General features: G+C 44.4%; 1 protein-coding gene across 1 annotated transcript; it reads left to right on the forward strand.

The window, feature by feature from the left end:
• Positions 1-17561: 17561 nt before the first annotated feature.
• Positions 17562-91204, forward strand: LOC146785270 (serotransferrin-A-like). The gene is made up of 17 exons (XM_085634228.1): positions 17562-17653; positions 33454-33614; positions 37584-37692; positions 45137-45328; positions 50902-51040; positions 53951-54006; positions 55641-55804; positions 60843-61014; positions 63513-63667; positions 68394-68490; positions 69878-69919; positions 72686-72835; positions 79395-79542; positions 84021-84085; positions 86970-87154; positions 90210-90405; positions 90987-91204. The coding sequence occupies exons 1-17, from the start codon at positions 17611-17613 to the stop codon at positions 91022-91024; spliced, it is 2112 nt and encodes a 703-aa protein (XP_085490354.1). The 5' UTR covers positions 17562-17610; the 3' UTR covers positions 91025-91204.
• The last annotated feature ends 52975 nt before the right edge of the window (positions 91205-144179 follow it).

The following is a 144179-nucleotide window of genomic DNA, read 5'->3' on the forward strand; positions in this document are numbered from 1 at the left end:
CTATACGGAGGTGGTCTCTTGTAAATCATGTCATCCAAGACCTCATCCTCGTAATCATTAGCCCCATACCTTCTCACTTCCGTATCAGGCACCTTTCCTGCACCTTTCCTCCCTTCCGCTTCTTCAACAGTTCTCATAGGATATAATCCCTCTGACATACTAGCATCTCGCCATCTCCTCATTCGATCATGATGAGTCTCACGATCATATTTTCTTCCAAAAAAGGACCTATAATTGCCTCCATTCGTCTGCTTTTCCCGCTCATGCACCTCATCTTCCCATTCCACCAACGCCTCGAACTGTGTCGGCCTTGGTCTAGGCTCTAGACACATCATTTTTTCCCGTAAATTTCTTAACACGGCCAGATTAAATGAACCATGTTCTGGGAATGCTAAGACACCATCATCCTTAGTATACTTAGCCCAGTTATCCAACCATATACAGGTATGATACCCATATTTCGCAACCATGAAGGATGCAGGAGTTCTCGTCGGAGGTAGCAATTCACCCTCTCTAGTTATCACGTTTTTATCTTTGTCGAACCACCTTTTTATTTTACCGAACAAAGATTTTTTCTTCTTTTCCTCCGGTTGGTAATACATTTTAATGTTTACCAATATTCTCTAGTCGCTTCCGTACAGTTACGGATCTTTTGTCCAATAACAGCGCGACTCACACCAACGCACCAATCCTGGAGCGTCTACGTCACTCTGCACTCCTTCCAATCCCTGCGCGGCTCACACCAACGCACCAATCCTAGCGCGAGCACTGTTCTGATCCACTACCCAATCACAGCGCGGTCTGAATGACGTCAGCAGTCGCTGCAGTCGCTTCTGCTCTTGTCTCCTGTCACTCGTCTACCCCTCCTTTACAAAGCCTCCTCAGTAGACTTCGTTTCAGATTCTACAAAATCTATTAGTTACAACATATAAACATCTCCATTGTCTGCTTCGCTACCCACAGAATAGTAAAGAAAATCTTTCTCACAAGAATCCCGCTTCTCTCTAGAACAGCGCTTACTTCTGCTCCAACACGGAATAATCACTTTCGTTGACACAGTAGCACATCCCTCTACTCTGCCCTTCTAACATGCATCCATTAACTGTTTCCTCTAGGACTGCTCCAAAGAATCTCACAATCAATTAAATGCTCATACATTCACGCACTTTCGCACCAGAAAATATAGCACATGCACACAGAATCCTGCCTTTCCTGAGAACAGCAACCAGTCTGTCCCACTACAGAATTATAACACGCGTTAACCAAGCAGCGCTTACCTCTGCCCAGTCCTTCAGACAAGCTCAGAGAATACCTATTACTCCTCCCGCGATAAGCTTTAACGGCGAACCTTACGGATCCCTGGGACTTAAGACCAGAGTTTCACAGATAACATTCGCTACCATCCACACTCCTTTTATACCGAAAATATATCCCTATTAGTAACACACGACGATGTCACTCATCCGAACCCAGACAATGTGACGCGCAACTTCAATTGTCACACGTTTTTCCCCGCATACGTACAGGGCCAACAATCCCGTTTTCCCGAGAGCAGCACCTACTTCCCTCTGCCCTACTACGGAACCGTCACCAGCTCCCAAGTTCCAGAAGCCGTACACACTACATAGAACTTAATACAACGACTTCAACATATAGTATTAGTACATCTACCAACATCAATCAATAATCAATAAATCAAAAGCCTTTGTACAAGCAATCTAATCAGATCAAGACAATGATCAAACCATCATACTGCTACCAGGAAACTGCTGCAGATCGGCGCATATAAAATCTCCCTGCTTCCACGGACAGAGTAATTCCACAGTCACACACGCAATCACTCATCATACGCTAGGGCCCATAACACTAAATTCACGCTATTACTCTATCCACACTGAATATAGGAGAGAAAACCTAAACCAATCTGCATCTACAATGAGGTCAATGCGACCTTGATGACATTGCCTTGAGTCATGATTTTAAACACAGGGAAATACATTTGAAACTCAATAAATGACAAAGGAATAAACACCCGACACCGGTATTCAAACAAATGCTTGTTTATCTAAATTAATTCATATGAAAATCAATCATTAGCAAAATCGTTATTCTCATAGTTACCTATTCTAGCTAAATGGGTCAGGACTGGTAAAGTCTCTCGAGCTGCCGTCCTCAGCACGAAGTCCAAAACGCAATGACCGCAAGGAACACGATGAATGTGAAGAGCGCAATGAACATGGACCCTCTCTAGTCTAACATTTTTATAGGAAAAATATCAAATTAAAAGTTACAAACAACTGTTGAATATCCGTTGAGCCACTGTGCAGAGCGAGCAGGAAAGGAAGTCTCTTGGTTACATTTAGAAATCCTCCGCTCAGAAAAAATCACAAAAATAAAAAGACGGAAGAAGGAAACTCGAGTTTGCAAATGTTTCTTTCGTATAAGTTCTTCCTTGATATCTTAGCAGAGCCACCGCAGCATTGTCATTGTTCATTGTGGCTTTATCCTTGTCCAAGGACAGTTGGATTCGTTCCCAGAGCTGCTGTCCTCACGGAAAACTTTCTACCCAGGCAAAGGCTGTGGTCAGGTGACTCTCGACCATGTTCAGCAAGGCCTCTCGTCAAAATTCAATCACTCGAGCGCAGGCTGTAAATGGCAGCCATCTTGTTTTAGGCCAAAACGGACCATCTTAATTAAAAAAAAAACACAAACAACGTTACCACATCATAATGATTGTACAGTGTTAAACCCCACTAATACCCTTATGTGTATGTGCTTATCTAGCCTTCTGCAACGCATTAAAGCATTAGTACACATTATTTTAAACACACAAACACAAAACAAATAGCACTTGTACATAAATTTGCATGTCATTATTAAGCAACATATATGCATCCCACGTATAGTTTCTCTCATTAGTAAATGTTGGTTAATCAAAGCAAAACAAACTATTAATTGGTTGTTTCAAATTAGTGTTTTTAAATCAAAACATATAGACAAAACTGGAGCTTAAAACTCGATAAATTTTCAACAGAAAACTCTGCTCCAGCACGGGGACCAGAGCGCGCTCACCGCTGCGGCCCGGAAGCCTGAAGTGTGTATCATCACCCCTCATCGTGTCGAGGCCCGCGGAGAAGCCCGGGGCCCCGTCGCTGCCGTCGCAGCTGCTGGTGAAGGTGTGTGGGGCCGTGGCCTGCCCCCGTTGCGGAAGGACCGACTGCGGAGTTCGGAGCTGGTGGGGACGCCTCAAGACGTCGAGATCAAGGTCGAGGCTTGAGCCGGACCCGGTGCGCCCCCTACAGGCCGGGAGGCGCACCGCACCCTGAGACCCTGGTTCCCCTCCGTGGGAGTTCCCCCGTTCCCTCAAGACTTTTGACACCCCGCCGAGGGATTGCCCCTCTTCTCCGAGACTGTGCCCCACGAACTGCACCAAAGTACTTGAAGCTCGATTAATGCGAGTAGCGCTATGTTCGCAGGCTGGGCTCGGAAGCGTTCCATGCTTAATTATTACGAGTGACGCTATGTTTGCAGTCTTTGCTCTGAAGTGCCCGATGCTCCATTATTGCGATTAACGCTATGTTCGCAAGCTTTGCTCGGAAGGGTTTAATGCTCAATTATTACGAGTAACGCTGTTTTGGTAAGCTTTGCTCTAAAGTGTTTAATGCTCAATTATTACGAGTAACGCTGTGTTGGTAAGCTTTGCTCTAAAGTGTTTAATGCTCAATTATTACGAGTAACGCTGTGTTAGTAAGCTTTGCTCTAAAGTGTTCGATGCTCAGCTATTACGAGTAACGCTGTGTTGGTAAGCTTTGCTCTAAAGTGTTCAATGCCCCATTATTACGAGTACCGCTGTGTTGGTAGGCTTTGCTCTAAAGCGATCAAGGCTCCAGTATCACAAGTAACGCTGTGTTCGCAGGCTCTGCTCTGGAGAGTTCGAAGCTCACTTAGTACGAGTAATGCTGTGTCCACAGGCTCTGCTCACAAGGATTCACGGCGCAATTATCACGAGTAGCGCTGGGTTCTAGAGCGCTGTTCCAGATTGTATCAGGTACTCCCTACAGCACTGCTATGGTTGATGGGTGCAACATATGCTAATCGCTAATGAACTGCATTGACATCTAATGAATTGCATTTACCGTTAATGAACTGCAGTGACATCTAATGAATTGCACTTACATATAATGAACTGCATTTACATCTGATGACTTGCATTTACATACACTGAACTGTCTTTATGCCTATCTGCTTGGATAAACTTGTGTTATTGCATAAACCCTACAGTGTGGCGTCCCTTATTGTGTGCGTTCCCTGCTTCAGAGGGGGTGTGTGTTGAATGGTCGCTTTACACAAAAGCCTTTGGGTGCCCAGCCGCTCGAGTCACGTTACCCCCTTAGGGCTTGGTGACCCCAGGTCTTACATGGGGCTATTCTGCTTCATCTACGAGATGATCACTATTGTGAACACACTGGGACTGATTCACAAAAGCAATTGCACTTTTGAGTAAGTTTGCACTTTGGCGTAAGTTTACTACTTTCGGTATTCACAAATACCGAGAGTAAATTTACTCTGAAAATGTAAGTTACATGTCTCCATCCTGAGTAAACCAATTGGCCTACTCTGGTGTGGATGGGTCACGTCCCACCCCCAAACCCCTCTGTGACCTTCTCTAAGCAGGTCTTGCTCCTCCATGATCCCATCACCCTTTAGGAGTAAGCTTGCCCTTGTTCCGGCCTACTTCCCTGTGTCTCTCCCACATTTACTGCTAAAACCTATAATTACATGTGCGGAGTGTGGTTTGTGAATTAAGCCTCATGGGTTTTATTTATCCCATACTTTGCTTCCTAGTGAAAACATTGCTCCATCATCAACAGGAACTCTTAGCTATGAAAAGAGCATATAAAAATTGGACATAATTGGTACTTGTGTCCTAGGTAACTTTTTGATATTTGCACAGATCATCATAATTTGCATCTCTCAATAGCAAGCAATGCAGAAATAAATGACAGACACTACAGGCTTACCTTTCTTGACAATCTGACTTCACTGTGAAATGCCTACTCAGTAGTAAAAACATACTTACTAACACTCTATCTCCCAGACAATAAGAAAATATTGAAGAAGCCCTTTTCAGAATGAATGATTGTGTCACATTTCCATTTGTCCAGAAATGTCTTATGAAACCTACAGACTGATACAAATATGTTCTATAAAGACTCTATATATGATATAATTGTAGCAGGAAACAAAGCTATAAGGACCAGCCTAGACTAGTCCCTTGTTATCATTAGTAGCTGCCTGTTCGACAAAATGTCACATCATACATTCTGTCTGGTTCTATTTGTGCCCACAACAACCATCACATCAAAAGACGTCTGAGCTGCTGAGACTTGCCTGAACCCTCTGACTTTGGCATACAGCACCCACGAATTTTCTAACTGGCAAATTCTGGAAAGCTGGTGGAATCTCAGGCAGTAGTTTATGAATGTTGGTCCTTTATTGTGCAGGACTTTTTAGGCGTGGGTCAGCATCTTGAATTGGCATCCTCTGTGGATAGGAACTCAGTGGAGTTTATTTAGGTGAGGAGGGATGTGGTTTGATTTGGGGATGTCAAGAATGAGTCTGGTCACTGAGTTCTGTATGGTCTGCAGTCTCTTCAGGAGGTGTGAGATGATTCCAACTTAGAGCGCATTGCCGTAGTCAGAGGGGCTAGTGACAAGGGTTTAAGTGACAGTGCATATGGTGGAGACTGGGAGCTATTTGAAGATCTTTCGGAGCATGCGAAGAGTGAGGAAGCAGGCGGAGGAGACTTCATTGATTTGGATTTTCATGGTAAGTTTGCTGTCCAGGATGATGCTGAGGTTCTGAGCATGGTCTGTGAGAAGGGGCGAGGGTCTGAGTTTGGCAGGCCACCAGGAGTTGTTCCACAGGGAGGTGTGGTTCCCAAAGATCAGAACTTCTGCCTTGTCTGTGTTGAGTTTGAGGCAGTTGTCTTGCATCCAGTCGGTGACGCTGGTTAAATACCAGTGGAAGTTGGCCCTCGTGGTGGCTGGGACTTTGAAAAGAGAGAGGATGAGCTGGAAGGCAACTGCATAGGAGATGTGGTTCCGTCTATGGGCTCTGGCGATGTTGGCCAGGAGGGTCATGTGGGTGTTGAACAGTGTAGGGCTGAGAGATGACCCTTGAGAGATGCTGCAGATGATGTTCTTAGGTTCCTAGGTGAAGGGTGGAAGGCGGATCCTCTGTGTTCTTCTGGTGAGGAAGGAAGCATTCCAATTGAGGGCAACCTCTTGGAATAAGATCTAATGAAGCCTCATGACCAGAGTGTGTTGGGAAACAGTGTTGAAAGCTGCTGAGAGGTCAAGGATGATCAGGATGGCTGCTTCTCCCTGGTCTAGGAAGGTCCTGATGTCGTCAGTGCTATAGTTCATGCAGATTCTGGATTGGGATGAGTCCAGCAGATCTTTGTTTTCCAGGAAATTCTGTGAGTTGGGGCTTCTTCAAGGACTTTGGTGGGAAAGCGGAGCAGGAACATGGGCTGGTAGTTCTTGAGGTCGTTGGTGTCTGCCGATGGTTTCTTGATGAGGGGTTTGAGTTCACTGTGTTTTCATTCTTCTGAGAAGGTGGCCAAGGTGTTGGTAGTTTTGAAGATGGCTGTGAGCTTATAGCTGATGGTCCTGTTTCTGAGGTGGAACATGTGGTGGGTCAAGGGTCCGTGAGTGCTCCTAGTGGATGGAGTTCATGATGGCTGTGGTACTCTGAGTGGTGAGCTGGTCCTAGGTGGTGATCTGGTGGTCGGGGGTTCGCTTCAGCGGGAGTGAAGAGACTGAAGATGTCATGGACAGGGGGGTTGGGGTTCGAAGTGTTTATAGATGGGGATGATCTTGTCATGGAAGAAGTCTGCCAGGGTGTTTCAGAGTTCTTGAGAGGAGGTGATGAAGTTTCCAGCTGCTGAGTGGTTGGAGATCTCCCTGACAATGAGGAAGAGTTCCATACTGTGGTTGGAGCTGGTTTTGGTGCAGTTGGCTAGGGTGTTCCTTTTAGTCTCTTTCAGGAGTCAGTGGTAGTGGTTGAGCACTGTCTTGGAGGTGGTGCGGTCTGTGCATTCCTTGCTGGTGCATCATTTCCTTTGTAGTTGCTTGCAGTTACATTTTAAGGTTCTCGGTTCCGAGATGCACCAGCTGGCAAGTTTGGCGGATCTCTTGAGTTTGGTGGGTTTGATAGGGCGCAGTTGGTAATCCATGTAATAAAGTTCCTGACCATTTGTTACAAGTTGGTTGTGGTGTCCGGGTGGGAGACATTGAGTGCGTTGGTCCATTGGCTTTCGGATAGGATACTTTGTTCCAGCAGCGGTGTGGGGTGCTGGGCAGCTTGGTGGCGGTGCTGGGGGCTGCTGTGATGGTCAAGTGGACGATTGAGTGGTCCTTCCAGGTGAGCTTGGTGACATGACTGTACTTGACTCTGTTGTTGGCTGTGAAATTCGGGTTGAATGTGTGTCCTGTGTAGTGTGTGGGGTCAGTGACTAGTTAGGTGAGTCAAATGTTGGTAATGCTTTTGTGGAGGTTGACTGTGTTGGCGTCGTCGAGGTGAAAATGTAGTTCTCTGAGGAAGATGTAGTATTTAGTGTCGATCACTTCTGGAGCAATGAATTCAGGGATGGCGTCGCAGAAGCCGGGGGATGGTCTTGGGGTCTGAAGGTCAGGGTGCCTCTGATGACATTTTGGCCATCTGTCTTGAGTTGGAAGTTCAGGTTTTCCATGATAAGGGAGGTGTCATCTGTGGCAGTGGTGAGGTGGATGGTTTCTTTGTGGATGATGGTGATTCCATCTCTGTGTTTTTTTGATGTGATCCTGGTGTGCTATCTTGTGGCCATTGGGCATGGTTGTGGCGATGTCGGATGCGATTGAGCCAGGTCTTGGTGAGGGAGATGACCTTGGGGTGAGAGAGGTGATGGTGTCCCAGATCTCAGTGGCATATTTGCAGAGCAATTGGCATTGAGCAGGAGGCAGTGGAGTTGTTCAGATGCAGTTGTGGTTGACATGGTGGTGGCATGAGCGAGTGCTCTGGTGTTGCAGGAGAAGAGACAGTGGTATCATGCTAAAGGTCCTACCGTGGATCATGGAGTGGTGCGGCAGCATTTGTTGCGTAGTCTGGAGTCCAGGGCTATGAGCTCAGCGACAGTGTATATGCGGGTGCCGGGAAATCCAGGGAGCCGGGTGCTGGGTGAGGTCCAGGCACTGACAGGCTTGTCTTTAGTTCACCAATGGCATGCCTGCACTGCAGCCTCAATAAAGTATGTCCTGGGTGGGAGGGCGAGGTGCTGGGAAGTGGGAAGCAGGAGGTGGGAGGTGGGAGGTGGGAGGCGGGAGCGGCGCAAACGGAGGGAAGTGAGCACGGCGGCAGCACGCTGCAAAAGGGTACAAAAAAAGCAAAATCACATGTTAAAATAATAGGCCCAAAATATGGCAGAAAAGGAAGGTTGAGAATGGGGAAACCACAATTAAAATGTAATACAGGGACAGGTTCACAACAACGTGGCACAGAAAATTAACAAAAACGGAGGGCTGGAGACAGAAACTCACAAATGCAACAATGTGACACTGCTGATGCAGAGAACAACAGTAGATTGAAAACAAAACCCAGAGGGAAAACCAGGAATTAGCACTGGGTTTACAGCAGCGGGGGAGCTGGTACACGGACCTGCTCAATGGGGTTACACTGTGGCCTCCATTCAGTAGGAGGGGGGCAGTCGGGAGGCGGGAAGCAGGAGCAGTGCGAATGGTGGACAGTTAGCTGCGAGGTGGCTCACTGCAAAAGTGTACAAAAAAGGGAAATCCCAGTTTAAAACAATAGGAAAAAAATATGGCAGAAAAGGAAGTCTGAGAACGGGGAAACACAATTGCAACTAGATAGAGGCACAAGTTCACAACAATAAGGTACAGAAAATGTATTAAAACAGAGGGCTGGAGACAGAAACTCCGAAATGCAACAATGTGACAATGCTGATGCAGAAAACAACAGCAGATTGAAAAGGAAACACAGAGGAAAAATCAAGAATAAGCACTGGGTTTACGGAGGCAGGGGCAGCTGGTACACAGACCTGCTCTGATATCCTTTGTTGAATGGCCTCTCCTCTTTCTCCTTCTTAACTTATTGTGGATGGTAATCTAGACTATGGGGCTGCTGCTGTTTGTAATGACTTTTTTCTCCTTGGTTTAAAATAGCTTCTCGTGAATTGGAAGTGTACCATGCCTGTGACAGATCCTGAGAACCTGCCACAACAGTGTAGGAACTGCCTCATGCCATCCATCTACTGTGCCTTCCATTGGAAAATCAGTGTTATGTTTGGAGGAGATGCTATTGTGCCCTGTAATGCAAAAACATCACTGCTATGAATCCTTTGTGGTGCCTGGAACCATTGTGTCTCTCCACTGCCCATGACTTGCAGCTTGAGCTGGAATACGCTTCTCATTCTACAATCAAGTGTATGTAAATCTAGTTGGATCACAATTACCTGCCTCTCAGCCGTAACAGACAATGACGTCCCAGAACCAGCAGCTATTGCTGATCCAGATCCGGGATCCAGGCCTCCCCCATGGACACATTCAACAGTACCAGCAGGTTATCTGCTTTCTGTCAACCTGCAGGTGGAGGTGGAAGTTTTTATTTCCACTTCCAGGAGGTATCATCCCACATTTTGATGGATTTAGGCCCAGATCTCTGTACTGGGGTGAATGTATGACATTGTTCTGCATTCTGTCCATCAACTGTTGTTTTTGCATTTGTCACCCCGAGTGGGACGGGTATGCTCAGACGTGAGTCCCGTGCTCTCCATGCCACTGGAGTCAAGCTATCCTGACTGAAGAGGGGTGAAACCCCGAAACCGGTCCTAGGATGCTTGGTTCCAGTCCATGGAGGACCTGGCTTGGCAGTTCGGGCTGGACTGTTCCCATGAGGCACAGGATCAAGACTGATTTGCATATGGCTGGGTTCAAACTGGAATGGCATGGTGAGCAAAAAAATGATGGATATAGGCCCATATCTCTGTACTGGGGTGAATGTATGACATTGTTCTGCATTCTGTCCATCAACTGTAGTTTTTGCATTTGTCACCCCGAGTGAGACGGGTATGCTCAGACGTGAGTCCCGTGCTCTCCATGCCACTGGAGTCAAGCTATCCTGGCTGAAGAGGGGTGAAACCCCGAAACCGGTCCTAGGATGCTTGGTTCCAGTCCAGGGAGGACCTGGCTTGGCAGTTTGGGCTGGACTGTTCCCATGAGGCACAGGGTCAAGACTGATTTGCATATGGCTGGGTTCAAACTGGAATGGCATGGTGAGCAAATAACCGATGGATTTAGGCCCAGATCTCTGAAATGGGGTGAATGTATGACATTGTTCTGCATTCTGTCCATCAACTGTTGTTTTTGCACATTTTGGGTGAGGCTTGCGCTGGAGAAAAACAAAGTCAGGATTTAAAGCATAACACAGTGATTAGGGTTGCCTATACTAATAAGACGTCATTACTACCTAAAGGAAACCTTTTGAGCAATCTTAGAATAATGAAAGATTGAGAATAAAACAATAAGGTTATAAACCTATGCGAGCAGGTGTTATGAAACTATTTGATTCCCATTCATGGCTCAATATGCTAAATTAAGAGGATTGTAACTTTTGAACTGCAAGCAATGAAAAGATCTCTGAGGCAAAAGCCATAACCCACTGAGCTATCTACATAAAATACAAATCTGTACTCTGCATTACCCCTCTACCCTACTTTATGATATCAAACCTATCAATAGACAAAACACAGATGTCTCCAGCAATTGCACTAGCCACCAGAGTTATCGTGCCTCTTTTAATATGTCCTGAAAGTTGCGGAGCACACAAAGAGCTAAGGAGCAGCCACCATAATCCTGTAAGATATTTTAAAATACTGACTGCTTGTAACCAGTTAAGTAAGCCAAAATTGATTTACTGTTACATTTGTCCTTGTTGCCAAATTCTTTGCAGCAGTGTTTTAATTAAAATATAAATATATATTGGATGGTTTGGCACCAAAAAACATAATGGCTTCCTTTGTCAGAGCTCCGTGTGCGTCCGGGATAACTTTAGAGATGTGAGCCACAACATAGAAAGTTGCTCATCATCCTCTGCTGATTCTAAGTATTTTTTTTGCTAATTCCCCCTGCTATATCTGCCATTTTATGGTTGAGGAGACACCGATAGCAGAATGAGTGCATGGAGTACTGCCAGTTTAACCACCCACTTGGAATCTGGCCTCTCTTTTCTTGAAAACGCAGTTTTAGCCACCCCTCTGCTTCTGTGGACGAGAGTCATGTGACCCCCTTGCAAAACCAGATCGCTTTGTGATAGGTAATTTTGATGTCTCACAATACGTTTTGTGCCCTTGCCTGTCTCGGGTACTTGGCCCACCCACACAAGTGAGGTACCATTTTTATTGGTAGACCTGGGAGAACGCTGGGTATAAGGAAAGTTATGTCAGCCCGGTGATCCCACAACTTTTCCACACAGAAATTTGAGAAAAATGTGATTGTTTCAGCAAAATTTGAGGTTTGCAGGGGATTCTGAGTAGGGAAACGTTGGGGGGTACACGCAGGCCATACCTCCCTGTACTCCCCCGGGTCTCTAGTTTTCAGAAATGTTTGGAGTTGGTAGGTTTCCCTAGATGGCTGCCGACCCCGGGATCAAAAACGCAGATGCCCCCTATCTATTAGAAAACGTCCTGGTTTTGAAAGGGGGCATCTGATTTTTTGGTCCCGCATTCGGCGGCCATGGGGGGAAACCTACCAAACCCAGACATTTCTGAAAACTAGACACCCGGGGGAGTCCAGGGAGGTACGGCTTGTGTGTACCCCTGTTATAATAAAAATTGTTTGTGTTCACGCACTGCTTTATGTAAGTTAGCATTCGCTGTGCCATTTTCTACTTGGGCGCCCTTTTAGGCTGTTCGAAAATGATCTTGTTAAATTACCAGAAATGTCCCACCCTGAGTTTCGTTTCTTCTGTTAGGTTCTGTTTCAGTAATGAGCACATCATTTATGTCAGCACATAGTTTTCTCAACAGATCGAGGCTCTCTCCCTCTTGTCTGGTGACGGGCCCGAATGGAACGACCATGGAACTGAGATACTATGTGAAAGATAGAAATGCTGAAATCTGTATTTTGTATTTCACTGTTTAGCTGCACCTACCTGGAAAATTCCACTGAGGGCGGGTTTTAGCCCATTTCGAAATGTTCATAATGTATCTTTATGCTTGTCAATTTCAGTCCTCTCTGCAGTACTCCTAGCGATTGGGCAGACCGGGCTCCGCTCTGAGTGTATATGAAATAAATAGTTATTGGTTTGTATTCTCTACTGCCTGACCAACTCTTCAATTGGTATAGAAGGCTGAGAGGTGGTCATTAGTGACCCGAGTGGCCCTAATCAGGCCATTTCCTTCAGTTGGCGCCCGTCCCTTGTCCGTAGTGGAGGGGAGGACGAGAGCATCGTCAGGTCGGTCTGAAGGTTCAGGGATCCCTGCACAAAGAGTTCGGTACTCACACCTGGTGCCTCTGTCCCACCGGACGTGTGTCCCGTGTTCGGGCTGGACTGTTCCCCTTGGGCGCAGGGTTACGATTGATTTGCATATGGCTGTGTCCAAACTGGAATGGCATGGTGAGCAAAAAAACGAGGGATTTAGATCCAGATCTCGGTACTGGGGTGAATGTATGACATTGTTCTGCATTCTATCAATCAATTGTTGTTTTTGCACTTGTCACCCCGAGTGGGACGGGTATGCCCAGACGTGGGTCCCGTGCTCTCCATGCCACTGGAGTCAAGCTAGCCTGGCTGATGAGGGCTGAAAGCCTGAAACCAGTCCTAGGATGCTTGTTTCCAGTCCAGGGAGGACCTGGCCTGGCATTTCGAGCTGGACTGTTCCCATTGGGCGCAGGGTCAAGACTGATTTGCATATGGCTGGGTCCAAACTGGAATGGCATGGTGAGTAAATAAATGATGGATTTAGGCCCAGATCTCTGTACTGGGGTGAATGTATGACATTGCTCTGCATTCTGTCGACCAGTTGTTGTTTTTGCATTTGTCACCCCAAGTGGGACGGGTATGCCCAGACGTGGGTACCGTGCTCTCCATGCCACTGAAGTCAAGATACCCTGGCTGATGAGGGCTGAAAGCCCAAAAACGGACCTAGGATGCTTGTTTCCATTCCAGGGAAAACCTGGCCTGGCAGTTCGGGCTGGACTGTTCCCATTGGGTGCAGGGTCAAAACTGATTTGCATATGGCTCGGTCCAAACTGGAATGGCATGGTGAGCAAAAAAACGATGGATTTAGGCCCAGATCTCTGGACTGGGGTGAATGTATGACATTGTTCTGCATTCTGTCCATCAATTGTTTTTGCATTTGTCACCCCGAGTGGGATGGGTATGCCCAGACGTGGGTCCTGTGCTCTCCATGCCACTGGAGTCAAGCTATCCTGGCTTATGAGGGCTGAAAGCCCAAAACCGGTCCTAGGATGCTTGTTTCCAGTCCAGGGAGGACCTGGCCTGACAGTTCGGGCTGGAATGTTCCCATTGGGCGCAGGGTCAAGACTGATTTGAATATGGCTGGGTCCAAACTGGAATGGCATGGTGAGCAAAAAAAAGATGGATTTAGGCCCAGATCTCTGTACTGGGGTGAGGGAAGAGGTGTGGCGCAGCGGCCAGGGCAACTGATGCCGGACGCTGGGGATCACGGTTTGATCCCCGGCACCAGTGGCTGGTCAGCCCAGCACCATGTGACTCTGGGCAATAGCTTGCTTAATCTTCCCGATGGCCCCCAGCGCCGGGATGCCTACGGGTAGCTGTGCGCTTTACAAATACTGGATTTTACATTTTTATGTATGACATTGTTCTGCATTCTGTCCATCAATTGTTGTTTTTACAAATATATGAGGGACAATGCTGAGTTGCAGTGGCCTTTGACGGGCAATTTTGATGAACAAAAAATTGGGTTTTTACAGGAATAGTTATTTAAGAAAAGAAGTAGATAGTCCATGTTTGACTCCCTCAGGACTTGGCAGAAGAAGGTCAGACAGAGGCGGTTAAAGATGGAGAGGGATGCACAGAAGGAAAAAATGCAAACGTTGACACAGAAAGCTGTGGGATATGATAGAGAAATACAAGAATCAGGAATTGAATGTGAAGATAGGAGATTCCAGTTGCATATTGATAAGTCTTACTTAGCCAAAGAGGAAGACAATACTTTCGCAGAGGAGTTGTTAGATACTCGAACCCTGTCTCCTTATGCCCCGCAGAGAATATATCCCACAGTTCCTTTACAACAACAGCCGTCTGTTTCATCTGTTCCGGTTTCTCCCGTGTCTACGGCTGTTATTTTGATAGCTGCGGTCACGGAGCCCCTGCTCCTTCTTTGTCCACGCCATTCCTGATGACTGTGACCTCTAGTACCTCTACTGTTTCAACACCCATGTCTTCTGTTCTTTCTCCTCCGGTATAACCATCGGCTACGGTTGAACCTATCGATACCTTCTATGGTTATTCATCCCCTGTCATTTGTGGATGCTGCCACGCCAGTACGAGGGTTTGAGGATAGAGATTGGGGTGAATTCAGGGAGCAAATAGGCCTGTTAGTGCGATCCTCGGGTAGGGGATGAAGAGAAACAAGTAATAGCTGGCCAGGCTGCGCGGTGGGCTCGTAATGCAATTTATGGCGTTGAGGATATTTGGGAAACTATGCGAGGTGTTGAACCGTTTCTACAGCAACATGCCCTTAAACAAATGTCCGCTACATTGATTAGTCTCTGGCAAACGCAATTTGGGACAGACGCGCCCCAAAGTTTATGGGGGGAGCGAAGACCCATGCCCAAGGGGCCAAGGGGCCGCTCCCCCCTCCCTGGTGGCTAGTGGGTGGATCCCTGCTTGGGGATCGCCATCCTGGAGCAATCCCCAAGCAGGGATCCACTAGGGAGGGGTACCATTGGAAAAGGGAAATTCTTCTGTTTCCAGTGATACCTCTCCCAAGTGTTTCGGTGCTCGGGGGCTGAGATAGCCCCACAGGCACCGAGACAATGAAACTGAAACTAAGTTTCAGTTTCATTTTCAATGCAATGACATCAGCACGACATGCGCGGGATCGTCATTGCAATGAAAATGCAAAACGGCATCGGGAGGTTGGGGAAGCTCTTCCCCAACCTCCCGAGGCCAATTAAAAAAAAGGAAAGGAGAGGATTTAATGCCCCTGTTCTCATGACGAAATGGTGCTCATGACGGAATAATTCCGTCATGAGCACCGAAAGGGTTATTGCCGTCGGAGATCATTTTCCCAGGTGAGATATTTCAAGGGCTGGGACTGACCATAAGTCATTCTCTTCCCCTGAGAGGGACAGGATATCGAGACCTAAAGGCTTGAGCAGACAATTAAAGTCACCCCTCACAGTAAATATATTTAAAGGCCAGCTTGAGACTCTGAGGACCCAGGTTCTGGGTGAGTAGGGTGGGTTTGTAAGCCATTCAAAACAGTAGGCTGCGCAACGTGGATGCCTTGGACGGTTGCCTGAAAGTAGATAACTAGTCCTCCGCTTGGGCAGCCCTAGAGAGCATTGTTTGTGGCAGGGACAGAGTAGTTAATGAGTCCTGGTATTGTTGTCAGCCCATGTTACCTGCAGTATAATTGTTTGAAAAGAAAGTAAGTAATTTAGTGTCTCATGATCTGCCAGTTTATCAAGCAAGCCTTTGATGTTCCAGGAACAAATCTGAAGCATCCTGATGAAGGCAAGTGATGCTGGAGCTAAAATGCTCATTCATAAACGTTGGTTGGTTCAAAGTGCCTGGGAGCCAGCTCCAATCGTTGATGTTAAATGGACCCCTAGTTCCCCGCGGCGGATGTGAGGTGCCTTGGTGGCTGGGTGGTGGTGATTTGCTTTGTGCGCTTCTTAAGTGTGAGATGGGAACGTTGTTAGAAGTAAGCACCTGGTTAGCTGGTTGCATGAGTAGGATTGGCGGGTACGCCACTTCTATATTTGATGATACCTGGATGCCCCAGTTTTTTAAAACTTCTGTGGCTCCCAATACCTTGCTTTCGGCTGTGCTAGAGGTCCAGGTCACCTTAGAGGTTTTGTTTATGTGACCTGGGCTGGATGGAAGGAACATAACCGAGGCAATGTCAGCTGTGGACAAGTTAGCAGTTTCCAGTATTTGACTTGTTAGACGAAGGATGTTGCCTCGGTTCAGTAAATCAAAGCAGCCTCTTACTTTGTGTTCTGGATACATTAGGGCAGTCCAATTGCTGTCCATGTCGAAAAGGGGGGGGGGGTTTATAAGCTCAGTTGAGGCACATGCTGTGACCTGAGGTAGCTTAATATCAGTGGCTGGTAGGGAAGTCCTTGCTGCTCGCCCGGCCAATGTTCTATCTTTTTTGTAAGTTTCCTGAGACACTGAGTATGCAAGGACAAAGTGGTCTGAGTAATTAAACAAGCATTGGCAAAGACTGCAGATCGTACGCTTGCATTTAAGCACTGACAGAAGGAATACAAAAGTGTGCTAAAGTGCAAAAGAGTTTAAAAAGATTGCCCTGTGTGTTGAGTGCATGGATGAGATAAAGAAATAAATGTGTAACAAAATAGTGAACTTTGCATGTAAATTTGCCCCTCATGATTCCGCTGGAGGCAGAAGGATAAACCCAAAGGACAACATAAAGAAGGGACATATGTGAATTGGTTCAATAAGTGATTGACAATGTTTGAAGGCAAGTGGCTTATGGTTCCTAAGCCAAAGAAGCCAAAGATTGAAGGAGGCCCAACCAGAGCCTCTTGGACTATGTTTAATATGTTTACCATTACACGTTAAATCTGAAAATAGCCGTAACAGTGCATTAAATGCTTTAAAATGGTAAAATCTCCACAGAATGTGCCACCTTTTCCAAGACATCCTCCCCAGGCCTTCTCCCCTTTGTACGTGTACCTCCGAACTGTCTCCCTACTCGCTGTACTCCGAACCCTTTCTTCGGACACTAGCCTCACCCAAAAAATGCACCATTCTGGGCCTCTGGAAATGAATGGATTTTCCAAAACTCAGTCTAAAGCATCTACTTGACAGCGCCCAAGTAGATAACGCGTTCTCTGAACTCTGGTGGTAGGCTGGAAATCCCAGCAGCCTCTATGCTCATTTGTGGACGTTGGAATGGTGGCGGTCAGGGTACGGCCGAGAAGAAAGGCGAACATTGTTTGCTTTTAAACCAAGTGTCCTGCTCCCCCCTTTTCTTAAAGAATAAGGTTACTGAAGATTACACTCTGAAGAGGGAAATTCCCAGAGTAAGCCTCTCGAACAAAGAAACCACCTCTACTCCAAAGCTACTGACGAGGCTGCCAAGTAACACTTGTTCCGGACAGCGAGGGCCCAGGGGTGGGGGTATTTGGCGGGTTAGACCGGGGAGGGAATAAATCCGAAAGATATTGGGAAATTCCAAAGGGTAAACATTGCCTGGTCAGTGCTCCTGCTTACACAGCTAATCCTGCCCCTTTATAAGGAGAGCGGCGCGCGGCCAGGGCGCCACTCTCGCAGGGGGACAGATTGTGATCGACGCACGTGAGAGGCAGAAGGATGATCCCCGTGTTCCGCGCGGCGCTGGCCCTCGCCGTTCTGGGTAAGAGGCGGCGCAGAGACGCACGTCACGTCTGGGGGACTTTAGACTGCGAGGGGCACAGATCGGCACCAGCACAATATAGTCTGCTTCCGAATTCTGATTTAAGAATTTAGTGTGATACTGAGTATCATTAAACTGGATGATAGTAACACCAGTTTTTTTCCAACGTTTAGAAACGACGGAAGCGAGTTATGAAGAGCTATATTCATACATAGTATTACTATTGTGGCTACAGGTCCAGTGAGAGTGATATTTTTAACAACGTGGTTTAATTATATACCTTGTTTTTTATATTGTGATATTTCAGTGTCTTTGGATTACATTATGTAGACAAATGCAACCTGCCGGTTTCCTTTAATTGAAGGGAAGCAAGACTGCAAATCCTAGACTGCATCCAGTGTAGAGTATATGAATTAATGTTAGGGGCGAGGGGGGGCGTGATCATATGGTTTAATCTCACAAGAGTACAATTGTTTCAGCGCAAGGCTTCTTGGCACCTACCTTTGTATTCTGATACTTGGAATGGACCATGGTTCATTCGATATGTTTCTAAAACTACAACCTCCATAATGCAATAGCTTGTCGAATGAAAGGCCACAAGAAATGCTGGCGGCATATATATGACTGCGGGTCATGCTTTATTTCTCCAGGAGACATCCAAACTTGGATCTGATCAGTGCTCTGTGCATCGGCAGATCGCACCTCTCAGGCGTTTGCCTTGTTGCATGCGATGATTAAAGATAGCTTGGGTTAACGGTGCTTCTTGCTTAGACTCTAGCAGTGCGGCATCGTTACTAAGCAAATCGTGCAAGACACAAAGAAGTTGGTATTACAATTGATGACACTAACACGTCACCAGTCCAAGAGCTAGGTTTTCTTTCTGCAGATCATTGTAATCTGGTATTTTGCATCAAGTCCATAGCACGAGTGGCGTTTGAGTAGACAACAAGGACAGTGTCTCTCCACAAAATGTGCAAGGGGGGGGGGGGGGGCGTTGTGTCTTCTTGGGACTATGCCCACTTTTGTGAATGGGCTGTGGGGTTCCCTTGCGGCAAATTATCAGTGTTGTTATTACTTTGTGTACCCATTGTATTCTATTGTCTATGCTTTAAAAGTGTCCCTTTGGGGCACATTTACACCTTTATGCTGCATCCACAGTGTATCTGAGATTGTTCCAGCAGGGTTGGAGTAGAGCGCTTGCTTTAGCTCCTGCATGTCAACAGGGGGCGCAGCTTACCAATTAGTACCCAACCTGACCTTGTATTCATGTCATTGACCTTGAAGGATGAGTTGATCTTGCTGGCACCTGAACCGTTGAGGTCTCTCTAAGGACTCAAAGGACTCTCACCAGTGCTTACCTCACGTAAACATTTCGGTTGTGAAGTTACTCCCAACGATGTCACTTCGTACAGAAAAGGCTCGAGACACCCACCCCTGCTCTGTCGGGCTTTAGACTGCCCCCTGGAGAATTTAAGATGGTTCGTTCCGTAGGCAGCACAACTTGTCCGTTAGTAACCTTGTGGAGCGTCAGAGCATTATAACATGGGCACTAACAGGCTGGAATCGGGCCATTCGGACCAGTGGGACTCGCTGCAGGTCATGCTTGAGGTGCACTAGTAGAGCGCAGTATGAGGCCTAGTACTGGGGGTCGGGGGGGGGGGGGGGGGTGCTGCAAGTCAGAGAAGACGGGCAGCAGCAGGTCTGTGCAGTGGAAGCAGCGGAATACCAGGACTGCGGTGCACTTGCAGACCCGTGAACAGGTCCCAGCTCTCGGGCACCAGGGGTGCCAGTGGTCAGGGCTGAGGTACATTGACAGCGCTGTGTGCAGCCGGCTGCTGCACTCACAGTGGTTGCTGTAGGGCGGCCTCTGCTTCCGCTTTGAAGTGCACCATGCAGTGGCTGTGCACGCAATACTAGAACAGCCGTGCTCAGGTCTGAGCAGCACTGCCGCTGGCAGAGATGTGCGGGATTCCCACAGCAGGTGGGTTTCAGGTTAAGATTAAGGCGCACTGCACACGCAGACCTGGGTGGAAGTTGAACCCACTGTTGGAATAAGAGTCGTTCTGAACAGCTATTACTGAGATACATTAGCCGAGCTGTCCACAGTAGGGTTCTAGAGCTCGAGAGTTCGTGAATCAGATTCGACCTTGAGCGCTATGTTTGAGAACACCTTACCGGTGAGGACTTTTGGTGCAGCGGCAGAGCTCAGTGGGGTCTGTGAAAGACCGCTAGAGCTGCCAGGCTGCCCACCGTCCCCCGTGACACCTTCAGCCAGTCCTGGATTTTATTATTTATTTGCTTTCAGTCTTATATAGCACAAACTTGGCCGAAGGGCATCAGAGCGCTTTACATGAACGTCAAATGACACTACTCAAGGTCAGATTCAAATATATATATATATATATATATATTTTAGGCACATGGAGATTTAGTGGTTTGCCCAAAATCACAGGATGTCAAAGCCACACCTTTTCCCCTCACCTAATCTCATTTTGCGCATTTAATGTAATAACTGTAATAGTAAAAAAAAAAAGAAAACTGCTAAAATGCAAGTTACTGTTGGCTGTGAAGCACAGCGAATGCAAAATAAAGCAATGGTCTGCTGTAAGGCATGCTGCTGGTTCTGCAATTTGTAAACTCTTTCCTTACTTGCTGTAAGGATTAAAAACATACGTGTGTCGCTATGCCATGCTACTTTGCATGTACATTTTTTAGGAAGCAGGCATGGAAGTATCCTGGCTCCTTCCAGTAGGTCGACAGGCTCTCCTCTGGCGCCTGTAGTGATTTACAAGCTGGCCAAGAGTAGGGGTTGCACATTGTTTATTTAAGTGTGCCAGCCAGTAATGAGATTCCCAAGAGACTGTCTGATCCAGCGATTCCTAACCTGTGGACTTCTGTGGATCCCCAATGAATCTTCACCGGAATCCGGGACCCCCCACTAAGTCATCATTGGAGGGCGTGCAGCCCAGACCCAAGACATTTATACGATTTGGACCTCACAATAACCAAATCCCAGCAAGAAAAGGGCCCTTACCCACAAGTTAACGCTGGCTGGAGGTGTCACACACGGCATAAGGTCAGTTGACAGCGAAATGTTCTAGGTCAGTGAAGCTTGTTATACCTGAGGAGTGGAAGCTCAAAGAATGAAAATAGCTTTTTCAGATTTAGTATTTTGATACTCCTTTTTCCCCAGGGTGAGCTAATCCGGGGGTTGTTTGGGAATACAAATTATTCGTTATTTGTTGCACGAGGCTGGAGTGTGGTGTGCAATGCAATGGAAAGACAAAATTGCATGTTTTTTTTAAAAGTTTATTTATCAGTTACCAACTTTACAGTACATAACATCGACTCAGTCACATACCAGAGAAATATAAACATCATTGTTTGCCATCATTTTGCTGTCATCAATAATCGTTTTTGCCTATCCTATTTATTGTATGAAGTGAGTCAGAAAAGTTAATCCTACAAACATATATGTTAGTTTCGCAATGACGAATTTTTAACCGATGCATGTATTATTCTGACAGGAACATCATATAGTATTATAATAGGGCGATGCATTGTGAACATTAGACTCGTCATTGTGTAATTGCATAAAATACAATCTCAATCGGGCCCATATGTCTTTGGGTCTGTATGAATTGTGCTGCATGTTTGCAAAAAGTTCTGACCTGGCACTGTAGCCAGTGCCACTCCTGAGCCAGCTTGATCGCATGGGTATGGGTCCCTTTAGCCAGTGTAGGGCTATCTCCCGTTTGACCATCAACAATACCACTGTGTTGACCTTGGCATTTTTGCTATGTAGCCCATCACTGAAAAGCACAGTGTGGTAGGAATTTTTTGAATAGCAATGTGAGATGCCTCAGTCAAGACCGGCCTCCAGTAGGCAGCCACGCATTGACCTGCACATTACAAGTGAAAAAAGTCAGGCTGGGGTTGATGACAGAGGGCACACTCATAAGTATTGTCAAATCTATGTAAGCTAACAGAGGTATAGGTTAGCCCACACAAACACTTACATACCATTCACACATCCATACAAACACCCCCACACCCGCTCACTCACCCATACAGCCATTCACACAGACATTCACTCTCCAATACACTCTCACACCAACTCATCTAACCAAACCCCCACTCAAACAGCCACTCACTTACCCATACACCCACTTACACACCTAATCACTCACTTGTACTGCCATTCAGGCACCCACCCACTCACCCATGCAGTCACTCACGCATCAACTCACCCACCCATACAGCTACTTCCACAGCACTCACTCACCCATACAGCCACTGACACACCCACTCGCTAACCAATACAGCCACTCACTAACCCACACATCTACTCAGAAACCCACTTTAACACCCATACCTTCAGTCACACACCCACTCACACAACCCATACAACCACACACACACCCACTCACACAAGGCAAGGATACAGTCACACAACCACTCAGATCACACATGTTAGAAATAGTATCACTCAGTAATACAGAAGGAAGAGTAATTTAACTCATGCAGTAGCTTAGTATATATCTTAAAGTCTCAGAAACTTTTACAAAATACTTACACTCACTGGATGATGTCATGAGTGATGTCATTTGAGATGTCATCAGTGAATTCATTGACCATGTCATGCGTGATGTATTATGTGAGGTCCTAAGCAGCACATTGCGGGGGCATGAGTTATAGTTAGTTCAGGTAACTATAACTGCTGAATTTCTCTGGGTTTGTATGAGTAAAATCTGACTCTAACTATAACGTTGTTGCAAACTTTGTTTTTGTGTGTGAATTTTTAAGGTTTTTTAAATTCTATTTGCTTACTATAGCGTCCTTGTAACCTTTGTGTTGTTTTCAGTGAATTTCTAAGGTTTTTTAAATGTTAATTCCTAACTATAATGTCCCTCTAACCTTTGTTTTTTTAGTGGATTTTGTAAGTTTTTTTAACTAGCAGGCACATTTGCAGAGTGGTGGAGAAAGGGGGCTGGGCTTTCAACCAGCTCTCAGGAATTCCACTGTGTAGGCCTTACAGGTGGTACCAGGCGCACTTCTTGGCCCCCAAGGTCTGTCTGGAGCCAAGGGAACTTTATACCCCAACTAGTTGTGCACCAGAAGGCACGTTTGCAGAGTGGTGGAGAAAAGGTGAGTGGCCTCTGACAACTTCCCAGCAATCCTGCTGTGTGGGACTTACTGGAGGTAACGGGGGGGGGGGGTAGTTGGCCCCCCTGGACGTCCTTGGGGGCCAACTACCCCTCCTATTACCTCAAGTAAGTCCCATACAACAGTATTGCTGAGATCTGATAGCAGGTGTTGCTGACTTTCTCCACCACTCTGCAAACACACCTCCTGATGCACTACTTGTAGGGGGATGAGGTCCCCTTGTCTGTTGAGGCTCGTTGGGGGCTAATAACCCCTCCTGTTATCTCCAGCAACTTCCACACAGTGGATTTGCTGAGAGGTTTTCGGTGGCCTCGCCATCTTTCTCCTCCACTCTGCAAAACCGCCTCTTAGCGCACTACTATTTGGGGGATGGAGTCCCATTGGCTGTTGAGGGTCCTTGGGAGTCAACTAGCCCTCCTGTTACCTCCAGTAAGCACCACACAGTTGGATTGCTGAGAGGTGGTCAGAGGCCATGCCCCCTTCCTCCATCACTCTGTAAATGAACCTCCTGGTGAACTACTATTTGGGGGATGAAGTCCCCTTGGCTCTTTGGGGTCCTTTGGGGCCAACTAGCCCTCCTGTTACCTCCAGTATGGCCCACACAGCGGATTGCTAGAACGTTGTTAGAGGACATGCCCCCTTTCTCCACCACTCTGAAAACACGCCTCCTAGCACACTACTGGTTGGGGGAAAAAAAATCCACCTTAGTCCTGAGGCCCTCAGCAGTAAAGTGGATTTAATTCCCCAAGCAGAAGTGCGCCAGGAGGCGCATTTGCGAAAGGAAAAGGGGGCATGTCCTTCAAGTCCTCTCAGCAATCCCACTGGCTGGGACTTACTGGAGGTAACATGAGGGCTTGTTGGCCCCCAAAGACCTTCAGCATTCCAGGGGATTTAATTCCCCAACTACCACTGTGCCAGGAGGCACGTTTGCAGAGTGTTGGTAAAGGCGGCGTTGACCTCCGGTAACTTGCCAGAATTAAAAAAAACTTTTTTTCGTTTTCGGAAAAGGGGCTGCGTAACCCCCTTTCCCTCCACTGATTCTGGCCCCGGGGACCCCATCCCCCGGGGACAGTGCTTTTTTTAAATTGGGAGGGGGTGCACGGCTTCCCTCTCTGTATTGATTATGGCCCTGGGGATCCCATCCACTGGGGCCCAGCCTTTATCTTTATTTTTTTTTAAAAGAAGGGGGCTGCTTGCCCCCCCTTACCTGTGCCACTTTTGGCCTCAGAGACTCCATCCCATGGGGCCTGCCCTTTATTTGTATTCTTTTGTTTTAAAGAGAGGAGGACCGCGCAACCCCCCTCCCCAGGCCTATTTCGCCCCTGGACACTCCATCCCCGGGGCAGCCCTTTACTAATAAATTTTTTTATAAAGTAGGGGGATGCATCGGCCCCTCCCCAGGCCTATTTCAGCCCCGGGGACCCCATTCTCCAGTGCCAGGCCTTCACCTTTTCTTTAAAAGGGGAGGGGGGCCAGCGGGGCCCCCTTTCCCGGGCCGATATTGCCTTGGGACCCCATCCCCGGGGCAAGGTCTCTTATTGAGAACCGGGGAGCCTCAAGGCCCGGAGTCCCTGCCCATTCCCCGCCTCCTGTGGGAGCCAGCATTGCTTTTGGACAAAGGGAGCTGCAAACATGCAGCTTCCTCTGTCGAAAAGCAATTCTCCTCCACCTAATGGAAACAAGAGCATTTTTACTGCTCTTGCTTCCATGAAGTAGAGCAGAGTTTTCTCCCGCCAAGCCATTGCAAACTGCAATGTCCCAGGGGTTGGCACCCCTGGACATTGCTGGAGCTGGCCCTAGGGGGTGGCAGTCCCCAGAGTCATTTACGGCTCCAGGAGGGGGCCGCACACCCCCCTCCATCTTGGAAATAGCCCCGGGGAGGTGGCAATCCCCGGGGCTGCGTGGGGGGCTGGAGTCCCCCACGCATCCTATTTAAATATATCCTCTGGAAGGTGGCAGTCCCAGTGGCTGTGTTGCTCACCCGCTTTTCAAATAATTAGCCCTGGGGAAGTGATGGTCTCCAGGGCTGCGTAGGGGGGGGCTGGAGCCCCCAACTCATTATAATAAAAAATAGTACTGGGGAGGTGGCGGTCCCAGTGGCTGCGGGGCCCCAGCATTTTTCTTATTGTCCCCGGGACCTGGCCCACCCGGGGCCTAAATTAAACGAAGTGTGGGAGCCCGCAAATCATTTAAAAAACATTTCAGCTGGATTTTTCGGCCCAATGCGACTTCCGCCGAAAATGTTACAAAAATGCTCTTTTTTGGCCGTGGGGGTCCCAAACAGACCTAGGGGGATCAGGGTGTTTCTGCCCTGCCCCCTTTTCTTTTTTTTAAATGTTTTTGATTGTGACCCGGTTCAACCGAGTCACAAGATGGTTGCCAACACTTCCTGGTTTGAAGTGTTGGCAGACAATCAGATCTCATGCACGAGATCGGCAGGGTTCGCGGATCCACAGTGGCCACAGCTGTATTACAGAGAAATCTTAAAATTTCTTGAGAGCTACTGAACTGCCATTTCATCGATCGGTAACGCTTCCCAGGGGCTGAAAATCTCCATGAAGTGAGTATGAGAGAGGTTGTCTGGGAAAGTATGTGGTTCTCTCAGTCACTGTATAGATGAGTGAGTATATGTATAAGTAAGTGAGTGGCTGTGTGAGTAATTGTATGGGTGAGTTAGTGGCTGTATGACTGACTGTATGGGTGAGCGAGGCGGTGTGTGATTAACTTATTTACTGTGTCTGTAGCTGTATACGTGTATGACTGGATTTTGTAAGTGTCTCTGTCTCTATAACTGGATCTGTGACTGGCTGTATTGGTAAATGAGTAGATGTATGAGTGTCATATGTGAGTTACTGGGTCTGTTAGTGGCTGTATGGGTGAGTTGATGTGTTACTGATGTATGGATCAGTGACAAGATGTGTGAGTGTTTGTATATGTTCTGTGAATGAGTTTGTTAATTATTGTATGTAGTGGGTGTGTAACATTTTTTATGGGGGTGTAAGTGGGTGTGTTAGTATTTCTCTGGATGATGTCATCAGTGATGTCATTTCAGATGTCATCAGTGATGTCACTGATCATGTCGTGAGTGATGTAATATGTGAGGTCTTAAGCAATGCATTGCGGGGGCACGAGTTATAGTTAGCTCACTGCTGAATTTCTTCAGTTTTGTACGAGTGAAATGTCAGCCTAACTACAACATCCCTGGAACCTTTGTTTTTTTTCTGTGAATTTCTAAGGTTTTTATTAATCTATTACCTATCAATAACTGCCCTGTAACCTTTGTTTTTTCCAGGGAATATATATATATTATCTACTGGCGGTCGCCAGTAGATAGTTATAGTTAGGACCGAGTTTCCATAGGAAATCTCAAAATTCTATTTTGAATAACTTTGGCGCCGATTGACGAATCCTCGCGAAATTTTCAAAACGAATGCGGCGCTCTGCTCCGCTCCTACCCTGAAAGTCTCGGGGTGATTCGTCAAGCGGGGGCCGAGAAAAAGGGGGGGTCCCAAAACGCGTTTTCCCCATGGATTTTTCCATAGGGACTTTAGTCGCAGCTACAGCCCGAACGGCTGAACAGAATTACGTGAAATTTGGCAGAGAGGTAGCCATAAGGTCCATGAAGTGCCTTTTGCAGGTTTGGTGTAAATCTGATCAGTATTTCCAGAGAAAATAGCATTTAAATCAATATATATATCTGTACGCGCGCAGCGTGCGCGCTGGGTGCGCGCACCTTGCCGTGCGCGAGCGCAATTCTGATTGGTTGTTAGATCTTAGTAAACATTCGAATCGGTCGAAACCAGGAAGTGTCGGCCGCCATTTTGTCTCTCGCACTCTGAGGGGGTGAAAAACAAATGTGGAGAATGTGAAAAGGGGGCAGGGTGAACAGTTCCTGACCCCCTAGCCGTGGTCAGGGGGTCCCAGAAGGACCCCCAAGGGCAAAAATTTTTGTAATGTTTTTTTTCGAAAAATCGCAGAGTGCGCGCACCCTGCGCGCACCACCCAAACGGAAAAAATTCTGCGAAGTTCGCGCAGCGTGCGCGCACTCCGTGATTTTTAGAAAAAAAAAATGTATTTGGCCCTTGGGGGCGAAGTGCTCCGTGCCCACGGCACGAACTGCGCAAAGTGTGTGCGAGTGCTTGCCCTCTGTGCGCGCACGGTGCGCAAAGTGCACCGAGCGCGCAGGGCACAAACTGCGTAAAATGGGCGCGCGGTGCGCGAAGGGCACCGTGCGCGCGCCGTGAAAACGTTTTGTTTAAAAAAATATATTAAAAAATACATAACTTAGCATTTAAAAAACCGTACAAATTCACTGAAAAAACCATAGGTTTCACACACGTTATAGTTAGGAATTAGCATTTAAAAAACCTTGCAAATTCACTTAAAAAACCATAGGTTTCACACATGTTATAGTTAGCTGGGCATTTCCCTCGTAAAAAACCAATGAAATTCCCCTGTTATAGTTAGTGCAGGCAACTATAACTCACGCGACCACAATCCGCTGCTGATGACGTCAGATATTACATCACTGATGACATATGTGTCTTTCTGAAAAAAAAAAAATATAATATATGTATAGCTAAAGATGAATGGAAGAAGACATGGGTAAATAAGTGTCTAAATACAGTGATGTAATATCTGACGTCATCAGCAGCGGATTGCGGTCGCGTGAGTTATAGTTGCCTGCACTAACTATAACGGGGGAATTTCATTGGTTTTTTACGAGGGAAATGCCCAGCTAACTATAACATGTGTGAAACCTATGGTTTTTTAAGTGAATATATATATTACCTACTGGCGGTCGCCAGTAGGTAGTTATAGTTAGGACCACGTTTCCATAGGAAATCCGCAACATTCTATTTTGAATAACTTTGGCGCCGGTCGACGAATCCTCGCGAATGTTTCAAAATAGGTGGGGCGCTACGCTCCGCTCCTACCCTGAAAGTCTCGGGGGGATTCGTCAAGCGGGGGCTGAGATAAAAGGGGGGTCCCAAAACGCGTTTTTCCCATGCATTTTTCCATAGGACCTTTAGACACAGCTACAGCCCGAACGGCTGAACAGAATTACTTGAAATTTGGCAGAGAGGTAGTCCTCAGGTCAAGGAAGTGCCTTTTGTAGGTTTGGTGTAAATCTGTTCAGTAGATTCAGAGAAAATAGCCTTTAAATCAATATATATATCTGAGCCAGCTTACGGTGCGCTTACGGTGCGCTTACCGTACGCGTATGGTGGCGTGCGCGAGCGCGATTTTGATTGGCTGTTAGATCTTAGTAAACATTCGAATCGGTCGAAACCAGGAAGCGGCGGCCGCCATTTTCTCTCTCGCTCTCTGAGTTGGGCAGCAAAAACGATGCCAAAAAATGTCTAAAGAGGCAGTTTCTTGAGATCCTAACCACCCAGCATTGATATAGGGGTCCCCAAACAACCCCCAAGCCCAAAAAAAAAAAATTTTTTTTTCGGAAAATCGGCGATTACGCTTACCGTACGCGTACGGTAAAAAAATTTTTTAAAAAAAATTATCCACACCCTCCCCACCCCGTGTGCAAATGGTGCCCGAAGGGCACCATTTGTGCATGGCTTATTACAGGTAAGAAATAAACAAAGAATACATTTCACAAAGATGCGCATAATATGTCCCCCATGTGCGCACGGTGCGCGAAGCGCATCGTGCGTACATGGCCCATCCCGCATAACGTGGGCACGCGGTGCGCGCAGCGCACCGCGTGACCACCGTGCGTGCACGGCACTAACTGCGTAAAGTGGGCGCGCGGTGCGCGAAGCGCACCGTGCGCGCACGGAACGAACTGCGTTAACTGGGCGCGCACGCCACGAATGGCGTAAAGTAACTTAGCATTTAAAAAAACCGTACGAATTCACTGAAAAAACCATAGGTTTCACACACGTTATAGTTAGGAATTAGCATTTAAAAAACCTTGCAAATTCACTGAAAAAACCATAGGTTTCACACATGTTATAGTTAGCTGGACATTTTATTGATAAAAACCCAATGAAATTCCCCCGTTATAGTTAGTGCAGGCAACTATAACTCACGCGACCGCAATCTTCTGCTGATGACATATGTGTCTTTATGAAAAAAAAATATTTGTAATATATGTATAGCTAAAATTTAATGGAAGAAGACATGGGCAAATAAGTGTCTAAATACAGTATTAGCATCAGCAGAGGATTGCGGTCGCGTGAGTTATAGTTGCCTGCACTAACTATAACGGGGGAATTTCATTGGGTTTTTATCAATAAAATGTCCAGCTAACTATAACATGTGTGAAACCTATGGTTTTTTCAGTGAATATATATATATATATAACTTATATATATAACTTATATATATATATAACATATATATATATATGCATGTATGTACACACACACATATATATATTATATTGTTGCATTTTGTCTCATCATGTTTTGTTTTACTTTATTTTGCTTTGCTTTATTTCATTTCAATTCAACCTCCAACATTGAGTGTTATTGGACAAAAGGGTCATGTCTCTTTTATAAATAAAGTTTTGTTGATAGAGGTGTAGATTGTAGAGTATGCTCCTTTAAATGGGACTCTGCACACATATCTCTATGGCCCTGTGAAAGGCTACGGCCGAAACGCATAGGTCACCTCTCGCTGCTGGTGCACTTGGTGTTATTACCAAAAAATTAGAATAAATCTGTCTTGAAGGATCGATTGGATGTGCCGTGTTCTATGTTCTGCACCGTTCGAATGCGATGCTCTGGCGTATCAAGAACCAACTGTTTATGCAAATATATATATATATATATATATATATATATATATATATATATATATATATTACCTACTGGCGGTCGCCAGTAGGTAGTCATAGTTAGGACCCTGTTTCCATAGGAAATCCGCAACATTCTATTTGGAATAACTTTGGCGCCGGTTGACGAATCCTCGCGAAATTTGCAAAACTAATGGGGCGCTACGCTCCGCTCCTACCCTGAAAGTCTCGGGGTGATTCGTCAAGCGGGGGCTGAGATAAAAGGGGGGTCCCAAAACGCGTTTTTTCCATGCATTTTTCCATAGGACCTTTAGACACAGCTACAGCCCGAACGGCTTAACAGAGTTACTTGAAATTTGGCAGAGAGGTAGTCCTCAGGTCAAGGAAGTGCCTTTTGTAGGTTTGGTGTAAATCTGTTCAGTAGTTCCTGAGAAAATAGCATTTAAATCAATATATATATCTGAGCCAGCTTACGGTGCGCTTACCGTGCGCTTACGGTACGCGTACGGTGGCGTGCGCGAGCGCGATTTCGATTGGCTGTTAGATCTAAGTAAACATTCGAATCGGTCGAAACCAGGAAGCGGCGGCCGCCATTTTCTCTCTCCCACTCTGAGTGGGGCAACAAAAACAATGGCAAAAAACATCTAAAGGGGCAGTGTATTCAGTTCCTAACCACCTAGCATTGATGTAGGTGTCCTCAAAGAACCACCAAGGCCAAAAATTCAATTTTATTTTTTTTCGAAAAATCGCCGATTACGCTTACCGTACGCGTACGGTAAAAATTAATTAAAAAAAAAAACTATCCACACTATCCACACCCTGTGCAAATGGTACCCGAAGGGCAGCATTTGTGAATGTCTTATCAGATAATGAAAATATGAAAGATTACCTTTCCCAACGAAGCGCATAATATGTCCTCCATGTGCGCACGGTGCGCGAAGCGCATCGTGCGTACATGGCCCATCCCGCGTAACGTGTGACCACCGTGCGTGCACGGCACTAACTGCGTAAAGTGGGCGCGCGAAGCGCACGGTGCGCGCACGGAACGGACTGCGTTAACTGGGCGCGCACGCCACGAATGGCGTAAAGTAACTTAGCATTTAAAAAAACGTACAAATTCACTGAAAAAACCATAGGTTTCACACACGTTATAGTTAGGAATTAGCATTTAAAAAACCTTGCAAATTCACTGAAAAAACCCTAGGTTTCACACATGTTATAGTTAGCTGGACATTTTACTGATAAAAAACCAATGAAATTCCCCTGTTATAGTTAGTGCAGGCAACTATAACTCACGCGACCGCAATCCTCTGCTGATGCTAATACTGTATTTAGACAATTATTTGCCCATGTCTTCTTCCATTAAATTTTAGCTATACATATATTACAAATATTTTTTTTTCATAAAGACACATATGTCATCAGCAGAGGATTGCGGTCGCGTGAGTTATAGTTGCCTGCACTAACTATAACGGGGGAATTTCATTGGTTTTTTATCAGTAAAATGTCCAGCTAACTATAACATGTGTGAAACCTATGGTTTTTTCAGTGAATATATATATATATATATATATTCGTTGATGGCACACCAGGCTGCACAGCCCATGCCAGTCATTATTAGTCTTCATCACTATAGCCACAGCGGCCCTGGAATATGGGCGTTTTTTAAATTAGGCTATTGCCTCTGTTTCAACAACTGTGTGTGGTATCAGTGGCTGTGGAAGGTACCAGTAGACCACATAAAAGTTGCGAGCGGATAAACAGTATAGCTCGTGTCGGGTCTTGCCAATCTGCCCTTGGATAGTGGTAGGGTTATAATTTCCCATCTGAATCTTGGCTGACCCCCGGCCCATATTAGTGTAACAAGCTCAGACTTTACATATGGTGTTTTGTCAAGGGATTGGTATATTTGTAGAGACATAAAGAAACTTGGGTATCACCACATGATTGCAACCCTGCTTGCAATGAGTGTATATCTGATTTTCTTCAGTTTATCACAATGCTAGGGTAGCCACCAAATTTGGTAACCTCACAGAGCACAAGCATACGGTTTTCCCCCGGGTCTTTTATAAGCAGCAAACATGAGTATATTCAATTGTCTCTGCAAGAATGCTACCCATCTATGAGCATGATGTTGTCTCAGCTTACATGCCAGAGGCTCCATGGCAATGGCAAAGAGGAGCATAGACGTGCCGCTGCCCTGCTGGTATCGAAAGTGTTTTATTATTAAGAATTTGTGCAGGCCGAGATGTGTATAAAAGCTATATCATGAATAGTATTTGGGTTCCCAGTCCAATCCTCCGCCACACAGTGTGCAAAAATGCCACAAAATGGCATGTTTAAGTTTGATGTAGAGTTTCAGTGACATAGTGCATTATGGGTAAGATTAATTTAAGAATGAAGGTATCGCAGCTCTGGCCCACATGCAGGCAAGGTTGATAAGGGTGGGCCGATCCAGAAGGGGAGGAGATCAAGTAGGGCGAGAGTAGAAAGTGGGCCGTAGACGAATAATAGAATCCAGAAGCAGAGGAAAATGGGAAAAATGGGACTCACACAAATGGGTTGTTAAAGCCATGAGGGAGTGTTGATTTGTTTAAGGTGTTGAGAAGGTAATGTTTAATATGTTTTAGGCCATAGGGTTTTATTTAGACTTTGGCCCATAGGATGCACTCTGTCAAAACAAGGTGGATCACCTATCTGCCAAATTATAGGCACCATAGGCTCTAATACACCTGCAATGCTGTGGACGGGAGAACTGCCATGTCTGATACTTAGGCCCTGATTATGATTTTGGCAGTCTGACTGCTGGACTGACGCTGCAGCGGTTGGGAGAACGCTGCCAAGCCAGAGGCATCCCGATGCCGTATTAGAGCACTAGTGCCGGACTGGCGGTGTGTCGGGCGGTGGTGGCACAGCGGTGGCATGCTTTGGCTCATAAAGAAAGCCTAAAACACATACCACCACAGGGCAGCGCTACTTGCACATCCGTGCACTGTTGCCATGCACCATGTCATGCATGGCACACAGTGCACTCTCGACAGTGCTGACATTGAGGGGCACATCATAACAAGGGCGGCGGAAAGGCAGGTCGTGCTCAGCACTGTGGTGCAGGCATCGGCACAGCCTTCATAGACCGCCGCTTTCTCCACCACCGCAGGGTCCGAGATCCTGGTGTTGGCGGTGGTCTTGTGGTGGTCTGACAGCATGCCTCGTAATTGGGCGGTTGGACCGCCGAGGAGGCGAGAGTCGTACTGCCAATGCAGGTACAGTGGTCCCAAGACCGCCATTCTTGTAATCAGGCCCATAGTATTCCAACTGCAAACTCTAAATAAGGCCCATAGTTCAGTTTGGAAAAGGGGGCAGGGAGAGCATTATTGTAGCACTCTATTACATTTTCAAATTACAAGCAACGTTTTTGCAACCTGTGTTGTCCTGTCTGTACCCAAATCATTCTTTGTGGTCAGTTTCAATTGTGCATGAATATCTTGCACTGTTTTCTAAGGAACTTATTTTAATGTTCCTTCCTTTGTTCCTTTCAGCTTCCTTGCTCCAACCCAGCTTCCTTTTTCATTCTCCGCAATGATTCCCTATTCTTTTATCATTCCTTCTTCATCCTTACCTTCAATCCTCCTGGCACTTCCACTTCATATTTTCTCACAAATTGACCATCTCTACAATCCTCGCCTCTCTGTACTTTTACGTGTCGTTACCCAAAGCCCCCTTTCACCACATTTTATCTTATTTTTCACTCTTTCCCCAAGCCTCCCTTTTCTATTTGCCCCTCTACCAATTCTTTTTGTTATTTCATTGTCTTCCTCTGTCTTTTTTCTTCCCTCTTGTCAAATCCCATTCATTTACTGTCTTCTGTTTTCCACAGTATGCTGCCTGGCAGATCCGGTGCCCAAGAATGACATCCGGTGGTGCACGATTTCAGAGCCAGAGTTCAAGAAATGTCTGGCATTTAAAGAGGCCGTAAAGGACTGCAAACTCAGCTGTGTGTCAAGGACCAACACTCATGCTTGCATTAAATCCATTTCGGTATGTATGCATGTATGTAAAGTTAGCAACACAACATCAGTGCCACCAATAATGAATACACGTTTTACTACTTAGGGTAATTGTGCGATCGACTGCCGCTGCTGCAAAATACTAGGTTTCAGGGTTTCAGTGTGGGGCAAAATATGCAAGTGATGCATAAAGTAAAGCATTGTTAATTGTTACAGATCTCACATTACCCCCACCACTGTGACCACTAATAGCCCTAGCATTACCACCACAATCCTTATCACCACCATGGCTAGCATTGCCATATCATTACTATCATAACTGCCATTATCAACACTTGTACAACCACAACCCTTACCCACCAGCACCACAATACAGCAATATATGTGGCAAAACCAAAATCATACCCCAAAACACCCATCACAGAAACAGAATCAAGCATCATGTGTTCACATATTCATCATCATATGTCATGGCAATACAGATTTCATGATACGCCAATATGAACATGTGCTCCATCATACCCAACATCATACTCCAACACAAAATATCACATGCCAACACAACCACCACTATACAATACGCCACCACACCCACAATCATATGTCCAGACAACTAACATCATCTGCCAACGCACTCATTTTCATTCATTCATACAATCCACATCATAAACTAACATACCCAACATCATAGTGCAACATGCCCACTGTTGTATATCCACACAACCAACATCATATGTCAACATACAAAATAAAAAATAAAAAAGCATTGTTATTAACTTAAACCCAAAGCTAAAATGGAGTTACATGTGATTAATATGTTAACAGCGACTTCCACAAAGCAGTTGTAATGAAATTCAGAAGTTAAGATGCTGGCTTCACCTTGTGTGCCATCTACAGCATACTAAATTAGGGTGCCCAAACCCCTGCTGTGCACGGCCAAAGGTCGTATGCTAGGGGTAGGTAAGGTGCCTGCGGGGAATTGAGTGCCTGCGGTGAAGGGGGATTTGGATGCAGGGCTTGGCCATAAGCCTGGCCCAGCGTTTAACCCCCCGCTGTGCATGGGTAAAGGAGGTATGGCAGCCACTAGTAGTTGGGTGCAGGGCCCTGCGCCCAACCCCACACCGCACAGGGCAGTTGACATTTTACTTTAAATTGAAAAAGCATAGAAATTCACTGAAAAAAAACTAAGGTTAAAGGGACATTATAGGTAGGTGAAAATGTCAGTTAAAGCATACAGAGGCAGATTTACAAGCCCCTTGCGTCACTTTTGCACCACCATTGCGTCACTTTTGTGACGTAGCGGCGGAGGATAAAATTCGGCCAATTTACAGTTGTGACATCTATGGAGATGCGTCACGTTGGAAAGCCCTGCGTCACATTATACCTGCGCCAGGTATAATGTATGGTATGCAGGGTAGGCGTTCCCATGCAAAAAGCCACGTAGAACTGGCACAGTGAAATTTACAAGATTTCACTGCGTCATTCTACGCCTTCACTGCGTCAAAATCCCTACGCCTGCTCAGACCAGGCGTAAGCATTAACACAGGGCTTTTTACATGGGACCTACCTATGTTTTCTGGCGCATTGCTGGAGTTGCGTCACTTTTGTGACCAACTCCAACAATGCTTTACTTTTGCTCCAACAGATGCGTCAGAATTTCTGACGCATCTGTAATTCCTTGCAACATGCTGCACTGTATTGTAAATACAGTGCATCCATGGTGGCGCAAAGACATTTGGAGCTGACGCAAGGAAACTGACGCATCTATGCAGATGTGTTAGTTCCTTGTAAATCTGCCCCAAAGTTTTAAAGGAACAAAACAACAGAAAACCACCAGTTATATTTATCGCAAGTACTTATAACTCATGCCCTAAAGTAACTCTAGCTCATGGCTTTGCCATGCATTGCTAATCACCTCACATATTACATCACTCATTACATGTTCTATGACATAATTGATAACATCATTGCAACATCTGAAATAATATCATCGATGACAACACTGTGCATGGTAGGGTTGCAAGTTAAAGTTACTTTGGGGCACAAGTTATAGTTACTTGAGATAACTATACCTGGTAAATTTCAGTGGTTTTGTTATTTTAAAATTAAGTTGCAACTGACATTTTCACCTAATGATAGCGTCCCACTTTAACCTTTCTTTTTATATATATATATGAGAGATTCTGGAGAGTTCCATGACCGGCGGAATTCGGCACGTTGCATAAATTTTAGCGCTGAGAGCTTGTTCTGCGCTGTAAATTCAGCACAAACGCCACCATGCTGCTTCTTTCTGCCGCTCAACTACATCTTCTACTTGAGCAGTAACTTTCTCAACACAAACGGGAGCAACCTACCATGACTACCCCCATTGAGAAATCTCGCTAGGTGGCATTCTAACATGACTTTCTTGCTCGCGCTTGCCAACTTAATGTTGGTGGAGCATTTCTGTGACTCTGCGCTCCAAGCGGAGCACGGAGTGGGCAAAATTCTGCAAACTTTTTCGGCGGAGCGGAGTTTATCGCCCACCCCTAATAATGATGAACCAAGGACAGTTCAAGGACCCAAATGAAAATAATAAAATCAATAAAAAAGGGACCTGATTATTTATAGGCTGTTATGAGCAGGCCCTGACTGATGCCTTGGCTATCTGGCCAATCTGCACTGTACATGCCTAAATGCTGTGTGTACAAGGTATTGCTCACTTGCATGGGTACAGGACCTGGCCTTTGTGCTCAGCCAAAGGCCATGAGCAGCACAAGTGCATAGCAGGCAAATGCAGTATACCATAAAACCCCTCTAAACCTTACTGAAAATCCCCTAAATTCACCTAACAATAAGCACTGATTGGAGCTGGAAATAGAATTTTTACCTTTTGTGAATAAATTGTTGTTAAAGCAGCGGACAGTGGTAAGGGCAGGTGGATTTATGTTATTCTGTGGCTGCAAAGTTTACTGCATCATTTTAGATCTACCACATTTGCCACATAATTTTCTGATTTCACAAAAATGTTTCTAGCTCAAATAAATGAACAACATGAGATTTTCTATTTTAACTCAAATAGGGATCAGGTTCCCTGCTAAACAGAAAACAGATGACCAGAATCACATAATACTTGGCAGGAAAGTAGATCATCACTCAAGGAAGTTCCTTTTGTTGGCTTTGTGCAAATCCATTCAGTAGTTTACAAGGAATTAGTGTTAAAAGTAACCCTGGGCGTAGTTCGCGAAGTAGCACTACGCGAGCTACGCGTAGCACTTCGCGAACTGCGTAGTACCCTGTTCGCACTGTGCAAGATGTCGTTTTCAATGATTGCACAGTGCGGACAAGCAACCGGCACTGTGCAATCATTGAAAACGGCATCTTGCACAGTGCGAGCTGTAGTTTTCTGCTGCTCGAGTAGATTTTTACTCGAGCGACAGCTTTCTCAACGCGGATTGGTAGTTTCTCATCGCGAGCGGTCGCGAGCATACGCGATCACTCGCAATGAGAAACCTGACATCCTCGTGTTGAGAATCTCGCCAGGAGGTTTATTTTCCATGCTCGCGATCGCCAACTTGATGTTGCTGATCGCAAACGAGGAAAAAGTCTCGCCGGGATGTCATTTTGCTTGCTCGCGGTCGCCAACTTGATGTTGAGGACTGCGAGCAAGCAAAAAATGACCGCTGCACTACGCAACACTACGCTACGCGTGTTTGCACTCTGCTACGTGCAATTCGCGTAGTGCGAAGTAGCGCAAACTTCGCAAACTACGCGAGCGTAGCGTAGTGCTTTGTCCAGGCTTAGTTAAAAGCATGCAGTGAGAAGACCACAAGTTCATGTGGCCTGTCATTTAAACTAATGACCTCTGGACAGTTAATTCACAAATGGTTTGTGAAACCAGGTTTGCGGACTATTCACAGACCAATTTAGCATCTTCAGAAAGCCTACAGATTAGAAATTCTTCCCAGTATTGAGAGTTCTGACTTCTATGTTGCATTCAATATTATCCTTTGTTTTGCAGGAATTTGAGGCAGACGCAATATGTCTGGATGGTGGACATGTTTATGATGCTGGCCTTGCACCCTACAATCTGCAGCCTATAATGGTTGAAGATTACGGAACTGAGAAAGGTATGCTCTTAATAATGTTATCTGTATACATGGGATTAAGTGCCACCTACCAGAGGCTTTCCTTTTTTAAAATAGAGAATTCAGGGCCGAATGTACTAACGTTAGGAATACCGATGTCCTAATTGCGATTCCCTGAGAACTGCAATTTGGAAATCGGTATTCCTAATGTATACAACTCTTTTGAGTTTCATTAGCAATTCTTAGTGGGTCGCAAATAGACCTACCATATGCATATTAATGAGGTAGGTCGCAATTGCGACCTATTAAGAATTGCAGCCATCACAGGGACGGTGGCCTGCTGAGGTCAGCAGACCACTATGTGTGTGATTGTTTTCTAATAAAGCAATATATATATATATTTTTAATTCAGCCCATTTTCCTTTGAGGAAAATGGACTGTCTTTAAAAAGAAGGAAATAAACTTTGCAGTTTCCTTTTATAAGAGTAGGCAGTGGTTTGTGGGACAAGTGCCTGCTTTTTACTGGTATTCCATTCTCAAAGGGGAAGGGTCCCTGTGTACCCCTTCACATTTGCAAATGAGTTACCACCTCCTTCAAGGAGTCACTAAAATATAAATGTTTTATGACCGTAATTTGGCCACAAATCATTCATACATCCCATTCAGATTCTGTATTTGGAAGGGATGCCCAAAGCACGCCCCTTCCTAATACAGTCTCTCAAACACAAATTGCGATTCGGCAACGTGTTACCGAATCGCAGTTTGAGTTTTGTACATATGTTAAAGCATTTTGGGTGGAAACGGCCCGATCGGTTGTTTCCAACCTCAAAAATGCTTTGTGCATGTGGCTCGATGTTCCATATTATCATGGTCATTTGCAGGTATGGCGTTCAGTTCTAAAATTTGGGGTAACTTCTAGTCAGAGCTTAATTTGTGCCGGTGTTTGCCAGTACTCAGCACCAGCACTTAATTCTTAACACCAGCACTTGTTTATGACAGACTACCACATATTTGGTTGGTGCACTCCTAACTAGTCTAATCTCACAATGTTAGGAGCATTTGCTTAAAGTTGTGTGCGGACCAGCTTCTAGCACAGACTAGATGCTGGACAAAGCCACATCATGGCTCACCTTTTGCTGTTGATCCTTTGGTTTTGCATGGTGTCTTATGATTTATCACCTGAAAAGGGAGGAACTGAAGATTAGAAGCCAAGAGAAAATAGTAAAGGAAAATTAATGACTTTGGTTAGGAAATATCCTTTAAACTCAACACTGAACAAATCGAACCTTTTGTACAGAGAAACAAGTCAACCAACTTCACCAAATTATGCATGCCCTGCTCACTTTAATCTTTGCCTTTTTTCATGTCTCATTTACAGCAGTAAATCCTAAGGAACACTCAAAGGCCTTGGTGGGGAAAGCTGATTGGTAAAATCTGCATTTTAAACTAGTCAGAATTGACAAGGCTGTGACGAAAACTAAGTAGCATGGTAGTTATCTAAAAACTACTATTTCCGGAAATTGACTTTCACTAAAAAGAGTAGGTGTAGGGGAGTAGTGGAAATCTCTGCTGTATCTGGAACGATACATGAGCATCAGGGGTAACAGACTATATTTCAGGGATTTGATTTTTGATCTTTAAACTTTAATGCTGCTAAAAAGGAACACAGGCTCAGTTGTTTAGCTATTAGGCTTAATCCTGATTCAATTCTTAGGGTGAGATGTGGAAAAAATAGAGATACAGAAAATCAGAGCATCATGCGTTATTATGGTATGACTTTGCTTGTAAAAATAGTGTTTAAATGACAAGCTCCAGAACTTACATCTAAAATTTCTTCGGTGATCTACTGTGGTGGTGCCTTAGCATCAAAGTATAGATAATAGTTGTTAGAAACAGGGTTTCTTATTGGCTAGGGTATGTACCTAAGAAAGGCAGAACCAACCACTCTAGCTAGTCAGGGTAAGGTGAGTTTCACACCCATGATAACCGCTGCTCACCCCCCTGGTAGCTTGGCAGAGCAGTCAGGCTTATCCCAGAGGCAATGTGTAAAGCATTTGTGCAACACACACACACACCAGTGACACACTAGGCACACCACAAAAAGAGACTGAACACAATGGTATATCAAAATTGTCCTTTGTATTATATAAACATAACACACATAAGACCATAAATCACTGCATAGCATGTAAAACACATTGTGAGAAGGTGCCACCTTCTCACACACATTATACCACATAACATAAATCACTGCACCACTAGGAGCTTGTGATAAAGATGCACATAAGTTTATAAATCACTTGATAGTAGGTCCAAACACATTATACCACAATTACACGGATTACTTGTGCCAGTAGGCACTTGTCATCAAAATGCACATAGACCCTAAATCATCATCACTTTGCCAACTAGGCAATTGTCATATCACATTTAGGGCAATAATCACTTTTGTAATATGTAAAATGCATATAAGACCCCATTCACAAAAATCAGCTAGCCAACCAGGAAGTGTAGGGGGCAAGGCATGTGGTATACTTTCTTCAATAGCTATCAGCTGCACATTTCAAAAGGAAAGCATTACCTAAGTAACATTGTGCACGCTATTATTGTCCCTTGTATATGTCCCCATTACCCCAGGAGCAGCCTCTGTGCTCCTAATACCCACAATACAGTGGGGAACACACCAGTGTGGGTCCAGATGCATCTGGGGTCCTATCAGGGGCTATCCGTTAATTATGGAGGGAAAGGCGCCGGGGCAGGATCGGGACCTCCGTCGAGGCATACCCCCATCCCGCTCTTCAATGTTGTGGAAGACCGTCCTGGGCTCGTCCCACAATGGCCGCCAGAGTAATTAATGCCGCCCAGGTAAGCGTGCAGCAAGGAGGGGCTGGCTGCCTGTGAGTGCGCGGCACAGCTATTACTAGTAGGGAGACTCTCTGGGGAAGCCTCGCTGGGCCCTCTCTTCCTTCCTCACAGCGCCTCGTGGCTACCCTAGTGACAGCGCCACAGTCAGAATAAAGTCGGGCCGCCCAGCCCCGGGGGTGAAGACGTTTGCTGGTCGTAGCCCTCGCAGGGCTCAGGCCTCATCTTTCTGTGGGAGCAGAGGAAATTCTCTGGCCTCCCCCTCCGCTCTGGCACACAGCGATGGCTGCCCCCTAACAACCCTCGATCCCGGGCCTTCAGGAGGTGCTTGGTTGGGGATTTACGGCTGCCGTTTCTCCCGGCGGCCACATTGGGGACTCCGTCCTTCTTTCTCACTCCGGGACAGGCAGGCAGTGCAGGGCTGGGCACTCTCTGCTCCTAGTGTCGGCCCAGATACCACTGCAACACGGGCTTCCTCTTTTGGAAGAATTGGCTCCCTGCAGTGCAACCAAGGGAGCACAGAGTCACTTTCCTGCCAGGCAAGCCCAGGGCGCTTTTTAAGCAGATAAAGCACCCAGTAATCCCCAGATAAATGAGACTCCTCTGCAGCGCAGGGGAGATCAAAAACAGCACCAGGGATTCCAAAAGCAAAAGGAATTCACAAGAAAACTAAAACACAAGGTAGGATGAACACAGTGCTCACCATGCGCTGCTTGGCCACTTCCTAAAAGAACAGTACAGTCCCATCTCCTGCTCCAGGAAAGTTGAATGTAGCCAGTATGTTCCTGTAAGTCTTTTGTATCCCTGAGACTTTCAACAGGAGGCCAGCACACACAAGCCCTTGGAGAATTTTAACAAGCAGGATACCACAGCAGTGCAGAAAAAGTCAGTCCTTTTCCTCCACCACAGACAGAAGCAGCAACTGCAGGCCAACCCCGCACAGCACACAGGAAAGGGGCCATACTCCTCCTTACAGCTATTCAGCTCTTCTTCTTGGCAGGGTCCTTTTGTTCCTGGAAGTAATCTAAACTCTTGGGGTTTTAGGTGTAATACTTATACCCCAAAATGTCTTTGTTCTCTTTGTGGCAAGGGTCTCTGAACCCAGTTCAAACCAGTTCTGCCCTCACTGGTGCAGCATGGCCACAGGGGCCAGAGACAGCATGGTGCAAAAGAAGACACAGCCTATTGAGGTGTAAATACAACTCTCCCCAATGCAGACCATGTCTATTCAGGCCTGCAATGAGTCACCCAGGCAAGGCAGGGCGCACCTCAACCCCCCCAGTAACTGTCTAGAGTGAATGCACATCTCAGCTCCTGTCACTCACACACTAGACGCTGAATACACAAGCAGCTAGAGGCACACAGTAAGAAAATGCCCACTTTCTAAAAGTGGCATTTTCAAACACAGGATTTAAAAACCACCTTCACGAAAAGGTGTGTTAATAGTTCAGAGAGTCTAAACTTAATTTTCCTATCTTGTCCCTATTGCAAGTTACACATGTAAAAATGTTACAGTTCAACTCCAATGATAAGCCTATGGGACAGATAGCCTTTCAACGGAGAAAAACGAATTACACAGTATTTCACTATCAGAACATGTCACACACACTAGTACATGTCCTACCTTTCACATACACTCACCCTGTCCATGGGGGTAACTTGGGCCTACCTTAGGAGTGCCTTATATGTAAGGAAAGGGAAGGTTTCGGCCTGGAAGTGGGTGACTTGCCAGGACAACATGGCAGTACACAACTGCGCCCGCAGACACTACAGTGGTATGTCTGAGATACATTTACAGGGCTAGTCAAGTAGGTGGTACAACCCGTGCTGCAAGATCACTAGTAGCATTTGATTTACAGGCCCGGGCACACACTGTGCACTTTACTAGGTACTTACCAGTAAATCAAATATGCCAATCATGGATCACCAATCATTGTCACTATTTATACAGAGAGCATATGCACTTTAGCACAGGTTAGCAGTGGTAAAGTGCCCAGAATTCTATAGCCAACAAAAACAGGGTCCGAAAAATAGGAGGCAAAAGACAAAAAGTTTGGGGCTAAACCTGTCAAAAGGTCCAGGTCTAACAATAGTCAGATCAAGTCACTTCATTTAAAACATTATTAGTGAACAGAAAGATTATTTTGCCTCCAATAATCAGGTTGCAGCTATCACTGTATTAACAACCACATCACTCTCTAGTTTCCTTTCTAGTTTACTTATGTATTCATTTTATTGTTCTCATAGTGGTAGCTCGTGTCTCCATAGCACTGAAGCTAATGGTCAATCAATCTAAACAGTTTCTTGCTTGCCTTGTGAGTAAGAAGATGACAGCAATCCCAAAATTGTGGGATGTCAGTCACTTCTGTGGGCATCACGATTGTATGATGAATTAGTAGCCAGGGCCGGACTGGCCGTAGCGGGCACTGGGGTTTCCCCGGTAGGCTGCTAAGGTGGGGGACGGTTTTGGGCCCCTGGGGGCAGTTTGTAGGTCTCGCCTGAGCCAGCGCTTTAGCGCTGCTCTGGCGAGAGCTATAGAAAACGGGGATTTGGAAGTGCAAACGAGTGCTTTTCAGGCCCCCAACTACAGTGCATGTGCGCCGGGAGCGCGCGCACCATTTGGCAGCCTGCGTGTACATTTCGCGGGCGCTTTGATGTTCTCAGTGAGCTGCGCGGCCACTGCGAACATCAAAGCGCCTGCGAAATGATTACTTTCACTTTAACGTTCGCACCTACTTGGCAGACTGGTTCTCTGTTGCTCTTTCCTCCTCTGCTCTCTCTCCTCAGAGTCCGTCCCTCCCCCAGTTGCAGCAGCTGGCATTACACGGGGGAAGGTGACTCTTCGTGCCTACCAAAAAACAAGCATTGGCATAGCCAATAGGTCTCGCTTATGGGACCTTATAAGTATTTAGTTATGCAACTGTTGCATAGTTAAACACTTATAAGGTCCCAAAAGTGAGACCTATTGGCTATGCCAATGCTTGTTGTTACTGGGAGTCGGCAATATCGGTCCCCTGTAACTAAATCGGCCGAAACCGGACCTCGAAAACCTGCTCAGCTGCACTCCCCCTCACCCCAGGCGGGCCCAGCTGAGCAGTTTGCCAGGGCCGGTTTCTGTTCCCAGTCAGGCCCTGTTAGTAGCACTTGATAACTTCACCAGTGGACGCTGTAATGTTAGGCGCCAGGCAGAACGTCAGGGCGAGAATGCATACTCTACATCAAGATCCGCAAAACAGACGTTTGAACTGACCCTGTTCGAGAGGAGACTCCTAAAATGGCTTTATTTTACATGTCCCCTGCCTAAAATAGCCTCTACTTCAAACATTTCCCCGATTCGTTTTTAAATTTTTCTCTTTCCAGTTTCAAACCGCAGGCATGTATGCCAGAAGGTTTGGCAAAGTAAGGTCCAATATCAAAGGCTCTGAACTACAGCCTGTTACCCTGGTATGCTCATGTCTTTTTCGAAATACAGCAAAGATTTCAATTCTTCGCCTACACCCACACTTTTTAGTGAAAGTCAGTACACGGAAATAGTGGATTGTAAATAAATACCTTTCTCCTAAGCCTGCATAATGGTGAGGTTGGTTGACTTGTTTTATGTACAAAATGTGAAGCTTTGATTTCCGATTTGTTCAGTGTTGATTTCATAGGACATGTGCCAAGTCCTTCATCTTCCTTAGCAGTTTTCTCTTAGTTTCTCTTTTTAATCTTTAGTTCTCTTTTTTCAGGTGATAAGACACCATTCAAAACCAAGGATCAAAAGCAAAAGTTGGGTTATGTGGCGGTGTACAACACCAAGTCTGTGATAGCAGCGGGTGCGCAGAAACCTTAAAACAAATGTTCTTGACGTTGTGAGATTAGGTTAGGAGCGCACCAACCCAACATTTATGTTAATGATGGGTATAATATAATTCTTGAAAGACGCATGCAGGCCATTTAAATTAGTTAGACTCCACTCCAGGCCTCACTGGAAAATATAATTCATGCAACACTACTGCAGGGCCATGCAACACTACTTCAGGCAGCACAGTACTTAATTTGTAGAAAAATAAGTGCCAGGGCCTAAGGTACTTCTTCATGCGGCCGCTGTAGCATGCAGCACCCGCTGCCACTGCCAGCACTGCCAAATGCCATCACACTTCTTCCAGTGCAACCATTTGGACTATTCCAAGTGGCCCAAAGTTGTAATAATGTCTAAAATTGCAGCTATTATACTTTTTGGGTACAGTATATTTAATTGATGTCTTGTGCGCAAAAATAGTCTGACTGCCGCCATCTGAAGGTGTGCTTCTGAAATAGTTAATTATTGCAGGGTTTGCCACAGTAACTGGGCATAGTGTTGCTCTGTCGCAGGAAATACATTTATGTGCAGCCACAGAACCCTTTGCCACTGAGGAACTTGTCCTCATCATATCCAGGAATGCTCGCTAGTGTGTTAAGTCTCATGGGTAATGTCTCCATGTGATCCCGTTGGCAGGAACACTGGAGGAGTGTTTCTGCTGAGAACCTGCTGAGCATGAAGTGATCTGTGGGCCAACACATTCCGCCTCTCCAGGCCCTCTGCAGTCCAATTGCCTTCCTCTGCGCAGACGCTTCAGGCTCTCTTTCCGTTTCCCCCATGCAGAGACTGACACCTGCTACTATGCCGTGGCTGTGGCGAAAAAGGGGACAGATATCAAATTTACAGAACTAAAGGGCAAGAAGTCGTGTCACACCGGGCTGGATAAGACCGCAGGCTGGAACATGCCCATAGGCACACTGATTGAACAGAAACAAATCACCTGGGCAGGAAGTGACGACGAGCCATTACAAAGAAGTAAGTATTATCACATGCCGACTTATCTAGTGCTGTAATTCCCTGGCACACGCTCCTCTTCTCTTTCTGTGTCAGCCTTAGCAATGAACTTTTCATTTCAATAAAATGTTTTCATAACATACGTCACTAACAGGTGCTTTTAGCCAACCCTTGTCACCCATTTTGAGTCATTAACATTTATTTTCCACCCACTACAGCATATAGTATGGGGACATAGGTCAGCCCACTTCAGCCATTGGCTACCTTCACTGTGAGTGACAGCATTCTGCCCATTCAAAAGGAGCACAAACAAAGTAGTTATCCTATTTGCCAAGGACTTCTTTGGCAATGTGTGTTATTTTGATACTAAACATATATTTTTGTCCTTAGCCGTTGTGGTTTTTTTCAGATTGAAAAGTGCCCAGGAGGTTCCGCAATATTATAATTTTGCAAAAATCATGAGAAAGTAAAACAAGCATGAAAAGAAGAAAAGGCCCGGGGCCAACCCCAGAACTTGTGGCCTAGCTAATGCATGTTTATCCTCATAATACCTCTTACTATTCCTAGATTGGAGAGCCCCCTCACTAAACATTCCTCATGCCCCTCAACCTTGGATAATAGCACCCACTGATACTTCAGGAGTGAGAGCATCCATAGGCACTGCTGTGCCAGAGCCCTTCATTGTATACCTCAACCACACATGGGCAGCCTAGAATGCAACACCCACATCTCTGTCAATGTACTTCAGTGCAGATCTTTGGATCACAATGATATTCAACGGCTGAGGAGGTCATTTAGAGTTTGACATTGTGGAAGTACTGCCATACATTGGTAGTGCTTCACCCCATTTAGAGGCGGGGAAGCTGCTGGGTGCCTGCCGGCGCATCCTTAGACAGACTGATGGGCCACATCAACATGGCACCCTGCTGGCTATACAGCATTCATGAAATTGGTACCTCTGGACTAACAGATGCACATTTGTTAAAAAAAATCCATCCCAGGAAGGCAGGGGTCTCTAATCATAGCAGGCAATCCTCTGCCATAGAAGCACAGACCAGGGTCCCTGGCTGTGTTGGTAGACTGGCAGGCCACATGTTAAGAGCTAAATGGAGCGCTGAGACTCCTGCAGACAGCTTTGCCAGTGCGACTGAATGCTGCCAGTAGGCACACTGCTATGCTGTAATACCTCTGTACTGGAGAAATACACTCCCTTGATTCCATTACCTCAAACAAGTGAAAGCTGCTCAATTAAATGACCTTCTGGGCATGCACCATTTGCATTGAGAAGCCAGTGCATGTTGATAGTTCTGTAGAGATATCCACTGATTGTGCGAGGATGGAAAATCTTGTGCCAGCACTATATGCATAAACCTGTGATAAAATCACGTGTTCGACCTAGAAGAAACTTGACTTGGCGCTGCAATGAGCACCCATCTTTTTGTTTGGGTTATACCTGCCTCGGTTGTACTTCTATTTGCCACCAATGCAGGTGATTTTATTTTGGGAGGAGGGGTCCAATTGGTTTGTTTTAGCTGTGCTTTCGGCAATTAGGTTAAATTATTTTACGTGTAAATCATCTCCTAAGCTAACTGTAGGCGCTCAGCATAGTAACTAATTCAAAAGGGGAAAAGATAGTCGGAAATTCAAGGAGTTGTCCTCTATGTCATTGAGGTTGTCCAATCAAAGTCTTTCATTGGCCCAGAAGGTCTAAATCGTACAGTTCCTTGAAGCATTTTAAAGCCATAAACGAATAGGGTCTTATCTCATGATCCTATACTCAATTTAGTTTAATCCCACCGAGAAAAGTTTATCTAGGACTATATCTGGTTCTAACCCAGTCCCAAAGATATTTAATGCTACAGGGTGAAACAAATGGAACCACGGCAGTTTAACCATCCACCGTCTGGTCCATTAAACCAGGGCCCTGGGACATCCCCTCCGACCAGCTATCAGGACTAGCCCTCCTCATACCACAGAACTCGGTTTAGGCACTTTATAAAACATGGCATCCTGCAATTCTACTTCCTGCACAACACAGTACACACAAGAACCCCTAAATGATAGCTTCCCTAACCTGATAATAAGCCATGCCAAGGACTTGACAAGGCAATCATCAGTGGCGTAGGAAGGGGTGTGCGGTTGGTGCTGGCCGCACGGGGTGTCATCACTGAGGGGGGTGTCAACATGGCAAAAATAGGTGTTTTTATACACATATTTTTGCCATTTTGTCAAGCTGGGGGTGACAACAAAAATCACTGAGGGGGGTGACAAAATGACAAAATTATGTGTTTTAAACACATATGTTTGCCATTTTGTCAAGCCGGGGGTGACAAGAAAGTTTCCGCACTGGGTACCACCCGACCTTGCTACGCCACTGCCAATCATATCACTTTAATCTTATTGTGCTACAATATATCATATTCACACCTGGCACTCTTTGTTCTTGCCCCAATAGGCATGCTACGTTTGAAGGTGTCAAGTATTATTAATATAAAACATTTGTTAAGCGCAACTGCAACCCAGCAGGTACCCTGGCCGTACAGAACATAAGCCTGACCATCAGTAGCGGTCCTTTGCGCGCGCTGCATCGCAAAATGCGATGCAGCTGTACTTACCTTCGTTCATCCATATTCCGGTGTTTACATTTCCCTGCCCCGCCTCACTGCCCCACCGAACTCCCTCCATGGACCGCTACTGCTGACCATCCTGGAGAGAAGCTACAGCTGGATAATCCGCTTTTTCCAGGAGTTTCCTGAATGATAAATGGTCCTAGTCAGTTGAATGTGTGTTGATATACTATTCCACAGTCTGGGTCCCTGAGCTGAATAGGCTCTGCCCCCGACTCTTGCTTTCTTTTACCTAGCAATCTGGAGTTTAGGTAAGGAGGCTGAGCAGAGTAATCTGCCTGGTTGGTAATCAGACAGATTAGTAAGAAATTTAGCAGCAGAATCAAACATAAAATGCCCCGTCCTATGCGTTGCTCGGTGCCACTCTTGCTCAGACTCCTTATAGTTTTCCCTTGTTGCTTTATTCTTTCAACCTGGATTAGCCTTGTGTGAATCCTGAGTTAATCCATATATAGTCTCCTGGTGGCTTAAAAGTACTTTGAAGGGCTTGGCCCACCGCTGCCCTTGGTCAGCTCCATACAGTGACTCATCAGTGGATAACAACGCCTTCCAGGGGTTTGGGTAACTATTGCTCACAGGTGGACTCCAACTTGACACATCTAAGAAAGCCAACTGACCTCTCTTACCTCCCTCCAACACAAACTGTTTGAAAGATATGTCATCCTTATAGATCTCCAACACTAGTGAAGAGAGCTACCAGTATCACAAACGGATCTTCTGGGTGAACGCCATTTAGCGCTCCTTTTGGGGATTAACATTGCCTCCAACAGGTTGTTTCAGTGTTGGATCTGGGTGAACACCACAACACTCCGATAGAGGTTCAACATTGTGTCCATCTAGCCGCCATCGACCGCTTCTGGGTGAACAATACCACACTTCATTTGGTGCTCAACAGTGCTTCCAATGGGCTACCTCCGAGCCTCCGGTTGAATGGCACAACTATTCTTTAAGGGTAACCCGCTCTTTCAAGAGGTTGCCCACTGTTGCCTCTGAGTGAAAACGATACAGCACTCTGATTGGAGGATTAACAATGCCTCCCACAGGTTGGCCTGTATCACCTTTCTATGAAACAGTTCAACACTTCTGGGGGCTGAGCTGTGCCTTCAGTGGGTTATTCCTCTGTCACCCCTATGTTAACACTACACAGCACTGCTACTGTGGCTTAACAAGAACTTCATATGGTCTCTGCCTCATAATACTTCTGTAGGAGTCCATATAGTGTACTGGTCAACCAGGGTCGGAATGGCCTGTAGGGCAATCAGGCTGTGCCCGATGGGCTGGCCTTACAGATCAGTGTATGGGATGTTTTGTTTAGCAGCTTTTGGCCTGTTTTATGGCCATGTGGCCCTGTTTTTACTGTTGATTTCCCCAATATTAACCCAATCATTACATGCAGCAAGCAGAAATACTTACATTCTCCCACACCATGAAAAATACTTTTACAGCATGTCTTTACAAGCTTAAAACTGGCCTGATTTGCAAAGGTGAGCCACGTTGTAGCTATCTGGATCGCTAACGGGGGACCCTTTTATATTGGGGCCCAGGAATATATTTGTCCCAGTCCAAACCCTGTGGTCCACGGATGCACATCAATGGTGGATTTGTCAAAATTCCCATGCTCTGCTGAGCACTAACAAGCCTGTAGACTGATCTCCTGTGGTGGATATATTTGTGCATGTAAGCTTGTGATAATGTGATATCACAAAAAGTACCAAATGCCCAACAAATGGCATGATAGGGTGTTTAGCATAGCCAAGAGGACGCAGTGCACAATGAACTGACATGACTGAAAGTTTAATGATTGAATGCTAACTATCTCGAATGAACATGAGCAACTGTCATTTCCCATGAGTCTTCACATTTATAGTGCCCTGTGTATCCCACCGAGGAACATGCCAACAGTCTGAAAAGCACTTAAGTGCCACGTCGGGAGCTGTAAGCAGGATTTAAATATAAATCAAATAGAATATTTTATTTTGTTGGTTTTGAGGAGGAGAACATAAGGTGACATGAGCCATGTCGCCTCATGCTATACTTCAGAGCCCAGTACCTGTTAGAAAAAGATAAACTCATCAGATTGATGACTAACCTTGTGTTAATTGAATAAAATCCCAGGTCTGGGAATATCTGAAAAAGCGAATTGTAAACTCCAGTGGCAGTGCTTTACATATTCCTGTTGGTGCCAAAACTCATACTGGGAATGATCATCATCAGACTTTGACATAGAATAATTAAATGAAAGTTAGAAAAAGGAGAAAGAATGAGGAATTCTAAAATAGTAAAAGAGTGACAAATGTAGAAAAGCAGGAATTAATAAGAACCTGCAAGAGTGGGATGCAGATGAAGGAAATGTAGGGTGGTGGAATAAAGAGGCTTCGGATGGAATCAAGGCTAGACAGATTCGACATTCTGGAACATGTGATCCATAGTGACCTCCTAGCACTATATGGGGCACCTTCATTTTTTGTTGTTGTTTTTTTACAAATTAACTGTCCAGTGGTATTAGAAGACTCTGTTTCCTGTGATTAGTCCAATAGATGCCAGTTTCAGAGCTGTGGAACTTGTAAGAGTATTAGTATTTTCTTTGATATACGTGGACGTTGCTGTGGTAAGTTGACTGGAGGCACATTTGGGGTTTCTAGGTTCTGAATAATTTAAAGAGTTAGCTAGAGGCTGAAGAATGGATCACCATGGGCAACTGTTAGATCATTTTCTGAACTTGTATTTTGCTTCATGGTGATCCACAAGAGCAGAAATGTTAAGACAGTGTTCGGTAACATGCATCAGCTCATGCTGAAGATGGCGTGGCTGTCCAGTGTTGTGCTCACTGCAGCTTTCTGAGGGTCTTTCCACTGAGACGTGGGGGTTGTATGAGGTGACATCTTGGAGTCAGCCTCTAGACAGAATTTCTTTTTTCCAGGATGCCACCTTGTCTGCCTAAAATACTTTCTTCATTTCCTCATCCAGCTGTTTCAAAGTTCTTCCTTGAATCCTGCGTCCCCGGTGCCAAGGAAGCCAATCTCTGCAGCTTGTGCAAAGGAAAAGGCGAATATAAGTGTTCCCGCTCTGACAACGAGCCCTACTACAACTACGATGGAGCCTTCATGTGAGTAACCCGCCTTCGTTTTTAATACCATTGCTTGCGTGTGGGCATCTGAAGAGAAGGTTGCTAATGAGGAACTGACACTGAGTGTTCCAGGCACATCCTGAGACAGAAAGAGGCCACACTCTCCAAACACAGCCACTTTATCTGCAATGATGGGGTGCCACATTATGAGAAATGATGCCCCCTGCAGATATTTGTGAGGGTCCGCCATGATTCACTTACACTGGACGCTTCATAGATATGCACTCTCCTATGGCCAAACACAGATAAGAAATTTGGACTGAACAGTCCCCTTTTGGGCCATACTGTCCCTTATGGTTCCGGGTCAACACTCATTTGCATATAGGTGGTTCCTGTCTGTAATGTCTCATGTATGGAATGTAATACCTCCACAGTAATTCATTACCAGTGGTTCATATTATTTCAAGCGTTTCCATCCATCTCTTTTATGCCGCCAACGTGAGTCACCCTGATTAGCACACCTGTGCCCAGACGTGAGTCCCAGCTCACATGGCCACATGACCTCAAGCCTCACCAACAAAGTACAACAGAAATCCGATGTGTCTATGAGTGCTCCTGTTTCTGTTGAGAGGCAACGTGGCAACTGTTCAGCACACTGCGGCAGACACAAGCTTCATCTATGAATGTTTGTTCCTTGTCTGATGATGCACAGATATTACTGGGGTTCAGATTGTTTCAAGCATTACTAGCCATTATTTTGTGTCTACCCAAGTTAAATATCAAGACAGTCTATGTTGGGTTTTATTGTATATAAAGGTGGCTACGGGAATAACCTGGGAAATGGCTCTACTGTAGTGGTGTTCTATGGAGAGCACCTTACAACAATAAATGTACTCCACTTCTAGTATTTGTTAGTCTTAAACCTGGCCCTAAGAGGCAGAAGGCTAAGGGATTAGGGGCAACATAATGGTGGTAAACAGGTTTAAAATGCAGGATGTAAGTTGGTGTGATAACTTGTGTGGAAGCTGCAGAGTGTGGAACCTGAGAGGAATGCAGTGTGTGAGTCTGGTAGGGTAACCCCAGTGTAAAGAGGCTATAATTGTGCAAAAGTAGTCCGTAAAGACAGCAGTAAGAACTAATATCCAGTGTAGGAGTGAAACTGCATAGTGGTGTCTACCCTCCCTGACAATGTCGCGTAAACCCACAGTGCTCAGGTTGTCCGAGGGTTCTTCTGGCTGCTGGCCATACTAATAATCAACAGCAGGAGATCACCTCTGCTGCCTAGAATGTATGTGGCCCTTCCCATCGCTATGCTAATCCAAAATATGAAATGTGCTTCGACCAGAACACTTTACTCTTCTCATCATGCATATCCATAAGGACCAAGGGCCTATTCTTTGGAAGCAATGCCTGCATACCTTAGAACCAACTCGAATTGTCTTTCATTCAGCAGCCAGGTCACACTTTCTTATATCTATCGGTGTGGGATTCTGGATTATTAATTTGGTCAAGTCTCCCAGCTAAAGGTTTACCTTGTATATTGCCAGGCCAAAACATAGTTCAAGGGAAAACACAACTCTACCCCTGGTAGCGATGGCACGAGCATCAGTCTTTTATTCAGAAAAATGTATGTTAAGTATTAAGCAACACCGACACACCATTAACGTCAGGAAACCAAATAATTACACCCCAAACCAATTTAGCAAAACGTAGAAAAACTATGAAATGAAGGGAACCAGAGATATGAATTCTTAAATTTTTAAAGTCACAGCGGGCACCAAGAAAATGCAAAGCAACATTGATGGTTGTTTATGCCTAGAAGAAATTGCACCGGTCTGAAGTTTTACAAACGTTTTCTCCTGGGACCTAAGGCCAGATCTAAAGTTTGGCGGTTGGGATGCCAACCTCATGGTGGCAGAAGATATCATGTGCGCCACCCTGACAAACTATCATCACCAAATTTAGGTATCACTGCTGGCTAAGCCAGGATCTCTGTATTTTGACAGAAACCAAGGTCATGGCAGTTTCGGTCAAGGTACCAAAAATTTGGTGAACGCCCACTGTCTGGTTTGATGTACATCCCCCAAACTTTAACAAACTTTTTGTTTAAAAAAAAATAAAGTTGGAGTTTGTTATTGAAAAAACAAATAACAGAATACACCCCCTCACACACACAGACACACACACCCAGGAAGATTTTTCCCTTTCTGTGGGTGTCATTATTTGTTTTGTCTGTTCCTCACCGCCAGGTTTTATCCGATGATGACGGACTGAAAAAAAGCACATCACATAGTCCACCCTAATTACCTTTTTATTTAGAGTTTTATATAGCTCGAACTCGATCCAAAGATATCAGGTATCAGAGCACTTTACGTGAGCACCAGTTTCATTACAGATGGACACATTCATTTTAGTTAGGCACGGGAGATTAAGTGATTTGCCCAGAATCACAGGATGTTGAGCGTCCCTGCCGAGACTCTAACCCAGTTCCCCAGCTTCGAGGTCGACCGCTCTAGTTGTAAGGCTACATCCTCTCCCCTTCCTGCATACATCTTCTCCACGTTGGGTGATGTAATGCCCTTCCACTGATGGCCCCACTGCAATGGGCCAACGTGAGCTTAATTGATGGAAAGCTGACAGTGCTCCTGACTCTAAATAGGGCAGGTGGACCATAATTTTGGCAGGCAGGGTACCCCACTTTTTGTGATGGAGTTCTGTTTCTTCCAAACTATAAAGCACCCCTTCAGGCTTTTTATGGAAGCCCAACTACACAAAAGGTCAATTTTATACTCTTTTTAGGTCACCTTGTACAGCCACCTCCCCCTGCAAGTTAGGATGCTGCTGGGCAAATTAGAGCTGTGGATATCCCAAGAACGGTTGTTCCTGTAATGATTTGATATATATGGATGCCACACACTGCTTTTCTTACACTGTCCCAATATTTTACAGGTGCCTGGAAGAGGGAGGTGGCGAAGTAGCTTTTGTAAAGCATACAACAGTCCCAGGTGAGTGTGTGTTACCATAGTCCAAGACTATATACACTATGATTGTTTTAAGGTCATGCAGGCAGTGTTCTGCATAGAGATGCAGCAGATATCTATGTTTGCATGAGGCTAACAGACCAGATGAAATGAGCTCGATTCCTATAATGTAGCTCGTCTGGCACTATATTGGGTGGATTGCCTTATCACAGTGGGCATTGTCGCTATAATTGCTGTCTGCAGATGCCTCAACTCTAGGGTGAGCATCAGCAACAACAGGCGGGAGTGGAGAGACACTGCCATGATTCCAGTGGCCAGAGACAAAGTAGAGTTCCCCAGGCTTGACCTGTCGAAATAGAAGGAAGGGTGAGGTATTTAACGCACCCAGTTGTTACTGGGTGCATTAAATAACACCAAACTCAGAATTCCGAGCCCCGTTCAAACAGGTGTTTGAGCAGGGGTCGGAAAACACTGATCCACTCATAACCAGGGCATTAGTTGTTCTGTTGCGCACCCATATTAATTCACAGGAACTCTTGAGTAGCTGTGTCCCCCACCCATGTGCTGTCACAGGAATCCTTCATTGGTTGTGTTCCTCAGCAGTAGCACACTAGTTCACAGGTAGTGATGCTCCTCTGTGATGCTTATATGTATGCCTAGTGGTAGGGCAAAACAGGTGGGGGTAAGTTATGGCGTATCCATCTGGAGAGTTGCGCTTAAACTAGCAAAGTTGATACAAGGCTAGCTACCAAGCTCAGACCATACAGCAGGTCTAGTAACACGAGTCATGACTCGAGCAAAAGCATTTTGCTTAAGTTACATTGTAGCAGTGTATGATGTGGCAGAAACGCAATGCTCCTCTATTTGGCCTGATGAGAATCGTGCAGAAAATTAAACAAACTATTACTTTCGGTTCCTCGTGGGGATTGGGGGGGATGTGTCAAAGATAGTGACTACAAAGTCAAGTAAGTAATTACATGTTTCCATTGTGAAAGCTTAACTGATGGCAGAAGCTGATCTCGACCGAGGTGTTACTTCCATGGTTGTTTGTAGGGCAACACCTGGCCTTCTCCTTCCATATTTTACATAATTATCAGGGCTATGTGAGGACTCATGAGTCACAGGGCTGGGCTCTCTCATCTCACAAGCTGTATTCACATGACCTAATGGACATGCTTATGCAATGAGCATTTGGGGGAGCATTCATGTCATTGTGTTCCTTGTTGGCTGTTGAACCTGTTAGAACGTCTAATTTGGTATATTCTCAAAGATTATGGCCTGGGGTTGGGAGGAAACAAGGGGGTCATTTCTCGGAGTGTCTTCTTCCTCACTGTCACGGTCCTGAGGAATGGATGAAAGGGTTGCACTAGAGCCTACGACTGTTTTGCTGAAGTAAAGGGGTAATGGACATTTTGAAGATAGGTTTCTTTTGTGTTGCCCATCTCAGTGGAGAAGAGCAAGGAAGACAGGTTAAAAGAGAGGAAGGACTGGAGAGGTCTATTTACAAGTCAAGAACCACACTTCAAATTGTAAGGACCGTGGCTGTGTGGAGGAGACTTGGTGTAATGACGATTACCCTTGTTTTATAAGGACCATCACAGCATTATCTTCTGGCCCATACCGCTGTTTATAACCTTGAATTTCTGATTTATATGCAGCCGAGAAAGCCGACATGTTTGAGCTGCTCTGCCCCGATGGGACAAGGAAGGCAATCTCCGAATACAAAGAATGCAATCTGGGTAGAGTTCCAGCCCATGCTGTGGTGACCCAGAGCTCTGGAGAGAAGACCGAAGCAATCAGGCAGTGCCTCGAAAAAGCACAGGTACCCTTCTTATGCATCTTAGTGTGGGATAGTGTCATTCATTGCTTTAGTAACCCACAGGCCTGTAGTTGTGTTTAATGCAGTACTGCATAAGCCACATGAAGGAATCCTATTTGAAAGTTGTGACCCTACGTTGATCCTCAGAGATTCTTCCAAAAATTGACACATTTTAGATCAGTGTGCCTGGCATAGTAAATTTGAATAGAAATGTCAGCCAAGACCAGCATTTTAGTATTGGAGCACCCTCAGCATCATTTTGTCATTTATTTCTATTATGCCCTCCTTGCAACGAAAGCTTGGAGCAGTGACGGTAAGGTTTGAAAAGTGTGGAGGTACAGAATGATTCAATGTTTGTGTACCTAGGTTGGTAGAAGGAAGTGACCAGCAGAGACACAGTAAGAGTGTGACTAGGATTATGGTCAGGATGGACCTGATGGTGGGACTTTTGCAGCATGCTAATTTGATGCTGGAGTCGCCTTTGAGGGCTTTGATTGCATTTTGGAATTGCAGGAAAGAAGGGGTGAATCTGATACGAAGAGAGATGTTTTCTGTCACCTCTGAGTCATGACATGTTATCCAGTGACATTGGCCGCTAAGTGTGCTAATGAGATTTCACGACAATCACGGCCATGAACCCACCTAAAACGATGGCTCAATGAGCGAGGTGGTGGGGGGTCTAGGTATAGGGCAAGGCATATTGGCAATGTCTTTTGGGGGAATGCCAGTGTGAGGAAGGATGATACTCTATCTCAAAAGTAATCCTTTCCTGAAGCCCTCAACATGCATCCGAGCATTGAGGTCTGTGTGTTGTATATGAAGCTGGTGGTAGATTATACATTTGGCACATGCAAAGTTAACAGTCACCTGCAGGATGCAAGGTACTTTCCTAACAAGATAGCTTACAAGGTTAAGTATCTACTCTAGTGATGTTATGAAGACAAAACTAGACAGTAACCGATACATTTGGATTTGACATTGCTCGTTTTCTTATTACAACTACTTACAGTTTGTGGCAATTCAGTGATTTGTGAGCGCTCAAAATATGGTTATTTGCTAAAAAGAGGTTAGACTAGGCCTTCGGGCTTCAACTTGACGATGAATATACACTTGAACATGGGAATCAAAAAAATAATAATTGAATTGGAGGGGAGACAAGAGCCTGTGTGCAGATAACCCACTTACCATTTCTCCGCTCCCATTGCCAGCAACAGAAAAAAGAGCTAGCCAACGTTTAGCAGACTAAATTTTAAAGAAGAAATATCTGAAAAGTGGGGCTCACCTTGCCAAAAAGAAACATCCATGAGCACTAACAGACATGTGGGGTGCATCTAGCTCCCCTCCCCTGCGAATCTCACCTGAAAGAGATGGAGGGAGGTTGTGTTCTTTTGGTCTGCTGTCCTTCTATACATCCTCAGCCCTCGCCTTCCAGAAAATAGCACTGCCTCAATTGGACCCTGAACGTTTCCTGTGCTACCCCTCCCATTGACACCAAAGGTGTTACCACAGTTTCGGTCTGTGAACCTCCAAGTAGCCATAGACAAGTGTATAATGCTATCATGGCAGAAAGGGTGAGAAGTCGAGGTTTAAAGCAGTTACAGTACCATAAGATCTCAATGCGTGATTATCCCATACTTTGTGTTCCTCTGTCCTGTGATGTGTGCAAAGAAAAAGAGGGCTGGCCTAAAGAAACACCATAGGATGAGCAAGACATGTGCCTGTGCCATGTGTAATGCTAGTACAAGGTGAAACCGGACGCTAGCATCTCTGACATGACACATACCCCTCTGTGTCCACCGACTGAGTACTGAGCCTGAGTGCATATGCTGGCAGAGAGTAACACCCCAGACACTTCTCTGCTTGGAGTGTAGATTGGGAGCAATAAAAGTCCAATTTTTTTTTTTTTTTATTTTTTTTTTTATTTATTGTTTTGCCCCTTTTTCTCAGTATACACATTGTATTACATATTTAACATTTGTACATTTTCCAGCCAATTTTGGAAAAACATCCATAATTTCACTTTATCTGATTTGAAATTTAAACAATATCAACTAACAAAAAAACACAGGTTAAAGAACAGGTAGCAAATAGGCCTGTATTGCATATTATGTTGCAGTACCCTGTAATACCATAGTCTCTTTCCACTTCCCTATTGGTTCCCAAATTTTTAACCCTAACCTTCTTCCCCTTTTCCCCTTGCGTGCATATATTGCTTTCTCAAGATTATAGCTAGCTAATAAATTTGCCAACCAACTTTGCATTCCCGGGGGGATCTTTTCTAACCATGCTCTTGCTATCGTTAACCTCAGAACTGCAGTGGCCATAAATATAAACTCCTTATATTCAGGTCCATCCTGGTTATCTCTCCCAAACAAAATCCTCAAAGGTGTCAATTTTATTCGTATGTCAAGAGTATTAGCAAGAAAATCTTCCACATTTTTAATCAAACTATACAGCTGGGGACAAGTAGCAAACATATGGATTATATCTGCATCCCCTGCATTACATCGGGGGCAGGTGGTACCAGTGGAGCCTCCCCATTTAGCTATTCTAGCGGGGGTATGATACAATGAGAATAAAGTCTTGTAATGCTGCGATTGTAAGGGTCCCGAACACAAAATATAACAGCCCATATTCAAAGATTCTTGAAAACTTCCGGGCTCCCCCCCCAATTTTCCAACCCACTTATTGCTAACTTTTTCCATATCATCCATCTTTCCTTTTACTAAAAATGCATAAAAAGATCTAATTGTACAGTCCCTTCCTGTTTTTATTTTCTCCAGTACTTCATTACTATCGAAGCCCATACTGCCACCCTGCTTACGACAAAAAAAACTCCTTAATTGTAAATATTTGAAAAAGTCCCTTCTCTCAATACCATACTTAAGGGTGAGGTCTACAAACTGTACGATCCCATCCTCGTCCATTACATCTCCAATCTGTACTATCCCTTTTTGAGACCATCTTGCCATTATTGAATCAGCGAATACTTCAGTAGGAAAGGACTTATTCTTATACAGCCTTATATATCTGTTATATCTTCCGAGACCCATTTTTTTAAAAAAGGCATTCCATATCCTATATGCTGCCACTACAGTCTTAAATCTAGTCCTTTTATGGTACCCAAACTCAACCCTGTTTAAGAAGTTATTTTCTGCCTCCGCCCCCAGTACTATAGAATAGACTTCCGTAGACATGGTCGTAACCCCTGTGTCTAGCCCCCCGCCCCCAATTAACCCCTGCATATACTGTAATGCTGCAGCCATTTGATATAACCTAAAATCAGGGGCTCCCCATCCCCCTCTTTCTCTTGGGAGGGTCATAAATCTGTAGGCCCGCCTGGTTTTCCCATGCGCCCAGATAAACCTGTTTAGTACTCTCTCTAGCATGTTAAACCATTTGGCTTCAAAGACCAGAGGGACAGAACGAAAAAGATATAAAAATTTGGGCAAGATCAGCATTTTAATTACGTTAATACATCCCAGCAAGGAGAGATGTAAGTTATTCATCCTCTCCAGATCCCTCTTCGTCTTATCCATCAGGGGGGTCAAATTCATTTCTACGATTTTATCCAAATCCGCCACTAATGATATCCCTAAATACACTGCCGAGTTAACCACCCTATCATCATTACATACAGCGTAAGTATTTTTTATAATCTGCGTTTTTAATCTATTTAAACTATAGCCCGATATCCGTCCAAACACATGGGCCTCTGCCTCGACTTCCTTTATAGCTAAAGTGGGGTTCGGCGTTAAAATAGCTATATCATCTGCGTAGGCTAAAGTCTTTATCATACTGCCATTTACCCACATCGGCGGTATCCCTGATTAGCTTCCAGTCGTCGCAATAGTGGTTCGAGATATAACGCGAAGAGGAGGGGAGAAGAGGGGCAGCCCTGCCTAGTCCCCCTAGCAATTTTAACTGTATCTGACAGCCCTCCGTTCACTCTAATTCTCGCTATTGGGTTACTATAGAGTATCCCTATGGCTTTAACAAAGGGTTCCCCTATACCGCACCACCTCATAACCTGCCAAAGGTAATCCCAGGAGACCCTGTCGAATGCCTTCTCAGCATCTAGAAAAAGTGCTGCGACAGGGTCCCCTAGGATTCCTGCAGAGTCGAACATCGTAACAACAGTCCTATAAAAGTCCAATTTATAAGGTGGTTCATATGGCAATGTTGCCATCTCTAATGCCCTCATTATAAGTTGCCCAGGAAATGAGCTTGTATTTCCCCACCCCAGTGTTAGTGATAGACCGGCATGTACTATTAACTCCAGGGTAGGGAAAAGTCATCCTTTACAAGTTGGTCCATGATGGTCCACTGAAAACTGAGAGATTGTTGAGGGAATCAGTAATACCGGGATCCATTCCTCCATAAACGCCTTGTTTAGGCTATGATATTCACCCAGAGATTTTGGCTGCTGAAAGTAAACAAAATCTCCGGGTAAAAGATAACAGACCTACTGTCTTCCATCAGATCCCATAATTCTGAAGGGGCCAGCGACTGCTCTTACCAGCGTCATCAGAATTAAGAGGCCATTCAAAATAAAGGTCTAAGTGCTGTGATGATGGCGAGCTGGATTGATCTCCAGGGGATTTAAGATCATGATTGCATGTCACAAGGGAGGTCAGTCAGTTTATGACATGAAGACTTGAGAGCTCTTTTTCACAGACATAAGCTTGCGGGCCAGTGGTGATTGAAGGTGGGGTTCACGTCTTCCCTGGCTACACCTACTAATGCAAATGATGAGCTTAGCCATGTAAAGAGGTGGCACTGAAATAGTAAGAGGTGTTTGACCTCAGGACAGTGATGCTGCTTCAGGGTGGTGGAGCTGCACATTTGGACATGGTTCCATCGGCTGCACTGAGGTTAACGGGTCTTTGTAACAGAGTCATGAGTGACTGCGGGTATGATACATGTGGGGCTGGTAATTGAAATGTGAGGTGCCTAGTAGGATTCCTGCACTGGTGTTTTTAGGGATGCTATTTGGTCTCCACATTAATTCTGCACTCTTGGATTCTTCTTTATGCCACAGGCCGAGTATGGAGTTGAGGGGAAGTCATTCCACCTGTTCAGCTCCCCCGATGGAAGGAAGGATCTGTTATTCAAGAACTCTGCTAAAAGACTAATTCGTCTGCCTGACAGTATGGACTCCTCTCTCTTCCTTGGCACAAAATACAGTGGTGCTATTCAGGGTCTGAGGAAAAGTAAGTAGTGTACAGTTATCGCCCAAGAAAATATAACAGCAAGTTCATAGAGCTCTGAATTGCATAGTATATTATTATCCATTTCCTTGTATGGATTATTACAACTGGTTGTTTTCAATATTAGCATTTGCAATCATATGTATATATATATTCCTCCAAAGTCGGTTCACCTTTACTCAGATTCCCAGCGCTCCAAAAGGTGCGATACCATCGCGGTAGAACCAAACCGCTATAAATCAGACAAATCCTTCGTGGAGAAAGGAAACAGGTCGCACTCCAGCAGAATTATTACGCACGTGTTTATTCCTTAATCGTTTTCACAGCATGCACAGACCAAACCAACGCGTTTCGGTATATCTTAATACCTTGCTCACGGCTAAGTGTTGGTACAATAAACCTTGTTTTTTTTAAATTCAAAATATAGGAAAAGACATCTTTACATCACTTCCTGTGCATCACCCAAGGACCCTCCCCAGGATTCTGGGAGCTGTGGTCCCGTTTGTTTGGCATATTCAGTGCAGAAAACAAGTGTGCTAAATTACATCAGTGTCAAAACATTGCTAAATTTGTGAATTAAAACCTGATACAACTATATCACCATGTTTTTACAGATTTATGTGTCAAAACTTACTGCAGACCCAATTTTAATTACAGTTCCAAAAGGTCTTATTTCGCTTTTTACTGTTTAGAGCTTGTGCCCTCCTGTGGAAATGCATTTTAAAAAAACACACAATGTTTCCATTTCTTCCTTGTGATTTTCGCTTTTTTATACCCTCCAGTGGGTATTTATATCCTTTAATTTAATCAACCCTCCTGTGGGATTATATTTCACAGGACACAATGTTTCCATTTACTCCTTTCGATTGCACTGTCACTTTTCCCTTTTTATACCCTACAGTGGGTGAAGGGTTTCTCATGCAGTTTCTAATTCTAGAATTTGGTGATATATTAACTACTATTTTATTGCACACTAAGGGAAGAAGAGAGTTTTCCCCCCCAGTTCCCGCACGGTGTGGCATGTATGCCACACCGTGCTGGAAGGTGCAGTCGGCGCTCTGAGAGTGGAAGTCTGCCTGTTAGGCTCTTTTATGAGCCTGACAGACCATCGCTCTCAGACCTCAGCTCTTAGACCGCCGGAGGACTGCCCACCAAACCAGCAAAAAACTCCTGGCCTGGCAAGCGGTCTCACCATGGGTTTGGCGGTCCCACAGCGGATGGTGCAATGGACAGCGTAATCAGGTCCTAAATGTTTGCATAAAAGCCACAGTTGTGTCATGAGTGTCATCTTCAAATACTTCTAGCTTTTATAAACAATGGCAGTATGATCACATACTGAAATGCTTAGTTATGATGAAGGTGTAGTCACCAGCGGCAGGAACCAGCCACACATGAAAGTCCTTCTTGTTGACTGATCTGATTTAAAGTGTCAAGTTATATGATACATTCAGAGTCTCAAAAATTACATTTTGCAACTGAATGTTTGCTCATCCCATTAGAAGTATGGGCAATGCTTACTTGAAAGCCAATGTGAAAAATGATGAGTGCCAACCGTGTTTAGTAACTTTTTTAGACCAGGTTTATTCTTTGAATTTTGGTACTTACATTTTTGCTTTTTGTATTATTAATGCAGAACTACAAGTCCCACAGTGCAAAGAAAATAAACATAAGTAGATAACATAGTGCAATTTGAGAATCCTTTAAACTCTGCCATAAGGCAGAAAGGACATTGTGGTGTATAAAAAACAACGCAAAGCAACTCATAAGTTTGTAAGCTGTTGGTAAACTAAAACATTTTCAGCACAGAATACAGGATTCATAGCACACCACCACTGCATTATTAATCAAAAATCGTCAACTGACACTATTCAAATAACTGCACCATGTTCACTAACCAGTGTCCTGTCACTCTCAAAATACATTCTCACTGCCATGCCAACAGAAACAGCCCCACAAACTCACCAGAAAGGACTTTGTTAAAAACAGTAGCTATGATCAGTGAAAAGGCGTGTTTCTTTTAGTCTTTCTCAGCTTTGAGCATGCAGGGTAACCCAGGAATACCTGACAGTGGGACACAAAAATACATCTGTGCTTTCAAGGCATATGTGCACATGGCCTTGAATCTCAAATATGTTTGAGAATTTTGGGAATCTCTAATCATCCAAAAATTGGCGTAATCTGAAATTGAAGAGATGTGCCTCACTCAGGACTAGACTCCACCGCGAAGTATGTTCAGAGGAGCTGTTTAAGATGAGCGTTAGGTCTGAACATTATCTATGTTCCTCCTCTGCAAGTCAAGAATACTATTGTGAACTTGTGATACTGGTCAGAGAAAGAGTAATGCACTTTTGAAAACTTTGAGCAAATGCTTAGAGTGAAATGGTTAAACATGACGTTGACATCTATAAGGAGAGGTTTAATAGCAATGTGGAATAAAACTGGTTGAAATAACTTAAAATACGATTAATGGACAATTCCAAATGTTTCTGGTTCCTTCACAGCAAGTAGCATTGTCCCCAGCAAGTCAAACAAAGTGTACTGGTGCACTCTGAGCAAAGCCGAAGAAGCACAATGTGATGCTTGGAGCGCTGTCAGCGGAGATGCCATCGGCTGTAAATCAGGCACAAGTGTCGACGACTGTATCAAAAAGATACAGGTATGCAATTCCATTTGGAGTTTGGTAAACCTGACTACATACACACCAGCTACTGGGATCCGGGGCTATATGACTCAGGTCTATATGACTCAGGGCTGTATGACTCTGGGAAACCCGACTTAGCAGGTCGCTATGTGCTCTGGTAACTGCAGAAAGTAACAACCCCCTTTAGTTCGAAAGCAGGATGGCCCATAAATTTGAAACGGAGTTGAAGAACATGAGATACATGTTGGGAATAGATAAAAGTGTATAGCCATTTTAACCTAGGACCAGATTCCCTAACATGTTGACACATGATGTTATAGAGAGTTTATCATTTTTTCAAACAATGCATGGCCCGAGCATCTGCAATTAGGTAGATGTTCTTACCACTGGATCTGTGTGTAGGCTTAAAGGAATGGTCACAGGGATAATAGAGATCTGATTTGGTTTGTATATGGGGTTTTTGAGTACTTTGCAGCATTGTAGTTGCTTCATCATTCTCTTTTATCAGTCCTTCATAATGATCAATAGTGAAAAGGAGCCCTTTTCTTTATATGACCAGTTGCTTCTTGAAGACGATTGGATCCTCTAACGTTGAGTGTTTTGCAGTTGTATTCCATTCCCCTTAGGAATGGGCTGGTGGAGTGGAGCTATTTCAGACAGGCAACGTCCTGGGCAGGGACTGGGCCTTTCAAGGGAAGTGCTGAGAGTTCTGTCGGCTCAGTTTGCATTCCGATACTGTTCTGAGTGGGTAGGTGTTCAGGATCCTCCTCAACAGCATGTACCTTGGGGTACCAAGCCAGTTGCAAGTTCAACTTAGCCTGTGACCCAATACACTGAACACCCCAACTCCATGTCTTTTACTCTTGGATCTCTGGGACCAATCTGGAAGTCTCAAAAAAATGTTCACACCTGTTTATGGATGATGCACAGTCTTTTTATTTTGAATTATATTTGTTGCCTTTTTATGCTTTTGGAACCAGTGAAGCATGAATGTCGATTGACAACAATGCCAGGGGGTGGTTGAAGTGACATCACATACCCTTTGTCCTCAGTGACATTACAGGAAGACTCATCATCTGACCTCCAGCCCTTTATCTACCCTGGAAGTGGTGTGACATGACCTCAACCCACCCAAATATCACTGTGTCTGACTTTGTTAAACTTCTGTTATAATTGTATAATTAATATTACAGCACAACACAGATAAATGTGCATTTTAGATACCACCTATATTTTAATTAGGGTGCTGTCGTCATATGCCAAGAGAGCAAGAGGATGATGCAGTGCCACAATACACAGAACAACTCTAGGAAACTAAAATACTTATATCGCAAAAAGTCATGATAATATGGTTACTCTGGTGTGTTTCCCAATAAGAGATAGGAAATGTATTGATGAATCACAGGGAGAGGGAAAAGTTTAAAAAACTATTATGTTCACCTGAATTAATTGATATTGACCATGGCCTATTCACAAAGGTAAATTCATTTGTAAATGTAAGTTTACATGTGAATTTACCTCGCTGATGCCTTCCAGGTATTCGTAAAGGGATTGTTGGCAGTTGTAAGCCCTTTATGGGTGTGAATATTTCCGCCATGAGTGCAGGGCTCCTCGGTGCCATAAATCCCACTCAAGGGGTGGAACTGAGGGCAGTCCTGGGTATTTTAATGAGTGGTTTGCCTTGAAAGTTTGAGAATTCCCATAAACTAGAATGTTTACAGGCATTCACAAACACTTACCACTTCCTTTTTCAACCTGGAAAGGTTCAAATTTTAACTCCAGCAAACTGCTGGAGTAAATCCCTTTCCAGGATTGATAGAAAGCATAAAAGTGATTTCGCAAAGAGGAATCCATTACCCCTGTGTGGAGTGTTCTGCCACAGCGACTTCCACACAGGATTCCAAGTTTGGACATCATGTGATTTCTCATAGAATCTGCAGTCAAACCTGTGCCAAACACAGGTTTACATAATGATCGCAATCAGCATTCGGGAATTGAAAAAGTGACAAAACAACACTCTGATATAGGTTTAAAAATAAGAGTGTATTTTTACTACTGTTTGTGAGAATCACCCCCCATAAATTGAATATTAGCAATGCTTTTGATTTAAATTATTCCTTAATATTAGTATTAAGAGCATTTTGATTTATGATGACTCGCAAGCCACTATCACACATGAGATGTACACAGGGGATGATTGTAATCATACATATCAGTTGTTATGTATTTCAGAGAATTGGCACATATATATACATTCTACTAGTATTTACGCCTTAACAGATGTGAAAAAACACATTGATTCAATGTAATGGAGAAAATGAAAGAGGATCACAGAACTTCCAAACTAAGAAAAGAGGTCTATAATTTACATTATTCGTTTTTAATCACAACATCCAAAAATGAGGTAGAAAGGCAAGTGTTATCAATTGTGGAACAGAAGTGTTCTCTGCAACTGTGTAGTTATATATGTGAATTGATGGCAAATTATGGAAAATGCTGTAATTATGCATAATGATAATATTTTGGGACATTGGTGGCAAAGGACACACATAACATTCAAAGTGTTTTGGTGCTTCAGTTGAAGAAAGCCGGTTGGACCAATTAGCTGACTGCTATATATGCAAACTCTGATATCATAAATGCTCCACAGGAAGCAGCTGTAGACAAAGGGTGGTAGAATGAGATGCTTGTGCCTAAAAGCTATATAGCTGTGTTATGTAAAGAGTAAAGTTTCCCAATAACTCTATATCAATGGGGGCATAGACCTCCAGTTCTGGGTTTTTGTTTAGCAGTCTAATAATCTCTGGGAGTTGTAGTAGTCCAAGTTTTATAGCAGTTGAACTAATACACCTTAAAACAATGATTTGTGAAAGAAAATCCCAGTACTGGAGTATTAGGTTCACATCTGGTAGCCTTAGTAGAAGGATTCAATAAATCAATCATTAGATTTGTAGAGTGCTTCTTGTCACCTGTGAGGATATCCAGGTGCTGGCAGGGTCTAGTTAATTAGCCAAATAGCTAAGTCTTCAGGGACTTTCAAAACTCTTAAAGAGATGGAGAGGTCCATAGATGAGAGGGTAGCTCGTGCCATGTCTTCACTTCTAGGTAGTAAATTGAGCAACCCCCTCATCTCCTAATTCAGATGTGGTGGGGTGAGGGTTAGAGAAAGGGTCGCTGAGCAGGTGTGTCTGGTGAGCTAATGGAAGCCCAGGCAGTGGCTCAAGTAGGTGGGTATGAAGTTGTGTATGGCCTTTTATGCATGGGTCAGGAGCTTGCACTGGCATCTTTTCTGTACAGGGAGCCAGTAGAGTTCACTGAGGTAGGGGGTGATGTGGGTTCATCTGGGAATATCCAGGACGAGTGTGGTTGTGACTGTCTATATGGGAGATGCAATCAGAAAGGATGATAGTTAATGTGTATTACCCAGTGGCATTCGCCACAGGGTAGTTATAGTTAGATCAACATTTCCAAAGAAAACGCCTTTTTTTGTTTTGGTTATAACTTTGCCACCATTTGTCGAATTGTCAAGAAATGTTCCAAAAAGTGCTTTTTTGTGCCTAGTTTATACATGGAAAGTTTTGGGGTGATTCATCAAGTAGGGGCGGAAAAATAAGGGGGGGTCTCAAAACGCAAAATCCCCATGTATTTTCCATAGATTTTTAAAAGAAGAACTACCACAAAACTGCTGAAGGGAATGACTCCAAATGTTTCAGGAGGCTAGATCCTGGTCCAGAAAGCATGCTGCTTGTAATTTGATATCCTTGTTAGATGGGGATACTTGGCTTTTTTTTTAGAAACTTGTACTCAAACAACTGTAAGGATGGTTACATACAGAAGTGTGCCTCTTTGAAAACAAGAAGACCTTCAACAAGTTTCAGTAGTTGTTTCCTCTGTCTTACCTTTTTGTTTTGTGACTGGGACCTTTGCTACATCTGATCTTAGGGCAGCACCAGGAACAAGTATTGATGGCTCTATGAGCTTTGTTTACTTTCTGTATTTCAATTTCTTGCTCGCTAGCAGCAGATAGGAGATTATTGGGGGTCGAAATATGGTAGAAGGAGCCAAACCTTGTGATGTAGAATAGGTGATTATTGAGGGTCTAAATATGGGAGAAGGCGTCAACCTTGTGATATCATTGGAGGTCAGTGGCTATGTGATGTCACTTCCTCTAACCCTGACACTTTGGTGAACAGATGTCCACTGATCCAGTATTTCAAATGATTCAAATGATTTTTTAGATTTGTCGGTGTATTCTGAAATTTGATAGAAGTATCTTCCATGCAAAAGTATTTGTAGCAAGGCTTGGTTGTAGAGGATGAATAACTCTGTATACTCTTCCAGTGTTTCTTCTAATGTTCTACCATTCTCCTTGGACTTTTCCAAACCTCTACTATAAAATTAGTGTACGCCTTACTACTGTTGTCTTTTTACTTGATATCCAAGGTGTTTTTTGAGCATTTTGAGGAATCTTTCCCTGCAGACACTCAAGGTATTACATCATATTTCTAGTTTAGGACTCACTTGGCTATAGTGATTCGTTGTTGTGCCTATACAGTTGTGTCCATTTTCTTTACTTTGCTCACTTTTTTATTTCTTTGATGGAGTTGTAGATGAGCTGGATGAGATTAATTGAGAAGTAGAGTTCAGGTCAAGAGCTGGGGAGTCCTGATGTGTTTCTGGAATAGACCATCTTTTGCATTAAATTTTTTTGCATTTAATTAGAAACGTTTTGTCATTGTAGAGGCGTGAGGCAGATGCCATAGCTTTGGATGGCGGATATATGTACACTGCTGGGAAATGTGGCCTAGTGCCTGCCATGGCGGAATACTATGACACAGGTAACTGCTATTTCCTGTTAGATGCTGCTTGTAAACTAACCCAGATTATTAACAGAATCAGTGCTTGCATTCATTCTTTCAAGATCAAGCCTGCAGTGCTTACCACACAATAGTCATTTATGTCCCATAAGTGCAGGTTCCATCTTAACAAGGGCATGAAAAAAATCTGCTTTACTTTGCCTGTCCCTGGGTGCCATCTAAGTGAGTGAACTAGTGAGGCAATATACCTGAAACATAGGCATAGATGCATGACAAAAAGCTTTTTTCTCCAATGAGTAAATCTAGTATGTTTTAATGGCGATAATGGGTACCTAAAATGGCCAGTGCATATTTATTAAGTCTTTTGCCACCTCAAACTCACCCAAAGTGACACAAACTAGTGCAAAGTCTTTATAAAGTATTAACTTCTCGGTACAAAACTTTTTGCACTGGAAAGTTGCCCTAAAAGAAACACAGATTGCTCTTTGTGCTGATTTACACTACTTAATTACAAGGGGCCTCACATGTGCGCTACATGACAAAAAGGCCTAACTACAAAAATTGCTAGATAGGACTTTGTGCCCCAAAATATCCTCCTTAAAGCGGGCGTTAACAAGGAGGAATGTTTTAAATTCTCCTAACTTTCCGCATGTTACAAGTGTGCTACACACTAGAGCACATATCCAAAGTCTTAAAAGTTTTAAAGCTTGTCTTGGCATAGTATTTTGTACAGGAATAGTACCCTTCCAGTGTAAACATCATGCACTTACCTTTGCACTATGATGCAAAGGTGTGTGCATGGAGCTAGGGAGCCTGCCTGTGCGCAAGCACTGGGGGAGAGATTAGCAGTGCCATTACTTAGCAGGTATGGCTCTGCATGGTTCTCTCCCTCTGGTACACGGCCGAGCAGCAACTTCGACAGCTACTCTGCATTGTGCTATTATATTTATTTAAACTCAGCCCCTAAATATGTTCATGGACAGCTGTGGATTACAGTGTAGTCTGCTTAATAATAGAGAGACAAAGGAGGATCAAACAAGTTGGCATACTGCAGATTAATGTACTCAATGCAATTGCGTGGATCCCTCTCTTTGTTTCCCTTCTTTTTTGTTTTAGCTCAGGATGAGGCATAGGTCTAGAAAAATCTTAGGCGCCCTACATCAATGAAGGCAAAATTGAAAACGTTTTAAAAAACATGAAATAAAACATGAATTTAAGGGCAAACATGATGTTCAACAGGGTATGCATAATTTGGTAAAAATGGTTAACTTGGTTCAGTGCATGAAATGTGAAGGTTTGATATCCGATTTGAACAGTGTTTAGTTCGTAGAATATTTCCTAATGAAATGCCTTCATCTTCCACTTTTCTGTTTGTTCTCCTTTTAATCTGTAGTTCTTCTCTTTTCAGGTGATAAGTCTCCATGTAACACTAAAGGATCAACGGCAAAAGGTGGGTGGTGATGTGGCTGTATACAACACTGATATCTGTGCTGGTATTTGATCTGCACAAGACTGTAAACAAATGTGTTTGACGTTGTGAGATGACACTGGTTAGAAAGCAAGCAACCACAATGTGATGCACATAGTTCTTGAAAGACTCGTGCAGTCCGTTGGATGTGGACACTACGCTGGGCCTAATTTTAAGATATAATACATGCAACACTACTTCACGCCCAGAGCAATATTGTCATTCACAGGGCACTGCTACAAGCTCAGGTTGATTATTTAATTCATGAGACAGTTTGTAGATGTCATTCATGAGACACTGCTGCATGGTCAGATGAATGATATCATTTATGAGGTACTACTTCAGGCTCAGTTGAAGATGTTATTCATGAAATATTGCTGCAAGGTCAGATGGATAATATAATTCACGAGACACTACTATCGTCTCAATTTGAAGATGTCATTCATGCAACACTGCTTTAAGCTCACATTTAATTGTTCAATGTATGATATAATTCATGACACACTACTTCAGGCTCAGTTTGTAGACGTCCTTTTCCTCAGGTCTGTTCCATGGTTTTTCATGTTCTTTTACTCTTATGGTCTTCATCACTTCAGGGTTTTCCCTGTGCACTGTCCCGCTTATTTATCACAACAGTGATCCCAGTTACAAGAGCCTCTTGCACTTTTCTAATATAGGCTTAGAGCCCAACGTAGCGAGCTCTACCGGCCATTAAAGGCCCGCTCCAGAGTTAAAGGCCCGAGCCTAAGACGAGGGACTTTTACCAAGGGAGCGGGCCTCTAATGGCCAGTACAGCCCGCTATGGAGGGCTCTAAGGCTATTAGAACATTTCGCCCCTAGAGGGCAGAATGTTCTAATTATTAAAAACAGAGACCTCTCACAGCCCAGGGCCCTAACTCCCCTTTGGCTTTGAGAGGTCTATGTTCATAGCAACAGCTGTGAAATGGAAAAAAACATTGGAATGTTGCTCCGGGCTTCTACTAGCGAGTATCAGCCCAAAGCACTCCATTGTTTTCAATGAAGCGCTCAATATTCCAATGTTGATTTCTCATTAGGAATCGAACCTCTTACTTCCATTGCATCCCTCTTTTTCTCATGTGTGCATGTTTGAATGTTATGTACAGGAACTTGACTTTTTAGAAGCTCCTCTCTGGACTGTTTTCAAGAAATTTTTAATCTTCTGCTGATTAGATTTCAAGAGTTGGATACACCAGAGACTCAGCCATTATTATATAGAATCAGTGTAGAAGTCAGGTCAAGGATAGAAAGGAATGGGACTTCACTGGCTGGAACAACAACTACACTTTCTATTGGCCTCCAAGGACCCACCGCTACTTAACTTCCATACTGCCCTAGCAGAAATTTGATTAAAACAGCACAACACATAGAGCTTGGAAGTGATTCGAAGTGTTTTGAGTTTTTTTGTTCTTGCAGCCATTGTCAAATAACTAATCGTTTATTGGTAATTCACTAATATTTGAAGGCATAGTCTAATACTAGGTATGATTCTTCTGTCGGAGGCTTCTGCAAATTTATACTTAAAAGAACAAACTGGAAGTCCTCCCAGCCACAAAATGTAGTGAATTTCTCCCGTTACACTGTATGAGTAAAGTTTAACGGTAACTGTAGAGAACATCCACCACGTCTTCTAATAGAGTTTTCTTGAGGAATGAGAACCACCGTGGCAAACTTTAATGCTACTAACAAGGAACATAGGCTCAGTTGGTTAGCTATTAAGACTGGTTCAAGTCTTAAGGTGACATGTGAAAACAATAGAAGTCCAGAAAATAACAGTAACTGGCATCACTTCAGCTATCTCCTGCCTCAAATTGCCTCGACTTCGATGTAAATCAATGGGAAAAATTAATGACCCTGTGTATTTTCAAATCTCCCTCTGTCCACTTTCAAAACATTGGCATCTATGTCAAGAAGTGAGGCAAAGAAAGGTCGAAAATCAAAGGTCCTGATATACACGTTCTCTGTCAAGATAGGGCTCACTAGCCACATGTTTTAAAGAAAGACAGTATTCAAATACATTGGAATTTAAATAACTACCAGACTCCCACATTTGCATCACAGTCTTGTCATTTCTCACCAGTCTGAGATGCAGCTTTTACCAATCGGCTTTCACCACCAAGACCTCTATCACGAGCGTTCCGTAGGATTTTAAGGTGAAAAAAATCTAGAGGGTTTGGGTATCACACCACTTGTAATAGTGTAATAGTGACCCTGGAAAAACTATTGGGGTGCAGGAGGCCACACTTAAATCCAACAACATTAATTGAAGACCATGATGTGTGAATTTCCACTTTAGGTAATAAACCTTCACTAAACAAGGGCTGTCCTAAAGGACTCTGTAATATACGGAGGACATGTGGTGAGGACTCATTATAAAGCATTAAGTTGGTAGGTGTGCCATGATGACATTATCCAGAAGATGAAAGCATCTTCTGTCTCAGCAACAGTCATTTACAGTCGAAGCTGTGAAACAGCCTGGGGTTTGACATGAGGCTAGGACAGCAGAGGTTACCAAGCTTGGCATCATCTAATCTAGTGCATACAAGAGCCCCTTCCCATTGCTTGTTTTGTAAGCCTAGAGGTGGGACTCTTTCTGCACACATTCCCCCTTGCACACAATGCAAAACTGAATTATTTAGATTGTGAATGAACCACTTGGGCAATGTTTCTGTCGTTGTGAGATGCTTGTTCCACTTGAACTAACACACAGTTTTCTTCTCATCACCGAAGGCACATACTATGCTGTGGCAGTTGTGAAGAAAAGCGACCCAACCATTAACTGGAAAAATCTGCAAAACAAGAAGTCATGCCACACAGGCAAGGACAGAACAGCCGGATGGAATATACCAGTGGGTCATCTTTCAAAAGACTGCAAATTTGGTAGGTACTCTTCTGCACTATGTCTCATATTCAGTGCTCATCTATGTATACAGAAATATGAATGACCCATGCCTCAACATTCCCTTACAGAATATTATTCACAAATATTTATTGACACAAAGTTGCAGTTTCCTTTTTCATATCGCCCGCTAATGTATAATTAAAAGACAATAGCTAAACTGAAGTTATGGGTAGCTTTGGTTGTAAAACCTCAATGTATATGCAAAAAAACTCAAACATTTTCTTTAAAAAACATTAAGTCCTGTCATGGTTACATGTTAAAACTGAAAAACCACTGAAATTCCCATGTTATGAATATTACCATGTTACAAATTGGGTCTCTAGTTGGCAGAGGTTTGCACCCTGTCCAAGTAGGGACCACAATCCTAGTCAGGGTAAGTCATATACACAACCTAAATCAACCTGTGCTCACCCTCTCTAAGCTTGGCACAGAGCAGTCAGGCTTAACTTAAGAGGCAATGTGTAAAGTATTTGTGCAACACTTTTATTACAGTAACGGTAAAAGCACCACAAAATGACTCCACACTAGCTTAGAAAAAAAGAGAATGTTTATCTTAGTACAACAAGACCAAAATCACAAAAAATACAATAAGTACAACTTTAAATATGAACTTTTAAAGAATAAACTGCAATGTAATGCTTAAAAGTAATTAGCATTTAAAGGTTATTTGAAATACTAGATCAGGGTAGATCCAAATTTCAGCCCGACTGCGATGCAGGGCAGGCTGGCTACAGGAATCAGAGAGGTCCTGTTGACAAAGTACCTTGGGCGGAGCAAGCGACGACATCGAGGACTCAATGCTAATAGCCGAGGTGGTGCCGCGTCGTCATCGATCCTTTGGATGGAGGCGAAGCTTCGGCACCGACCCACGCCATCGACGAAGGTGTCATTGACGAACCCCTTTATGATGCAGGTGTTGCGTCGTCAGCGAGCCGTGCTACCCGTCGTCATTGCACCATGCAGTCCGACAAGGGGATGTCAATCGGCTCCTGCATTGGCGTCGGAGTGCAATGCGTCAGTTCCGGTCAGCACAAACTCTTCACGGCTTCAACATTGATGGTACGGACAGAAGAAATCACCTTTAAAGGGCCCAGGACTGGATTGGCACCACTTGGAAGGGCAGGACTGACAGATGGCAGAGTCCAGATGCTGTTGAAGAGTTGAAGGAACTCTTTGATGGCCCTGAGATTTCAAAACAGGGGGCAAGCCAGCACGTCCTTGGAGAAACGTGGGTGCAAGGATGTAGAGAGCAGGCCTAGTCCTTCTCACTCCCAGGCAAAAAGCAACAGACAACAGGGCAACAGGGCAAAGCATGTAGCAAAGTGGCACAACAGCTCTTCTTCCTGATAGAATGTTCCTGGTTCCAGCAAAGGTCTGATTTGGTAATGTCAGGGGTCCAGTACTTATACTCAGTTGTGTCTTTGGAGTGGGGGAGACTTCAAAGAGGCCTTTGAAGATCACATTGTCCCTGCCTTTCCTGTCCTGGCTGCAGGTTCACTACAGGGGGTGTGCATCTCTTCGTGTGAGGACAGGCACAGCCACATTCAAGTGTAAGTATCAGCTCCTCCCTCCCATTCTAGCTCAGAAAGGCCCATCAGCCTGATGATGGGCCATCAGGATGCAAATGTCACACCCCAGCTCCCCTTGTGTGCGACTGTCTAGAGGAATGCACAAAGCCCAGATGTCACCCAACCCTGATGTGTATTCAGAGACATGCAGAGGCACAGAATGGTAAAAGAAAGAAAATATAAACTTTCTAAAAGTGGCATTTTCAGACTTACAATTTAAAATTTGACTACACCATAAGTCATGATTTTAAATTGTGAGTTCAGAGACACCAAATTCCAAATTTCTATTTTTTGCCAATTGTAAATTACACTTAAAAGGTTCTTTAAGTCAACCTCAATGTTAACCTATGGGAGAGATAGGCCTTGCGGTATTGAAAAATGAATTTGATAGTTTTTTACTAACAGGACTCAGCGGGACATGCCCTACCTTTTAAATACACTGCACCCTGCCCATAGGGCTACCTAGGAGTGCTATAGGGGATTGTATTAAAAAGGAGGGTTTGGGTTTGGCATGAGGGTTAACTTGCCAGGTCAAAATGGCAGTTTAAAACTGCACACACAGGCTCTGTAATGGCAAGCTACTGAAGTGGGTGGCACAATCAGTGCTGCAGGCCCACTAGTAGCCTTTAATTTACAGGCCCTGGGCACATGTAGTGTGCTTTATTAGGGACTTATAGGTAAATTAAATTAGCCAATTGTAGCTAAGCCAATGTTACCATGTTTAGAGTACAGCGCACACACACTTTAGCACAGGTAAGCAGTGGTAATATGCCCAGAGTCCTAGAGACAAAAAAATTGAATTCAGAAAAGAGGGGAGGAGGAAGAAGGTTTGAGGGTAATCCTGCAGAAAGTGCCATTTCCTACAGACCGCAATTCATTATGGTTATGTACACCACAACTCGCACATGGAATGTAATGCTCATAATATTACCCTTAATAAGAGAGATGCACATGTTGTAAATAACATTATAGATGAGTCTATATATTGCACTACACTTACTGCTTTATAAGAGATGAAAATGAATGTTGTATTATATATTCAATCCATCAATCAGGATTTATAAAGCGCGGTTAATCACCCAAAAGAGTATCCAGGCGCTTGCAGGTCCCGGTGGCTCATTCAAACAGCCAGATCTTGAGGGCCTTTTGGTATTACAGAATGTGAGGAGAGGGTCCAGAGCTGCGTGGGGAGGCTGTTCCAGGTCTTGCTGCGTTGTAGGAGATGGAGCGTCCTCCACTTCTGCTTAGGCAGAATCAGGGAGTGTGGGCTTGTGAAAGGGAGGCAGAGTGTAATCTTTTTCTCAATGGCTGGTGGAAGTTCAAGCAGTGGTTGATGTAGGCGGGTCCTTGGTTATGTACGGCCTTGTGTGCTTGGGTCTGCAGCTTGAATTGGCATCTCTTTTTTACAGGGAGCCCGTAGAGTTGTCTGAGGTGGGTTGTGATGTGGGTTCATCAGGGAGATCAATTTGGTTTGAGTATGTGTTGTTGTTTGATTATAGTTTGCACGTAGGTGAGGTTGTTCATTGGGATGATTATTGTAAGGTCGTATGCATTTGGTGTGCAGCCAGGCCCTGCACCTTACCATTTTTGGGCAGACGAACTGGCCCAGATGGATCAGCAGCCTGCCCGCCCCCACCCCTCCCCCAGCGCCTTGAGACCCTCATGGCTGTGTAGTCGTGCTATATAAACCCCTGATTGATTGATTGACAAATCCTGCTGCACATAGTCAAAGGACATGCACAGAGAGTGGTTGGCTGAGCGCAGCTATAGTGCACTAAATAACAAAAATAAAATCAGGATTTGGTAATATGGATTCATAATCATGAGACTTCAAGTAGATCACAGACCCAAAGGAGGGCCTAGGACTTGTGAATGAATGCAGTATAAGATTCGAAAATCCTGCAATAAAAATAATGTTATTAATATTAGTTTTAAGCTCAGAGGGGGCCCTTTGAGGCTTCCCCACATAGGCCTGAGAGTCAGGATAGGCTCACTTTGCCTTATGCTCATTTTATTTTCATTTTTCCTAACACAGGGCTCAGTGCACTGTGTTGAATCAAAGCAGCCACACAGGCATTTTTCTGTGATGGCCAGCCAGTTAGCGCACAGTGAATTCACAAATACGCAAGGAATAATAGGAGAAGCAATATATTCAAATGTCAAGTCCTTATTTTATTTTTTTATTGGATTCTGCAATCCGTGGAGTATCCCCAGATTAATAGTCTAGATATTGCAATGATTTAAAACCTTCATATCCACCGAACACATTTTTAAATTTAAAATGTATTTAAAAACAGTTGAACACATGTAAATAAAACCAAGCATAGGCATTTCTTTGAGTGAAGTTCTGTTTTCATGTTGTGTTTGGTGTAATTCCATTCAGACACTTTTTCTGCTGATGAGAGGGAAGAATAATCTTATGAGAGGTCAAAAGGGAAATGTCACTTTTTTTGTTACCTCTCCTTGATTTCTACCTACCCCAAACCCCCTACCCCTCCTAAATACACATCTCCACAAAATTGCCTTGCCAAACTCAAACAGGATGACATTTTTTAGTTAGTTTCAGGCATATTTATCAGTGTACATAACAGGTAACTGTGCAACATGGTTCAATATTGCGACATAGGGGTTCTAGTGACATAATAAACCATGAGCCCGAAGGCCGACTGATTTATAACTATCACAGAACCCAAAGATGGAAATATAGGACCAAATTACATGTGTTTCCTATTCATTTGTTTTTATTTCACAATTTTATTTTGTAGTAGTTATCTTGATAAACAGTTTTTTTCACATTTCAGCTAGCAGAGGATACAGATTCAATTAGAATATTTTGTTTCACTTTTCCTGGATGTATTGTTGCACAATGGCCAGGGGAAGAGGATTTAATGCACTTCTGTGGGAGTAGATTTAACAAATATTTATAGATTTACTGCATTTGCATCAGGCGAATAATGTGCAAAATTAGCAGATTTCACAAACATTTTGTTTCTAGCTAAAATGGATGAAATAAAGTGCTACTAGAATTAAGCGGCATAGAGGACCAAATGATGCTGCAAAGTTATCTAATTTATGCAGCAAAAATGAAAATTGTATGGCACATTTATGGTCAGTATTATTTTTTTGCCATTTGAGATAGAAATAATGTTTTCAGTGAAATTTGCAACTCTTGTGGCAAAGCCCATTAATCCGTAATTATGCGGTAAATGCAGAATCTCCTAAATGCACTGATTCTCACCATTCCCCAGTGTTTGATTAATAATTTGTTCAAGAAAGGCAACCAAAGCATAACGATTCTATATCAAACCAGTGCTCATTATTGACTGCACTGTGAAGAAAATAACATTTTCAAGCTAAGATCCCCAAAATAAATATGTAATATAAGAAATACATAATGGGTACCATGTATATATGCTATAATATGCTATCTATATTGCTATATTTTATATATTTGTATTGCTGTCTAGGTGTTCTGGTATTATTCACAAACCACTTAGACTTCGGACTCATGGTTTTTGATGTTACCAAAATCTCTCAACTGCAGGACTGGTTTGGATTGCAGAGTTAATTGTTATGTATTCTCTTTCTATCTACACCAGGAGCCTCATATCTAGTTGCCCAGAGTTATACTCCTTCATTTTCATGCTCCCTGGAATGCCATTACTGGGCCAATTGGAATTAACAGGTCACTCATAAAGTTGACACTAATTGTAATTTACAAGTTTATTCAATGTCTTTAATTCAGGGTTGGGGGGTCTCTTGCTCAATATAAGTGTGATTGTCAGTGTGGGAAGAGCATCTAAATGGGGTGCATGCATTTCAGGAATGGGACGCGTGCTCTTATCCTTGATTCTCTCTAATGACATTAGGAATCAGTGCCTTCCATACCATCCTGAACCATCACTCCCACCTTGATTTATTCCACCTATTTAACACCACTGACGCGCTCATGGTGGTGACTATGGAGTAAATTCTACTGGAGTCTTAGGTTGATGATTGCTTTGGTGCCACCATAGACCACAATAGTCCTGATCGTTAGGGATACAGTTTAGTTTATGTTGGAATCTAAAATTGAGAATTCTGGAAAAACTGGACAGCAACTGGTTGTTACATTAACGCAGAGAAACTCAAAAGTCATGACTTTTACTCCTCAAATCTCGTGCTGGACCTAGTGCACCACGTACATTAGACCCATATTAAAAGGCGCATTTTTAAGCAGCCATTGGGGGTTTCTGGCAAGTGTCCCCAAAGCTAACTAAATCTGTGACCGCCACAAAAAAAGCACTGGAGTTCCCGCTAACCCCATTAAAGTCAATCTCAACCATAACCCCAGCTGTCAAGTTCATTTGACCTTACCTCCGGGTATGTGATTTGGGCAGAATTCAGTGGGTACGTGTTGCCTCTTCACTGTTATTTAAGCAGATCGGTTCCATGATCATCTTATTCCTTTTGTATTTGTATTTACTTCAGAGTTTGGCAATAAGGAAAAGCCCACCAAATCACAAGAAATAAAGACAAAAATTCATGGTTGATTTAGCTTGCCAAAGCAAGTCGAGCACCTCTCGAAGCTCCATGCTTCACTGACACTATAGAACTTTTCAGCTAAGCTTGTGTGAAATCTTTGTTCATCAAATTGCTGAAATCATGAGAATGCCATAGCATGTGGTGTACCATTATGTTGCATGAACATCTCATGTGAGAGCATGTCTCATAAATAAAACTTGCAAGATCGAGCAGGAAACTGGTTTGAGCAGAAAATATTTTGCCAACTTCTGATTGAACCTGTAGGTGAGTGGTAAATAATGACACGAAACAGCATAATGTCCAATTCTGTGGATTTTACACATTTCATATAACGTTAGATTCGTAAATTGCTTAATTCAAAACTTTCCCAGGCCAATTTTTTGCCTAGATTGAAAATAAATTGACAGCTATGGCCAATGAACTTTGTTTTTGTTTTTTTCAACAGATGTTTTCAGTGAGAGCTGTGCCCCCGGGGCTGAACCCGGCTCTAAACTGTGTGCCCTCTGTGTTGGAAACCCTGGACTCAAAGGAGAAGAAAGCAAGTGCAAGGCCAACAATAATGAACTGTACTATGGGTACTCCGGTGCCTTCAGGTAAAGGGGACACGTTGGATTAAACTATCCTGAAGTGTGGCATTCTCTCATGCAATTGGATAATACTGAACGTGTGACATGGAACCCCTGATCAGAGGGCGCAGTCTCTGCGAAGGGTGGAGAAAGGAACACCCTGAGGGCAGCTTGGTAGATCTCTAATTGGTAGATAGACATTACTTCCTGCTAATGGCACCCATGCAGTCCCAGAGCAGGAGTGGGTGGCAGTGGCGGATAATGTGTGCAGTGAAGGAGAGGGCATTTTGTCCTTGCCACCAGTGAGGTCGCAAGGCAGCATGAGGAAGCACTGATAGTAGTGTATGGCTTCACCACAGTCCTTACACAAACACAACTATCTGGGTACCACTGAGTTGCATGGTGCAAGTACTTGTTACGAGGGCCGGCTGAAGTGGACAAACTCCTAAGCGTGGGTGCTTGCCAATAAAACTGCCATACATACTAAAAATGGCTGACGCATCTCTGAGATTTGGAGTTTTCCATTCACCACTAAAAAACAGGTTTTAATAAAAGCGTGTAGTTATTGAGTGGGGATGAAATGTTCTAGATGTAGAGAACAATAGATAAGTGCAAATTAGACAGATTTGGCTTTAAAATGGCCGCTGTTCTCCACCAAACTGCGTACGCATTGTGCTACTATAAAAGAAACTCCACTACACAGTGCCCTACGAAGGTATGGGGCAACAAGAATTGTTAATAAACATAAGAAGTACGTTCCCCTTAAGAAAATCTGTCTGAGGAAATATCCTAACCTCAGGCTATATTAAACCTTAAACAGTGACATAGCCTAGATGAATGTCTTCAGTTTGTGGGACTTTCTGAGGTACCACTAACAAGTGGACAGCCCAGCAATGGAAAAGCACATCAGAAATATTTCAGACATTCTCAACACATTTTTCCTCTTTTTCAGAACTGGAGACAAAGTAATTTACTTTAATCAATAACTTTCACAAATAACGGCCCTTTCAGATTCCAGCAAGTAACAATTTATATTGGGAATTCAGAGTTTATTGGATGAAAATGGACCCACACAAAATAGGCACAAGAGGCTGCTGGAAGCGTGCTGGATATTTATCGTCCAGCATTCTGCTGCAAATTATAAGTAGCAATTTTTTGTGAATCTGATAATTTGTGAAGCCGAAGACATGGCCACTGGGGCAAAGGAGAGAGTCAAACACTGGGGCAAAGAGATGTGGATACTGCGAGGGGGAGATATGGACATTGGCACAGGGTCACATTGGAAGAGAAAGCATAAGGATAGTAAGAGATGAAAACTAGGTCAGCAAGTCACAGACCTGGGAAAGGAGGACACAGATATAGGCAGGGGATCACAGGAAGTGACATAGGTGGAATTGTGGACAGAGGAAACGCACACTGGGATGGGGGCGTGGTCAATGGGGAAGATTATCACAGAGAGTGGAACAGGTGATGTGGACAGGAAGAAGAAATGGATACTGAGACAGATGAACACAGACAGGGTCATGTGGAAAGGAAGACAGGGACATGGTGAGGAGGGGACATGGACTCTGGGAAGCAGGATATAGACACAACAAAGGTAGTCACAACAAGACAAGGAGACACAGGGGCCGATAGACAAACACAGAGGGAAAGAAGACCAGTATATATATATTCCACCGTTATAGTTACTGTAGGCAACTATAACTCACGCGACCGCAATCCTCTGCTGATGCTAATACTGTATTTAGACACTTATTTGCCCATGTCTTCTTCCATTAAATTTTAGCTATACATATATAACAAATATTTTTTTTTCATAAAGACACATATGTCATCAGCAGAGGATTACGGTCGCGTGAGTTATAGTTGCCTACAGTAACTATAACGGTGGAATTTCATTGGTTTTTTATCAGTAAAATGTCCAGCTAACTATAACATGTGTGAAACCTATGGTTTTTTCAGTGAATTTGCAAGGTTTTTTAAATGCTAATTCCTAACTATAACGTGTGTGAAACCTATGGTTTTTTCAGTGAATTTGTACGGTTTTTTAAATGCTAAGTTACTTTACGCCATTTGTGGCGTGCGCGCCCACTTAACGCAGTTCGTTCCGTGCGCGCACGGTGCGCTTCGCGCACCGTGCGCGCACAGTGAGCACGCGGTGCGCTTCGCGCACCGTGCGCGCACAGTGAGCACGCGGTGCGCTTCGCGCACCGTGCGCGCACAGTGAGCACGCGGTGCGCTTTGCGCACCGCGTGCCCACGTCACGCTAGATGGGCCATGAACGCACGATGCGCTTCGCGCACCGTGCGCACATGGAGGACATATGATGAGCATCGTTGTGACAGGTAAAATATATGTTTTGATTAGCTCTAATAAGCCATGCACAAAAGGTGCCCTTCCGGCACCTTTTGCACACGGGGTGGGGAGAATGTGGATATTTTTTTTATTTTTTTATTATTTCTTACCGTACGCGTACGGTAAGCGTAATCGGCGAAATTTTCGAAAAAATTAAAATTGCCTTTTTTCACTTGGGGGATCGTTGGGGACTCCCTCGACATGGCTAGGTGCTTGGGAGCTGTGTAAACAGCCCCTTTACATGTTTTTGCACTTGGTTTTTCAACCCCCTGTCAGAGTGCGAGAGAGAAAATGGTGGCCGCCGCTTCCTGGTTTCGACCGATTCGAATGTTTACTAAGATCTAAGGGCCAATCAGAATCGCGCTCGCGCACGCCACCGTACGCGTACGGTAAGCGCACCGTAAGCGCACCGTACGCTGGCTCAGATATATATATTGATTTAAAGGCTATTTTCTCAGAATCTACTGAACAGATTTACACCAAACCTACAAAAGGCACTTCCTTGACCTGAGGACTACCTCTCTGCCAAATTTCAAGTAATTCTGTTAAGCCGTTCGGGCTGTAGCTGTGTCTAAAGGTCCTATGGAAAAATGCATGGGAAAAACGCGTTTTGGGACCCCCCTTTTATCTCAGCCCCCGCTTGACGAATCCCCCCGAGACTTTCAGGGTAGGAGCGGAGCGTATCGCCCCGCCTATTTTGAAAAATTCGCGATGATTCGTCGACCGGCGCCAAAGTTATTCAAAATAGAATGTTGCGGTTTTCCTATGGAAACAGGGTCCTAACTATAACTACCTACTGGCGACCGCCAGTAGGCAATATATATATATATATATATATATATATATATATATATATATATATATATATATATATATATATATATAACAAGACACAGGGGCATGGACATCCAAATGCTGAAGCAGGGAGACAGAATGTTGCCTATTAAGCTCCAGTCTGCAGGTAACCCAACAAGCACAAGTAAACGCACGCTCAATTCATCGCACAGTGCTATGCAGTCACACCAAACGTCAATGTGCTCTCATTAAACACAAATAAATCACAAGGAACTAGACCCCTGCAAGTTCAGTGTCTTTGACCAATCCTTGCTTCCAAATACATTTTTATTGTGCTTACTCTGTGTGAGTGAATGAACAGTTACTAACTGCTCTATTTCAGGTTTGTGGCATCCAAAACAGGTTAACGTTGAGACTAATCCCTGATGAAACATTTTGAGTAGAGATAGGGGGCTACATTACAGCTAGTGTGTACTTTCCTGATCTGTGCTGTAGTTCAGGCACACAGTCACGCTTGCACTGGGAACAGCACATTAGCGAAAAAAAGGGTAGATATTAGAAACTGCTGGTCCGCCTTTCAGCGCAGGTGATGGATCTGGCTCCGTTTGAAGAGAAGATTGGTGATGACTGCGAGGGGAGAGGGTTCCTGGTACCCCAGTGACTCCCTTACCATTGCACCACCTCCTACATGGTGCATAATCAGTGCACCACACAATACATTTTTTGCCATTTTTGTCTGCATCTGCAGTGTGGTGCAGGTGCAAAGGCAAGCTTGCATTTGCATGAAGGTAATCCCCATGAAAATGAGAGACATCAACTTGAGGTCATGTCCAGAGACAACTTGATCCATATTTCAGGAGAGGTCGCACAAAGGTCTGTGGTTCCTCCGTACGAACCTAACTACGCCAGGGTCACAAAAGTAGGTGCAATTATCGACCACGTTCCTGGGACACCTTCAATAATAAGGCCCAGGGTGGATTGGTGGTTGGAACTTAGTTGTTGGTTATACATTTCCTAATTCTGACAAGGCTACAAATGAATTCTGACAAGGCTACAAATGAAGAGGACTGTGTACTGTGAAGAGGCGGGAGATGGAGTTGAAAGATAGGGCTACGTATCGCTAGACCTCAGATGTAACTAGGGCAGTTACTTTTCCCGATCTTACTTTACCCATTTTTTCCTATCTGATCATGTGTTTTGTGTACAATTCAAGTAGTGTCCAGGATGCTACCACTGCCCCCAAAAAACATACACAAAGCCACTGGCTTATCATGAGAAGTGGCTTATGTAAGTTTGTACTGGCCCTCAATGTAACGTTTTCGTCAAACTCCTTACATTGTGTTTTTCCTCCACAGGTGTTTGGTGGAGGCAGGAGATGTTGGTTTTATGAAGCACACCACCATTTTTGAAAACACAGATGGTAAGTTATGAAGAAGTACCAAGCAGGAAACTATCCACCCTCCTCTAATTCAAATTTAGTTTCTGATTTAGGGAAAAAGTGGGCTAAAAGGCATGGCATTGCCTTTCCTTTTGGTGCCCGCTTTAGGGTGATACGACAAGTGACACTGCACCAGGTGCCAAGCTTGAGAAGGCAACATTTGCGCTTTGATGGGACAAGAGGACAGAGCAGACTGGTCAGGTGTAGCAAATGAGACAGGAGCTGCCTCCATAGATCTTTGAGGCATATTATCAAGAGATGTATCGCCGCTTTTTCGGCACATAGTGCCGAAAAAGCTGCGATTTTTTCATCACAACATTATCAAGGACACGTTAACAAGCGTTAGCGCATGTTTCCTTGCGACTTTGCATGTCAGCGATCAATTTCGCTAATGACATGAGAAGTAGGCGTTCCTGAGCAGAACAACATGGGAATCCTCGCTGACACGGCTTCGCGATATTAGCAAGCCATGCAGAAAACCAGCGAAGCGATAAAAATAACCGCGCTAACCGCGGTTATCGCAGGAATGTTACGCCTGCTTGAAAAGTGACTTAGGCATACTGATAATGGCAGGTGGATTGCCAGGTTAGGTCCACACTCCCCTATCAGCAAGCCTCTCCATAGCGCTGTGAAATCACCGCTGGATTTCACGTGCTATTCCTGAGAATCAGCCTCTATCACTGGAATTACATCTCCTGTTAGCAAAGCGTTGATAATACGGCGCTAACACGGCGATGTAATCCAGCGATAGTGTAAATCGTGCTAAGCGCGATTTGCGATAATTATCGCATCTCCTAGATAATATGCCCCCTAGTGTGCCCAGCAATTTTCATGGGTTAAAAATAATGGCAAGATAAGTCTGGTGATAATTGTACTTGCTGGAGAGATCTGTGCTTTGTCTAGTGACATTTGTGACTGGTCATAAAGTAGCACAGCAATTTAAAATGTAACATGCAGATCACAGGTTTCTGTTAAGTAGATAGCTCAGAGGGTTACTACTTTTGTTACAGAGCTCCTTTTGTTACTTGCAGTTTATAAGTTACAATCCTCCTTATATATCACAGTGAACTCTGCTCCAGTATTAAAAAGCTGTTTCCTAACAGAAGGCATTAGTTTAGAACCTTATTGTTTTTCCTCAATCTATTAATAGTACAAGGTTGCTGAAGGGTTCCTTTGGTTACAAATACATTCTTATTGGTAGAGACAGCCCCAACCATGATGCGGTGTTTTAAATCCTGTTTGTGTTGTTCCATACCAAGCACTCTTACCATATACCAGTATGAATGACCTGTACACCTACACCATGTAGCCCTCAATGTCTTATAGACCATTTCCTGTTCACTGATTTACACACTTTTATAATGCATTGTCTCTATAGTATATATGTGTGTATTGTGAAGCACTCTGATACAATACATTGAGATGAAAAAGGTATAAAAGAAATTCAATTAATGTGAATTAGTGGCTCTAGAAAGATGAGGGGCACCGTTGGTGGGTGGTAGTGAGGGAATCCACGGAGAATAAGGCCCATGGGGTACCCCAACAAAGACTGGCGGACCTAGTGCCGCCAAACAGGCCTACTTCAGTACTTTGTTCCATATGGGCAGGTATTGCCCTGCTTAAATCAAAAACCAGAACAAAAAGTTACAAGTGTAGTCCAACTCCAACAAACAGACTCGAAATTGGCCTTTGTTCTAAGGGAGAGGAAGCAATTTGCGATCCCATTGTGAATGGCTAACACTCTCAGGGATGGTGGCCTGCTGGGGTCATCAGACCACCATGTCTGGGACTGCTTTTAAATAAAGCAGTCTTTTTTTTATTTAAATGCAGCCCTTTAAGGTAAATGAGCTGCATTTAAAAAAAGAAAAATTAAACTTTTCCGTGTCATTTTTTTAAGTCCAGGCAGTGGCCCCTGGGCGGCGGGCACTGATGGGGGGGGGGGCAGCCGGGGTGAGTAAGGGAGTTTAAAAAAGAAAATAATAATTACCTCATTGCTGTGTCTCTCCTCCGTCTATCCCCTAGGGCTGGAACTTGAGGCACCCAGGCTCCTCTGAGCCAATCACAGCACTGCAAGTCAGCGTTGTGATTAGTCTGAGCGCAGTGGTTCGGCGCTCATCCAGGGAATGGGAGCCAGGGCATGTTTTCCACACAGGCTGTAATGCAGCCTGCGTGGGGAACATGCAAAGTGCGCATGACGGTTTGGACAAATATTCATGCACACTTGGAGTGGGCAAGCCACTCCTACCCCTGCTCCTCTGTCATCGGAGCAGCCCTGCCCGCGAACCTGCCACAGCAGGAACACATAAAATGATAATAACCTCAAGTTTTTATAATTTTATGTTTCCTTTATTTCACTGCTGCCGTCTTAGCGGAGGAGACACCGCTAATCGATTCCCTTTCCCACCATAGAAGGGTAGGTACCCCAGACTTTTACTAATATAAATTTACAACCCTTTGCTTATTGTAAAGAGGAGAGAAAGGAGTTTGGGAGTACATGTTTGTTTGAGACCCAAATTTCCAAGGCATACCACCCTTTGGAACACTGATTTTTCATCCCTTGAGTGGGATTTATGGCTGCAGAGGTCTTCTGACTTGTGACTAAGGGATTCATTACTATAAATGGGTTTACACATGCCAGGAAACCCTGTGTGAATTCCTGACAGGCATAAAAAAGATCAAATCAGACCTAAAAATTCATTTGTGAATACATTTACCATTGTTGAACTGTCTCTTTGTGGCTTAGGTACTATGTTGTGCTCTGGGAATTCGTAATTGTGTCTATGTTGTTTCAAGGTTACATTAAGCACAATTTACAAGGTTTGTAGTGATAGGAATTTGTCAATTTTTATCTTTTTTTTGCTCCCAGGTGCCAACACTGCTAGTTGGGCAAAGGATCTGAAATCTTCTGAATTTGAGCTGCTGTGCCTGGATGGAAGTCGAGCCCCACCATCTAAGTATCAAGAGTGCAACCTAGGTCAGGTTCCTGCACATGCAGTCATGACTCGGCCTGAGAAAAAAGCACAAGTAGTGCAGGTTCTACAAAATCAACAGGTGAGTTACAGGTAGATGACCCATCATCAGACTTTAGGAAGCCTTCAGAAACCCATGGCAGGAAGGAAAATACTTTTTGATTGGCCACAGAAGAGATTTGAAGCTCCTGTCCAGAAATTGATATATGTACACATAACACATCCTGAGATGGATGAAAATTGTGATGTGCAAATCGTTGCAGCGTGGAATCAATGTTATATGAAAGATATATGTTCCCTCTTTGTTCTGTAGGGATATTGTAAGCATTGTAAGGAGGGTTTTTCTAGACTGGTGCCTGAGACATTACCTCCTATGTTGAGTGAGGAGGAGTATGCTTTCTGGAACAGCTTCCTTTTTCTATTCACAAGCTTATTTCCTCCCAGACCTACCAATCTTTAGCGATATCTCATTTAGTGGCTGAATCTTGCTCTCTGAACTGGCACTAAATAGCCTTTGCTCTTCGCTAATTTCCTTGAAATTATATAACATGTCACATCATGCAGTGGAGACAATGTAGTGATCGGTCAACATAAAGGAGGGGGTATTACTAGGCAAGTCAAGTGTGTATTTGTGTGTGTGCACTCCCATGAACGCACAGGCCATCAGTGCTCTTGAAGCCCAGTAAACCCCGTCTACCATATCACTGAAGGAACCAGGTCTCGCGCTCAACCTACATGGCCTTCATCATGCAAGATGTGGTAGTTCACTGCTGTATTGTTTGTTATCTTTACGGTCATGTGGTTTGTGGACTAGACAGTCCCACCCATTTCTAGCTTCAATATTAAATATTTTATAACACTCTATTTTGCGATCATTTGCAACCTATCCACATTTTTACAACTTGATTATTTTCCTCCGTATGATTTTGACTGGTGAATTGTTAATGGAACGTAAGAGCCCATCCCTTATCTTCTGGTTAGTGCATAGCCCAAATGATGTCTCATAGATGTTTTATATTTCATTATTCTACATCATCAATGTAAAAATACTTCTGCTTTGATTTTCCGAATTGCACACCGTGACACAATTAAAGAATCTATTGGAAATTGAATGTAGCAAGGCTAAGAAAAATAGGTCTTTGAGCCTTCCTAAGATAGAAGTGCAGGATATAAGCTTCTGTTTTTTCAGATTTCACTAATGGAATCTTACAGGTTCTACTGATGAATGTATGGACTATCATGAAGCCACCTACCCCCACTCCCTTAGATGCTGAATTCAGTTTTTAGTTTGAATATGAGAATGAATGTAAAAAATGTGGGTAGTCTTGTGTGCAGGTGCCAAGCCAGGGGTCTTAATTTCTCATTGTATATGATTGTCTCCAACGGGATAGAGGAACTTTTTTTTTTACATATTGATAATCCACCAAACATGTTCATTGCAGAATTTTCTTTGAAATTGTTTGATCCAAGATTTAAGATCACAGCCATCGGGTGTTCAGCAGTGGTGCTTAAAAGGTCCTCATTTCACTTTTGGAACGGATCAGCTACAACAGCGCATGTGTGAGGATAGAACCCTTATTTTAAGGAGACCAAAGCTACCCTTATTTGCCCGATTAATACAAGTGATCAGTCATGGTTTAACTGATTCTAAAGTGTAGTAATTTGATGGCTATGTCAAGGAGGACAGCAAATTCAAATTACTAGCATAATGGTTCCTGTCTTGAACAGTTATCATACTCTTGTGTTGTTCTTATTCTTAAATTATTGTTTAAAAATCATGCCACTCATGGTAAATTCATTGTGAGGACAGAAAATGATGTTTGCATACTGGGAATCATGTTATTGTTAGTCTTTTGAAGGGCTTGAAATCCATACGCAAGGTGAGGAAAAAGGATTCAGGCAGCCAGAGGGGCAACACTGAACAGGCCCAGGTTGTGTACTTTTAGGCAATGGGCTTTTCCTACTTACCCGCTAAAAGTCCTGTATAGAAAATATGGAATTTGCATGATCATACATATTTGTTTAATAAGGTCTGAGGACTCCATTTTGTTTGATGGACAGGGAAATAGGGGGAGCAGGGTATGTGCTTCACTAGTCAAGACCATGTGCAAACGAGAGACTAGGTTAGCATGCTGAAACAAGAATGAATTGATGTCTAGACTAGTGAGTATTGAGTCTTGTATAATGCAACACATAAATCCCAAAGATCCCTCCCAAACCCCACATATCCTGTGCATACTCTTCACATTTCTTTATGGGAAGGGGTTGTTACGGCAGCCATTGCCCCTGTCTCGTGCTTTTGTTGCAGAACCTTTGAAAAGTGACTGCTCATTAGGCATGCCTCCATAACGCAGGATCTTGGGTCGCATGCTAAATCAGGAAGGTCCACAAGGAAGGTAGGCCTTGCACACCTGCAAAATGTGTGTGTGGGGATCTTTCTGTTATGGCATTATACTAATTTTCCAGTCATCGACAAAGGCCAATCAGATCTTTGACATAGATGCAGCCACTTCATGCCCATCAACTATTAGTGAAGGGTTCTCTCTCAGGGAATAAGAGGCCTGCTCATGGCTTATGCTGTGCTCAGGGCTCCTCCTACAGCTTTCAGAGGGTCTTTGCATTGTGTGCTTTCTCTGGAGCGGAAGCATACCTTAGCGTGGTGATGTAGGTAACAGAAGGGGGTATTTAAAGGTAGTAAGACAAACGTTTTTGTATGTATCTGAAGTGGAAGGGGTAGTGGCAACCATGAAATAGCAGATGAATGGAACTCGGGCGGGTGGGGTAAGCCATGAGTGAAGTGAGCAAGGGAGGATGAAGAATGTAGTGAAAACTTTGTAGGATATACTCTCCCTCCCATTTTGATCCTCTTAGCTTCTGTTTGCTTGTCCAGTTGGGTAGTTTATAAGGAAGGTGCGGTGCGGTGCATTGAAATAGAGGGCATGGAAAAGAAAGATTGTATGGCATGCAACGCTGCGACGACCAGAGATGAATCAACCTCACTCTATATTTGCAGCCCATTTAGAACCCTGTGGTGGAAAGCATCACTCGTACACCAACCAAAAGCCTGCCAGCTACTGCTAGTTTGATGCTGGTATTTTTTAAACTCTCCATAACTGCCACTTGCTGATCTCTTACAGAGTTTGTTTGGGCGCGATGGAGTAGAAAACGACATGTACCAGATGTTTGGGCCTAACAAGGAGGGCAAAGATCTGATATTCAAGGATTCAACCCAGTGCATCATTGAGGTACCCGCTGGAACCTCTACAGAGACCTACATTGGAGCTGACTATCACCGTGCGATTGCTGGAATAAAGAACTGCTCCCCAGGCTCAGGTAACTACCCTGGTTGCTCTTAGGTGAGGTGTTCCCCCTTATAGGTCTGGGACATCAGTTAACTCCCTTACAGCTTCAGGGAACTCTGCATGTGTTGTCCAAGTTAACACTAATGGCTACAACCCCCCCTCATCTTCATGCCACCTCCCACTCAAGACAGGAAACTTACTTAATAATCACCCCCTCAGTTCAGACAACTCACCTGGTGATACTTTTTCACCGTAGGAAATGAACTCCTGCTTACTGACACCTGAAGGGTCCTACACCTTATGCAACGTCCCCATCCATACATTTTGAGCCCATCCCGTCCCCTGGCATGCTCGTCCATCATTTCCTATGACATACATCATTTCTGAGCTGTGGTGACTGGGCAGGGGGAAGCACAGATGGCGCCTCATGACAGAAAGGTCTTGTGCCCTGGGTGGTCTCAATAATTGCATACCAGACGATTGAGGGCACGAGGCACTTAGGAGGTGCACGAGCAGCCAGTCAGTCAAGCAGGCAATGAACGTGGTGTTCCCCAATAATTCTGCAGCATTGTGCATGGCAACAGCTAACAGCATTGTGTCTCTCTCCTGCAGATCTCATCTCCGCCTGTACCTTTCACAGCTGCAGCTAAACCTAAATGTCGGAGCTCCACACTTGCCAAGATCACCAGCCGCTCACTCACCTGGCCTTCAGTGCTCTCTCTCCTCTTTCATTTGACAGACGTGACCTCAGAGGCCTAGCTGGGGCTGACTGTATCACCATTTCTATCTCTGTGTTGTCTTAACGTGCACTAATAAACGATCACAATCAACCTCTGGAGTGTTATGCTTTCTTTCACCCTTTGCTGCTAGCGAGGAATTTAATTGTTCGTAGAACTCTATTCAAGACTTTCTACAATATTTCTAGCCAAAAAGTGAAGTCACTGTGGCATTGCTGGGCCAGATATGACACAGTGTGACTAGAGTGAACCTGAACTGTGTGACACGAGTGATTTGGAGGCTGTCAAGTCTCTCTTGTTACATAGGGGCTGATTATGATGGCAGGTGGACTTGAGTCCGCCCGCCATCGATGCGAGGACTGGGACCGCCCGCCTGTAAGCCGATGGTCCAGCACCTCCCATCACGATGCGACCGCCACCATGGCAGTGGCATCCAGCCCGTTTAACATTGCGGTGGGTGCTGCTGGCTGCAGCCCCCGCCTCGCTGCTAAACAACCATGTTGTGCTTTTCCCTGCACTACGTGGCAGACTCCACGTGGTGCCTGCCACTTGGTGCAGGGAAATGTAGGGGGGTACCATGGGTACTCTCCCAGTGCACAACCACCTCCCCCCAACACAAGTGGGGCCCACAACGGGCCCCCGCATCCAAGCCCTGCCGGCCTTTCCATGGCGGTTCCCGCCATTGAAAGGCTGGCTTTTAGCAGCATCGCAATTTTGCTAGGCACCACCACCATTTTATGTATGCTGGCCGGGTCCGCCTGGCAATCGTTGTGAGAAGTTGGCCTGATATATGATGTCACTAATTCTAGTGTACACCTTGTATCAGTCCAAACAACCCTTATGGTGATTGGTTGTAAAGTCAACCTTATAGACCAGCTATCCTAGTGGTAGCATGGACAAGAGCAGTCTTAGGCTAAACTCTGTATGGCATGTGAAGCCAGCTGTTATACCATATGTAATCCCTTGAATACCAAATGAAAGGACACCACAACAGATATATATAAAAATAGAATGTATTTATTCTAGTCAAACCCTCAGCACTCTTTATGAGATTTGAGGTAAGTACAACATAGTCTTATTTAAGCAAGTCACACAGGTAAGTAATAAAGTTAGGCCCTAGGGGCCACGCAAACCATATACTAAGTAAGTGGTATAAGAACAACTGTCACGAACACAGGATAGGCCTAGGCCTAGGGAATCGCTGGGGCTACACTATACTACCAAAGGTTAGGAAGTGGGAGGCCCATGGGATTCAGGTGCAGAGTGGAAACACTCAAGCGTGATGCGTAAAAGTCGATAGAAATAGTAGTTATTACAAATTAACAGTTTTAGGACACTTCTGGAATAGCTAGGAGTTCGAGACTTGGAAACTAGACCCTAGGATAGTCAATACCCTTGTGAGCACCGAAGTACTCAAGTTACCTAGCTCACGGGCTGCGGGTGCATAGCTGTGAACTTGCGTCGGGTTTCGTCGTTGACTCCTATGGATGCCTGAAGGAAAGGTGCTGACAGGCAGTCAGTGAAGAGTGTCCGGTGGATCCCAAGGATGGAATCAAGAAGGAAGGATACCTGCAAGCAGAAGGGACAGAGTCTAGGTCACCAGCCAGGAGCCGGGAAGGAACCAGGTGATGTCGTGCAGATGCAGGTGAAGAGGTGAAGCTTGTCGCAGCAGCCACGGGTACCAGGAGATGTCGAGGACGACCAGGACCAAGAGGCGAGCTGTCCCACAAAGGCTCTTGCTGTCGGCGGCGTCGATGTCGAGTTAGGACCCAACAAGCCTTGGCAAGCGGAACCCACGCAGAATGGAGGACTTGCTTCTGGTGCAGACCAGGAAGGTCTGGGGTGCTTCTCTTTCACAGAGGAGCGAGTGCCAGTCTGGAGGAGCCGGACCAGCAAGATGAAATCAAAGGTTCGTCGTTGCAGAGGTCACTAGCCAACGGGCCAGCAACCGGACAACACGTTGAGCAACTCAGGTGCAGAAGGGCCCCACGCAGAACACGTGAAGTGTGGGGAGCTGATCTTCTTTGCAGATGGTGCTCGGGATGAGGGCTTCTCAATTCCCCAAGCACAGCCTCGAGGAAGCCTCAGAAGTTGCGCTAGTCAGTTACTAGCCACTTTTCCCAAGTCGCCGGTCCCACGTCACTCTTCGCCTCCACGGGTCTCAGCTTTGCTGTAGAGGTGGATCTGGTTCAGAGGTGTCTGGAAGTCTCGGCGCTGGTCAGTCTCTGCAGTCGTCCCTCGTAGGATCAGTCGCAAAGCAAGCAGTGGTCGCCGGATGGTGCCTAGTTGCCCAGGGTGGTCACTCCTTGGCCACAAGGGAGATTCTTCAGTCTTCTTCCTGAGGTCGAATGTCGAAGGTCCAGAGTTTCTGTTCAAGTTGCAGATTCAGGATAATCTAGTTTCTGCAGGGCTCAGCTACCTACTGATATACTGGGCTAGTGGGCTGGGCTACCTGCAAGGTCCCTCCTATGGGTGGGACCAGGAAGGGGAGTGGTTACACCCCCTTTTCTTTGTCCAGTTTCACGCCAGAGCTGGGGCTGGAGTGCCCCAGCGCCGGTTTGAACTGGACTATACATGGAGCACCTTGTGTGCCCCAGGCATGTCTCATTCCTTTCAGCCCTCCCTGCCCCAATACACTAAAGTCTGTCTGGGGAGGTGCTAGCACCTCCCCAAACAGGAAACCTATTGTCCAGGCCCTCCTGGCTGGGAGGGCTCCCAGCTGCAGGAGGTCAGACTCGTGTCTGTGGCAGCAGCATCCATTTTGTGATGCTGAGGCTTTGGTCAGAGTTAAACAGCAAAGTAGGATTTTAACATGTCTCCCCCTCTAGAAGGGAGGAATAATATCCTCATCACCAGAAATGGTTTGGGGGTATTATTCCAAAGTGTTAGACACCTTACACGACATGTTTTGATAAAGCCAAACCATAGTTACCATAACCGTTTAAGATTATAAGGTACTTTAAGAGTATATGGTAGGCTATATCATAGAACAGCTATAAGGACATGGTTCCGAAAGCTGCAGACAGGCTCAGCTCATGCTAGAGCACCATCTCACATGTTACCAAGCACTCTGCCTCCAGGATCGTTAAAGCCTGCCATAGGAGTGGCTGATAGGTACACATGTGTCTATTTTAAGGGTAGATATAGGTATACTATATCTAAGCAAGGGGTGATTACACAACCTTGCCCCAGCTGAGTGATCAGCCAGTTGTGTCTGATTGTAAGGCCAGGCCAGGGGTGGCATAATACATGCCTCAGCCCCTGGTAGGCCTAGGGTACACCTATGCCCTGGGTACCTAGGGTACACTGTACAGGGTCCAATAAGGTGATCCTTACCAATTGTGTATGCACCTAGGGTACCTGGAGTCCATTTTAAAGAGAGAGCAGACAGCCTGAGACCCTGAATGGCAGGATCTCAGGCCAACTAAGTCGAAAAACCAGCTAGACACTAGGCAAAAAGTTGGGGGTAACCATAGTCAGATATCCACCTTCCTACACAACCCCCCCCCCCCCCAAACGAAAGGAGATAAGGCTGTCCTTGACCAGGTAAGCCTATATTGCCTAAGTGGCCATATAAGGAAGAACCAGCACTGGCATGGTTACCCCCTGTCTCATGGTCCACTAAGCAATCCCTCATCCTAAAGGTATCATAGGGTCTCCACCATAGGGAATCTCTACCTTTGGTGTGTCTTTGCAAAGTAAAAGGCTGGTGTTGAGATGGAGTACTGAAGTGAGTGTCCTCAAAGTGAGGCCTCATCTTCCTCCAATCATCCTCCACCATGTATGCCTTTCTGTTTTTTAACTGAGTTGCACTATGCTCTCAGGGTAAGCCTCTGGCTACCTAAAGCTGGAGGCTGGGTCCCTTTGGTGGGCTTACTGGAGGGACAGGTCAGGTTTGGGGCCCTAAGGTCCCATGTTTGCCTGTGCCCAACAGAATCCCTCTGGGGGAGGTCCCTAACTACCTGTAAAGGGGATCCCTCAGGAATGTTTTTAACCATCACCTGGCTAGGGCTACTAGCCAGGCAATCCTCATCCTTTTGATGGGGGGGTTCTTGTGGACAGGGGCCCTCTTGGGGTCCACTGACCTCCCTGACCTCTGCAGCCCTGGGCTGACTGAGGCAGGGTAGAGAGAGGCAGGCTACCTGCACAAGACTGGGTCCCACCTTGGAAGGGTCCACTGACATCAGAGGCTCTGCCAGGCCAGGCCTGGCTACCTCTGGGGCAGTTCCTTCACAAGAGGTGAGGTCAGATCCCTGAGGAGGCTGACCTTTTCCTAATGTCTGGGGAGAGGGAGACTTTTCTTCCTCCCCATTACTCTCTGTTTGTGTGGAGTGATCCATAGTTTCAGGCTTCACTACACCTATGTCAGTCTGAGTATGGGCTGAGCCCATTACAGCCTTGCCAACCTTTCAAGGGAGGAACTCAGTTTGGGTATGAGCTGTGACTGTCACAGCTCTGCCAATCTCTACAGGGAAGCATGTCTTTGCCTGGGTTGTGGCTACCACTGCCCTTCCAACCTTTTCAGGGAGGAAACCTACTTGGACAGGGGTTGTGGCTGGCACAACCCCTCTACCCTTTTGTGAAAGGCCTACCATTTTAGAATGGGTGTCTTGTTCAACTCCAGCCCAAGCTGAGAGCCCTAAGTCATTCCCCAGTAAGCAGTCTACAGGCAAGGTTGGGGACACTGCCACCCTCTTAGGGCCAGTGACACCTCCCCAGCTGAGACATACCTCTGCCATGGGATGACTGTTCTGTTTGCCATCAATGTTAGTTACCTGGTATGAGAAACCAGGCAAAAGCTGCTCAGAGGGAACTAGTCTGTGAGTCACCATAGCGATGCTAGCTCCAGTGTCTCTGTAGGCCTCAGCTTTTCTACCATTGATGTAGGGCTCCTGTCTGTACCTACCCAAAGTGTTGGGACAGGCAGTGAAGTTGGCAAACCCCATGCCACCATCACAGACAAGAGTAGCTTCTGTAGGGGACTTGGCTAAGCCAGGGTCCACCTGTGTTCCCCAAGAAAACCCAACCAAATTTTTGGGGGCACTCCCACCACCTGGGGGATTACTGCTGACAGTAATAGGTGGTGTTACAGGAGTAATTGGAGGAACCGTTTTGTTTTTAGCCTTTGGGCAACTGCTGTCAGTTTTCCAATACCCAGGAATTTTACATTCATGGCAGTAAGGCTTTTTAATTGTGGTAGAGGAGGGAGCTTGGGACCCACCACCCTGTGTGGAGTTTTGGGGCCCTGAGGAAGATTTCTCTTTTGTTTTATCCCCACCCTACTCTTGAGGCTTGGTGGTATCTTTCTTTTGGTCACCACCCTGATTTTTAGGCCTAATCCTGGTCCTGACCCATTTATCTGCCCTCTTTCCCAATTCTTGGGGAGAGGTCAAATCTGAGTCTACCAGGTGTTGATGGAGAAACTGGTTTTGACAATTATTAAGGATCTGCTCCCTCTTAATCAAGTTGTACAATCCTGTATAGTCCTGCACCTTGCTGCCATTTAACCAACCTTCCAAAGCCTTAGTGGCACAATCCACAAAATTAGACCAGTCCTGTGTCTGTGTCTTCTGGGTGTCTCTGAACAACAACCTATATTGCTCAGTGGTTAAGCCAAACCCATCTATCAGAGCACTCTTCAGGACTTTGTAATTGTCAGCATCCTCATCACTAACTGTGAGGAGCTTGTCTCTACCTTTGTCAGAAAAGGAGAGCCACAAGATAGCTGCCCACTGACTCTGGGGTACCTGCTGTACTTTGCATGCCCTCTCCAAAGCAGTCATCCACTTGTGGATGTCATCCCCATTCTGATATGGGGGGACTATCTTGCTTAGGTTTCTATAGTCATAAGACCTATCCCTATCTTTAGGAATGTTGCTGCCACCAGTGGGTCCTAGCCCACTTAACTTTTGCTCTCTGGCCAGAGCAAGCTTCATCTTGGCAAGGGCAAGTTCTTCCCTTTCAATCTTCAGATTGGCTTCCCTCATTCTGGCCTCATGCTCTTTTCTCTCAGGGGAAGTCATTCCCCTGTGAGAAGAGGCATTGGAGCTATTAGAGACATGGGAGTGGATAGATTCCCTTGCAGGGGATCTTCCTCTCCTGCTTCTCTGGTTAAGTCTACTTGAGGGTCTGAATGGGGGGACCCCAGTCAGACTCCCATGTAGGCTTAAGTTAGCCTGGCTAAGTCTCCCAACTTGGACCTGGCTGTCTACCTCATCTTCTGAAGTCTCTTCTGACTCATCTGTAGTGGGTAGACCCTCACCTGTACCTAGGGTACTAACCTGGGAGGCTCTCTGAGCATCATACTCCTCTAAGATCTCCACTAGTTGAATGAGGGTAGGGTTTGAACCCTGTTTTAACTTTCTGGAGGTACACAATTGTCTCATCTCCTGAAAAGTTAGGGTATCATATCTAGAGGGGATCTTTCTAGGATCTACCCCTCCTGAGAGAGAATCAACTTGATCTCCTCTCAGAGACATGATCTAGTGAGGGTGTGGTGTGTGCACCTACCTACACTAGTTGTATCTACTAAACCTCTCTAGTAGTTGTAGTCCGGGTGTGCTAGGCCCTTCAACCTACAACAACTAAGTCCAGTAGGACTTAAGTATTTATAATCTATGTTATATGTACCTAACAATATTTACGTGATCTTTCAATTTAGTATCTCAAGATTACCATGGTATTAACAACAGCAAGCTCAGATCCCAACCGCGGCTCACCAATGTGAGAAGTTGGCCTGATATATGATGTCACTAATTCTAGTGTACACCTTGTATCAGTCCAAGCAACCCTTATGGTGATTGGTTGTAAAGTCAACCTTATAGACCAGCTATCCTAGTGGTAGCATGGACAAGAGCAGTCTTAGGCTAAACTCTGTATGGCATGTGAAGCCAGCTGTTATACCATATGTAATCCCTTGAATACCAAATGAAAGGACACCACAACAGATATATATAAAAATAGAATGTATTTATTCTAGTCAAACCCTCAGCACTCTTTATGAGATTCGAGGTAAGTACAACACAGTCTTATTTAAGCATACATTAAGTCACACAGGTAAGTAATACAGTTAGGCCCTAGGGGCCACGCAAACCATATACTAAGTAAGTGGTATAAGAACCACTGTCACGAACACAGGATAGGCCTAGGCCTAGGGAATCGGTGGGGCTACACTATACTACCAAAGGTTAGGAAGTGGGAGGCCCATGGGATTCAGGTGCAGAGTGGAAACACTCACGCGTAATGCATAAAAGTCGATAGAAATAGTAGTTATTAGAAATTAACAGTTTTAGAACACTTCTGGAATAGCTAGGAGTTCGAGACTTGGAAACTAGACCCTAGGATAGTCAATACCCTTGTGAGCACCGGAGTACTCATGTTACCTAGCCCACGGGCTGCGGGTGCATAGCTGTGAACTTGCGTCGGGTTTCGTCGTTGACTCCTATGGATGCCTGAAGGAAATGTGCTGACAGGCAGTCAGTGAAGAGTGTCCGGTGGATCACAAGGATGGAATCAAGAAGGAAGGATACCTGCAAGCAGAAGGGACAGAGTCTAGGTCACCAGCCAGGAGCCGGGAAGGAACCAGGTGATGTCGTGCAGATGCAGGTGAAGAGGTGAAGCTTGTCGCAGCAGCCAAGGGTACCAGGAGACGTTGAGGACAACCAGGACCAGGAGGCGAGCTGTCCCACGAAGGCTCTTGCTGTCGGCGGCGTCGATGTCGAGTTAGGACCCAACAAGCCTTGGCAAGCGGAACCCACGCAGAATGGAGGACTTGCTTCTGGTGCAGACCAGGAAGGTCTGGGGTGCTTCTCTTTCACAGAGGAGCGAGTGCCAGTCTGGAGGAGCCGGACCAGCAAGATGAAATCAAAGGTTCGTCGTCGCAGAGGTCACTAGCCTACGGGCCAGCAACCGGACAACACGTCGAGTAACTCAGGTGCAGAACGGCCCCACGCAGAACACGTGAAGTGTGGGAAGCTGATCTTCTTTGCAGATGGTGCTCGGGATGGGGGCTTCTCAATTCCCCAAGCACAGCCTCGAGGAAGCCTCAGAAGTTGCGCTAGTCAGTTACTTGCCACTTTTCCCAAGTCGCCGGTCCCACGTCCCTCGTCGCCTCTACGGGTCTCAGCTTTGCTGTAGAGGTGGATCTGGTTCAGAGGTGTCTGGAAGTCTCGGCACTGGTCAGTATCTGCAGTCGTCCCTCGTAGGATCAGTCGCAAAGCAAGCAGCGGTCGCCGGATGGTGCCTGGTTGCCCAGGGTGGTCACTCCTTGGCCACAAGGGAGATTCTTCAGTCTTCTTCCTGAGGTCGAATGTCGAAGGTCCAGAGTTTCTGTTCAAGTTGCAGATTCAGGATAATCTAATTTCTGCAGGGCTCAGCTACCTACTGATGTACTGGGCTAGTGGGCTGGGCTACCTGCAAGGTCCCTCCTATGGGTGGGACCAGGAAGGGGAGTGGTTACACCCCCTTTCCTTTGTCCAGTTTCGCGCCAGAGCTGGGGCTGGAGGCCCCAGCGCCGGTTTGAACTGGACTATGCATGGAGAACCTTGTGTGCCCCAGGCATGTCTCATTCCTTTCAGCCCTCCCTGCCCCAATACATTAAAGTCTGTCTGGGGAGGTGCTAGCACCTCCCCAAGCAGGAAACCTATTGTCCAGGCCTCCCTGGCTAGGAGGGCTCTCAGCTGCAGGAGGTCAGACTCGTGTCTGTGGCAGCAGCATCCATTTTGTGATGCTGAGGCTTTGGTCAGAGTTAAACAGCAAAGTGGGATTTTAACATGTCTCCCCCTCTAGAAGGGAGGAATAATATCCTTATCACCAGAAATGGTTTGGGGGTATTATTCCAAAGAGTTAGACACCTTACACGACATGTTTTAATAAAGCCAAACCATAGTTACCATAACCGTTTAAGATTATAAGTTACTTTAAGAGTATATGGTAGGCTATATCATAGAACAGCTATAAGGACATGGTTCCAAAAGCTGCAGACAGGCTCAGCTCATGCTAGAGCACCATCTCACATGTTACCAAGCACTCTGCCTCCAGGATTGTTAAGGCCTGCCATAGGAGGTACACGTGTGTCTATTTTAAGGGTAGATATAGGTATACTATATCTAAGCAAGGGGTGATTACATGACCTTGCCCCAGCTGAGTGATCAGCCAGTTGTGTCTGATTGTAAGGCCAGGCCTGGGGTGGCATAATACATGCTTCAGCCCCTGGTAGGCCTAGGGTACACCTATGCCCTGGGTACCTAGGGTACACTGTACAGGGTCCAATAAGGTGATCTTTACCAATTGTGTATGTACCTAGGGTACCTGGAGTCCATTTTAAAGAGAGAGCAGACAGCCTGAGACCCTGAATGGCAGGATCTCAGGCCAACTAAGTCGAAAAACCAGCTAGACACTAGGCAAAAAGTTGGGGGTAACCATAGTCAGATATCCACCTTCCTACAATCGTAACGATTGCCTGTGGTGGACCCGTGGCGGGCGGACTTGGCATCCGCCATCACACTGCCCGCCATCATAATATGGCGAGCGGAATAGTGATTGGCGATGTCAGTGAAACCAGCACTGGCAGCCTGCTGGTGGCGGTTTTCCAGCCATCGTAATCGGACCCATAGTTTTCAGGTCAGTCTAATTGCACAGCATTCTGGTGATTTCTACAAAGCCAGCATACCACTCTTTTTACACAGCTGTCTAGGGGTTCTTATTACTTAGCAGCTCAGGAACTCTATTTACATGGCTTCAGACCACTCCTTTACTGCATCTTTCTGCTCACTTTCGTTCTACAGATGTCAGGGCACTCACATTACAGCGCTATCCGGCTACAGTAGACATACCACTGTCTTTCAGACTTTGATTTAGGTAGGGTGAAAAGAAAGCAAATTCTGGACAGCAACTGTAAAAATTAAAGACCACGGGCTACGTTCAGGACAACATTTTAGGACAGAAGGTCACTCCACCTAATTTATCTGAGGAAGTCACACAATTTTAAAATGGACGTCCGAAACAAGATCAATAGGTTTACGTTCTTAGGTTTGCATAATACATAGCAGTAATGATGAAATATTCACTTGTAGTTGGACTTTTCGAAGGGTTACAAAAAACTAGAAGACATATACACTCTAAGCAAAATTTATCAGCCGACATCAAGGACAGCTCACAGTTCTACCTCTGCACGATAAATGATAGTTCCAGAAAAACTGAGGACGGGCGGCGGATTAACCACGAACTACATCCCCCAGGTGCCTCAGCAATCACCGGCGCACCGCTGACGACGCCACCTGCGCCCGGAGGCGCTACTTAACAGCGGAGCGCCGAGCGCCCCCTGTGTTCCAGAAAAACTCACCTTCCTGGCGTGGAGTCTTCTTTTCCCGGTGTTTCTGGTCGTGAGGACGGGCGGCGGATTAACCATGAACTACATCCCCCAGGTGCCCCAGCACTCACCGGCGCACCGCTGATGACGCCGCCTGCGCCCGGAGGCGCGACTTAACAGCGGAGCGCCGAGCGCCCCCTGTGTTCCAGAAAAACTCACCTTCCTGGCGTGGAGACTTCTTTTTCCGGTGTTTCTGGTCGTGAGGACGGGCGGCGGATTAACCACGAACTACATCCCCCAGGTGCCCCAGCAATCACCGGCGCACTGCTGACGACGCCACCTGTGCCCGGAGGCGCTACTTAACAGCGGAGCGCCGAGCACCCCCTGTGTTCCAGAAAAACTCACCTTCCTGGCGTGGATCTTCTTTTCCCGGTGTTTCTGGTCGTGAGGACGGGCGGCGGATTAACCACGAACTACATCCCCCAGGTGCCCCAGCAATCACCGGCGCACTGCTGACGACGCCACCTGCGCCCGGAGGCGCTACTTATCAGCGGAGCGCCGAGCGCCCCCTGTGTTCCAGAAAAACTCACCTTCCTGGCGTGGGGTCTTCTTTTCCCAATGTTTCTGGTCGTTTGGACGGGCGGCGGATTAACCATGAACTACATCCCCCAGGTGCCCCAGCAATCACGGCGCACTGCTGACGACGCCACCTGCGCCCGGAGGCGCTACTTAACAGCGGAGCGCCGAGCGCCCCCTGTGTTCCAGAAAAACTCACCTTCCTAGCGTGGGTCTTCTTTTCCCGATGTTTCTGGTCGTGAGGACGGGCGGCGGATTAACCACAAACTACATCCCCCAGGTGCCCCAGCAATCACCGGCGCACTGCTGACGACGCCACCTGCGCCCGGAGGCGCTACTTAACAGCGGAGCGCCCCCTGTGTTCCAGAAAAACTCACCTTCCTGGCGTGGAGTCTTCTTTTCCCGGTGTTTCTGGTCGTGAGGACGGCCGGCGGATTAACCACGAACTACATCCCCCAGGTGCCCGAGCAATCACCGGCGCACCGCTGACGACGCCACCTGTGCCCGGAGGCACTACTTAACAGCGGAGCGCCGAGCGCCCCCTGTGTTCCAGAAAAACTCACCTTCCTGGCGTGGAGGCTTCTTTTCCCGGTGTTTCTGGTCGTGAGGACGGGCGGTGGATTAACCACGAACTACATCCCCAGGTGCCCCAGCAATCACCGGCGCACCGCTGATGACGCCACCTGCGCCCGGAGGCGCTACTTAACAGCGGAACGCCTCCCGCTTTGCGGGACGCGCGTGGGCGTCGCCGGGCTAAGCCCGGGCAAAGGGCGGGACGTCTGTGGCCGTCAGGGGCCGAAGGAGGACGGGACGGGCACCCCCCTAAATATTGCCATGTCGGGACCTGTATATTGTAAATGAGTGTTCGTTATCACTCCTGAGTCATTATTGTGTATCTGTGTTCAAGCTAGGGGTGCTTCGCTCCATTGTTTCCTATATGTGCATGTGCATGTGTCATTGCCCGCCAGTAACTGTGTGATTGTCATTCACTTAGCAGCGTAATTTGACGTGGTTGCAGTGTGTTCTATTGAAATACACGGAGGGTCAAATAATAATGGCTTCTTCCCTAAGGTCCGGGAGAAAGATCGCTCAGGATAGTACAGGGGGTTCTGTGTTTGGGACTTTAGATAACTTTATCACAAGAGCGGCCTGTGTTCACGAGCACGAAATTATTCTTACTGAGAAAAGATTGTCCCTAGAGTTATTGGCTAAGAGATCCTCCCTTGGTAACATAATGTTTGCTGTCTCTCCTGAGCGCTTGCCTGCGCGCATCGAATCACATCCGGCGTCAAGTACTGAGATCGTGGGGTCGGATATAACTAATCTTAGCAGTTTAGATACTACCCCCGAAAGTATTTCTATTTTAGAGAATATACCACCTGCCGTGAAACCCAATTCCAATCCCTCGTTGCCTCGTGTAATAGCACCACTGGCTGATAACTCGGAAAAGGGAAGTATGACCCAGCATGTTGATGGTAAAAGAAATACGAAAAAACGTGGGGGAGGGACTAAAAAGGGTAGATGCGTTAAAGTGTCTAAACCCGATATTACCTCGAATGTAACCCCCCGCCCCAGTCAATTATACCACATCCTTAGTCGCCCCTAGTCCAAGGTTTAATAAGATAACGTCTTGCCAGTCTTGTGCTAATCAGCCCCCAAATGGTATCTTGGAGACCCTAGAAAAATAGTTAAAATCATTATTGCTTCCTATACTCGAGAGAGTCAAACAACTTAGTATAAATGTTGGGAATCTGGAAAGTACTGTGCTTGCCAATATGGCTACTTTAAATAAATCTAGCGAGCCTATCGTTGATCATGGGCCAGTAACATCCCTAGGAATAGTTACAAATGCCCAGAAGGCTTTGATTGGCACCCCTCATTCCATCTTGCCTAGCCAATTCCCTCCTGGTCCTACCCCTATTATGTCCAAAGAGCTAGAAAATACATCTGCTTTGGACCCTATCAGGGAAAAAGGTCAAACACACGTTGGAACGGGAAGGACGAAGTTGGCCATTAGCAACCCTAGACCACAGTCCAATAATAGAGGGATCACCACGCCCCGGAGAGAAGGTCTGCTTCCTAAATCTCCGTGTATTAATCTACCCCCTGATTCTTTACCGTATACGGTAATCTTGGCAGGTGTTCCTGGGATATCCCGTGATAAGTCTGAGTCCCATAGAGAGCTTAAAAATAAGGTCATACATTGGCTTAATAGGAATAGGCCTCTCCCACCTAACATGAATACAGAAATTTTGTTTGTTAGAAGAGTGAGCTGGCTAGGTACTAAAACCAAGGATGTGGAGGGCGACTGCATAATCACAAACTTTAGGGACCCAAGAGTGGTTAGGTACATCTGCAGCCAACCCAATATCCAGGGCACCAGAGGAATTTTTACTTCTGATCTGCGCTATTTTTATCCAACTATCCATCATGGTACCTACAATGCCCAGATTGATGGGTGGGAAAGAGGGCCTAAAAACGTATTTCTCAAAACCCACTAAAGCAAAAAAAACAATTCAACCAAAGCGCAATCATTGGTACAATAAAACGTGCCGTGAGACTTATGGTGAATTGAAATCTGCCATCAAAACCAAGATCATGGGAGATATTCAAATAGCTAGGCGTAATTACCTCAAAGCCAAAACCCTGGCCAAACAAACCTGGGATAACAACCACTGGCTAGAGCTTTTGGCTGCCAGCAAACTTAAAAAACTGACTAAGTTCTGGTATATTGTAAAGTGGGGTAATTCACCGAATGCACAGGTCCCCACCTATTATGTTCTTCCGGAACTATGGGTGGAGCATTTTGAGTCGCAGTTTTCAGGTTTTAATCTGATTGATGAAACTACCCCTCACAATTTCTGTGATATGACCAACACACAGAATCTTACATTTGATTGTAGAGAGGTTGAAGCAGCATTAAAACAGATACCCTGTGGAAAGGTCCCGGGTATGGATGGTGTCCCGGCGGACCTTTTCAAATACGATCGAGGAAATTGGGTACCATATATTGCTTTCTTGGCTACTGCTATAGCTAAGGGGGCCGCGATCCCCGAATCTTGGAAGGGTGCCGAAATACTGCCCATATTCAAGAAGGGTGACCGTTCATGCCCATGGAACTATCGCCCGATCAGTCTGATTGACTTGATCAAAAAAATCATTGCCAGGATGGTATTAGCTAAAATTCTGATTTGGATCGAGCAGGAGGAGATTTTATCCCCCCTACAGGCTGGGTTTAGATCCTGTATCAGTACCATCGATCAGATTTTTAGGTTTTAGTTGATCGTGTGGAAAACGGTCTATTTAGGCGGTGGCACCTTGTATGCTGCTTTTGTTGACCTTAGGTCAGCTTTTGACCTAGTCCCTAGGTCCAAGTTATGGGGGGTCCTAGGTAGGTTAGGGATGCCCCCAGATCTTTTGAACATTGTGATTAGGCTGCACGATGCAAACTTTGCTCGGCTACGTTGGGGGAACCAAGGGCAGGTCACAGATAGATTTGCAGTAACACGGGGTGTTAGGCAAGGGTGCGTCCTAGCGCCTACCCTGTTTTTGTTATTTATTAACAGGGTTGTGCAGTATTTTTCAACCATTTGAACAGATGCCGCTTCCCTAGGTGGTACTAAGTTTCCGTTACTTATGTTTGCGGATGACACCCTTCTATTATCGCAGACACAGATGGGTCTACAGGCGGCCCTGAATAAGTTTGACGACTTCTGCCTTGATCATGACTTACACGTCAATGTTTCAAAAACGAAGCTTATGGTTTTTAACAAGGGAAGAAGTAAGGCAGGCCATGTTATGATGAATAACGAGAAGCTGGAACAAACCAATGTTATCACCTATTTGGGGATTGTCCTAGAAAGTAAATTGAGCTGGAAGCCCCAAATTGATATTTTATCACTAAAGTTTGCCCAGCTATCCGGGTGCTTGGTAAAAGAGCTGAGACTGTCTCAGACCAAAAGGATAGGTCCAGCAATGAAGATTTATAACTCCAGGATTAGCTCGGCGATTCTTTATGGCGCGGACCTCTGGGGGTTTGCGGACCTTTTATCTTTGGTAAAAGTACAAAATAAATTCCTGAAGAACCTCACTGGTCTTCCTAGCTCAAGTCCCGTGAAACCATTACTATTGGATCTCGGGTGTCATTCAATAGAAGATATTGCCCGGTTTAAACCAGTGGCTCTATGGAGAAGAATCTGGACAACTCCGGAATTAGCCCCATATGCTAAGGCTATCCTGGATGTCCGTTCCATCTTGGGTTCGGGAAACCTAGCATGGTTCAAACAAGTTAGATTGCTCCTGGAGTCCATGGGCTTGGGAACCTTGTGGTCTGACCCTGCTGACAATCCTTTCCCCTCTAAAAAACTATTTAAAAACTTATTTTGGTCTCATATTCAGCAGAAACGTTTTAGTCAAATCTCGGCTACCTCTTTGACTGGTATGTTCTTGGTGTGTAAAAGTGATTCCCTATTAGAAGAATATTGGGATACTATCTGCAATTCCAGCGACAGGAAACTCTATCAACAGCTAAGGGTCGGCTCCTTACCCATTAGATCATTTACTAAAAACTGGAAGGGGGAGGAGACCGAATCCTGTCACTGGTGTATCGATCGTAGAGAAACGATAGGACATATATTCTTTGAATGCACAGCCTACGCCGCCCCTAGAGCGAAATGGCTTAAACCCATTTGCCGTAATATGGGCATTAGAGTGGGGTAAGTGGCCTTAAGATTACTGAGATATGACACGAGTGAACCCACTGTAATTGTTGTGGCCCCATTTTTAGGCTGGGTGTGGATTATTAGAGCAAGGTTATAATGGTAGTTATGTGTCGTGTTTTTTCTTAGTTTTATCATTATTGTACTGATTTTAATCCTATTTATTCATACTTATGGAGTTTTATTGTCTGATTTTAATAGGAAAGTATTTTTATTATTCTTACTATTTTTGTTTTGATTTCTTGAATGTTTTTTTTTTTTTAAATGTCTTTTATGATGAATTCAATCGAACTAAAGACTTGTTGACCTTGACCTTGACCTTGATAGTCTCAGGAACAGCACTTTGTTGCTGAATGTGGACTTAGCAGTAGCACTACTATTTCTAGTTTTTGTTTTGAAGGTTTGCTTTTTATCAGAGCTGGCAAACTTAAGAAGTTCTTTGTTCCCCAAACAAATGAACAGATATTTAAAATTATCCTGGATCTCAAGTTCTACTTTCACAAGTTCAATATTGCACATACTTCATGTGTCAGTCCAGGTGAATTTCATTTCGGAAGGCATCTCTCATATTGCTGTCAGCCTGGAAAGCATAAATGACATCAGTTTTTTTACTTTCGGAATTTTACCAGGCGACGTTGAAAGAATCCGGGGTATATGTACTACAGAAGTAACGGAGTGAGGTGTTAGCCATCATGGCTTAACCCCTCGCTCCGCCACTTTTAAAACGCAAGGCTGCACCATATTTACAATGATATGGTGCAACCTTGCGTTTTCCCCTGCAATGGCGCTACACTTAGCAGTGTAGCGCCAACGCAGGTGTCTGCGTGCAGGGGAAGATTGTTTATGTGTAGGAAGGTGTCTCTTCCTGCACATAAACAATCTTGAAATGCCATATTTTCACTTTCATGTGTGCTGCTTAATGCAGCACACATGAAAGTCCCAAGATGGCATTTATTTGTATGATTGTTTATGTACAGGAAGGGGGACCTTCCTGTACATAAACAATTCATGGCATGTTGCTTTTTCCATGTGTGCTGCACAAGGCAGCACACTTGGAAAAAGCAAAAACGAGGAGAAATAATGCATTTCTCCTCGTTTTGCCAACTTAAGACCAGGTTTTCACTGGTCTTAATTTTGGAGCTGCCTCCTATGTACGCTGTCCCTTGTAAATAGGGGGCATCATCAAAATCAATGGGTGTTGCGGTGGAACGCCCACCACAACACCCACTGCCCATCCCATTCAGGCTAAGCATAGCGTGAAAGAGGGCCTTATTTACAAGGGAGCATTAATGCTGCCTTGTACATAAGGTGCAGCCCCTATCGCCGCCAAAACGTTTATAAAAGTGACGTTGTGGTGGCGGTAGGGGCTTGTACATATGCCCCTCAGTTTGGCATTTCTGCACAGACAGGATAGGTCGCTGCCTGAGATAACTTTCAAAGTTAGAGCATTTAATGTGAATTTATTGACTAGGTGATGGAGTTGCAGATAGTTGGTGAGGTTAAGATCATCAGCATCTTTGAAGAGCTGTGAAAGGTTAACACTGCCCTCAAACAGCATGGATCTAGCACCACCAAGTAATGGCCATCTGAAAAAAATCTAGGTAAATTATGCAACGTTCCAAAAACTTTAAGAAATCGCTCTGCATGCTTGTGCTGAATTCGGAGGCAATTATGATCTAAAAAACCAAATATTGTTTCCCACTGGACTCTTTGGAATAGCTGGAACAGAAGGGCACTCAGCTTATTCTTCCGGAGTTGTAGTATCGTAGGATTATAAACTAATAGAATTCCCAGGGCAGAGAAAAGGTACCCTTCCCCTTCCCCATCGTGCCTGAAAGGGCTGTGTTGTGGAGGATGAGGAGGACAGATCTTAGCTCAGGCTGGAATTCCGTGATGCTGCAGGTGTCGCCGACTACCTCGTTTTTTAGGTCTCGCCTGACCCAGCGCATGCGCTGGTCTGGCGAGACTTATTGAGAGGGCTCCAAAAAGTGCTACCAGGCCAGCCTAGAGCTACAGGTCATGTGCGTGGGCGCACGCGCCGCGCTTTACCGCTATTACTTTCACTTTCGCGGCCGCATGGCCGCTTGGCTTAGCCAATAGGTCTTGCTTTTGGGACCTTAGAAGTATTTAGTTATGCAACTGTTGCATGGCTAAACACTTATAAGGTCCCAAAGGCGAGACCTATTGGCTATGCCAATGCTTGTTTAGTTTATACCTGAGTGGGGGTATGTTAAAGAGATTAAAAAGGGGTACCGAAAGCTGTTATTATTTTTTTTTACCTTGAACCAATATTTAAAAGCCACCGCAAACTACCTAAGCATGAATTGAGGCTCAAAGGTTCTGCCCTCTCTAATGAGTCAGCAGATACCTATTCACCAATGCTGCCCACAAGTTCAATCCCAAAAGATTTTGTGGGGCCCGTTGAGGTAATACTTGGAAAAAATAGCTTAAAACTTCCTAACTGATCTACCATAAGGTAAAATAGTTTATAGCCGAAGTCCAACATTTGGACGGTGCCTTCGTTGAGTTTGCCACCAGTACATTGACTTGATTGCTTGTAATTTACTGATCAGAAATGTTTCAACTCACAAAGTGTATACAATGACAGTGGTGTCTTGATAACAAATGTAATTGTATTTTGACATTGTGGAATGTCATATGATTGTGCCTGGTGTTTATTTTCAAAAATACTAATTAAGGTGTTAAAAAAAATTATAACTGGAGCAACATTATGGACCATTAAACCATGTACAAGCATTTTTTTTCTGCTCTCAAATGTGATGGCCACAGAAAAGAAGACACTGGGGAAATGTAATTGCCACATTAGAAATGGCTCAATAAAATTGCAGGCTCTAGCTCAGCTTGAAGCCTCCCAGTACTCTTGAGCCCAAAACGAGTCAAGTTTTGATGTAGAAATGCCACCCACGAACTAACCTCACGCACCAAAAATTAAAGAGAAATCGTTAAGTTTTGATAGAAAACAGGAGAGAGAAGAAGACTCCTTACTGGTGGCTGAACTGTACAATATGAAACCAAAAAATCTGGGATCAACCCAGAGTTCCCTGCTAGACCTAATTGTTTGATCCTAGGCAAACGTTCCTTTGTGCTTGATTATTAGAGTATATATTGCCACATGTATAAGAGACTAGGTCACATGAAGGATGCACATCACAACAGACTTGCCTATTAGTTCACTAATTGCATTGTTGTTGAGTTGGGAGGACAGCTTCTAAGTTCATATTTAAAAACCATCACTTAATAAATTGCCTCTTCTTTAAACATGGGAATTGGTGTCAACTTTCTTTTCTGTCTGTAAAGTGAGAGGAGTTTTTAAAATGAACTATGTGACAATCTTCCTGGGGCACACTGAATGTGAAAGGAAATGATGTACGATGTAATTTATTTTGTAACACACAACCACACGTAAAGACCTGTAAATGAACTGTATACATATTTCAGAATATAGCAGTTAGGAAGGCAAAAATAAAGCATACATTATTGGAATTCTGAAGTGTGATGGAAATAAAGATCTTAATAGGAAGAAACGTTTACTTGGTGATGCACAAATGAAAAATATTCCCAGAAACAGCAGATTTCCACACATTAACTTTTGTGTGCTGCATAGGTTTATCAGCAAAACTGTATGTCTTTAACTTTAACTTTCTTTTTTATTGTTTCAACTGTCAGCCTTACAATAACTTAAAAAAAGATAAAAAGCAATTTAATACAATAAACTTACATCGTTAAAACGTATACAGTGCGATCAACTGGGCAGCATGATAACATATGGCACTATATTCCATGTCGTACTGGTAGAAACAATGTATCTGATATATAAAAGTGCAGATGCTGACAGTAGTGTTAGCTGAATGATATGGTAGCATTTGGCATTATATTCAGTTCCAGTACAAACAATCAACAAATTCATCAAATGTATAAAAGTGTGAGTGCAAGGGAATTTAAAAAATGTTTACATTCCATTCAGAGACTTACTTCATAAGCATATACAGTACGGTCAATTAAGTGGCATAATACCTACTAAATTCCATTCTAATAAGAACAGTCAGTTAATTCACCAGATGTATCAGGGCGGAATGCAGGGAACGTTGGAGGGCGTGCAATCTGAACAGCAATGGCGGCACAGGACATCATGGAATGTGCTGAAGGCCGGGGGGGGTTTTCTGAGTGGGTTAAGAACTTGGGTGGTGGGCAGCTCTCTCAATCGGGGCCATGCAACCCATAAAAAGGACGCCTCCAAATTAAAGACCAACATGACAACCATCCTGAAATAAAGCACCAATGCCAATTTAACACATCTGTCCCCATGAATTTTAAAAAGAGGAAGAGTAGTCGCCTTTTTACAGAGCAAAAGGAAAGGGGTCAAGTTGTCTACCCCTCCAAGGCTACAGTTGCAATAGTCAAAACCGGCAGTGAGCCTGTGAATACGCACTAAGTAATACTTTGTCGGCAGGATACCCTGCCTATATTTTACGGACAGTGTTCACTTTAGTTCGGGGTAGATCACATCCATATACTTGGTTCAAGGCAACCCATGGGTATTGTTAAAGTAATGCGGTACAAAAGGGGGTGGCGATCGACAGAGCATCAGAACCAATCAAACACTCACACCTAGTCAACAGATCTGGGTTTGATCCATCACTGTTCTTTAGCCTGGCTGAAGACGGCTGAAATGCCAGAAACCGGTCCTGGGAAGCTTGTTTCCGGTCCAGGGAAGGCATGGTTTGGCAGTTCGGGCTGGACTGTTCCCATGAGGCACAGGGTCAGACTGATTTGCATATGGCCATGTCTGAACTGGGGTGGCAGAGTGGGCTAAAGAACGGTGATGGATCAAACCTAGATCTGTTGACTGGGTGTGAGTGTTTGATTGGTTCTGATGCTCCGTCCATCACCACCCCCTTTTGTACCGCTTTGTTCGCCATAAGTTGGCAGGGTATGCTCAGACGTGAGTCCCTTGCTCACTTTGCCACTGGATTCAAGCAAGCCTGGCTGAAGACGGCTGAAATGCCAGAAACCGGTCCTAGGAAGCTTGTTTCCAGTCCAGGGAAGGCATGGTTTGGCAGTTCGGGCTGGACTGTTCCCATGAGGCACAGGGTCAGACTGATTTGCATATGGCCATGTCTGAACTGGGGTGGCAGAGTGGGCTAAAGAACGGTGATGGATCAAACCCAGATCTGTTGACTGGGTGTGAGTGTTTGATTGGTTCTGATGCTCCGTCCATCACCACCCCCTTTTGTACCGTATTGTTAAAGTAATCACACAAGATTGGTCCTGGCCTCAGCGCCTGGCGCTTCATTGTGTGCACATAATCAAAATATTGATCTTTGATCCAATCTGCTGTGTCCTGTCTTACTCTACTGGTTTCTGCCCATAGGGTCTCCATTTGTAGCTCGTATAGAGTATTCTGTACATGTGATATCCATGTATTCCTCCCACATTTGCCACTAAGGGTAACTTCAAGGGATTTCAAATATACTTCTGCCTTAGGGTTTCTGATCAGCCTAACCCAGCACAGAACTGGCCTGAGGGGTGCTACTTCCAATATTGGGCTAAAATTGAACTCCGCATACAGCGCTGATAAGAAAGTGCCCTGCCCAAACCCCAGCAAAGCTCTTTGGAAGTTATTCCCGGCTACTTGGAGAGATCATATATTTGCGTACCCCCAGAGATTCACCCCATAAAGTGCGGCCGCCTCTGCCCTTTGTTTGTTTATTTGCATGATAACATTAAAGCTTCTTGTACCGGTCTTATAACTAAACTTCAGGTCCGCCCCACCCAGTTGTTTCCGAACTATGATTGCCTTCTGTATGCGACTGCCCCAATAAAGGTTCTCTGTGAATCGAATACCCAGGTAATCACACTGCTAAATGGTTTCTAGGCGCTCACCTTTGATTGTGGGCTTCTACTTAAAATTAGGTGTGGCCTCATAAGCATGCTTTTCGTTTTACTACAATTAATGGTTAATAATTTCTTTTTGCAGTATTCTTCAAAGCGCTTCAGTAGCCTATGTGTGCTGTTTTCTGTTCACACCATTAACACTGCATCATCCGCATATAATAATATCGGCACCCTCTTTCAGGATATAATGGGAATGTCTAAGGAATCTTCTAGCAGGTAGTCTGTTACAAAATTTTTTCAAAAAGCTAAAAAGTAAGAGTGCCAGCACACACCCTCTTCAACCAAGAAAGATGCAGTGCTATCTCCACCAGACCCATATGTAACTCTAGCCGTGTTATAAGGGGAATGGGCCTTTGTAGCCATTACTAGGGTGATATTGACTCCTAAATTGACCAGGGATTTCCACAGCTTCTCTCTATCAACTAAATCAAAGGCTGATTTAAGGGCGACAAATATTAGATGGAGTGATGACTTTCTAACTGATGTAAATTTGTATAAGATCGTGTACAATTGGGGAGCCTGGTCAATAATCCCAATTTGCGCCTGGAAGCCGGCCTGCACTTCTGCCATAATGGGATGTGCGTCCACCCTGCCCTGGACGCGGTTAAGCAGAACTTTCCGCAGGACTTTACTAGCTCCATCTAAGAGGAAGAACGGGTGATAATTGGATGGCTACCCCAATCACCCTTCTTATGGAACGGTACTTTAGTGTGGAGCACCATGAATGGGGTATGGCGCTGCCAGTGAGCGCTGAACTAAACACTTTAGCAAGCACACTGGCCCATGAGTGTGGCTCCTTGCGGTAAATATCTATAGACACAAGGTCTGCACCTGGTGCCTTGAGTTTCTTCATAGCTTTCAGTGCAGTTGCCACCTCTGGTACTAGGATGACAATTGCACACGACCCCATATAAAGATCTTCTCACTCTAGTTGGGTGCCATATGGGCCTGTGGGGTTAACTCTGTATAGGTTACTAAAGTGACTGATCCACGTAGGAGGGCCTATATGAGTATCTACGGCATTTACTGCCCCCTTTTCCACCCACCTTACAAGTTCCCTGAATCTTCTGTTATTTTTACTGTGTGAGGCCTCCTTCAGATCCGCCCATAATGCTAATTTGTGTAGCGACTTCTTAGATTTTAGAAAGCGTTTATACTTGCCCCTGCGCTCTCTGAGTAACAGTTCACTATGGGGGCTGCAGTGTTGGTGTGCTAGGGCGAATGAGACAGCTCTCTTCATTCTAGAGCATTCTTCATCATACCAGATGACCCCAGCAATCTGCCTCCCTCCTTTAGAGCTGACGGTTTTGGGACCAATAGACTTAGACCACAGAGACTTCAACTCATTTACTGTCCTATCGTAAGCTGCTATGTGTTCCCAGCCATCAGACAGTGGGTTCAGGATTATGGCTCCATACTTGGCCATTATGCATTCTAATAGGAGGAGTTCAAGTAAGTACTTCTCGCTACTCCACCTTATTCTTCTCCTACTATTATTTTTTTAAATTTTTTTAAAGACTTTATCTAGAAGATTTTAACATATGCAGGTTATGGCCCGGCAACACAGGCATCAAAACAAACAGCATACAGATAAGTGCAGAACCGTATTCATTTACATTTAGCATTATAGGATTCAAGTCATATCTGAAGAGGGAAAATAAAAAGAAAGATACTTGTACATTAAAGGAGAAGTTCCAAATTACTGCACCATCTCAGCAGTCCATTTGGTCAAATAGGCATTGGAAACCGTATGCTGGCAACAATGAGAGAACAAAGTGAGGCAGAGCAAAAAAAGGGGGGAGGGGTTGCAAGTAAGCAGCACAAGGACAGAGAGAGGGAGAAGAGGAAAGTAGTGAATCTTGGGAGGAAACAGGAGGGGGTAGGGAAGACTCTTCGTCTAGGTTGGAAGGATGGGTAAGATCTTCTCCTACTATAAGTTGGGGCGATCACATGTTGATACAACCCCTCTCTAACTGTATGTCTGCGCAAATTTAGTGGCTATTTCAATGAAAAATGTGCTGTCTGTAAATGACAGTGTGCTAATATATTTGCAACATTGTACTCGAAAATGCACCATTAGCTACATACTACACCTTTACCACTCTCCTGCTGAATATATGCTACTTTTTGTGTGAAGCTATGATTTTTGACAATCCCTATGACTTTAGTAATGTAACATTGATATCAGTAGCCCACTCTGAAAATTGGTCTCGACCACTGGAGCAATGGTGCTCAACTATGTCCCTAAGCCCAGTTTTAAAACAAACCCTTGCAAGTATTCCCATGGAAGGCTCCGGGTGTACGTTCCAGTTTGTTCTGTTGCTGTGTTTTTACCTCGCAAAGCCATTTCAACAGAGAAAGTGCTCACTATACTTAATCACACACAATCCTCCTATTTGTGTATGAATTTCATACATAAATTGAGATTTATGGATGTGATCTAATGGCCAGAGCTGCTGACTGGATCGAATGGAACCAGGTTTGAGTTGCGGTGTTGACTCTGAGCAAATCACTTAATCTCCTGTTGTAAGAAGCTGGCTTAGTTTATGGTGCACATTTTAAAGGAGTGATGCACCTTGCACTAATCCAGGCAACCCATGTGGTGATTTTAGTGGTCTTTGATAAACTCAGGCCCTCAAAGGGGTAGCTGTGGAGAGCAGCCTTCAGGCTTATCTTGAAGTAGTGTTAAGCAGCTTGTTTTAACACATTTAATTAACAGTGTAGATTAGATAGGAAAGAACCACACAGTGTTTATGAAACATAAGTATATTTATTAACACAACACAATCACTACTACTTGGTATAGCTCCTGAGGAGAGGTGTCAATAATACACATAAGAATACTGAAAAGAAATCAGGTAAGTAGTATAAATATACACTGGTCTCCAGGGGGAGACCAAACCATATACTAAATAAGTGGAATGTGAGCTGCATAGGAGAATGGGACTTGGACCAAAGGACCAAGAAGACCTTGGAGAACCGGGAACCACCCAAGGTAAGTACCCAGGGAACCCAAGGAGGCTGTATGTTGAGTGGAAACACAGTCGGGTGTTCAATGGAAGTCAATGAATAAGTCGCGGTTGCAGTTTTAAATAAAAAGGACTCTTCCCAGAGGACTTCAAGAAAAACCTTTGGAGGAGGGAAGGTTGATTAGCTACCCAACCTGTAGATGCCCCAGGAACCAGGTTACCTGCACCAGGGAAGCTGGGTGCATAGGGTTGAAGTGACGTCAGAACCGCCCATAGACAACAGTCAAATACTTGGAAACAAAGGACTCTAGAGAAGTCTATGAATACGTCCAGTGGAATCAAAGGGTGGATTCTTGAAGAGGTGAACCTACAAGCAGAGAGGACAGTCTATGCCACGCAGAGGTGACCAGGAGGCATGGAAACACAACGCTCACTTTTGTCGGGAAGTTCAGAAGAGTTCACGAGTAGGCCTGGGAGGTGAACTCTGCTTCATTTAAGGAGTTTGCAGAGAATTCCACACTCTGCAGAACACACAGAGTTGAGAAGGAGCAGAGTTTTTTCCTCGCTCACAAAAGTTGAGGTGGTGAGCGCGAGCAAAGGAAATCCAATGCTAGACCATCTCCCAGTGAGATTTCGCAACGTTGGTGGTCATGGATGGTTGGGACCGCTCGCATTCAGAAACCATCCATTCGCACTGAGGAAGCTGGAGCTCATGTAAAAAATCCACTTGAGTGACAGAAAGAAGCAGTGCCCTCTTGCACTGTGCAGGGTGAGAGACAAACGCCTGGTGCTAAAAATCAGCGCAAATGGCATGACCAAAGAAACTCCGCTGCTTGTGGAATGCAGCGTAGTGTGGCAGAGTTTTTGGGCCACTTTGCCCAGAGGAGGAGGTGGACAGAGGGGAGGATACTCACACCTGCCTCTTGTCCAGTTTCGCACCAGAGTGGGAACCAGAGGTTCCTGAACTGCCTCAAACTGGTGTATCAAAGAGGGCACCAAATGGGCCCTTCAATGCAGTCTGGTGGCAGTGGAAAGACCCCTCACCCCACCATAATACACTAAAGGGGATATTCTCAAGGAAGTGGCGGTGAGAGACGTTAGCCTCCTTGGCTTAACACTTCTCACCGCCACTTCAGAAACGCAAGGCTGCACCCTATTCTCAAGAATGTGGTGCTGCCTGGCATTTCCCCCTGCGATGGCGCTAAGCTTCACGACTTAGCGCCAATGCAGACATCCTTGCACCAGAGTGCAAGGGTTTTTTTTGTGCAGGGGAGGGTTGTTTGTGTACAGGAAGGTGCCCCTTCCTGCACATAAACAATCCTATAAAGCCATTTTGTAACTTTCATGTGTGCTGCTCCGTGCAGCACACATCAAAGTTACAAAATGGCATTTTTGAAAAGGTTTGTTCATGTACAGGAAGGGAGACCTTCCTGTACATGAACAAACCATGGCATTTTGCTTTTTGCATGTGTGCTGCACAAGGTAGCACACATAGAAAAAGCAAAAACGAGGAGAAATAAAACATTTCTCTTCGTTTCCCCAACTTAAGACCAGGATTTTTCTGGTCTTAAGTTCGGCGATGCTACCTATTATCGCCGCCCTTGATAATAGGTGGCAGCGACGATCACAATGGGTGTTGCGGTGGAATGCCCACCGCAACACTCACTGCCCGCCCCGTTCAATTTAGTGTGAAAGGGGCCTTATTCTCAAGGCAGCATTAAGCCACTTAACATGGCTTAAAGCCATGTTAAGAAGGTTAATGCTGCCTTGAGAATAAGGCGCTGACCCTATCGCCACCTGAATATTAGAAAAAGTGACGTTCCCGTGGCGATAGGGGCTTTAGAATAAGCCCCTAAGTCTTGTCAGGGGGGTGGTCAGGAACCTTTGACAGGAAACCTATTGTACTACCTTCCCCTGCTCGAGCTTAGCTCAGCAGCAGGAGGGCAGAACAGTGTCTGTGGCCAACGGCAGCACTAGCTTGCTGGAAGACTGTGAAAGACTGTAAGAGGTTTGGCCCAGCCATTATATAGTTAGACATCTCATAATGACTGATGTCCACTATATGTTTTAAAATGGCTGACCACACTTACACTGACTAGAGAATTGAGTCCGGGGTTTGTATGGGTGTACTGCTCATGCAGGGGCACACTCACACTTATAACCAAGCACCCTTAACTCAGGATTAAAGGGCCTACCATGGGGTGACTTATAGGTTTTGAGTGCAGTGACCACAGATATTAGAAAAACGTATTACTGTTGTGAGAGGTGCAAGCACCATCTCACACAGGCTGCAACGGCAGGCCTGTAGTTAGAGTTTAAGTGGACTCCCATGGGTAGCGCAGTACATGCAGCAACCCATGGGAGACCCCTGGTGTACCAATGCCCTGGGTACCTTATAAACTAGGAATTTATAAGGGTACACCAGTAGTCAATTGTGAAGGTACCAAAGTACTTACCGAAGCCATTTTGAGAGTGTGAGCACAGATGCTGGGGTCCTGGTTAGCAGGATCCCAGCAAATTACAGTCAAAACATACTGACACCAGGCAAATAAAGTGAGAGTAACCATAAAAGAAAGATCCTACCCAGGTGGTCAAGACCCGCATTATTCAGCATAATGGTAGAATCGGGTGTCAAATTCCCCATTTCAAAGGCTTTAAACCATATTGAAAACAACTTTATGTGGCAAGCTGTAACCTTTACTCCTACAATCTGAATGCCGCTGGACCTTCTGGTGCAATCTGGTCGACACTGGCCTACACATTTTAGAGAAATTGAATAGCATGGTCTCTACCTGAGCCCTTTGGATCCTCCTGCTATACTCCAAATTTTCAGTAGGCTACCTTCGATTTGCCCTTTAAATTTCTGCCTCTGAACTAATCATGTGTAACTACCTCCCAGAGGCTTCACATCCATAAATGTAAGGAAAACTGATTTATATACATTGATTCTTTGAGGACACACACAGTGACTTTGAGCCTGATGTTGCCGCCATGTTACCAGGTCAGTATTTCTATTCTGTTTGCCTCAATCACTTGCCCCACCACCTTGCGCACCCAGCGTCTAGCATGTGCAGAGCATAAGTGTTTGTCTCTGCACACAGATTCATTCTTGTGTCATGTCAGCATACTAATTGAGGTTAATTTCTATGCCGCGCCACTCTGACGCATGGCTCTTGTAACTCACTGACTGTCTGAAGGAGATTGTTCCCATACCGATCTGCTTCCCAGTGCACACCACCTATATTATCCCAAGTCGGTACTAGCACAGATTCGGAGCTGCCCTTTAATAACTGGAGCTTGCACATTAATTTACACTATTCAATTTGAATTTTAGATCCACTCATTACTTCCACTGGCGGCTCCCACAAGGACAATTAATATACCTCGCTCCAGCCTCCAGACTGGCATCCCTCCTCCTTGGAGGCTATTCTCACCATGTGGGTGAGTTTTTTAACTGACTGTTTATTTCATTTTCAATACATACTGAGCACTGACCGCTGGCTGCCTGCTTTGTGTTGACAGCTACGAATATAGCACACATTTCAGGCCTTACACACCCCACTTGAAACTGACTCGCAACTCTTAGAGGGACCGCAGTGGCTCCTCTCTTCCTTCTCTGGTGACCAGCAGCAATTGCTCAAACCCATGCTTTTACTAATTCCGGCCCCCTAATATACCTCCGTAACAAAATTGTTGTCCAGAGATTTTAATTTTTGATTTGTGTATCATTATAGAAGTAATTTAGCTTAGGTAGGCATTGCGGATCCAGGACAAATTTTTCTGGACTACATTTGTAACAAGCATTGGCATAGCCAATAGGTCTCGCTTTTGGGACCTTCTAAGTATTTAGTTATGCAGCACAATATCCTTGGTGCAACCACATCAACTGTTGCGTGGCTAAACACTTAAAAGGTCCCAAAGGCGAGACCTATTGGCTATGCCAATGCTTAGTGTGGTTGTGTGTGTGTGGTTGTGTGTGTGTGTGGTTGTGTGTGTGTGGTTGTGTGTGTGGTTGTGTGTGTGGGTGTGGTTGTGTGTGTGTGGTTGTGTGTGTGGTTGTGTGTGTGTGTGTGTGTGTGGTTGTGTGTGTGTGGTTGTATGTGTGGGTGTGGTTGTGGGTGTGGGTGCGGTTGTGGGTGTGTGTGTGGATGTGTGGTTGTGTGTGGTTCTGTGTGTGGTTGTGTGTGTGTGGTTGTGTATGTGTGTGGTTGTGTGTGTGGTTGTGTGTGATTGTGTGTGTGGTTGTGTGTGGTTGTGTGTGTGGTTGTGTGTGTGTGTGGTTGTGTGTGTGGTTGTGGTTGTGTGTGTGTGTGGTTGTGTGTGTGTGTGGTTGTGTGTGTGGTTGTGGTTGTGTGTGTGTGGTTGTGTGTGTGGTTTTGTGTGTGGTTTTGTGTGTGTGGTTGTGGTTGTGTGTGGTTGTGGGTGTGGTTGTGGTTGTGTGTGTGGTTGTGTGTGTGTGTGGTTGTGGTTGTGTGTGTGGTTGTGTGTATGGTTGTGGTTGTGTGTGTGGTTGTGTGTGTGGTTGCGTGTGCTTGTGTGTGTGGTTGTGTGTGTGTGTGTGGTTGTGTGTGTGTGTGTGTGGTTGTGTGTGTGGTTGTGTGTGTGTGGTTGTATGTGTGTGGTTTTGTGTGTGGTTGTGTGTGTGGTTGTGTGTGTGTGTGTGTTTGTGTTAATATCCTTGTGGGGACTTGGGTGTGATAACACACTCACGCTGTGTGGACTTGATTGCACTGTGGGGACCTGAGCCCAGGTCCCCACAAGGCAATGTCTTCTAAATGATAAAAAATGACTCCAGGAACATCTGTGTCGATTTTTGCAACTTTTTAAATAATTGCCTTGTGGGGACCTGTGTTTCATGAAATGTGTTTATATTTTGCTCAGCTCTGTCCCTGTGGATAGGAGGCGGTACTGCAGTCTTAAACACACTTTGCATTTAAACACACTATCCTCACCAGAAACAGAAACTAGCAGCAGAAAGGACAGACATACTAAAGTAAAAGCTGCATAACCCTGTGTTTTTCCAAATATTTTCCATTCAAATTACCCTTTTCTCTATTGATTTCAAACTTTGTAGGTCTAAAAATTATTAGTGGCCTTCTATAGATTGCTAAAAGCAATTTGGGTCACTAATGCCCTTTGATCCCTATCTGCAAAAAACAATGATGGTGCAATAATATGCAATACAATTTTAAATGAATAGATGGTTGGGGTTGTGTGTGGGCGCGGTTGTGGGTGCGGGTGTGGTTGTGGGTGTGTATGTGAATGTGTGGTTGGGGGTGGTTGGGTGTGTGGTTGTGGTTGTGTGTGTGTGGTTGTGTGTGTGTGGTTGTATGTGTGTGTGGTTGTGTGTGTGTGTTTGTGTGTGTGGTTGTGTGTGTGTGTGTGGTTCTGTGTGTGTTTGTGTGTGTGGTTGTGTGTGGTTGTGGTTGTGTGCGATTGTGTGTGTGGTTGTGTGTGGTTGTGTGTGTGGTTGTGTGTGTGTGGTTGTGGGTGGTTGTGTGTGTGGTTGTGTATGTGGTTGTGTGTGGTTGTGTGTGGTTGTGTGTGTGGTTGTGTGTGTGTGTGGTTGTGTGTGTGGTTGTGGTTGTGTGTGTGTGGTTGTGTGTGTGGTTTTGTGTGTGGTTGTGTGTGGTTATGTGTCTGTGTGGTTGTGTGTGTGGTTGTGTGTGTGTGGTTGTGTGTGTTTGTGGTTGTGTGTATGGTTGTGTGTGGTTGTGTGTGTGGTTGTGTGTGCGGTTGTATGTGGTTGTGTGTGTGTGTGTGTGTGTGTGGTTGTGTGTATGGTTTTGTTTGTGTGTGTGGTTGTGTGTGTGGTTGTGTGTGCTTGTTTGTGTGCTTGTGTGTGTGGTTGTGTGTGTGTGTGTGTGGTTGTGTGTGGTTGTGTGTGTGGTTGTGTGTGTGTGGGGTTATGTGTGTGTGTGGTTGTGTGTGTGGTTGTGTGTGTGTGTGGTTGTGTGTGTGTGTGTGGTTGTGTGTGTTTGGTTGTGTGTGTGGTTGTGGTTGTATGTGTGTGTGGTTGTGTGTGTGGTTGTGGTTATGTGTGTGGTTGTGTGTGTGTGTGCGGTTGTGGGTGTGGTTGTGTGTGGTTGTGTGTGTGGTTGTGGGTGTGGGTGTGGTTATGGGTGTGGTTGTGTGGGTGTGGTTGTGGGTGTGGTTGTGTGTGGTTGTGTGTGTGGTTGTGTATGTGGCTGTGTGTGTGGTTGTGTGTGTGGCTGTAGTTGTGTGTGTGGTTGTGAGGTTGTGTGTGGTTGTGTGTGTGGTTGTGTGATTGTGGTTGTGTGTGTGGTTGTGGTTGTGTGTGTGGTTGTGTGTTTGGTTGTGCATGTGTGGTTGTGTGTGTGGTTGTGTGTGAGGTTGTGTGTGTGGTTGTGTGTGGTTGTGTGTGTGGTTGTGTGTTTGTGTGTGTGGTTGTGTGTGTTGTGTGTGTGTGGTTGTGTGTGTGGTTGTGTGTATGTGTGGTTGTGGTTGTGTGTGTGGTTGTGTGTGTGGTTGTGGTTGTGTGTGTGTGGTTGTGGGTGTGGTTGGGTGTGGTTCGGTGTGGTTGTGGTTGTGTGTGGGTGTGGTTGTGGGTGTGGTTGTGTGTGTGGTTGTTTGTGTGGTTGTGTGTGTGGTTGTGGTTGTGTGTGTGTGGTTGTGTGTGTGTGTGTGTGTGGTGTGTGTGGTTGTGTGTGTGTCAGTCAGTCAGTCAAAACACTTTATTCGATTAGTTAAAATCATAAAAGTACAGAAATTCATAAAAACACATGCCATGACATAACCAATACAAAATAAGATTACAATAAGTCCATATAATGAAACAACATGTGTGGTTGTGTGTGTGTGGTTGTGTGTGTGTGGTTGTGTGTGTGGTTATGTGTGTGGTTGTGGTTGTGTGTGTGGTTGTGTGTGTGGTTGTGTGTGGGGTTGTGTGTGTGGGGTTGTGTGTGTGGGGTTCTGTGTGGGGTTGTGTGGTTGTTGTGTGTGTGTGGTTGTGTGTGTGGTTGTGTGTATGTGTGTGGTTGTGTGTGTGTGTGGTTGTATGGGTGGTTGTGTGTGTGGTTGTGTGTGTGTGTGTGTGTGGTTGTGTGTGTGGTTGTGTGGTTTTGCGTGTGGTTGTGGTTGTGTGTGTGGTTGTGGTTGTGTGTGTGACAGTAATACTAAAAGCATATCAAAATAAAGGAACACAAACATTGAGTTTGTGGAAAGAGAAAGCACATTGTAAGTTAAACGGGCGCAGCAAAGCATTAACACAACAACATGTTCTTTGATGTTTGATGTTCTTTGAACGAGAACATCAAAGGGGCGCCGCGAAAGTGATCGCGGGCAAAAGTGAAAGTGATCGCGGGCGCTTAATGAGCATGATGAGGTTTGCCATATGGTGCCTCTGCTCCTAAGCGCGCGCCCACGCACATGCACTTTTTCGAGCCCTCACTAAAAGTCTCGCCAGAGCAGCGCATGCGCTGGGTCAGGCGAGACCTAAAAATGGCAGCTGTGCTGCAGTGATGATGATATATTTCAGAAACCATGAGACCTACATACTTCATTTTGTCAAAACATAGGTTTTGGGGGTCAAGTAGTCTTATAGAGACAGCAAATGATTCCTCAGAGCAACCTTTCTGCCATTTTCCAAAATTGCGCCTAAAATAGAGAATGAAGAGACATATATAAACAAGCATTTACAATGCAATGGTCTCGGCAATATTATAGGTAGAGCTTTTGGTATTGCTCATTAATTTGGAATCATTATTGTATCCCTAAGTAAATGGCATTCTCCTTTTTCTTCCCATGATTTTTTGTATATGTGATATATATTGCATTAGCAGAGAGAGAGTGAGGTATTGAAAGTGATTGAGGTAGTGAGAGAGAGCGAGGTAGATAGAGTGAGGTCGTGATAGAGAGCGAGGTAGATAGACTGAGGGAGTGAGATAGATAGTGAGGTAGTAGAGTGAGGTAGTGAGAGAGTGAGTTAGTGAAAGAGTGAGGTAGAGGGAGAGAGACGTGTGGTAGTGATATATAAGCATGCAGTGATGTTGTGATGTAGTGAGATAGTGATTGAGGTAGTGATATAAATAGGTAAAGTGACTTAGTGAGATAGAAAGAGTGATGTAGTGAGTGAGAGAGATTGAACTTGTGATATAGAGATTGAGAGAGTGATGTTTTTTTTTGGGGAGAGCAAAGTACTAAGATAGTGATGTAGTTAAATCGAGGGGAGTAGTGAAGTATAGAGTTATGTAGTGTGAGAGAGTGAGGTTGTGATAGAGTGATTTAGTAATAGTGAGAGCTATTTTCTGACGTAGTGAGATAGAAACAGTGAGTGTTGTCGTGAGCTTGAGAAAGTTTGAGGTAGTGAAAGATTTAGAGGTAGTGATGAATGTTGTGACGTATTAATATAGAAACTGAGTGTGATGTAGTGAAGCAGTGAGATAGTGATGTATTAAAAGAGTCAGTGTAATGTAGTTGGTGTATTTGAGAGAGAGAGAGTGAGGTAGTGAGATAGAGAGTGAATTATTAAATTATAGAGAGAAGTATGTGAGGTAGTGAGAGAGTGATGTAATGAATTTGAGAGTGTGTTATTATATAGTGAGGTAGTGAGATATAAATAGATAGTGATGTAGTGACAGAGTGAGTTAGTGAGCTACAGAGAGTGATTTGTTTAAGTAGTGTTTCCCAATTAAGCAATATACTTGTACACAAAGATGTATATACATTAACATAGCGCAATATAGTGACAAATCTATAGCTAAAATTGTACACACACACAGAGCTATCGACTCACATACTGATGTATTCATACATCCATAGCTTAGAAGTAGATACCTTAGCAGTAGTGTGTGTAATATTTATTTGAGTGTTGCGAAGGGCAGTTTATTGCACGTAATACATACATATTTGGTAATTTGTACGTCTACATCTTCAATGTATGCCTATTTATGTATATATGCATGTATAGTTTACCCCAAATTTATTTGTTTCTTGTAATCCATGAGTAACGAAGCCTGTTTATCTGCTTTTATTATAGAAATTTTTGTATATACATTGTTAACAAATTATTCAAATTTTACATTAGTGTTATGTTTAAAAGATTCGTTAGCAAGATTATTCGACAATTTCTAGAATGCATCCATTTCTAAATATAACATTTAAAGTTGTTGGTAAATGATGCATGAGAGTTTCTGAAAAATCTTCTACATCTGTTGGAATATTGAGGTAGTCCATTAAAATAGTATTTTCGATGTCCATGGATTTGAAAAGTTCATTGTCTTGTATTTGTACCGTTATGGTACTTTTTTCTTGTGTAGTATTTTCAATTCCATATATAGTAATGGTAATTTTTTCCAAAGGTGGTTCTATTATCTGCAAAGTAAAACAGAATTATTAATAGAGGCATATAGTGTGCATTAAGTTTATATTTATTTTTTGGAGTAGTATAGATGTTAAGTGATATAGAAAGCGATAGATATAAAGAGAGAGAGTGAGGTAGTGAGTTTGAGAGTGAGTGAGTTAATTTTTTGGATGGATATATAGAATTTGTGATGAATTGAGATAGAGAGTGAGTTAGTAATAGAGTGATGTAGTGATGTTTGGAGAGAGAAATCTTGTAAGATAGTGAGGTAGTGAGTTAGAGTGCAGTATTGAGATAGCACTAGATATTGAGTGAGAGATTGAGTTATAGAGAGTGAGTAGTGTATATTTTGAGTGAGGCATTGAAAGTGAGAGTGTGAAGGAGTGAGATAGAAAGTAATGGAGCGATGTAGTGATATAGAGTGAGAGTGAAGTTATGATGTAGTGACCTGGAGGCATTGATATATACATAGATAGTTATCCATACATATAGACAGACACCTAAAAACATACACTGATGCACATACACTGAGCTACACACATAATGACCCACACAGGTATACAATGTAAAAAAGATTTTGCACTTACTTCTATATGTGTATTGTGAGTAGTATTTAACATTTTTTCATTATTAAATTCGTGGACGGTCAAGTGTGTCATTCTCACATAATTTCCAAGTGTAATTGGGAATTCCGTTGCATTTCTCCACAATGGTATTTTAACAGAGTCTGTCGTGTCAATAAGTGTAATGGATTTTAATTTTGTTTCTTGTCCTGCGATAAAAATGTTTTTAGTTTCTTCTTCCTGTGAAATAAAGCAAATTTAATTATTACTTTTTGTATATGTAGTTTTAGTATAACAGAGTGCGGTGCAGATAGAGTGCGGTGCAGATAGAGTGCGGTGCAGATAGAGTGCGGTGCAGATAGAGTGCGGTGCAGATAGAGTGCGGTGCAGATAGAGTGCGGTGCAGATAGAGTGCGGTGCAGATAGAGTGCGTTGTAAAGAGAATGTGTTGAAGACAGTGTGGTGTATAGAGAGTGTGTGGAATAGAGATTTGTGCCGAAAGAGGGTGGTGCAGATAGTGTATGAAGAGAGTGTGTTTACGAGAGTTTTGTGATGCGAGTGTGGTTAATAGAGTGTGTTTGTAAGATTGTTTTGGAGAGCGGGTGTGGGGAAGAGAGCGGGTGTGGGGAAGAGAGCGGGTGTGGGGAAGAGAGCGTGTGTGGGGAAGAGAGCGTGTGTGGGGAAGAGAGCGTGTGTGGGGAAGAGAGCGTGTGTGGGGAAGAGAGCGTGTGTGGGGAAGAGAGCGTGTGTGGGGAAGAGAGCGTGTGTGGGGAAGAGAGCGGGTGTGGGGAAGAGAGCGGGTGTGGGGAAGAGAGCGGGTGTGGGGAAGAGAGCGGGTGTGGGGAAGAGAGCGGGTGTGGGAAAGAGCGGGTGTGGGGAAGAGAGCGGATGTGGGGAAGAGAGCGGGTGTGGGGAAGAGAGCGGGTGTGGGGAAGAGAGCGGGTGTGGGGAAGAGAGCGGGTGTGGGGAAGAGAGCGGGTGTGGGGAGGAGAGCGGTTGTGGGGAAGAGAGCGGGTGTGGGGAAGAGAGCGGGTGTGGGGAAGAGAGCGGGTGTGGGGAAGAGAGCGGGTGTGGGAAAGAGAGCAGGTCTGGGGAAGAGAGCAGGTCTGGGGAAGAGAGCAGGTCTGGGGAAGAGAGCAGGTCTGGGGAAGAGAGCAGGTGTGGGGAAGAGAGCAGGTGTGGGGAAGAGAGCAGGTGTGGGGAAGAGAGCAGGTTTGGGGAAGAGCGCCTCTTTGGGGAAGAGTGGGTGTGGGGTATAGTTTTGGAAGAGAGTGTTGTGCATGAGAAAGTTTTGTGATGAGAGTGTGGTTAATAGAGTCTGTTTGTAAGATTGTTTTGGAGAGCGGGTGTGGGGAAGAGAGGGGGTGTGGGGAAGAGAGGGGGTGTGGGGAAGAGAGCGTATGTGGGGAAGAGAGCGTGTGTGGGGAAGAGAGCGGGTGTGGGGAATAGAGGGGGTGTGGGGAAAAGAGGGGGTGTGGGGAATAGAGGGGGTGTGGGGAAGAGAGGGGGTGTGGGGAAGAGTGCAGGTATGGGGAAGAGAGCTGGTGTGGGGAAGAGAGCGGGTGTGGGCAAGAGAGCGTTTGTGGAGAAGAGAGCGTGTGTGGTGAAGAGAGCAGGTATGGGGAAGAGAGCGGGTATGGGGAAGAGAGCGGGTATGGGGAAGAGAGCAGGTATGGGGAACAGCGCCTTTTTGGGGAAGAGTGGGTGTGGGGTATAGTTTTGGAAGAGAGTGTTGTGCATGAGAGATTTGTGATGCGAGTGTGGTTAATCGAGTCTGTTTGTAAGATTGTTTTGGAGAGCGGGTGTGGGGAAGAGAGGGGGTGTGGGGAAGAGATCGTATGTGGGGAAGAGAGCGTGTGTGGGGAAGAGAGCATGTGTGGGGAAGAGAGCGTGTGTGGGGAAGAGAGCGTGTGTGGGGAAGAGAGTGGGTGTGAGGGAAGAGAGCGGGTGTGAGGGAAGAGAGCGGGTGTGAGGGAAGAGAGCGGGTGTGAGGGAAGAGAGCGGGTGTGGGGAAGAGAGCGGGTATGGGGAAGCGAGCGGGTACGTGGAAGAGAGCGGGTATGGGGAAGAGAGCAGGTGTGTGGAAGAGAGCAGGACTGGGGAAGCGAGCATTTTTGGGGAAGAGTGGGTGTGGGGTATAGTTTTGGAAGAGAGTGTTGTGCATAGAGAGGTTTTTTTTTTTTTTTTTGGCTGTGTGTGTGTTCTGTTGACTGTGCGAGTCTAGAATATTGTAACAACAAGTTTACTGTTTTTCTAAATTTATATTTTACTTATAAACTTACCTCTGATATAGTCCCCGATATGGTCATTAATGTCCGTAACTTTGCTTCTCGGATTGTTTTAATAGGTGATATTGGTGGAGCTGGTGGCTCTAGTATGTTTTGCGCTTCGTGTAGGATTTCACTTGGAAGCGTTAAAGGTAGCATCCTCGATATTTTGGTATGTTTCGTTAATAGAATAACATTGTTTTTGGCTAGGAAATTCCTTATAATAATTCCATTCCCTTTTTTTGTTTGATTGAAAAAATTGTCGTTATAGCATGTGGCTTTAATAGAACCACTTTCATCTGCTAGTGCTAGGTGGTACAAGATTTTGTTTTCTTGCTTTGCATTGCGGTAGTGTGTTTTCTGCGAACATGTTACAATATTTGCTCTTATAGCCTTTTGAAAAGGTTTGCTCTCTTGTTGTTTCCCCATCTTAATTTCTTGGATCGAAATCATCTGAAAGGAGAATAAATTGTGAGTATATATTTCCGAATTAACTGTTTAATTTGTTACGGTATTACAAACTAAGTAATTCAATTTTAAAGCCTGCTTACTAAATAGAGAGAGTTATTTAATAAGAAAGAGTGAAGTAGATACGAGAGTGAGGTAGTAATAGAAATCGAGATTGATGTATTGAAAGCCTGATGTCGTGAGGGTGAGTAATGTTGTGAGGTTGTGAAATAGAAACAGAGAGTGATGTTGTGAGGTAGTAAGAGAGTGAGTTATTGAAAGTGCGATTGTAATTTTTTCAATGCGCTAGAAATATTGAGATAGTGAGATACTGAGATATTGAGAGAGTGATGTAGTGTGTTAAAGAGAGTGAAGTTGTAAGGTAGCGAGATAGATAGTGTATTCGAGAGTAAGTGATGTAGTGTATGTTTGCGAGAGTGACTTTTGATATAGTGAGGTAGTGAGAGGGAAATTGTGAAATATAAATGGCTATAGTGATGTTGTGAGATAGTGACTTATTGAGTGAGAAAGTTAAGTTGTGAGATATTATGTTAGAGAGTGTCGTAGTGAGAGAGTGATGTTTTGTGATATATTGAGGTATTGAGTGATATAGTTAGTGTATGTAGAGTTATTGTGATGCTGTGCTATATAGAGAGTTGAGCAGTGAGGTAGAGAGTGGAGGTAGAGAGAGTGATTTAGCTCGTGAAAGAGAGTGAAGTAGTGTGAGAGAGAAAGTGAGGTGGTGAGGGAGTCAGGTAGTGAGAATTTTTTGGCGAGAGAGTGAAGTAGTGATAGAGAGAGAGCCAATTACACATATATATATATAGACCCATAGAGACAGAGCCACACACAGACACAAAGTCTATCATTCAGACACACATACAGAGCAGGGCATAATGACACAGCTATATACACAGAGAGCTACCAATACATATACAGAGCTACAGACATACACATACAGAGCCACAGACGTACACACATACAAACTCACGTAACACACATAGTAAGCCAGCCACATAAAGATACTGAGCCGATAAAACACACATATATACACAACATGCTTTTTAAATTGCTACCCATAAGGCTTTGTGATCACTATAATATGACTCTAATATGCCATAGTTTCTTATGTGTACATTAGTATAGATATGATCTAATGTTGATTTGTAGTCAGTTGTATATTGTGTGATTATTTGCTGACATTGAAATTCGTCTAGCATATATTGTAATAGTAGTGCTGTGTTTTGTGTTTCTTGTGTTACATCTATGTTGAAGTCACCCATTATTATGTAGTTATATTCAGGGTAAAAGTTTAATATGCTACTTAAAACTTTTAAAAGTGTTTGTATATGTACATGTGGAGGCTTGTATAGCATTACAAATAAGTAGTTGCAATTGTTAAGATGTTGAGTAAAATGTAGAATATCAATTTCGTGTTGTGTTTCATATATTGGCAGTAAGTTAATATTTTTTCGGTAGTAAATTGCTATTCCATGCTTAGTTTGGTGATGGTGGAATTTATCAAATATTAAAAGATGGTACTGTTCTATTAAGAAAGTATTGCTATCCGATGTTCTAGTTGTGTTTATTTCAGTAAAGCATAGAATATCAGCATTCATTATATTGGTGTCTGATTTTAGTGCTGTGTAATTTTTTTGCAGTGATCGTATATTATGTACAATGATATTACACATTTCGTTATAGGTAAATAATTGAGGAACAGACATTTGCAATTGCATATTTGTCCTTAATCTGCCCATTTCTTCATGTACTTTAGAATGGACAACATTTTCCTATGTATTTCCTATATGATTGTATGTAAATTTAAATTCTTCGTACTGTTCATGTTTTTGTCTGTGCGAATGACATGGCACTAACATTATTGGCGGGAAGTAATTCCACAGTAATGTGTAAAGAGAGTTTGTGTGAAGACAGCGTGTAGTGTGTGTGTGTATATACTGTGTGTGTTCAAGGCTCATTAACACCCACCTATGTATTGGTAAGCAGGGGACAGTAAGAGGCATGCATGTGGATCGGTGAGATCAGACCCTTTAATAACAGCCCATGGACCGAAGCATGTTAGTGGCTATGCGATTCCTGTCAATGAAACGGAGGACAAGGGAAGCCGCATGATGCCTGCCACTGGACAGAGTACCGCGAACACTGTATAATACCGCGTGTGGACCAGGGGGCAGGACGAAAGACTGCCTATAGACAGAAGCACAGCATATTATGCAGTATTCAGCCATGAGCCACAAAGCAGGGGGTCTGCAATGCCTGCCCTCTGCTATTTTATCTGCCCAGGGACACGAACACGGTAGGGACCCTGCCATTACATGTGCTAGGACTAGAAGAAAGATGATGCCCTGCACCACCTGTCTTCGGACTGATTAGCAGGGAACTCATTACAGCAGGGAATCCAGCACAGCGAGGTCTTACCTGCCACTGGCTCTGCTGACAGCAGCATGGAGGGACGCAGAGGAGACCAGCTTCCCCAGCCAAGAAAGGCAGAGCGAAGACTGCAGTGTAGGAGCCTCACGGCAGCCGGGCCCTCACCAGCTGCCCATCGCAGGAATTAACCCCTCTCCAGGACAAGCTCTTTGGTGAGCAGATCTGGATTATCAGCTCGAGTGTGGAAGTATCTAAAACTGTAGCCTGAAGGCACAAGAGACAGGAAGAGCCGAATACCAAATAATGCAAAAACACGTTACAGCACCGAGACCCACGTAAAGGGATGCAGCAGTACCCAGTCCCACATTCCATAGGATCCATAGGCCTGTCAGAGCACGTCCAGTCCCACAGAATCGGGTCTTTGGCCTCCTCGAACGCTGTGACACGCCCGGGCAGAAGAACTGATGCATAAGATTGTATAACAACCGCATCCCAAACCCACAAACCACACCAAAAAAGCACGAATGCCTTTAAGTCAACCTCACAAATAGGTGTGAAGTCCTAAACTCAAGTCATGTACAGCTCCTCCAACTCATGGTTTAAGGACAACACGTTTGTATCCCAGCCTCACAAACTACAGCGACAGTATGAGGTGTGTGTCGCACAAACCTGCAATGAAAAATTTTAAATCATACTTATGATTCACTGTAAACTATACAGCGTGTCCCCAAACTAATTCCAAAGTGACAATAAGTTAAAAGAAGCAATTCCCCAAGGCCTGATTATTAATTACCGAATAGAACGACTAGGTACTGTCTGTTGATAAAGATAACACATTTTCTGTGAGTAGTGCACGCCAATAAACCCAATGTGTACTGAATAATCTGTAAATTAAACTCCTATAAAAAAGGTGTGAAATGACGCGTTGTGAACGGACCAAAAATTGCAAAAGTAGACTGATATAGCTGTATTTGCGCAGGAAACAATAGGCATACATGCTTTTCATTCAATTAGAATGCTAATCCTGTGAATCATGGTTGAACGTATTTTTGCGGTAATAGCAACGGAGACAATAGCACTAAAAACTTTAAGGCGGCATCCCTTTGAATCGATAATTCTGACATGCAGCACAATAAAAGTTATGTGAACGTAGTGGCCCTGTTTAATAGTTACGTTTAAATGCCTCGAAAGCCGTGAACATAAGCAGGGCTGCGGCGCAACGTAAAAAAAAACAGATTTATCCGCTAAAGTTCATATGCAGCCTAATTAAAATTTACACTGTTTGCAATGTTCAATATGTGTGTGAAGCGTTCCGAAACAACTGATTAAAAATACAGGCTAGGCTGCCATTACTCCGCATTATGGCAGTGGGTTGAGGGGGGAGGTGTGCTCTCAAATGAATTGGTGCTAACATCTTTGGCGGCAGCACAATCAGAATATAAACGCAATGTAAGGTGCTCTAAATGTTAAGCAGCAAACAGTCCACGTGAAAGTCTTCGTACTGTTTCTATCTGGTATGTGCGTATACTAACCTATAAATCAGTGCACGTTAACAGAGCTTCTCAAATGAAATTAAACTCTGAGAATAGTACACACTAATCGATATTTCACAAATCCCGCCTAGCCTGCCATTACTCTGCATTATGGAAGTGGGTGAAAGAAGGAAGTGTTCTGTACAAAGACATGTCGCTAAGATTAATGGCGGCAAGTAAGTTGAAATTTAAGACTGTAAATTGTTGAGGTACTTTACCAAACCTATTCACTGTATGGAAGCGAAACACCACTAAGGCACATTGTAACTTGCGAAAACGTACATGCAACACGATATCTCCAATCTTTTATCATACTGTTAGATATGTGCTTATTCAAAAGATGATAAATGGGCCCGTAAGAATTGCTACTAACAATAACCAATTCTCTGTTGTAAATAGAAAAATAGTCACAGCATTTATACTCAATGGGCTGCAAAGTACTACAGTATGCGATTAATACATTAGCTCATTCTTGTAATTGACATACAATATCTCCCAAATATTTATACCAATTAAAAGTATGCAAGGCTGCTAGTAATTAGCAATAACAGTACAGCGTGTCCCCAAAGTAATGGCAACCAATTTTCAGTAAGGTAAGAGAAGCAATTTCAGAAGGCATTATTATTATTTGCAAAATATAACGTCTACGTACTGTTTGTGTGTCCCCCCCAAAAATTTCCCTGTGAAAAGTGCATGGCAATAAACCAAATATGTACAGAATGATCTGTATTTTAAACTTAATAAACCAAGTGCTGAAATGAAGCTTTGTAAATGTTTCAACTCACTATGTTGCGTTGTAGCAAGGTACTAAACGTCAAAGAATCACCGTACAAAAGGCATTAAAGCACTATGAAGGCATATTTTTACGCGTGAAAATTGGCATGTAACACTTATAAAAAAGTTTTCACCATACTGTTAGACCTATGCATATAAAATAGATGAAAAAAGGGCCCGTAAAAAAGCGCTACTAAAAAAAACGAATTTAGCGTTGCAAATGGAAATATAAGTACAACATATATACACAATGGGCTGGAAGTTAAGCATGAGCGATAAATGTGTAGAAGGAATGATAGTAAATGTGCAAACTTTCCCACTACAGTCTTTTACTTCGAAATAATTACCCAAGTTTACAAAAAGAATGTAAGTACAGAAAGCACATAAAATTCACAAAATCGAGGAAAGCCTGATATTGCAAGTGGCTCTTTAATTCCGCTCGGGATTAAGTGACTTACTTGTTTTCCAACGATCGTATCGGTCCGCTCTCTCGAAGTGTACCTGCTGGTTTGTCTTCAAGAAATGTTTCTAACTGTTGCTTGACTCCTTTAAATACTGTAAATGAAAAAAAACGCTGGTTACTTAATTAAATCACAAAAGAGAGACCGCTTTGTAGTTTAAAAGAGCATGTAGGTGAGATGTTGTTAAGGATGTTGATGTCTGGCAGTATGTAAATTGTAGATAGGAGTCTGTCCCTACGAATGAAAGGATAGTGGAGGTTGTGACGTGTTATAATCGTTAGTGCTGATGTGCGAGTTGGGCCTATTTAGAATAACAAAGCATGGTGTTCGTCGTCTGCGAGCGAGATGGCTCCAAGTGGTCTGGCTGTAAAGAAAAAAAAAAAAGAAAAAAGGGTTAGTTAAACAGAATCTTAGAAACGTAAAAATAATACCCAATTTTACTTACCTTGAAACTTTCGCCTATTTGTACAAATAAAAAAAAACATTTATTTACAGCATGAATATACACAAGATGTTTAACTGACTTTAACAAACAGCAGCCGTTGAACACAGGAAACACGAGATGGGCACGAGGCTGTAAGAGGTGACTAACGCAACACTATCTGATCACGAGCATGAGAAGTGCGGCCAAAGATAGACAATGTTCACAATAAGACTAAGACGCGACCCCTAATCAAATGTCAAACAACCAAAAATAATAAGTTAGGGCTACCTGTAATCACAAACCCGTCCCTCGTCGACGGCCAAAGCTGATCATTGAGGAACGAAGACGCCAAAGCACGGGGCACACATTGAAAGTAAAGAAAAAGACAGATTAGTTCAAAAATTGCAAATAAGTTAACTCCAAAGGCAAAGCTGTCGATTCACGGCTGGCAAAGCACTCCATGCAAGAAAGAAGACGCCAAGACACGGAGCACAGGACGGGACCAGCAAACAAATAGGCAACAGAAATCAAAGCCAAAATGGGTTACCTTGAAACGCATAGTTGACCATTAGCGCCTGGCAAAGGTGTGCATGCCGGAACAAAAACGTGAAATTACGGGCAACAGCTAAAAATATAAAAAACAGACAATTTAGTAAAACCATTCAAAAACGCAAAACAATTAAAATAAAGAAATGTAGCACTTACTTCTATACCTTCCGTGAAGATAACCCCCAACGCCCGCATATTTTAATTTAAATACGTGCCACACCCTGAGGTATCAAAGGCAGCGAAAAGCACATGCGACAAAATTATAAAAAAATTTGCCAACTTTAACGGATATTTGTCTTGCAACCTCTAAATCAATTGTATGAGCCTCAAAAAACTAAGAAACGCAATGACACCACAAACCTGGTTTAAAAAAAGAATTTGAAATCGTTTTCGCATAAGAGCCAGACAATCCTTACAATAATATGTGTCACTGCTCTGTTTTCGGTAACTGCATAATATTCCCAACAAGCATAAAAAACATAGAAAAATGTAACCAACCCCAAACTATATTTAGTAATATATTTTGAAACAAACGAACTTACCTGAATGTCACAGTAAACATTGTAAATGGCACTCAAAAATGGGACATCCCAACGATAGTAATAGATTTTTACGCACGCACAACAGCAAGAGAATGCTGACCATCAAAGGCGACCCCAAAACAAATGGCGGTCACCAATAAAATTACAAATGGGCAAACTGTAATCGCAAAGCGATCCATCCAAGACGGGGAAAGCTGGCCATGCAGCAAGGAAGACGTTAAGACACGGGCCACAAGAGGGGAACACCAAATAAATGGCGGACACAATTGAAAGGCAAAATGGCTTACCTTGAAACGCACAGCTGTCCATTGCCGCCTGGCTAAGGTGTCCATGCCGTAACGAAATCCGAAAAATACGGGCCGCAGCTACAAAGATAACAAACACAAGTTACTAAAACACTCCAAAACGCATTTAAAATAAAATATGGAAATGAAGGACTTACGTTTATACCTTCCGTGAAGATCTCCCCAACGGCCGTATACTTTAATTTAAGTACGTGCCACACCCTGCTTGAAAAAAAAAGCAGCGAAAAGCACATTCTACAATTCCCAAAAGAAATAGTCTATTTTCAAATGTTAATTGTCTTGCAACCTCAAATGTACTTACCTGAATGTCGCAGGACACAAATACAAGGCAAAATGGCTTACGTGGAAACGCACAGCTGTCCATTGACGCCTGGCAAAGGTGTCCATGCCGGAACTAAATCCCACAAATCTGGGCCACAGCTACAAAGATAAACAAAATACAATTTAGTAAAACAAAACAAAACTCTTTGCAAAACTGCAAAACTGTAATCGCAAAGCGATCCATCCAAGACGGGGAAAGCTGGCCATGCAGAAAGGAAGACGCTAAGACACGGGCCACAAGAGGGTAACACCAAAAAAATGGCGGACACAAATGAAAGGCAAAATGGCTTACCTGGAAACGCACAGCTGTCGATTGCCGCCTGGCCAAGGTGTCCATGCCGTAAAGAAATCCTAAAGATACGGGCCACAGCTACAAAAATAACAAACACAAGCTAGTAAAACACTCCAAAACGCATTGAAAATAAAATAAGGAAATGCATCACGTACTCCTATACCTTTTGTGAAGATCTCCCCAACGGCCGTGTACTTTAATTCCCTGACGTTTAAAAGGCAGCGAAAAGCACATTCGACAAAATTAAAAAGGAATTGGCCGACTTGTACGTATATTTGTCTTGCAACCTTTAAATCGATTGTATGAGCCTCAGAAAAGTAATAAACGCAATTACACCACAAACATGGAAAAGAAAGAATTTAAAAACGCTTTCGCATAAGAGCCAGACAATCCTTACAATAATATGTGTCACTGCTCTGTTTTCGGTAACTGCATAATATTTCCAACGAGCATCAAAAACATAGAAAAAATCTAACCAACCCCAAACTATATTTAGTAGTATTTTTCGAAACAAACGAACTTACCTGAATGTCGCAGTAAACATTGTAAATGGCACTCAAAAATGGAACATCCCAACGAGAGTAATAGAATTTTACGCACGCACAACAGCAAGAGAATGCTGACCATCAAACGCGACCCCAAAACAAATGGCGTTCACCAATAAAATTACAAATGGGCAAACTGTAATCGCAAAGCGATCCATCCAAGACGGGGAAAGCTGGCCATGCAGAAAGGAAGACGTTAAGACACGGGCCACAAGAGGGGAACACCAAATAAATGGCGGACACAATTGAAAGGCAAAATGGCTTACCTTGAAACGCACAGCTGTCCATTGCCGCCTGGCCAAGGTGTCCATGCCGTAACGAAATCCGAAAAATACGGGCCGCAGCTACAAAGATAACAAACACAAATTACTAAAACCCTCCAAAACGCATTTAAAATAAAATAAGGAAATGCAGCACTTACGTTTATACCTTCCGTGAAGATCTCCCCAACGGCCGTATACTTTAATTTAAGTACGTGCCACACCCTGCTTGAAAAAAAAATCAGCGAAAAGCACATTCTACAATTCCCAAAAGAAATAGTCTATTTGCAAATGTTAATTGTCTTGCAACCTCCAAGTTAATTGTATCAGCCTCAAAAACCTCTAAAACGCAATCAAACCAAAAACACGAAAAGAATACTCATAGAAAATCGCTTACACCTAAGATCCATACCACCCTCTCAATAATATATGTAACAGCTATGTTTTCGGTATCTGCTAAAGATTGCCTAGTAGCATAAAAAACATCGAAAAAGATAACAAACCGCAAACTATATCGAGTCGTTTTTTTGTAAACAAATGTACTTACCTGAATGTCGCAGGACACAAATACAAGGCAAAATGGCTTACGTGGAAACGCACAGCTGTCCATTGACGCCTGGCAAAGGTGTCCATGCCGGAACTAAATCCCAAAAATCTGGGCCACAGCTACAAAGATAAACTAAATACAATTTAGTAAAACAAAACAAAACTCATTGCAAAACTGTAATCGCAAAGCGATCCATCCAAGACGGGGAAAGCTGGCCATGCAGAAAGGAAGACGCTAAGACACGGGCCACAAGAGGGGAACACCAAATAAATGGCGGACACAAATGAAAGGCAAAATGGCTTACCTGGAAACGCACAGCTGTCGATTGCCGCCTGGCCAAGGTGTCCATGCCGTAAAGAAATCCTAAAGATACGGGCCACAGCTACAAAAATAACAAACACAAGTTAGTAAAACACTCCAAAACGCATTGAAAATAAAATAAGGAAATGCATCACGTACTCCTATACCTTTTGTGAAGATCTCCCCAACGGCCGTGTACTTTAATTCCCTCACGTTTAAAAGGCAGCGAAAAGCACATTCGACAAAATTATACAGGAATTGGCCGACTTGTACGTATATTTGTCTTGCAACCTTTAAATCGATTGTATGAGCCTCAGAAAAGTAATAAACGCAATTACACCACAAACATGAAAAAAAAAGAATTTAAAAACGCTTTCGCATAAGAGCCAGACAATCCTTACAATAATATGTGTCACTGCTCTGTTATCGGTAACTGCATAATATTTCCAATGAGCATCAAAAACATAGAAAAATCTAACCAACGCCAAACTATATTTAGTAGTATTTTTCGAACCAAACTAACTAACCTGAATGTCGCAGTAAACATTGTAAATGGCACTCAAAAATGGAACATCCCAACGAGAGTAATAGAATTGTACGCACGCACAACAGCAAGAGAATGCTGACCATCAAAGGCGACCCCAAAACAAATGGCGGTCACCAATAAAATTACAAATGGGCAAACTGTAATCGCAAAGCGATCCATCCAAGACGGGGAAAGCTGGCCATGCAGAAAGGAAGACGCTAAGACACGGGCCACAAGAGGGGAACACCAAATAAATGGCAGACACAAATGAAAGGCAAAATGGCTTACCTGGAAACGCACAGCTGTCGATTGCCGCCTGGCCAAGGTGTCCATGCTCTGACGTTTAAAAGGCAGAGAAAAGCACATTCGACAAAATTATAAAGGAATTGGCCGACTTTTACGTATATTTGTCTTGCAACCTTTAAATCGATTGTATGAGCCTCAGAAAAGTAATAAACGCAATTACACCACAAACATGGAAAAAAAAGAATTTAAAAACGCTTTCGCATAAGAGCCAGACAATCCTTACAATAATATGTGTCACTGCTCTGTTATCGGTAACTGCATGATATTTCCAACGAGCATCAAAAACATAGAAAAATCTAACCAACCCCAAACTATATTTAGTAGTATTTTTCGAAACAAACGAACTTACCTGAATGTCGCAGTAAACATTGTAAATGGCACTCAAAAATGGAACATCCCAACGAGGGTAATAGAATTTTACGCACGCACAACAACAAGAGAATGCTGACCATCAAACGCGACCCCAAAACAAATGGCGGTCACCAATAAACTTACAAATGGGCAAACTGTAATCGCAAAGCGATCCATCCAAGACGGGGAAAGCTGGCCATGCAGAAAGGAAGACGCTAAGACACAGGCCACAAGAGGGGAACACCAAATAAATGGCAGACACAAATGAAAGGCAAAATGGCTTACCTTGAAACGCACAGCTGTCGATTGCCGCCTGGCCAAGGTGTCCATGCTCTGACGTTTAAAAGGCAGCGAAAAGCACATTCGACAAAATTATAAAGGAATTGGCCGACTTGTACGTATATTTGTCTTGCAACCTTTAAATCGATTGTATGAGCCTCAGAAAAGTAATAAACGCAAGTACACCACAAACATGGAAAAAAAAGAATTTAAAAACGCTTTCGCATAAGAGCCAGACAATCCTTACAATAATATGTGTCACTGCTCTGTTTTCGGTAACAGCATAATATTTCCAACGAGCATCAAAAACATAGAAAAATCTAACCAACCCCAAACTATATTTAGTAGTATTTTTCGAAACAAACGAACTTACCTGAATGTCGCAGTAAACATTGTAAATGGCACTCAAAAATGGAACCTCCCAACGAGAGTAATAGAATTTTACGCACGCACAACAGCAAGAGAATGCTGACCATCAAACGCGACCCCAAAACAAATGGCGGTCACCAATAAAATTACAAATGGGCAAACTGTAATCGCAAAGCGATCCATCCAAGACGGGGAAAGCTGGCCATGCAGAAAGGAAGACGTTAAGACACGGGCCACAAGAGGGGAACACCAAATAAATGGCGGACACAAATGAAAGGCAAAATGGCTTACCTGGAAACGCACAGCTGTCGATTGCCGCCTGGCCAAGGTGTCCATGCCGTAAAGAAATCCTAAAGATACGGGCCACAGATACAAAAATAACAAACACAAGTTAGTAAAACACTCCAAAACGCATTGAAAATAAAATAAGGAAATGCATCACGTACTCCTATACCTTTTGTGAAGATCTCCCCAACGGCCGTGTACTTTAATTCCCTGACGTTTAAAAGGCAGCGAAAAGCACATTCGACAAAATTATAAAGGAATTGGCCGACTTGTACGTATATTTGTCTTGCAACCTTTAAATCGATTGTATGAGCCTCAGAAAAGTAATAAACGCAAGTACACCACAAACATGGAAAAAAAAAAATTTAAAAACGCTTTCGCATAAGAGCCAGACAATCCTTACAATAATATGTGTCACTGCTCTGTTTTCGGTAACTGCATAATATTTCCAACGAGCATCAAAAACATAGAAAAATCTAACCAACCCCAAACTATATTTAGTAGTATTTTTCGAAACAAACGAACTTACCTGAATGTCGCAGTAAACATTGTAAATGGCACTCAAAAATGGAACCTCCCAACGAGAGTAATAGAATTTTACGCACGCACAACAGCAAGAGAATGCTGACCATCAAACGCGACCCCAACACAAATGGGGGTCACCAATAAAATTACAAATGGGCAAACTGTAATCGCAAAGCGATCCATCCAAGACGGGGAAAGCTGGCCATGCAGAAAGGAAGACGTTAAGACACGGGCCACAAGAGGGGAACACCAAATAAATGGCGGACACAAATGAAAGGCAAAATGGCTTACCTGGAAACGCACAGCTGTCGATTGCCGCCTGGCCAAGGTGTCCATGCCGTAAAGAAATCCGAAAGATACGGGCCACAGCTTCAAAAATAACAAACACAAGTTAGTAAAACACTGCAAAACGCATTGAAAATAAGGAAATGCAGCACTTACTTTTATACCTTTTGTGAAGATCTCCCCAACGGCTGTGTACTTTAATTCCCTGACGTTTAAAAGGCAGCGAAAAGCACATTCGACAAAATTATAAAGAAATTGGCCGACTTTTACGTATATTTGTCTTGCAACCTTTAAATCGATTGTATAAGCCTCAGAAAAGTAATAGACCCAAGTACAAGCTCTAAATCAATTCGTCAACACACGGGGCAACGCAACACCATTATCAATGACAAGTCAGAGCAACACGCATCGCGCAAAAGTGAAACCGCAATGCAAAAGTATACAGACGGCTCAGTTTGCTGAAATCGAATGGAAAGAGAAAAGCAAATCAACAACAAGAGAATGCTGACCATCAAACGCGACCCCAAAACAAATGGCGGTCACCAATAAACTTACAAATGGGCAAACTGTAATCGCAAAGCGATCCATCCAAGACGGGGAAAGCTGGCCATGCAGAAAGGAAGACGCTAAGACACGGGCCACAAGAGGGGAACACCAAATAAATGGCGGACACAAATGAAAGGCAAAATGGCTTACCTTGAAACGCACAGCTGTCGATTGCCGCCTGGCCAAGGTGTCCATGCCGTAAAGAAATCCGAAAGATACGGGCCACAGCTTCAAAAATAACAAACACAAGTTAGTAAAACACTGCAAAACGCTTTGAAAATAAAATAAGGAAATGCAGCACTTACTTTTATACCTTTTGTGAAGATCTCCCCAACGGCCGTGTACTTTAATTCCCTGACGTTTAAAAGGCAGCGAAAAGCACATTCGACAAAATTATAAAGAAATTGGCTGACTTTTACGTATATTTGTCTTGCAACCTTTAAATCGATTGTATAAGCCTCAGAAAAGTAATAGACCCAAGTACAAGCTCTAAATCAATTCGTCAACACACGGGGCAACGCAACACTATTATCAATGACAAGTCAGAGCAACACGCATCGCGCAAAAGTGAAACCGCAATGCAAAAGTATACAGACGGCTCAGTTTGCTGAAATCGAATGGAAAGAGAAAAGCAAATCAACAACAAGAGAATGCTGACCATCAAACGCGACCCCAAAACAAATGGCGGTCACCAATAAACTTACAAATGGGCAAACTGTAATCGCAAAGCGATCCATCCAAGACGGGGAAAGCTGGCCATGCAGAAAGGAAGATGCTAAGACACGGGCCACAAGAGGGGAACACCAAATAAATGGCGGACACAAATGAAAGGCAAAATGGCTTACCTTGAAACGCACAGCTGTCGATTGCCGCCTGGCCAAGGTGTCCATGCCGTAAAGAAATCCGAAAGATACGGGCCACAGCTTCAAAAATAACAAACACAAGTTAGTAAAACACTGCAAAACGCTTTGAAAATAAAATAAGGAAATGCAGCACTTACTTTTATACCTTTTGTGAAGATCTCCCCAACGGCCGTGTACTTTAATTCCCTGACGTTTAAAAGGCAGCGAAAAGCACATTCGACAAAATTATAAAGAAATTGGCCGACTTTTACGTATATTTGTCTTGCAACCTTTAAATCGATTGTATAAGCCTCAGAAAAGTAATAGACCCAAGTACAAGCTCTAAATCAATTCGTCAACACACGGGGCAACGCAACACCATTATCAATGACAAGTCAGAGCAACACGCATCGCGCAAAAGTGAAACCGCAATGCAAAAGTATACAGACGGCTCAGTTTGCTGAAATCGAATGGAAAGAGAAAAGCAAATCAATGACCGGTGGCAGACGAGACAAACAAACAAGGAAAATACCTTAAAAATAACGCACAACTGCAAAACAAGATCCTCACAGCCAGAGAACAATCGTCACAGCTAGAGAACAGCAAAACAATGGCGGCAGGAAGAATCGTATCTTTTTCGGATTCGGGGGCGTGTTCATGCTGTTTTAAGAGGGCGTGGCTAAAAAGTGGAAAGAACAGCAAGGAACACGCCCCCGAATCTGAAAAAGACGGAGCCTATTTGGAGGGACGGCTCTCCCCTCCAATGCCTGGCCTCCGTTTAGGAAGCCAGCCAATGGAGGAGAGGCAAAAAGAGAGGCGGGCTAAGGAGCCACTCTAGGAAACATTAAATCTCGACTTCCGGTTCTGCCTTCGGCAGACCGGTAGTCCTCGACCTAAAAATGAAACAAATAATAATGTTTTTTAATCCTGTTATGTATACACCAAACAATGTTTATGATCTACATATAAAAAGAAAAATGTTTATCACACCCAGTTTCAGGCGGGCAACTAGAGCAAAATTTCGGGGGGGGGGGCTGAAAAAGATTTCGGGGGGGGGGGGGGCTAAGTCTTCCAGCCATAGGCAGAGTGGCTGTCAGAAGGGGCGAAAACGCAACAAAAGCCTCATTAACGAGTAAATGGTCTTTTAAAGACCTGTGAAGTACTCGGGTCCGGCTGCAATTAGACGGACGCCAGCCCACGAGGCTGTCTCAGCCGGGCTGACACACATGACGGGGGGGCTGAAGCCCGGTGAGCCCAATGGGTGTTGCGCGCCTGCCCGGTTTAGACATATTTTCATATTTCACTTTATTTATTTGTTTCGGCAGTCGCTTGTGGTATATTTGCAGAATGTTGAACATTTGAGAAGAGCATATTGACAGGGACATCTTCTTGTAGCACAGGTTTTGCAAATACATGTATGTGTAAGTTCTATGGGTAGAGGCTTTAGAAATTTCATAGGTTTTTAGCACACCATAAATATCTTCGCAACCAAATTCAGACTGCTCTTTCTGTACATATGCATGATCTAAAACATTTACACAACTTCTGATCAAGTAGAACTCTCTTTTAATGTGTCCGCGTACATAATATGATGTCGTGGAAGTTCACTTAGCCGGATTGATCTCTTGAACTCATCGTACTGAAGATCGTCAAATATGTGACAGTCAGAACTCGTTTTCCACACATGCATAAGGTATTTTTCTTCCTCTTTAAAGTCAAATTCTTCTTCTGTCCCAGCAAATCCTTTTAGAAACTTCACAGGTTCAGCAGTGAAATCTTTAAGCTTTGCTCCAAATTTGCTCATGGTGTCATCATCTGTAAGAATATGCGCCTTTATAAGAACACTCAGCATCTCTGGGTCAAGTTTCTTGTACAAAAAAATGAAGCAGGATTTAGTTACTTTTCTCGAAGTTCCATTATGTATCCATAACTCTGACAGTCCTTGACTTATGAACATTGCAACAAGTCTAAGTAGCACAATAATAACCTCTGTGTAATTTGGCATTACAATAACTCAACTGGAACCATTTTGAACAGCCCACTCAACATGTGGCCTCACACCAAGGTCAGTTTCCTCCAATTTGCTGTTAAGTTCTTGAACAATATGGTCCGTACCTTTCAATATATCTCTGCATGCACCAACTCCTCTTTGACAATCATTTCACTAGCAATAATTGGAAATTCAGTGTTCACTGAAGCATCATCAAAGGTTTGCAAGTTAACATCTACAAGTCTGGTCTGGTGACTCAGTGGAGTAATGCGTCTACTGCAGGGGCCTGTGTTCAACCTCATGGTCACAGGTTCAAATTCCGGAGGGTCCACTCAGCCTTTCATCCATCTGAGGTTGAAAAAATGAGTACCATTGAGTTGGGTAACAACAAACATCTGTTATTCAGTGCCAAGATACCCGTAGTGGTGAACGTG

This window comes from Triturus cristatus, chromosome 11 (genome assembly GCF_964204655.1).
Source record: "Triturus cristatus chromosome 11, aTriCri1.1, whole genome shotgun sequence".
Lineage (NCBI taxonomy): Eukaryota > Metazoa > Chordata > Amphibia > Caudata > Salamandridae > Triturus > Triturus cristatus.

What these genes read in the sequence shown, in the direction of transcription:
- LOC146785270 (XM_085634228.1), top strand. Translation starts at nt 17,611, where the DNA reads ATGATCCCCGTGTTCCGCGCGGCGCTGGCCCTCGCCGTTCTGG. An exon ending in GGCGGAATACTATGACACAG is followed by an intron (nt 68,491 to 69,877) that starts GTAACTGCTATT and finishes TTCTCTTTTCAG; the next exon opens with GTGATAAGTCTCCATGTAAC. An exon ending in AGGTTCTACAAAATCAACAG is followed by an intron (nt 87,155 to 90,209) that starts GTGAGTTACAGG and finishes GATCTCTTACAG; the next exon opens with AGTTTGTTTGGGCGCGATGG.